The 144,179-nt window shown below is 34.7% G+C and overlaps 2 protein-coding genes and 1 pseudogene across 5 annotated transcripts; all 3 read left to right on the top strand.

Moving 5' to 3' along the window:
• Window positions 1-8,171: 8,171 nt before the first annotated feature.
• Window positions 8,172-41,838, top strand: LOC124093434 (lupus La protein-like; annotated as a pseudogene).
• Window positions 41,839-48,583: 6,745 nt separating this feature from the next.
• Ranbp6 (RAN binding protein 6) lies at window positions 48,584-53,206 on the top strand. 2 transcript variants are annotated; one of them, XM_046445825.2, is made up of 2 exons: window positions 48,584-48,740; window positions 49,856-50,060. In XM_046445825.2, the coding sequence occupies exons 1-2, from the start codon at window positions 48,605-48,607 to the stop codon at window positions 49,924-49,926; spliced, it is 207 nt and encodes a 68-aa protein (XP_046301781.1). In that variant the 5' UTR covers window positions 48,584-48,604; the 3' UTR covers window positions 49,927-50,060. The 2 variants fall into 2 exon arrangements, with proteins under 2 accessions (XP_046301781.1, XP_046301780.1); XM_046445824.2 differs by having other exon boundaries at window positions 48,584-53,206.
• Window positions 53,207-56,982: 3,776 nt separating this feature from the next.
• On the top strand, window positions 56,983-141,318 carry Kiaa2026 (KIAA2026 ortholog). 3 transcript variants are annotated; one of them, XM_046445813.2, is made up of 8 exons: window positions 56,984-57,827; window positions 76,452-76,652; window positions 95,930-97,347; window positions 107,597-107,676; window positions 116,360-116,449; window positions 132,023-132,138; window positions 135,596-135,783; window positions 137,043-141,318. In XM_046445813.2, the coding sequence occupies exons 1-8, from the start codon at window positions 57,241-57,243 to the stop codon at window positions 140,669-140,671; spliced, it is 6,309 nt and encodes a 2,102-aa protein (XP_046301769.1). In that variant the 5' UTR covers window positions 56,984-57,240; the 3' UTR covers window positions 140,672-141,318. The 3 variants fall into 3 exon arrangements, with proteins under 3 accessions (XP_058435679.1, XP_046301770.1, XP_046301769.1); XM_058579696.1 differs by lacking the exon at window positions 76,452-76,652 and having other exon boundaries at window positions 56,983-57,827; XM_046445814.2 differs by lacking the exon at window positions 116,360-116,449 and having other exon boundaries at window positions 56,983-57,827.
• The last annotated feature ends 2,861 nt before the right edge of the window (window positions 141,319-144,179 follow it).

Here is a 144,179-nt window from a genome sequence, read left to right as displayed (position 1 = left end):
CTCACCTACCATGCATGAGGCACTGGGTTCGATCCTCAGCACCACATAAATGTAAAATAAAGATACTGTGTCCACCTAAAACTTAAAAATAAATAAACATTTTTTAAAAAGAGGATATGTATTCAAGATGGTTTGAAGGCCATACAGGTAAACTGGAAAATCATGGTTGCTAAGAACTAATGAAAGTGGAAAAAAAAAAAAAAAGACACAAGTCAAGATAGCAGTCCAACAAATAGCTAGAAGGGTCAGAAATTAGCAATAAAGGCAAGAGAAGTGAAGAATAGGTGGAATAGAGTACTTTAGGACTAAGTCTTTTTTGAGTGAGATGAGTGTTCCCCCTTTATGCAGTATTCACTATGGTAGTTGGTGACTTAATGGAATTGTCTAGGCTGACCAAGAGTAAGCATAGAAAGGTGAAAGATGCATGGGAATGTGTGAGGATATTGTGCCTGATAAGGCTGTCAACTGAAAGGGCAGTGAGAAGAAACTAGAGGAGGGAAGTAGAGATGAATGAAAAATATAACCAAGAATTCAATTCAATTAGACCATCCTGGTAGAATGAAAAGCATGAAATTATTTCAGTCTGCCCGATTCTGAAATTTCTTTTTTTTTAATATTTAGTTTTTAGTTATAGGAGGACACAATATCTTTATTTTTATGTGGTGCTGAGGATTGAACCCAGTGTCTCACGCGTGCTAAGCAAGTACTCTACCTCTGAGCCACAACCCCAGCCCCTAAAATTTCTTTTAGGAACATTTGTAACTCTGAAAGCAGGAATAGAACAAAGGAAGGGAATAACACTATACACTCCAGGGTTAAAAGTCAGAAAGGTGAGTGAATCCCTGCATGGACACAATTCCATTTCAGCTTTAATTACGGTTATTTGAAGGCTGCACCATTTTGTACTGAAATGAAAATAGTTTGCCAAAGTCTCAAGGATAATGGCATAGCTGCTCCTTGACTGAGGGCAAACAGAAGCCCCAAGTTTTGGAGAATGCTACTAGATAAAAGATCCCGTGTGTGCCTCAGTAGGGAGTTCACATATCTTGTATGACTGTCCAAAGCCTGACTTCTGGAGTAACATGTTTCTCTATAGCCCCAGGGTCCTGGCACCCAGTTGGAGTAGGGATGAGGATTCCAGATTCAAACTGAGACTTGTGTTTTACCATCATTTCTTCTAACCCCCATCACACCTCCTGGATTTATTTTTCCACTAGTGTCCTTGAATGACTATCAAAGGATAATTTTTAAAGGCAGAATCATGACTGCCATATAAACACAAAAGGAACATGTATCAAAGTTGTTTTTCTTTTGTTAACTTTTAACCAAAGAACAAGTAAGTTGTTATATCCAGTTCCAACAAGAATTTAAAGACCCATACACAGGCATATATGTAGGTAAAGAGGAATTCTGAAGTGAGTTGACTAATGAAACAAACCAACTGGGGATGGAAATAGAGAAATAAATTGTCCCTTCACTAGACAGAATTCATTTGCACATCATGAACAAGAATCATTTGCAAGCTGGGCATGGCAATACACACCTGCAATCCCAACGATTTAAGAGGCTGAGAAAGGAGGATTGCAAGTTCAAAGCCAGCCTCAGCAATTTAGCAAGGCCCTAAGCAACTTAATGAGATCTCATCTCAAAATAAAAAATAAAAAGTGCTGGGGAAAGTGCTGGGGATGTGATTCAGTGGTTAAGAATCCCTGGGTTCAATCCCTGGTACAAAAAAGAAGAAAGAGAAGAATCATTTGCATTACTACTGATTGTTTAAATTTATGGTTACAAAATGGCTCAAAGGCAATTAAAGGCACGAACCTCATAGAATCAGAAAACCAATAGAGGAATGTGCTAAACAAGGCCCAATTTTCCACTTAAGATAGCCAGATATTACAAAGGAGCTGAACGGACACTTCACAGAAGAAGAAATTTTACAATCAATCAACAAATATATGAAAAAATGTTCAGCATCTCTAGTAATTCAAGAAATGTAAATCAACACTACACTGAGATTCCATCTCACTCCAGTCAGAATGGCAATCATCAAGAATACAAGCAACAATAATGTTGGCAAGGATGTGGGGTGGAAGGTACACTGTCATACATTGCTGATGGGACTGCAAATTGGTGCAACCACTATGGAAAGCAGAATGGAGATTCCTCAGAAAACTTGGAATGGAGCCACCCTTTGACCTGGTTATACTAGTCCTAGATACACACCCAAGGACTTTTAATCAGCATACTACAGCTGTGCATCCACATCAAAGTTTATAGCAGCTCAATTCACAATAACTAAACTATGGAACCAACCTGGGTGCCCTTCAACAGATAAATAGATAAATAAACTGATATATATATAAACAACAGAATATTGCTCAACCTTAAAGAAGAATGAAATTATGGAATTTGCAAAAAATGGATGGAACTGGAGAATGTTACACTAAGCAAAATAAGCCAACCCCAAAGAACCAAAGGCCAAATGTTTTCTCTAATATGTGGACGCTAATTCACAATAAGGGAGTTGGAGAACACAGGTATTTTGGACTAGACAGAGAGGAGTGAAAGAGAGGGGAGGGGGAATGGGGTAGGAGTAGGTTGAATCGGACATTATTACGTTATACGCATATATGACTATAAGACCTGTGTAGTTCTACATCATATTACAACACGAAGAATGAGAAGTTAAACTCCATTTTTGTATGATGTGTCAAAATGCATTCTATTGTCATTCAAACAAATTAAACAAATTAGAACAAATTAAAAAAATTTAAAAACTCAATTGTGAATATATACCACACACAAACAAAAAGATAGTTTTTCACAATTTCCCCCTGCATGACCTGGCTTTATATGATATCCTACTTTTTCCATCTTTTTACTTAAAAGCCCTGCTTTGTTTTCATTGTCCCGGATTAGAGCCTTTTAAAATTCAATATTTTCTGGAAGCAAGCTGTTCTTTGTTTATTATATTCTCCACAAGACTGTAATTCTGGTGTTGTTTTTTGCTGCTATGATGGTGGTGTTAATTGTGGATGTTGTCCTTTTTACTAATTTTTCTCCCCTTATCTTGTTCTTGACCCCATTTATTTTCTGGGCATAGATGACACGTGTTGATATTACATGTCCTTCTACTATGTCTTTAGGAAGCTAGCACTGTCAAGGAGTAAACCATAAGAGAATAGAAAGTCATGTTAATAGAACAAATATACTAGAAATAACCATGAAGTCTAGGGAGAGAGGAATTAGCAAAGCCTCTGTAGAGTACATGGGGATAGATACAGACTATTAAAATCAGGGTTAGCTACTTAAGAGTAAATAAAGAAGTCTGCAAAGGCTGAGGACTACTGACTGCTGTGGAAAAGACACAGACATTCTTAGTTACAAAATTCTGTGATAGCTCCTTTGTCCACAGTCCAAACTAAGTACAGAAGGTATGTGCTTTGGCATCCTAAGCTTCTTTAAAACAAGTTTTTAGTAATACATTTCATGTTTCTGAAGCTTTAGGAATTCAGAAGTAGTAAGGCTGAATTATCAAATCCCAATACTATCTCCTGTCATCCATTCAATTTTCAGTTAAAATATCTACTCTGGAATAGATTTCCTTCTTTTTCTTGCTTTGTTACCTCAGATTTTGAATGTTTGAGCTGGAAGTGAACATATTAATCACCCCTCATCATGCCACAGGCGAAACAGAAGCCCAAGATCCACATTAATCTTAACTCCAGACTCTGGGGGACCAACTTAGAGGTTCTTAAAATTTGCAGAGCATCTGTAATTGAGTCAAAGCACCTAGCAAGCTAACAGAAATCCTTTAAAGAAAAAAACCCTTTTCTTCCAATTATGATATCAATACAAGTTTATTGCCAAAAAAAAAAAAAAAAGACCCTGGAAAATATAGAAAAATAGGAAGAAGGAAAAACATCATCTGAAGTTCTACCCATAATAATATATTAATTAGTCTGTGATTATTTCCAATCTTATTTCTATGCCTTTAAAAATTGCTCTGATCTTACAGAACATATTTTATGTATGACTTTTTTTCAATAACATGAAATACTTTATTAAAATTTATGAAACCTTCTTCTTTATGACTGATTAATATTCCATTGTGTATATATACCACAACTTCTTTATCCATCATCTTTTGAAGGGCATCTAGGTTGGTTCTATAGCTCAGCTGGATCTAGAGACTATCAAGCTAAGTGAAATAAGCCAATCCCTAAAAACCAAAGAAAATTTGTTTTTGCTGATATGTGGAAGCTAAACCACAATAAGGGCTGGGGAGGGGAAGAAGAGAAGGTCAGTAGATTAAACAATGGGGAATGAAGGGAAGGGAGGGGGGCAGGATTAAGAAAGACAGTGGAATGAATCTAACACTATTTTCCTATGTATATATATGAAAATTCTTAAGAATCGCACCATCATGTATACATGAATGGGGTTTGAATTAGAATAAGATATATTCCATGCTTGTATAATTATATCATAATGGATTCTACTGTCATATATAACTAAAAAGAACCAATAAATTTAAAAAAAGAAAAAAATTAAGAAAACAAGAAAGGTTTTAAAAATTTATGAAGCCTGGGTATTTTCATGGATGAAAATTAATCCTGACACAACTCACACCATTCACAAAAAAAGAATTCTTCATAGACCATAGCTCTAATATAAAAGCTAAAACTATTAAGCTAAACTATAAAAGCTGAACACTAAATCTAAAACTATAGAAAAAACAGAATATATTTGCAATCTAAGCAAAGATTTCTTAAATCAAAAAAGGCACTATTAAAAAATGATAGAATGGGGGGCTGGGATTGTGGCTCAGTGGTAGAGCATTCGCTAGCACAGGTGAACTGCCGCGTCCGGCTAACGGAGCCGAGTCCGGCGAGGGACGTCGGGGTTAAAAAATACACAGGACACCAAGGTTCTTCATCCAGGAGGGAGCGTGTGCGCTTTATTGCCAGATTTGTTCCCTTTATATATCTTTTTAACAGCTGCAGGAAATTACTCAAAAGTGAGGAGGGGAGAGTAATAACTGCGTCCTTGGGTTACCGTCACGTCACCGTCCCCTATCAGGAGGCTCGAACAGGTCAAGATGTTCCCGAGACACATATGTGCGAGGCGGATAAACAGGGAACTGCAAGCCTGCGTCATGGCCTTGTGAGCTGGCCACATTGACATGCATAATAAAGAACTGGGGGTTGAGTCCCCAGGGGCCAGGGCGGGCCTGCTATCAGCAAGTCCCCCTTTTTTGTTTTTTGCATGTCAATGGGAATCAAGTAGCCCCTGTCTTAGGTCGTCCACCGCCCCTGCACTGCTTACCCGTCTCTGGGGAGGCCCCATTCCCCTGGCTTAGGTTGCAGTGCAAGCGTGGAAGTTGCCCGTCACTGGGTACTACAAGATCAGCTCTTGTCCTACGTAAACGGACACTTTTCAGTAAGGATGTCATGGCCAGCAGGACACAACTGCGGATCCCAGTCATCATCTTTGCCAGTGGGATAGCTATGACCAGGGAGCTTTCTGAACTTAAGGGTCTGGGATGACGGCACCAAGTCGGCAGGGTAATTAGGGACCTGGGCAAAAGCAGGCGTACATAGGAGGGCTCAGGTATTGGCTCCTGTCCAGTTACATCTCATCTCCGGATGGGTAAGTACACCTCGTGGGCGGAGTCGTCCATCTCCAGGCGTTGGTAGTGAACCTGTATTGGCTTGGAGGTTAAAATGTTAATCTGGTCCTTAATGAATTGAGTTATCCTATTTGCAACACAAGGTCCCAAGGTTGCAATCAAAAGAAGACCCAGTAAGGGCCCCAGGAGGGGAATAAGGTAGGGCAGGAACCCATTCATCCCAGTCCAAAGAGGGTTCTCGAATAATTCTTTTCTCCTTTTCTCTAGGTCTTCTTGAAGCTCCTTGATTTTAGTGCGAACTATGCCTGATTTATTGGCATAGAAGCAGCACCTTTCTCCTAAGGCTAAACAGATTCCCCCCTGATTGGCAGTCAGTAAGTCTAGGCCTCGCCTATTTTGGAGGACCACTTCTGCCAAAGAGTCAATTTGGTCTTGTAGGTCCCTAATAGTGCCAGATAGGGTCTGCACATCATCTATAAGCTGCTGAGATAGACGGCGATAAGAATGTATAGCCGTACCTAGTCCAGCTGTGCCTGTGCCCACAGCAGCGGTTATTCCAAGGCCAACAAGGAGTGGTAAGGCCTGAACAGCTCTCTTGTGTCTTCTAACTAGGGTGTCTAGGCTAGGAATGGGTAGGGGTTCATCTCCTGAAATAATCATGATATCAGGAAGCAGTAATGCCAGAACGCAACCGCCAGTCCAATTTGCTGGGAGCCTGGGAAAAGCTAAATTTCCACCACACATAAAAACTGTACCATTAGGGGGACAAATGGGCGGAGTAGGTGAAGAATAATTCTTTACTAATGAGCAGTTCCCAAAGGAAGAGACTCCAACATCAACATCATAGGTATTATTTTGCATCATGCCCAGAAGGCAAGACATAAAACCACCTAGAGGCTGCACCTTAAAGGGTAGCCCAGATTGACATGTGTTGTCATCATCAATGGTATAATTAATGGGGACTGCCAATGGCATGACTGCACCTGCCGTCATGCAGAGCCAGCAATCACCAGCAAGGGTAGGATTGGAACTGTTAAGTAAAGAAAAGGTAGTTTCTAGGATATCTAATGTATTGGCATCTAAATCAGGAAGCTGGGATTTGGGCAATATCAAGGGGTGGTATGTAGGCTTAGGGATCTCCGGCTTTAAAAGCTTAATCACCTGAAGGTGTTTGATAGCATCAGTGGGTCCCCCTCCATCAGAGACTCCGATGGGGGCCTGCATGGGCCAGCAGGAGGGTTTACTGACTTGACGCCCTCACATCCTGCCTCCGTTAACCGAGTCGTGATGCCTTTTCCTCCCCAGTCACCAAGAAAAGGAATAAAATTATAAGTAGTCCCCCCTTCTCCATGGGTGTTAGTTAGGATGGCCTCAAAATACTGTTTTCCTTGATTATTAACACAAATTGAGGCTGATGTATAACAGGAGATGTGCATTGCCGGGGTGTAATGACAAGTGGCGGAACAGCTTCCAAGAGTCTCAGTCGAACTGGGGACATTAAGTCGGGGCTTATTGACACATACCCATTTTGGTTGCTCAAATCCTCCGATGTTTTGATTGAGTTCAGCCGCCATGTAGGCTACTTTAGTCCCACAATCAACGCTCTGGGTATAACCAGAGGGGGCCGAGTGTCGGGGCCCTCCCTTACACTCACAAGGGGCACCAAAAAGATATTCATGAATATTCCCAGGTGGGGGGTCAAGCCCTCCTTCAACAAACCTGTCCAGAAAGAATGCCACAAGCGGTGTCCAGCTCATGAGGTGTGTCTCGGCACTCACTTGAAGGGGTGAGAACAACAGCGGCAGGATCAGCCATCTTGGGAACTTGATTTTGTCTTGAATTTTCATTCACCGGTCTGGTGCAGCGCTCCGGGATCCAAATGGGTTTTTCCATCCCTGGAGGGAAGACACATACAGCTCCTCTCACTCTAGCCAAGAGTGGAGCAGGGGGTTGCCACTTCCCTGTAGCCAGATCCTTCCATCTTATCTGTGCTTTTTGTATGGTGGGAGGGGAAAAGTGACGCTGCGCCACTGTAAGGCCTTTGGCGTCAGTGAGCAAAAAATTTAAAGTGAATAGAGTTATGCTTAGGAGTGCTTGTGGTCCCTGACAATTCTGGTATATCTCCCCCTCTTTTGTTTTTTTTGCAAATAGGTTTTAAGATGTTGATGGGCCCGTTCAACAATGGCCTGTCCTTGGGGGTTATATGGGATTCCTGTTTTGTGTATAATATCCCACTGTGAGCAAAATTTTTGGGAGGTTTGACTAATATAAGCTGGGCCATTATCTGTTTTTATACATCGAGGGGTTCCCATAAAGGAAAAGGTTTTAACATAGTGCTGTATCACGTCCTTAGCCTTTTCTCCTGAATGTAAAGTAGCGGAGATAAAACCAGAGAACGTGTCTATACTGACATGCACAAAAGACAGCTTTCCAAAACTAGGAATATGAGTTACATCAGTTTGCCAGATGTCGTTTGGCTGAAGGCCCCTTGGGTTGACTCCCAGAGAAGGGGAATGGATAAAAGGTGCACAAGTACGACATGGGGAGACAATTTTTAAAGCTTGATCCTGGGATCATCCTGAGCGGAAGCGCAAAGTTTGTGCATTTAGGTGAAATTTATTATGAAGTTGTAGGGCCTTATCATACTCAGTTATTGTATATATAAAATTAGTGGCATGTGTGGCAGCGTCTGCCATGGCGTTGCCCGCTGCCAGAGGACCTGGAAGTCCGGAATGACTTCTAATGTGACCTATGAAGAGGGGGTCTGCCCTAGCCCATATAAGAAGCTGCACTGTTTGTAGTTGATCCATGATAGTGGATTGTTTTCCAATATAAGGTGCCGTCTCAATCACGGAGGCAAGCCTGGCGATATAGAGACTGTCTGTGAAAACATTAAGGGGCTCCGAGCTATAGGTCTGTAAGGCCAATATTAAGGCTGCAACCTCCGCTTTTTGGGCCGAACAATCGGCCACTCTTTTGCGGATGACTTGGGTCCCATCTGAAACGACAGCAAACCCATTTTTGGCCCCGTCAGTGAAGACGGTTTGTGCCCCCGGGAGAGGATCCTTTTTTAGGATCTTTGGGAAAATTATTGGACATGTTTTTAGACTTTCAAGGAGCCTGCTTTTAGGGTAGTGATTGTCAACCTGTCCCATGAAACTACAGAAGAAAAGACACCAGAGATCATGTTCCTGTCTTAATTTAGAAAGAATGTCTTGATTATATGGTAATATGAGAACATCAAAGGTTTTCCCAAACAAAGCATCTCCTAGATATTTTGCTTTCCAAACTAATTGTATTACCAGATCATGGAAAGGTATCAAGACCCGGGAGGGGGATGCAGGTAAGTGAATCCAATAAATAGGACCAGTCTGCCAAAAGACTCCAGTCGGGGTGAGTTTTGATGGCAGAACAATGAATAACAAGGACTGGGAGTAGTCCACCTGCATCACCTGCATCTCTTGTAAGGCTGTCTCTATCAATCTAAGCGCCTTCAAGGCTTCTGGAGTAGGTTTTCGCTGGGAGGTGGGTGAGGGGTCTCCTCTCAAAAGGTCATACAGGGGTTTAAGTTCACCAGTAGGGACATGGAGGGAAGGCCGCAGCCATTGGATTTCCCCCAGAAATGTCTGCCATTGGTGCAGGGTTTTGAGCTGGTTCACCTGAAATTGAGGCCTCTGGGGAGTGATCCCTACCTTGTTAATAGTATATCCTAGGTAGTTATAAGGATACTGAATCTGCACCTTCTCTGGGGCTATAATCAGTCCGGCCCCCTTTAACAGGGACTGGAGGACTTCATAAGACTGGAAAAGTGCTTTCCTATCAGGGCCTGCCAACAATATATCATCCATGTAATGGACGAGGTAAAAGTTTGGGAATTGTTGCCTAAAGGGTTGCAGAATTTTTGCTATAAAGTACTGACACATAGTAGGGCTATTGGCCATTCCTTGAGGTAAGACAGTCCATTCAAACCGCTGATAGGGTTCCCTAAAATTTATTGAAGGTAAAGAGAAAGCAAAACGTTTACAATCCTGGGGGGCCAGGGGAATAGAAAAGAAGCAATCTTTTAGGTCCAAAATAATAAGATGCCAATCTTTAAGGATAGCCGTGGGGAAGGGTAGTCCTGGCTGTAAAGTTCCCATGGGCTGCATGGTATTATTAATAGCCCGCAGGTCTTGGAGAAGCCTCCATTTTCCAGACCCCTTTCTTATGACAAAAATAGGAGTGTTCCAGGGGGAAGTGGAAGGCACTATATGCCCCACCCTAAGCTGTTCCTGAACCAGAAGGGTCGTGGCCTGCAATTTGTCCTTAGTTAGGGGCCACTGTTCTATCCACACAGGGTCATATGATAACCAAGTAATAGATAGAGGACGTGGCCGCATTTCAGTGGCCCCTAGGATAAATTTCCTAGCCCCCTCCGATCTCCTCCACTTCTGGTAATTTCTTCTGTAGGGTCCACAGGCGTTGCCCTTCCCTCATGTCTTTTCCCCAGTCCTTTTCCGGGAAGCCATCCCATATCTAACATCATGTCATTAACAAATTTATTACTCCCTTTTAGGGTCTGAGTGGTGAGGATAGCTCCCATTTGTTGAAGTAGGTCCCTTCCCCAAAGGTTTGTGGGGAGTCCAGCCACTACGTAAGGCTGAAAATAACCACTGTGTCCTTCCTCATCTCTCCATTTTAGAAAGGAGGCACTTTTTTTCTGGTCTCGTCTGCCCAATCCCCTGTAATACAGCTGAGGGATCTTGGAGAGGCCAAGCAGATGGCCATTGTTTCTTAGAGATAACAGAGACATCAGCTCCTGAATCTAATATCCCCTTGAAGATTTTATCCTGTATTTTAATGGTTAACTGTGGTCGGGAGTCCAAGTGTGCTACCCAAAAGGTTTGAGGGGAGCCGGTGGAACCAAAACTGCCATTACCCCGGGCTGCCTGTAGGGCGCGGCTGGGTAGAGACGCCGCCGACAGCAGCAATAATTGTGCTATGCGTTCTCCGGGAGGAATAATAACGATCCCTTGGGTAGCCTCGGCAACAATTTTTAACTCCCCGTGGTAATCAGCATCAACCACACCTGTAAGAATTCTGAGCCCTTTATGCAGAGTGCTGCCTCTTCCCAGTATCAGTCCCACAATTCCCTCCGGCAAAGGGCCAAAGACTCCAGTTGGCAGGGTCTGGGGACCCATCTGCGGAGTCAGTACTGCTCGGGAGGTGGAACTGAGGTTCAATCCTGCACTTCCCGGTGTTCCCCTGGGGAGTTCCCGGATAGAAAGGGGTTGGTCAGGGGGAGGCGGCGGAGACGCCCACTCCCCGGGGCACTGTTTCGTCCCTGCACTGCCCGTACACTTTGGCTTCCGGGGCCCGGGGCGGGCCCCTGCTCCCGTTTCCCGACGGTATTGGGTTACCCTGGATGTCAAATTTTGACCTGCACTCACTACTCCAATGATTTCCTTTATGACATCGAGGACAAATTCCAAGCATCCCTCTGCTAGCACCCTCGCTCCTTTCCGGGCAGTTTCTCCTTATATGTCCCTCTTTCTCACACTTAAAACACCCCTTACAGTGGGTTCCCCTGTTATCAGATTTTTGCATTCCAGTCTTAAGGGCAGCAGCCAAAACCTGACCAGTAATATGAGGCCCATCTATATCTTTGCATGCTCGAATCATGTCATCTATACTTTTGGCCCGGGAGGACTTAATAGCATTTTGGCAGTAAGTGTTAGCGTTTTCATATGCCAGTTGTCTAATAAGTGGCATAGCCTGTTCCAGATTAGGGAATATTTTTCCAGCCGCCTGCATTAGGTGGGCTATAAAGTCCGAATAAGGTTCAGAGGGCCCTTGAGAGATCTTGGAAATTTTTGCTTCAGTCTTAGAAACGGGCAGGGCTTTCCAGGCATGGACCGCAGCTGAGGCTATCTGAGCATAGACCCCCAGGATCATAATTAATTTGCTGATTTATGACAGCATATTGTCCTGAGCCTGTTAACATTTCAAGGTTACGCCGTGGGAAGCCGGCGTCCTGATTGACTCGGGCTAGCTCGTGATACCTCTCTTGATTTTCACTTTTCCACAACAAAAAATCCCCTCCAGACAACACAGCCCTGCGAAGCTGTTGCCAAACTAAATCCCAATCATTGTTATTGAGAAAATCTTCTGTCAGAAACCAAGGACAAGCCTGGGCGATAACTTCAAAGAATTCGGTTGCAGTCTTAGTTTTTATTCCTGTTCCTTGTGTATTTAACAGCTCTTTTAGTTCGTTGGCCAGACGAATCTTAACTGTTGAGTTACCCATGGTACGTACCCTGTCTCTTTAAATTACCTTTAAACCAATCCTCCCCCTTCTACCTTTAGAAAGTGAGCCCCGTCCGCTTACCCCTACTTTCCGGATCTCGGTGGGACCTCCAGATGCCGCGTCCGGCTAACGGAGCCGAGTCCGGCGAGGGACGTCGGGGTTAAAAAATACACAGGACACCAAGGTTCTTCATCCAGGAGGGAGCGTGTGCGCTTTATTGCCAGATTTGTTCCCTTTATATATCTTTTTAACAGCTGCAGGAAATTACTCAAAAGTGAGGAGGGGAGAGTAATAACTGCGTCCTTGGGTTACCGTCACGTCACCATCCCCTATCAGGAGGCTCGAACAGGTCAAGATGTTCCCGAGACACATATGTGCGAGGCGGATAAACAGGGAACTGCAAGCCTGCGTCATGGCCTTGTGAGCTGGCCACATTGACATGCATAATAAAGAACTGGGGGTTGAGTCCCCAGGGGCCAGGGCGGGCCTGCTATCAGCAGTGAACAAAGCAAGCTTTACTATACATGCATATTTACTATACATGCATATTTCAAGCTCCTTCTTGACCAAAGAAAGTCACATTGATTGAGGCAAAGTCATGAAAACTATCCAAGTTTAGAGCAGTAGTTTTCAAATATAGGTGATTCTGTCTCTCACAGGAGGACATTGGCAATATTTGGAGACATTTTTGGTTGTTACACTGTGAGTGGTGAGAAATGATATTAACATCCACTAGGTGGAAATCAGGGATGCTGCTAAACATCCTACAATGCCCAGGACAGCCCTCCCACAGGAAAAAAAAATCCCCCAAAATGTCAGTTATAGTGAGATTGATAAACCCTGCTTGAAAGAATTGCAAAGTTAGAGCATGAATACAGGGAAAGATGAAGAACTGGGGCCATTAATTTAATCTACTATAGATTATAAATGTGGATACTTCTGTTAGAATTCTTCATTGAAAATCTTACAAAGAATTATCATTTAAAATGATGAAAATGTGGAATTTCTAAGAAAGCTTATAATAAGTGAAACTAAAAATATATTAACCTGGTCCTTTCAAATCCATTCAAAATTTTGAGTTTATGATAACTTTTCTTCATTCCTGGATCACATTCCCATGTATTACTCACAAGGAGTTATAATGTAGGCACCTCTAAGTGCTATCATTCTTTATACTTGAATGATCACTGCAACAAAAGCACATCTTTGGAGAATGTTCACAATATTACTTCTAGAGTAGTTCTGAAGAAGGAAAACTTCAGAACATATTCTCAATAGGTCAATTTTCTCAACATTACCCAATGTCAAAAGCAGTTTCAATTGAATCCTAAAAGAGTAAAGTCAAGAATTCCCTCTGGGCTGGGTGTCAGGCTGGAAGTGGTTGTTGCTATTGTGAAAGTTAGAAGCATTTCAGGGAAATACTTGTGGAAAGCGAAGTTAGGTCAAGTTCTTGATATCTGCTTTTGACCTTGAATGACATTTCTAGTGGTCAAGATTTTACATGATAGAACTATGGCTGAAATTTTGGTCTTGTAATGTACCTTCTCTTTGAAGGTTTTCTTAACAACTATCTGCCTTAAAAACAAAATAGATGAGGGGTTAGGGCTGTAGTTCAGTGGTAGAGCATTTGCCTTACACATGTGAGGTACTGGGTTTGATTCTCAGTACCACATAAAAGTAAATAAATAAAGATATTTATTTAAAGTAAATAAATAAAAATATTTTTTAAAAAACAGATGCAAAAGGTAGAGCAAAGTTGTATCACTCTTTTTAAAAATTTTTTATTGATTTTATTTTTTTAAATACACAACAGCAGAATGTATTACAATTCTTATTACACATATAGAGCACAATTTTTCATATCTTTGTATAAAGTATATTCATGCCAATTCATGTCTTTATACATGTACTTGTTTTTTTTGCATTACAATTCTTATTACACATATTATGAAACTTTGTTGTAAAGCTGAGGCATATTCTGTGGGTACCCTAAAATACAACCTACAACCTCTTCTGCATTGATTTTTCCATTAATTCCATGGTTTGGTGTATATTCTCACACACCTGACTCTGATCACCAAAAATTCAACCCTTTAGTAACACCCTACTTCTTCTAGATTCCAGCTAGAAACCACTACAATGTGGGCCATTAAATTATGTCATAAGTCTTTGTTTCCCTATGGAAAGGGAAAGTTAATGTAATATCTAAGATGAATTTTTTTTTTTTTTTTGGTACCAGGGATTGAACTCAGGGGCACTCAACCATTGAGCCACATACCCAGCCCTATTTTGTATTTTATTTAGAGGAAAGGGTCTCACTAGTTGCTAAGCACCTTGCTGTTGCTGAGGCTGGCTTTGAACTCACAATCCTCCTGCCTCAGCCTCCCAAGCCGCTGGGATTAAAGGCATGTGCCACTGCACCTGGCTCTAAGATGCAAATTTGAGGCTACAGAGTTAAAGCAGAAGTCAGGTAAAGTGAAGATACCAGAAAATTATTAATATATGTAAGATGGGATTTGATTTATATGAGCCTTTGCTGACTGCATTTGCCTATTAGGGATATTTTATTTGGGGATATTAACTGGCTATAATAGAATCCTCTCTAGCTAGGTTAACCAAAAGACACTAAAAATAAAGAAGTAAAGAGATTTGTTAAAGGAAAATTGTTAGCTCAGAGAGTCTCTTGGAGGATCAGAGAGGTCAGACTCCGAGACTCCAAAGCCAAAGATGGTTAGGACACACTTTGGTTGGAGGCAGGGGTGTTGGAGGCATATCACTACCACTCCCCTTTATTTTTATTTTTTTTTAATTTTTTATTGTTGGTTGTTCAAAACATTACATAGTTCTTGATATATCATATTTCACACTTTGATTCAAGTGGGTTATGAGCTCCCATTTTTACCCCATATACAGATTGCAGAATCACATCAGTTACACATCCATTGAATTACATATTGCCATACTAGTGTCTGTTGTGTTCTGCTGCCTTTCCTATCCTCTACTATCCCCCCTCCCCTCCCCTCCCCTCCCCTCTTCTCTCTCTGCCCCCTCTACTGACATTCATTTGTCCCCCTTGTATTATTTTTCCCTTTCCCCTCACTTCCTCTCCCCTTTAGCACTGATGATGTTTAGGATAGCATGCCAGAAGTCCCTTTTCTGCATATGAAGAACAGTCCTGCTACCTGTGGCCATTTCCTTACACTGCAGTTAGAAGAATCTGAGTCTTACCTGACTGTGGAATATATGACACAAGTTTATATTTTCTTTAAAAGAATCTATGTAAGTTTTCTCATTTTCTATATTGAGAAGGTGGTGCACATAATGTAGAAATTACTAAAATGAGAGATTCTGTTTGATTTTTTAAATTTCTTTATTTGTTCTTTTTAGATACACAAGACAGTAAAGTGTATTTTGACATATTATACGTACATGGATATGACTTATTCTAATTAGGATCCCATTCTTGTGATTATACATGATGTGGAGTTCCACTGGTGGTGTATTCATATATAAACATAGGAAAGTTATGTCTGACTCATTCTACTATCTTCCCTATTCTTACACCTCCTCCCTTCTCTTCATTTCCCTTTATCTAATCTACTGAATTTCTATTCTTCCTCTCCTGCCAACCCCTCCCCGCCCCTTGTGTGTTAGCATCCACATAAAAAGAGAACATTTGACCTTTGGCTTTTGGTGGGTTGGCTTATTTCACTTAGCATGATAGTCTCCAGAACCACCCATTTACCAGGAAAAAGCATAAAGTCATTCTTTTTTATATATTTCATTGTGTATATATACCACATTTTCTTTATCCATTTGTCTGTTGAAGGGCACCTAGATTGGTTCCATAGCTTAGCTATTATGAGTTGAGCTGCTATAAACATTGATATGGCTGCATCACTATAGTACGCTGATTTTAACTCCCTTGAGTATATAGCTAGGAGTGGTATAACTGGGTCAAAGGGTGGTTCCATTTCTAGTTTTTTGAGGAATCTCCATACTGCTTTACATAGTGGTTGCACCAATTTGCAGCCTCACAAGCAATGTATGAGTGTACCCTTTCCCCCATATCCTCACCAATATTTATTGTTGTTTATATTCTTGATCATTGCCATACTGATTGAGATGAAATCTCAGTATAGTTTTAATTTGCATTTCTATTGTGTGACCACTACTGGAGAATATACATTACAAGATGAAATAATATCAAGGTGAAGAAAAAATTGTAAAAAATGTTCTGTATCAGGAACTGGTAGACATGGGAAACCAGTGGCTTAACAGGACTGCACCACACAGTGCTACATATCTGGAAGATGAGAGGGTTGGTCTCATTAAACCGTCTGACTCTTGTTTCCTTGTCAAGACAGCTGAGCCCTCCACAGGACTCCAGGATTTTGTAAGGATTCACAATTGTCAGTCTTTGAAGGAAGTTAGAGTTGCTGTGAAATCATTTATTCTGATCCTGTGAAATGGTTGGCAGACCTAGCTGTCCTCCCTCTTTGGCTTTGACTATAGATATGCACATCAACCACAATCACACTTCCTTCCCTGGAGGCTGCCCATATTGAATGTGGATAATCTGGGCAACTATCAATGGCCATGCCAGCATCAGTTTTCTTCTTGGGGTCATCTGAGAGGCCTTATTGTGACTACATCACAGCTCATCTTCTCCCTCTGCCCAATCCTGTATCCTTCCTTCCACAACTTTGGATTCCAAAAGTATCTCCAATATACTTCTGCATGCCACTCTCCATTTCAGTCTGCTTCTTGGGAAACTCCACCTATTATAAGTGTTATTAATTTGTTAGGATTAGGCTCAACTGCAGTCATCAACAACAAAACAATAATTATTAAGCATAGAAAATCATTCTTTCCAAAGTAAAGCTCATATCAGAGATCCAAAGGTAGTATGGTACACAATGACATAATACAGAAACCAGATTCTATCTTTTTGCTCCACTCTGTAGATTTGACCTCTTTGTTATCAGCATACTAAGTAGCAAGATGAGGGAAGGGACAGAAGAAACAAACACACATTTGTGCTACTTCTTAATGATTGTCTCATGAGTTGAGGAAGCCCATGAGGAGGAAAAATCCCTCATGTTTCTGTTGAAACTTCAGGAATTTACTGATTTCAGCTGTTTTAGTTGATTTGGCCCTATGATAGGCAGTAATTAGTCCTGCTTTGACCTTCTTTTGAACTCATGCTTACTAGGATAGCTCCCCTCAGTGTCCACTCACTCTACTGAGCTAAATTCCCGTTTCCTGTACCTGCTTTTGATTCCAGCTTCATGCATAGTATGTAAACTCACTACCTCCTCAAGCCATTTTTAAGGAAATGCAGGAACCTTCCATCTTATCCATCTAGAAACCAAGGACAACTCAGGAAAGTTGAACTCAGACCCCTACTCTTTGCAATGAGCCTGTACCACAGATTTCCTTGCTGAAGCTGCTACCAGGTCAGTGGATAACCTCCTTTTGTAGCCTCAAACATGGAATGAGGAAGAGTCCTCAGATATGGGTGTTCCCATTTTGGCCAAAGCTGAGGGAGGGGATTCATGGCCTTCATTGCTCCTCAATCTGCCTTCTCTCTTCTCTGCCACAATCCTCTTGGTACAGAAGGATAAATTCAGGCTTTCCATTTCCTCTGAGTCATATCCTCCTTCTTCTAGATTTAATCTCTTAGCCAAACCTTAATCGTAGACAGGATGTGGGAGAAAAAATATTCAGTTTATCAATGAGATAACTTGAACAACTGCATTATTAATTGGGTTATAGGTCTTTTTTAGTTTGAAGAAAAATGCGTTGCATTACCATTAATAATTTTTTATTTTATTCAGGAGAATAGAGTACTACATTTGTCTTGACAGAGAATATTGTGATTCCTACTTGGCTTTGTAAAACTAAAAATAGAAATGCTTTCCTTTATGTTATCCTAAAAAAATAGAGGTTTTCTAAATGCTAAAAAAGATCAATTTCAAGTTTTTTTCCTCTTGTGATTAGAGCATAAATGGAGGCATTAATGGATTTTTTTTTAAAAAAAAGCATTTTCATTAAGCTTTTCAAAAATATTAAATCCCACAGGTATGCACTTATAACAATGTGGGAAAATATTCTTTTGTCAATGGACATGAAACAGATTTATTTAAACATATATCTTAAGTGAACCATAGTTAATAAAAATAAGTTAACTTTTCTCCTTTAAAGTCATTAAGAATTTACAAAGAGAGAAAATAGCAGCTTTTGTTCAGTTCCTTATGCCTAAAAATGCTAGAGTCTCTTGTCTTTCCAAATACCTGATTCTTTGACAATACTCCCATCCATCCCCCAAATAAGAGGTCAGGAAATTTTCTTTAAAAAACTATTTTTTAGATCTTACAGAACAATGTTGCAAAATCTTTTCCTTATGGGGCGGGGGAGGGGGGAAGACAACACAAATCTAATTGGGGGATTGACTCAGTATTATACCTTCCTCTGGTTGGTGTGTATTCTCACACACCTGACTGATCACCAAAAATTCAACCCTTTAGCACTGTTATTTTATGTATATGCTAATTTTATTTTTTAATGAAGAGTTTCAAATATATACAAAAATACAGAGATTATTTAAGGATTTCCCATTTGCTCATTCTCTGCTTTAACAATTATCATATGGTCATCTGATTTGATCTCTACCACTACCCACTACCACTTTCTCCCCCTTCTTATAAGTAAATCATTTCATCTGTAAGTAAATGTTATTTTAGCCAGTATAACCAGCTCTATATTATGTTGGTTCCTTGGTTCTTTGTGCAATTTCCATCATTGATAATCAGTTCCTATTCAGGAGTTGTTCTTTCACTTTTGAACTTGCCATGTTAATCATCATGTTTATACCAGGCTGGAATTTGGTGCATGTGAAGTATGCACTTAAGTGCATGAGCCATCTGTGTATTAAAGAAAATCCATAATCTCGTGTACAATAAATGTTTAAGGAATTGATTGGCTAATAAGTCCTCAAACACTTACTGTTTTGGGGTTACATATTGTTTTGGTAAAATCCATATTTATTTATATTTTATGTATTTGACCAAACTATCTTAGTTAATGAACTTGTATTTTATATGCTAAGAATTCATAAAATTTCTAAAGATTTAAAACCACTGTAACTTTCTGTGACCACATCACCACTAGGGTTCCTCAAGCTTCTCTGAAGAAATTTATATTCTTATTCAACTAGTTTGCCTTACTCTTCCTTACTCTTAAAGCAATAGCACCACCATGTGTTAGATTTTTAAATGTTTCCTCATACTGGTAGAACTTGCTTTATATATAGATTTTAACATGCCAGTAACTCCTTTGCAGACTGTTGAAGTTTTGGACCCCTCTTCCGGTTAATGATTTCAAATGTATAAAACAAAATACATACCATTATAAAGGAAACTAGTTATATGAAAATACTGTTGTAGCCAAGGGTTCATAGATTCCAGTTAGAAAGCAATAATAAGAGACCAGAAACGTGAAATTATGCTTCCCTCAGAAACAAATCCTCTCATTCTAGTAATTTAAAAAAAAATCATTATTCCAGTTGAGTTTGCAGATAGACTTCAGGAATTACATAACGTTTTGGCTTCATCATGATATTTATATACTTTAAAAGAAGAGAAAGTTTATTGAAGACAGAGTTTCTGTGCAATAAAAACCATTTATACAGTGAAAAAATGTTGGATTTTGTATCTTAAATACTTGAAATTTGGATAGTCTTGTCAGGAAGAAAAGATATACCACAGTGTACCTGAGAAAGTGGTATTGAAGAATTAGGGTTTAGCCAGCATACCTTTATTAGGCTTACAAAGTTGGGCTAACTGGACTATCCGATGCTGTTAATTCATTCCAGCGGGGTTAAGCTCAGTTCCAGCAGTTTCAGAATTCAGTTCTCTAGAGAACTAATGCGGTAGCTCTAAGTACCACTAGAGGGCACTGTAAAGATTCTGTTGCCAGTCAGGAGAGGGGAATTATGGAATAATAAACTAACTGGACAGTTAACATTGCAGATTGTGAGGAAATGGCAATAGAAAGGACTTACCAAGTATTTTAGTCTCTGCCATACACTGGGCACACGGAAGGATTGAGCTTCCCTGGCCCTCTTATAAGTGGGTGGGGCCAAATGATTGGGTCAGCAAGAGTGACATGAATCTCTTATAGCCTAAGCATTTAATTGTTGGTGTCACATCTTCCAGAGTTCTCTTTCCCTTTGACTGACAATATTCAATATTGTAATTATTTTGTCGGTCTGGGATCCTGAGTAACCAGAGTGGGCATAGACCTGCTGCTGACCCACAGTGGACATGTAGCATGATTAAGAAATAAATGTCCTCTTAAATTATAGGTATTTGGGAATTATTCATTACTATATCATGAACTAATCATTCAACAAACCTGTTTAAATTCACTGAAAGCCAGAAGAGGTCAAATTCAAGAATATCTAATCTGGCCATGTTTTCAGAATCCAAGAGTACCCAGTGCTATTTTATTTTGATATTCCACAGGCACTCTTCAGAATGCTTGATGTGTTTTAAAATGCAATTCATTGAGGAATTATTTTCACTATTCACTTACTCTTTGAGTTTTAATATGAGCTAGGCATACAAATAAACAAGAATCCATGCCTTCATGATGCTTACATTATAGTGGGTGAGACAAACAATAAACATGAACAAGTTATATATGTAGTATGTTAGAAGATAAGTGGTAAAGGGAAACTCAAAGAAGCAGAGAAGTAAGATAATTATCATTTGAGTGATTTATATACACATTAAAGTTTGAGAAGCTGTGCTTTGAATGGAATAATATTCCTTATAATGATTTTCTGCAGAATAATGAATGAGGTAATGGTCAAACTCTAAACCAGCAATTTTGGTTGGAGGGAAAGATCCTTGGTCAGTTTCTTGGAGATTTGGAGCCAAATGCTAACATTACGCAAGTACAAACTCACAATGGAATCACATTACTAAGAACTTTTCCTCTTATTCTTTAGGGGTATGTATAAATATGTGTGCCTGCATGTACATGTATATTGATGCGTGAAGAGGAAGGCAACTAACTTTGTTTAACAACAGACAAATAACCTAGTTTTAATATGCCTGTTAGGCATCATGTTGCAGCAGTGAAAATAAATCTTAGACTTCAAGTAAAGATACATCCAGAAAATTCCATTTGCAATTAATCAAATAAAATTAGTTTTTTTCCAGAAATGGTTGTATGACTTTTTTAATTAGGAGGAAAATAATTTTTTAAAGTTTTTATGCCTCTTAATGGTTAGTCATTATTGAGCCTCTCTTGCTGTTATCATACCTGGAACCCAACTGCACATCCTCTAAGCCTCAAATCTGATTCCAGTCATGCAAAATGTCCTTTCAGAGTTCTACCCTCTTTGCACTGACAGCACCTCACTTCAAACTCTGCCTTCTTTCTCTCACTTCCTACCTCAGCATTCTCCGATGATTTGCTGTGATTATCCATAGGTGCCTACTCAGCATTTAACATATATGCAAACTACAGGTGTTAATAACCCAACTCTTAGCAGGTAGAAGTAGGTAAATAAATAATTTTCTCCTATTTCCTTTGATGGACAGTTTTGATTTGAGTCCATGACAGTAACCAACTCAATAATACACCTTCTATTAACTTCTCCTAATTTCCTTTCCCAAACTCTTGATCTCTGGGATTATTTCCCAAATAAATTACCTGCATCCAAGTTCTTCTCTTAACCTGTGATTTCAAGGAAAAATAGACAAAGATACTTTCCCATCCAATGAGTTATATAAAAGGTCCCATAGGTCCATCAAGAGAAACATAATTGGAGAACTCTCTCTGGGTTTTGGTTCACATGGGCCACCACAGAGATATTAATTACCCAAACTCTTTAGTCCCTCGGAAATACTCATTTGCCATACCACCTCCTTTTGGGCAGTTACATTTACCAGGGCTGATAGCAGTATTAGCATTCAATTTCCCCTATGTACCTCTCACCTGTGGAAACCCAACCACCAGAAGAACAGTAGTTTCCATCATGGAACTGCCTTTATCTCTTTTATAAACTTGATGTACATCCACTTAACTCTCTATTCATGTTTCTTTCCCTGAAAGGATTCCCACTTACCTTCCTATCCTCTCCACTCCCCCAAGACAATCTCCTGGATAAGTTGAAGCTTTGGAAAACACAGAAAACCTTTTTGTCTTTTTAAAAATATTTTATTTATTTTTTTATCTGTAGTTGAACACAACATCTTTATTTTATTTATTTATGTTTATGTGATGCCGAGGATCGAACCCAGAGCCTCGCACTTTCGAGGCCAGCGCTTTACCACTGAGCCACAACCCAGCCCCCACCTTTTTGTCTTTCAACAATTGCTTTTCTCCTTATAAATAATCCCCAAGGAAAGGGTACACAAACGACCTTGGGAAGTTCAGAAAGAGAAAAATCTCACATTAATTAATATTGCAAAAAATTGTACATTAATTTTTATCTCAATTACATGTCACAAAGACTACCTGAAATAGATCTTATTATTCCCCATTAAAAATGAGCCAACTGTAGTTTAAAAAATTTAGTAATAAAGCTCAAATTTGAATCTAGCCCTTTTCATAATTAATACTATGTAATCAGTATGGACAGTTTCATTTTGATTCTTGACCTTCCATCTTGAATTTGTTTCCTTTATCAAGAGAAGAATCTTGATTATTCAGTGTTCTTCCATTTGTTAGTGGCATCTTTCTATCTACTTTGCTCTTAAGAATTTGCCAGGAATAGCGGTGCAGGCCTGTAATCCCAGTGATTTGGGAGGCTGAGGCAGGAGGATAGCAAGTTCAAAGCCAGCCTCACCAACTTAGTGAGGCTCTGAGCAACTTAGTAAGACCCTGTCTTGAAGTAAAAAAAGAGCTGAGGATATGGTTCAATATTTTAAGCATCCCTGGGTTTAATCCTCAGTACCAAAATAATAATAATAATAGTAATATTTCAAGAAATATACAATGTTGCTTTAGATCTATCTTAAAATAGCAATATAATGAGGAACTCTGGCCAGCCATGGAATTTTCTGCTGTTGCCACTTATTGCAGTTGTCAAAATAGAACCTGGATCCCTTTCGACAGCTGGAAGAAGATTCCCTATTGGCAGACTTTTTAGCAGCAAGACAAATATAATTTTACGAGCCTTCCAGATCTTCTCTGGGTTGGGATGGATTTAATGGCCAGAAGTAAGCACTACTGGCTAGTTGAACCCCCACCCCCACCCCAGCAGCAGTGGAATCAGATACTCCTAACCTTTCAGGCTGGCTCTGTTTTGCTGTGCTGAGAGGATCCCAGTGGGACTTTTGCTGGCTCTGAAGCTTCAAGTTATGTAGATAGGTTCTGGATGATCTCTATGGAGATAAGGACATGTATCCAGCTCAGGAACTTAGTGCCTTTTTTAGACCATTGCTTTACATTCCCCATGTTTTACACTGGTAGTGCAAACGTACACTGCTGTCATAAAAATTCATACGGAAGTACGTAGAGTAAAAGGGAAAGTGCTCCAAACCTCAAACACATTCCCCTCCTAACAAATAGGTATATATACTAGACACTTTCCTGTATATATTCTTTTTTAAAAAGTTTATTTTTTGGTGTAGATGGACATAACACAATGCATTTTATTTTTATGTGGTGCTGAGGATTGAACCTGGGTCCCGCCCATGCTAGGCAAGAACTCTACCGCTGAGCCACAATCCCAGGTCCATATATATTCTTTTTTTATTTTTTATTTTGGTACTAGGGACTGAACCCAGGGGTGCTCTACCGCTGAACTATATTCCAAGCTCTTTTTATTTTTTATTTTGGGATAGAGACTCACTAAATTGCCAAGTGCTGGCCTTGAATTTGTGATCCTTCTGCCTCTGGAGTTGCTGGTCATATTCTTATACACGTATACAGGTGTTTTTATTTTTTTAATACAAAATGGAATAAAATCCACATTAAGCACTTTTCATTTTAGAGTGTGAATTGGCTGGGGGATTGTTAATGTAGATTCTGGATTCTTAATCTCAACTGGAGATAGGTTGGCAATTCTTTTTTTTTTTTCTTTTCATATTTATGTTTCTTCATCTCTTTTACCTAATGTTTTCATGCCTTCTCCAAAACTTTGATTCTTTCCTCAAACTCTTACTGCTTCACTTGTAACCAGTGGCTTCACCAAGTAGTAGATATTTTCAGTTTTGAAAACTTCTTCATTTACTGCCTACTTCCCACTTTTAACTGTAAGCTCATCTCACATGCATTTTCTCCCAGACTTTCCCTCCTTTTCCTTGTCTTCCACTTGTACTCTTGTTGGATTAAGTACATTTTCTCCATAAAAAAAAATAGCATAGGCAAAGATTGAGTAAATGCCACAAACTTTAGAATGTTGCACTAAGTTGCTATGTAAATCAAGTCAACATCTTTACAACAAATCAAAACTCTAAGAAACTTTAGGAAAACAAAAGAACCTAATGAATATAAATATTTTAAATATTTAAAATTAGTCCTTAATTATTTTTTATTACTAATCATAAAATATTGCATATCTCTAATTGCTAAACCACACACCTCTGGTGACACATGTCCCAGATTACACAGGAAACCTGTCACCTGATAGAATCCAGTTGACAGATGACATATCTCAGATTTCCACCTCATCTAAATCCTTCATGTTGAGCCCTGTTGTTATGTTGCTTTTGACTTGCACACACCAAATTCTTATAATAGTTGGAATTTATTTTTAAGCTATTCCATTCTCTGTGGGTTTAATTTAATGCCAATTTTTTAATTTATATTTTGTAAAACAATATCTGATATTGATACTCTAGTACAAAGATTAAACATATTAACCTTTTTTGGTATCTGACTTTTTATTTTTCAAAACAATTTCTCTATTACTGTGTCATCAGATTCTATAAAATCCTGAAGGGCATTTCATTGATATTGTTTTAACTTCTATGGTAATATGGAAATTATTTCAGGTGGTTAGGGGACCACATTCTAATGTGCTCTAATGTTCCTCTATGATTTATAATGGTTTTTTTTAAATTTTTTTTTTTAATATTTATTTTCTAGTTTTCGGCTGACACAACATCTTTGTTTGTATGTGGTGCTGAGGATCGAACCCGGGCCACATGCATGCCAGGCAAGCGCGCTACTGCTTGAGCCACATCCCCAGCCCTTATAATGGTTTTAAATGTAAGGTTTTTAAAATTTATTTTTAGAGAAACTTTTTTTTTTATTAAACTACCTTTCTAACTCTTGGTTTTAATTAATTTCTAGGGTTTATTCCCTCATCAAAATTTATTAAATCTATCTATTCATGTCAGGATTCTGGCAGGAAACAAAAAGCATATTTAGAGAGTGCTACCAAAAAGAGTGTACTGAAGGAATAATTTACAGAGATGTAGGCAAAGTTAAAAGAAAATAATGAGGTATAGGGTCTGGTAGCAATTATATGCTTTTACCACCTTTAGGTCTAAAAGGGATATGGGGAAAAACTAGCATATGAGAGTTTACAGTATGGAAGTGAGGCTCCCTTATAAGAAATATGACCATAGAATTCTGCCAGTAACCAAATTGCATCAAGGTGAAGAGATGGGGAATAAATACACTAGCTCTCTGATATCTCTCTTAGGTTAAGCCAACAGAAACCAGAGCAAAGTAAATATTGTATGCATCTTGGTATAATGCAATATATAGCATTCCTTATTAAAGATTCTTGAATGTAAATTTTACCTTTATAATAAATATCTTTTTAAAATTTTTTATTTTTAGACTGAAAATCCATATGTATTTTCACATATATATTCCTACATATGTTTACATACATTCATATATATATGAATATACCCTAACAGCAACCAAATTCCTACTCATACATTTTAATTTACATAATTATAAACTATTATTAAAACAAACTGTAAACATCTATCTCAACATGTATGTTTTTACATATATATTCATATTTTTATTTCTATATATACATAAAAATGTTCAATCCCTAAACTAACCCTATTTTTTTCTATAAAAATCCTATACCTACCAATAAACCTCTGAGAAACCTCTATTCATATAAACCATAACATCTTACATGAATGTACCTATGTATTTGGGGATATAAGTTCATAAATTCACATAAAAACTCAAAGATATTTTATATATAAGCTCATTTTCATAGGTTTAACCCAGATTTCACACATAACAATATTGCTTACCTTAAAAAATCCATAGATAAAAGTATATATATAAATTTTGGTATATGATATTACCTCTATATTCATATTTATATTCATATATATTGATATATATGTTCCAAAGGCAACCCATCTCCTAAACCAAAGCTGTAACTCAGAACTAAACCTAATCCTATCAATAATCATGAGCCTTTTAAACAAAAATTATATTACTGAATATCCATATATATTTTCACATATATATTCTGTATATGTTTATATACATACACACACACACACACACACACACACACACCCTAATGGCAACCCAAATCCTACCCATAAATTTTCATATATATTCAGTTACATAATCATATCCTATATCTTACCAAAAGTGTAAATATCCATATCCATTTAAATATTTTCATGTGTATTTATATATATATATATTCACATTTGTATTCATATATATGAATAAAAGTGTTCTAACCCAATATTATTGTGTTGTGGTCTATGTGATTCTTGAAATTGAGAAGGGTTTGTTTGATGTACGTGGATGCTATGTAGATGTTTAGGGCATAAATATTTAAGATTGTTCCGTCTTGTTGATGTATATTATTCCCTTAAGCAGTATAAAATGTTCTTCTTTATCCCTAGTGGTTAACTTTGGCTTGAAGTCCACTTCATCAGATATGAGGATAGAAACCCCTACTTGTTTATGCAATCCATGTGAGTGATGGTTTTTCCCAAACTTTCACCTTCAGTCTGTGAATGTCTTTGCCTATGAGGTGAGTCACTTGGAGACAGCATATTGTTGGATCTTTTTTAAAAAAAATCCAATCTGCCAATCTATGTCTTTTGATTCATTAGTTTAGGCCATTAACATTAGGGTTATTATTGAGATGTGATCTGTGTTCCCAGTCATTTTGGTTTATTTCTAGTTTTTTTTTTTGAATTAGTTTCTCTTTGATTGACTATTATTCACTTAGTTGTAGTTCCTCTCTGTGGGTTTTCACTTTTTTTCACATTCCATCTTCACAGAACATTTTGTTGAGAATTTCTGAAGTATAGGCTTTCTGTTGCAAATTCTTTTAATATTTGTTTATCATGGAAGGTTTTTATTTCATCTTCAAATCTGAAGTTTAATTCTGCTGGATATAAAATTCTTGGTTGGCATCCATTTTCTTTCAGAGCTTGGTATATGTCATTTGCAGACCTCCTTGGTTTGAGGATCTGGGTTGAGAAATCAGCTGAGATCCATATTGGTTTCCCCCTATATGTGATCTGATGTTTTTCCCTCACGGCCTTTAAAATTCTATCCTTATTCTGTATGCTAGGCATTTTCATTATAATGTGCCTTGATGTGGGTCTGTTGCAATTTTGCACTTTTAGGGTCCTATAAGCCCCTTGTATTTGATTTTCCATTTCATTCTTTAGATTTGGGAAATTTTCTGTATTATTTCATTGAAAAAATTATGTATTCCTTTGGTTTGTATCTCCATGCCTTTATCTATCCTGATAAATCTTAAATTTGGTCTTTTCATGTTATCCCATATTTCTTGGAAGTTCTATTCTTAACACCTTCTCTCCATGTTCAACTCTATTTTCAAGATTGTATATTTTGTTTTCATTGCCTGAGGTTCTGTCTTTCAAGTGGTCCAGGCTGTTGGTGATGCTTTATTGAATTTTTAATTTGGTTTACTGTGCCCTTCATTTTGAGGATTTCTGCTTGTTTTTTTCCCCCCAGAATCTCTATCTCTTTATTGAAGTGATCTTTTGCTCCTGTATTTGCTTACAGGTATCTCTTAAATCACCCTTTACTTCGCAGATCAATTTAACTATGTATATCTTAAACTCCTTCTCCGACATTTCTTCTACTGTGGTGTTGATGGATTCTGTTATTGGAGTATCTTGGCTTGCTTGGGGCAATCTTCTCTCTTATTTTTTATATTGTTTATGTTTCTACCCATCTACCAGTATGGATGTGAGACAGTAGAGTTTCTACCTGTGGATTTATAGTATCCCTGAAGGTTTCCAGTTCCTCACTGTTTAGGGGTAGACAAATTTAAAAAATGACCAATGCAAACAATTTACAGCATTAAACCAAATGGTTCCTACTATGATTTCTACAATGTTAATTATCATAATAAACAGAAATGATAGGATCGGTTATTGCCTGTAATAAAACAGCAAGTTTGCAAAAGGATTTGTGTTTTCTTTCTTTTTTAAAAGATTCTTTTTTAGTTTAAATGGACACAGTACATTTTATTTATTTATTGTTATGTAGTACTGAGGATCATACCCAGTGCCTCACAAGTTCTATGGGAGTGCTCTGCCACTGAGCTACAAACCTAACCCTGGATTTGCATTTTCAAACAGTGGACAGGGAGAAAGTGATATAGGATGTGAAGATTATGAAGAAAGAGGAGAGAAGACAGAAGTAAAAGATTAAAGGAAGAGTGAAAGAGAATAATAGAGATTGGCTGTTAGCAGAAGAGAGAATCAAGGGAAACAGGTAGGAGAAAAAAATATATAAAGTAAAAGTTTTTTAATTAAAAATAAAAATAAAATGATACATCCCATTTATTGATTCTTGATTTTACTTTTTGCACTTTAGGAGTCTTGTTAAGGAATTCAGATCCTAGGCTGACATACCTAGGCTGACATGGTGAAGATTTGGGCCTGTTTTTTTTTTTTCTATTAGGCACAGGGTCTCAGTTCTAGTGCCTAAGTCTTTGATCTACTTTGAGTTGATTTTTGTGCAGGGTGAGAGATAGAGGTTTAATTTCATTTTGGTACATATAGATTTCCAGTTTTGCCATCACCATTTGTTGAAGAAACTATCTCCAGTGAATGTTTCTCCAGTGAATGTTTATGGCACCTTTGTCTAGTATGACATAACCATATTTATGTGGGTTTGTCTCTGTGTCCTCTATTCTGTACCATTGGTCTATAAGTTTGTTTCTGTTACTATAGCTCTATAGTGTAGCTTCTTCTCAGCAAAGGAAACAATCAATAATGTGAGGAGAGAGCCTATAGATTGGGAGAAAATCTTTACCACATGCACCTCTGATAAAGCATTAATCTCTAGGATATACAAAGAACTCAAAAAACTTAACACCAAAAAAAATAAATAACCCAATTAATAAATGGGCTAAAGAACTGAACAGACACTTCACAGAAGAAGAAATACAATCAATCAACAAATATATGAAAAAGCGTTCAACATCAAGATTTCATCTCACTCCTGTCAGAATGGCAATCATCAAGAATATAGGCAAGGGGCTGGGGTTGTGGTTCAGCAATAGAGCACTCACTTAGCATGTGTGAGGCCCTGGGTTTGATCCTCAGCACTACATAAAAATAAATAAATAAAATAAAGATATTGTGTCCAATTACAACTAAAAAATAAATATTAAAAAAAAAGAATACAGGCAACAATAAATGTTAGCAAGGATGTGGGAGAAAAGGTACATTCATGCATTGCTAGTGGGACTGCAAATTGGTGCAACCAGTATGAAAAGCCTCAGAAAAGTTAGAATGGAACTACCATTTGACCCAGCTATCCCACTCCTCGGTTTATACCCAAAGGACTTAAAATCAATATATTACAGTAATACAGCCACATCAATGTTTAGAACAGCTCAATTCACAATAGCTAAACTATGGAACCAACCAAGGTGTCCTTCAATAGATGAATGGGTAAAGAAAATGTAGTATATATACTCAATGGAATATTACTCAGCTTTAAAGATAGAAATTATGGCATTTGCCAGTAAATTGATGGAGTTGGAGAATAACATGCTAAGCAAAATAAGCCAATCCCAAAAAAACAAAGGTCGAATATTTTCTCTAATATGCAGATGCTAATTAACAATAAGGCAGAGGCCACTAGAGAATAGCATTACCTTAGATTAGGTAGAGGGAAGTAAAGAGAGAGGAGGGAAGGGGATAGAAAAGATGAATGAAACAGACATTATTACTGTGTGTGTGTGTGTGTGTGTGTGTGTGTGTGTGTGTATGTATGTGTGTATGACTGCATGACCAATATGATTCTATAACATGTATACTCAGAAAAATGAGAAATTATATCCCATCTATGTATGATATATCAAAGTGCATAAATGCATTCTACTGTCATGTAAAACTAAGTAAAACAAATTAAAAAATTAATAAAAATATATTCCATCAGAAAAAAATAAATAAAAGAATACAAAACAAAACTAAAATATACTAATCAAACATCCTACTTCACACACACACAAAAAAACTAATCCATGTAAAATAAGTGCCTTCAAAAATCCTAGAGATAAGAAGGAAAAAAATAAGAAAATGTATAAACGTCCACGTACCATTAAGGTCACAATTAAACAGTGAAAAATAATTTTTTTTTAATATTTATTTTTTAGTTTTCGGCAGACACAACATCTTTGTTTGTAGTGGTGCTGAGGATCGAACCCGGGCCGCACGCATGCCAGGCAAGCGCGCTACCGCTTGAGCCACATCCCCAGCCCAGTGAAAAAGAATTTTAAAAAAGAAAAGAAAAAAAAAATCTTGATTAAAAGTTGAAGCATTCTTTCTAGTGGAGTTCAAAATATTCTCAGCTTCTCTTCTTAGCAGTTTCAGGTGGGGTCTTCTGGAGGGTGATACTCCATTTTATGGATTACTGGAGTGAGAGAGGTCATCCTGTAGTTGGAGTTTCCTGGAGGCAGAGTTTAGGTTTAGGCAGGCTCCAGGCTCTTGGCTGAATGCTAATTGGTCTGGAGATTTGAAATGAGCACAGTTTCAGCAGCCAGTACTTGCTGGTCCACACTGTAAGATTCTATGCCAGGTATCTCCCTTCCCACTCCAGTCTACTTGCAGAACCTATTGGGAGAGATGTTTCTGACTGGCCTCTGGTTCAGTCTCCAGACAATTTCTCCCACCTCCACCTTTTCAGAAACATCTCTCCCAGCAGGGGATGGGAAGAGCCGAGTGGTTTCCAGGACCAGTTGTCCCCTGTATAAATCTCTTCCCACATGTGATTTTCTTCTGGTCACTTAAGTACATACTGTGTCGTGCAGCATCTGTTTACTGGGTCAGTATTTCAGGCCAAACTCGGTTTTGCCAGGAATCTGCTTTCTCCATTACCGTGCCCCCAACCCACCCACCCAAAGCTGCAAAATGATTCCTTCCTTTGTCCTCCAATGCTGCCTGGGGAGATGGTGGCTTCTTTCCCCACACACATGGAAATCTTGCAGTAAGTCCTTCAGGTTTTTGGGCAATATCCTTAGTATCTAAACACTCAGTACCAAGACACGCCTCAGGCCTCCCCAGAATGTGGGTTCCTTTAATTCCCTATCCCTCTACTATGCTCATGGAGGGACCCCTCTGGCTAGGATTTCTGGCCTGGCTCTGGCAGCAGCTGTGCTATTGGGGATTTTTTCCTTATTTTATTATATCCAACCTCCTATGTATGTACCTGGTCTGCATTGGGTGTCCAGTTTTAAGTTCCAGTAAAGTCCCCCTCCCTTTTTGTTTTGTTCACCCACTTTGCAGAGAAGCTACCTGTATGCTCTATTGGTTTCACACCATGGAGCTGCCAGGAACGCGACCTCCTCTATTTCACCATCTTGGATCTCTCTATAATTAATATCTTTTTACAAACCATATTTTTTTTAAAAAAAACTAATTGAAATTTGCAGGAATCAACTGTTCCTCTTTACCTGGGACTGTCCCAGGACTGACAGTCTTCCATTTCAAGAAACCTTGGTTCTGGGCAAAACAGGACAGCTGATTACTATGTTCTAAGTTTTACCAGTTATGCTCTCCATAATTCTAATACATCAGATTTTCGACTTTTTTGGGCGGGGGGGAGGGGGCAGTACTGGGGTTTGAACCCAGAGGTGCTCTACTGCTGAGCTACATTTCGAGTCTTTTTTTATTTTTTTGAGACAGCATCTCACTATGTCACCCAGACTGACCTTGAACTTTCAATCCTCATGCATCAGCCTCCCAAGAAACTGAGATTACAGGGTTGCACTACCACACACCTGGTCTCTTTACCAATATTTTAAAAGTAAAATCATAATAATAAATCAACATATGATACAATGACTGCAAAACAGATCAATACACGAATGCCAGTTTTTACACTAATAGGAATTCTAATTCAGTGGATATTTGTTATTATCTCATCATTTTTATTACTTCTTGCTGGAGATAGAACTTCTTGAACTTACCTAGAAAGTCAGAATTATTTCCTAAAGCAGATGAAGATGCAGATAAAATGTCTTGGCATCTTAGAAGATATTTTCACCAAGTATACTACTCAATTGGACAGATTCTTTTTGTAATTTATATTTTGTCTGTCACACGAGAAATTGTTCAAAACAGTAGTTCTACTCAATCAGATATATTTTAATTTTGAAACCTAACATTATTATCATTACAAAAAGATGCTTTATATTTATAATGTAGTTTAATATATCTTCTTTGTTATAATTTTTCTGAGTGTCTTTTTAAAATTTGTGGCTATATAATTTTTCTTTGGTTAGAGTGGTTTTCTCATTTTGCACCACCCCTACCCCTGAGCATTGCTTGTATTAAGCACTTTCTATCCCTGGTAAGTAGGCACCAAAACATTCTCATTTTAGGGGAACAAAGTGAACATCAAACATCTGGGTGGTTGATATCCTCCATCACTACTATAACTTTCTTCTGAGACAGGTATTTAATCTAAGGTTTTTAAAAAATGTTTAAAATTTATCCCTATCTTCATTTAGTATGAGAATTAAGTCAATAAATAGCTTCACATAGTATATAAATATCTCAACCATCTGGAGAAGATTTCAGCTGAGTACTCACATAGGGAGTTTTTTGTTCCTTCCAATTTATTATATTCTTATTCAACTTTGGAAATTCAGAATGATTGCCATGCCATTCTCCTTTTAATATATTTTTAAATGACACATAGTAATTTTATATATTTATGGATGCAGTGTGGCAATTTTTTATATTTTACTGGTACATTATAATTAGACATGATGGAGGAATTCATTGTTATTTATTCATACATGCACATGATATAACAATATAATTTGGCCAAATTCATTCCCTGGTATTTGCCCTTTCCCCCCCTGTTCTCTCCCTCTTGTCCATTTCCTCTTCCCTACTGATCGCCCTTCAATTTTCATGAACCTCTCCCCAATCCTTTCTGTACTGTGGCAGTCAGTTCAATACAAGCATACAATGTGTAGTGATCAGATAGGAGTAATTGACATATCTATCATCTCAGACATATAGCCATGCAATTCCTAAAGACAATAACAGTGTTTTACTACTGTTCTTCCCATACACATGGGGATAAGAGATAATATACTGGGAAATACACAATACCACTAGTTAAATATGATTGGTCTTCCTGACATGAGCTAAGGAGTTCCAGACTAGATTGTAAACTTTATGAGACTAGGCCTTCTTGTCTGTTTTACTCAGCCTGCTATCCCCAATGTCCTAGGAAAGTGCCTAGCACATAGTGGGTACTCAGTACTTGCTGAACAAATGAATGAAGTGGAAGACTTAGAAAATAATTCCATATGAAAAAACTTGAAAATTCAGCAATTAGAACATTGTATTCACAAAGCAGTTTTAAGTAAAACACATGCTGCTTCTAGTTGTAGCCTCAAATGTTAGGAATATCTTTCTCTTCACCTAGTTTTTGAGAAAGATCTAGATATGGTGGAAAAGTTGATATATTATTCTGAATCAATATGTTTACATTGAAGAGAGGAAATTTGTTTTTAGTTTTACCTAACTTAGTATTTAATTTTCCAACACACAGTATAGATTGTAAAAAGTTACTATAGACAAATTTCACAAACTTTATGGACTTTTGACTAGTTCAAACTATATTAAATTTCTTTCAATCTAGAAAGCACTTTCTAAGAATTATAGTATTCATGATTTTGGGGTATTTTATTTAATAATTATTCTTCATAATAAAGCTAGAAAATAAACAGTTGAGTTAATATATTAGGTTACAGATGTTTCCCATTTTTAAAATCAAAGTTAGAAACTTTTTTGAGATGAGATCATAACAAAAAGAGGCATTATTAGAATGAATAAAAAATGAACAATGAATATCTTTAGTAGACTTTTTCCAAGTTTACATTTCAATGGGAATGACATGAGGGATGCGAATTTTATGTCTCTCATGTCTTTAATTCTATAACAAATGTCCTTCCCTTTTTGGATGAGAAACTGGGCAATTTTATTTTTTCCCACATTTTTTTTATTGGTGCATTATAGTGGTACACAATGGTGGGATTCATTGTTACATATTTGTATATGCATGTAATATAACTACAATTTGACAAATATAATTCCCCAGTATTTCTCCTTTCCCTTTCCTCTTCCCTCCCACTGGTCCCTTTCCTTTATTCTGCTGATTTCCATTTGATTTTCATGGGTCGCCCCAGTTTTCTTTTCCTTTTCCCTTGCTAGCTCCCATATATGAGAGTCATATATATTTTGCTTAACGTACTGTCCTCAAGTTCCATCAATTTTCCTGCAAATGACATAATTTCACTTTACTTTATGCTGAGGAAAACTCCATTATGTGTGTCTGTCTACATATATATATTTACCACATTCTTTTTATCCATTCATATGTTAGACACCTAGACTGCTTCCATAGTGTGGCTATTGTTAATTGTGCTACTGTAAACATGGGTATGCATATATTGCTATAGTATGATGACTTTAATTCTTTAGGATAAATTCCAAGGAGTGGTATAGCTGGGTCATATGGCAGTTCCATGCCTATTTTTTTTTTAACCAGGGATTAAACCCATAGGTGCTTAACCACGAGCCACATTCTCCAGGACTGCCCAGGAAACTGGCTGGAACGTAGACTCCGGCCCCAGACCACACCCACCCACCCACCAGCAGACCCACACAGAACCCTGCCCACCCCACCTCCATCTTTGGACCGTGTAGCCATTACCATAGCCATCCCCATACAGTAGCCTACATCTTGGGACACAGATAGGGCCTGAAGGCAGCTGCATCTCAGAATAGTCAGTCCAAAGCCATTGAAAGGCCCACCCTTTCAGTCCCATCTCTGAAAGCAGTTGCATCTATGTTGGGACACCCCCATTGCTATCTTGAGTTAATTCCGCTATTGCCACCACCACCTTTAGTTGCAGGAGCATTTATCATGGGACACCAGCTGGGGTCCAGAAGCCCAACAACAAGGTGAGGTACAGGTAATCTGCAGGGACACTATAATATTATAGAGTAGAAACTGTAATACCTCAGATCTGCACTGCAAGAAAGGAAGACACATAGACAACAGGAAAATCAAGGGAGGAAAGTGTCCCAAACAAACTGAGATAATACAGTAATAGAATTCATGGACAGTGCAGTTGATAAAATTTCAGAGAAGGAGTTCAGAATGTACATAATTAAAATGATCTATGAATTAAAGAACAATATAAATGAGCAAATACAGGCAAAAATTGATCATTCCAACAAAGAAATAAGTGAGCAAATACAGGCAACCACTGATCACAACAAGAAAGAAATAAGGGAGCAAATACAGGTAGCAAAAGACTACTTCAAGAAGGTAATAGAGATTCTGGGAAAAAAATCAGAAATCCAGAAATGAAGGAAACAGTAAACAAAATTAAAAAAAAAAAATAGAAAGCATCACCAACAGACTAGATCACTTGGAAGATAGAACGTCAGATAATGAAGACAAAATATACAATCTTTAAAATAAAGTTGACCACACAGTGAAAATGGTAAGAAATCATGAACAGAATATCCAAGAATTATGGGATAACATCAAAAGACCAAATCTAAGATTTATTGGGATAGAGGAAGGCCTAGAGATTCAAACCAAAGGAATGCACAATCTCTTCAATGAAAAATATCTGAAAATTTCCCAACCATGAAGAATGAATTGGAAAATCAAATACAAGAGGCTTACAGGACACCAAATATACAAATTTACAACAGATCTACACCAAGACACATTATAATGAAAATGCCTAGCATACAGAATAAGAATTTTAAAAGCCATAAGAGAAAGGAATCAGATCACATATAGGGGGAAAACAATTAAGATCTCAGTAGATTTTTCAACCTAGACCCTCAAAGCCAGGCGATAATGGAACAACATATACCAAACTCTGAAAGAAAATGGATGCCAACCAAGATTCTTATGTCCAGAAAAATTAAGCTTTATATTTGATAATGAAATAAAGACCTTCCATAATAAACAAAAGTTAAAAGAATTTACAACCAGAAAGCCTGCACTACAGAACATCCTCAGCAAAATATTCCATGAGGAGAAAATGAAAAACAACAATGAAAATCAGCAAAAGGAGGTATTACACTAAAGGAAAAAGGAATCAAAAAAGAAAACAAGTCAAGTTAAATACCAAAAATAAACAAAAATGACAGGAAATACAAATCATGTCTCAATAATATTCCTGAATATGAATGGCCTAAACTCACCAGGCAAAAGACATAGACTGGAAAACTGGATTTAAAAACCAAAAGATCCAACAATATGCTGCCTTCAAGAGATTCATCTCATAGGAAAAGACATCCACAAACTGAAGGTGAAAGGTTGGGGAAAAAACATACCACTCACATGGACTGTGGAAACATGCAGGAGTTTCCATCCTCATATCAAATAAAGTAGACTTCAATCCAAAGTTAATTAAAAGGAATAAAGAAGGACATTTCATACTGCTTAAGGGAAACATACATCAACAAGACATAACAAGTGTAAATATATATGGCCCAAACAATGGAGCATCTACATTCATCAAACAAACTCAAGTTCAAGAGCCAAACAGACCAACACAATAATTCTGGGTGACTTTAACACACCTCTTTCACCACTGGATAGATCTTCCAAACAAAAGCTAAACAAAGAAACTATAGAACTCAATAATACAATCAATAACTTAGACTTTACTGACATACATAGAATATTTCATCTATCAACGAGTGAATACACTTTCTTCTCAGCAGCACATGGATCCTTCTCTAAAATAGACCATATATTATGCCACAAAGCAACTCTTTCTTAGCAAATACAAAAAAGTAGAGATACTACCCTGAATTCTATCAGATCAAAATGGAATAAAATTATAAATCAATGATAAAATAAAAATAGAAGCTACTCTAACACCTGTAGACTAAATAATATGCTACTGAAAAAGAAGAAAGTTCATTGCATTGAATTCATTCCTTAAAAAAAGAAAAAAGTCAACAAATAAATGACATAACATTACATCTCCAAGCCCTAGAAAAAAAGAACGAATCAACACCAAAAGCAGCAGAAGAAATAATTAAAATCAGAGTAAAATTAATGAAATTGGAAAAAAAGAAACAACTGAAAAAATTGAGAAAACAAAAAGTTGGTTCTTTGAAAAAAATAAATAAAATTGATAAACCCTTAGCCATACTAATTAAGAGAAGGAGAGAGATATTGATATGTTTTTGTATTTGATTTCCTCAAATTACTAACATCCATGATGGAAAAGGAAATATCAGGATGGACACTACAGAAATACAGAAGATAATTAGAAACCATTTTGAAAATTTATAGTCCAATAAAATAGAAAATATTGAAGGCATTGAAAAATTTCTTGAGTCATATGATTTGTCCAAACTGAATCAGGATGATATACACAAGTTAAACAGATCAGTTTCAAGTAATGAAATAGAAGATGTCATCAGAAGCCTACCAATCAAGAAAAGCCCAGGACCAGACAGATACACAGTTCTACAAGATATTCAAAGAAGAACTAATATCAATACTCCTCAAATTAATTCATGAAATAGAAAAAGAGGGAACACTTCCAAACTCATTCTATGAGGCCAATATCACCCTGATCCCAAAACCAGGCAAAGACCACATCAAAGAAAGAAAACTTCAGACCAATATCTCTAATGAACATAGATGCAAAAATTCTCAATGAAATCCTGGCAAATTGAATATGAATACAAAAACATATTAAAAAGATAGTACACCACAATCAAGTAGGGTTCATCCTGGGGTTGGCTCAATATACAGAAACAATATATGTAATTCATCACATCTATAGACTTAAAGATAAGAATCATATGATCATCACAATAGATGCAGAAAAACAGTTCAACAAACTACAGCACCCCTTAATGTTCAAAACACTAGAAAAATTAGGGATAACTGGAACATATCTCAACATTGTAAAAGTTATCTATATTAAGGCTCAGGCCAACATCATTCTAAATGGAGAAAAATTGAAAGCATTCTCTCTAAAAACTGGAACAAGACAGGGATGCCCAATTCACCAGTTCTATTTAACATAGTTCTTGAAACTCTAGCCAGAGCAATTAGATGAAAGAAATTAAAGGGATATGGATAGGAAAAGAAGAACTAAACTATCACTATTTGCCAACAATATGATTCTAAACCTAGAGGATCCAAAAAATTCTACCAAAAAACCTCTAGAACTAATAAGTGAATTCAGCAAAGTAGCAGTATATAAAAGCAACACACCAAAATCAAAGGCATTTCTGTACATCAGTGAAAAATTCTCTGAAAGAGAAATTAGGAAAACCACCCTGTTTACAATAGCCTCAAAAAAAAAATTGGGGAATCAACTTAATGAAAGAGGTGAAAGACCTCTACAACAAAAACTACAGAACACTAAAGAAAGAAATTAAAGAAGACCTTAGAAGATGGAAAGATCTTTCTTATTCTTGGATAGGCAGAATTAATATTGTCAAAATGACTATACTACCAAAAGCACTATACAGATTTAATGCAATCCCAATCAAAATCCCAATGACATTCCTCATAGAAATAGAAAAAGCAATCATAAAATTCATCTAGAAAAATAAGAGATCCAGAATAGCTAAAGCAATCTTTAGCAAAAAGAGTAAAGCAGGTGGCATCACTATACCAGACCTTAAACTATACTACAGAGCAATAGTAACAAAAATGGCATGGTAGTGGCACCAAAACAGGCTTGTAGACCAATGGTTCAGAACAGAAGACACAGAGTCAAACCCACATAAATACAGTTATCTCCTAATAGACAAAGATGTCAAAAACATATATTGGAGAAAAGATGGCCTCTTTAATAAATGGTGCTGGGAAAACTGGAAATCCTTATGCAGCAAAATGAAAGAAGCCCCTATCTCTCACCAAGCACCTGAGCCTAACAGAAGAAAAAGTAGGCCAAAATCTTCATCTTGACAGATTAAGCCCCGACTTCCTTAATAAGAAATAGAATAATAATTTTATTTCTCCTATAGCACAAGAAATAAAATCAAGAATCAATAAAGGGATTGATTCAAACTGAAAAGCTTATTCTCAGCAAAAGAAACAATCAGTGAGGCAAATAGAGAGCCTACAGAATGGAAGAAAATTTTTTACCACATGCACGTCAGATAGAGCACTAATCTCTAGGATATATAAAGAACTCAAAAAACTTAAGACCAAAAAACAAAAAACAAAAAAAAAAAAAAAAATGACCCAACCATAAATGGGCCAAGGAACTGAACAGACACTTCTCAGAATATGATATACAATCAACAAATATCTAAAAAAAACATTCAACATCTCTCTCACTAGATTAGAGAAATGCAAATCAAAACTACTCTAAGATTTCATCTCATTCCAGTCAGAATGGCAGCTATTAAGAATACAAATAATAAGTGTTGGCGAGGATGTGGGGGAAAAGGCATAGTCAGTCATACATTGCTGGTGGGACTGCAAAATTGGTGCAGCTAATACGAAAAGCAGTATGGACATTCCTTGGAAAACTTGGAATGGAACTACCATTTGACCCAGCTATCCCACTCCCTGGTTTATACCCAAAGGACTTTAAAAATAGTATACTGCAGTGATACAGCCACATCAATATTTACAGCAGCACAATTTACAAGAGCTAAATTGTGGAACCAACCTAGACAGTCTTCAGTAGATGAATGTTTAAAGAAACTGTGGTATATATACACAATGGAATATTACTCAGCATTAAATGAGAATAAAATCACGGAATTTGCAGGTAAATGGATGGAGTTGGAGAACATTATACTAAGTGAAGTAAGCCAATCCCCCAAAAACCAAAGGCCAAATGTTTTGCCTGATAAGTGGATGCTGACCCATAATGGGGATGGCGGGGGCGGGGAGCATGGGGATAGGAAAGATGGTGGAATGAGATAAACATCATTACCCTAAATACATGTATGAATATACAAATGCTGTGACTCTACTTTGTGAACAACCAGAGACATGAAAATTTGTGCTTTATATGTACTAAGAAATGAAATGCATTCTGCTGTCATGTATAACAAATTAGAGTAAATAAATAAATTTAAAAATAAGTTTTTGGAGTTCTTTATAAATTCTAGATATTAATCTTTTGTCAGAAGAGTAGCTAGAAAAGATTTTCTTCCATTCTGCGGGTTCTCTTTTCATTTCTTGTTTCCTTTGCTGTACAAAAACTTTTTAATTTGATGTCATTGCATTTATTAACTTTTGCCATTATTTCCTAGGTTTTAGTTGTCCTATTGAAAAAGTCATTTCGTGTGCTTATATGCTGCAGTGTTGACACTATGTTTTCTTCTAGGAGTTGCACAGAGAAACTGGGCCATTTTCAAAAAGAAGTAAAATAGTGAAAGTTGAAATCATTTGGGTTCAAGATTTAGTATAAAGCTGAGGAAATCAAGGCAGTATAGTATTGGAGTAAGGACAAACAGATTACTGGAACAGGACAGAGGTTTAGAGATAGAAATACACACACACACACACACACACACACACAGAATTAGCTGATATTCAAGGAAGGATCCATGGTAATTCAGTGAGTAAAAAGTGGAACAATAGCAAATGTATAAGCAAAAAGAAATCAATCTTGGAGTGAGTAGCCCAACTCGTGGTGCTGCAAAGTGGAGACATTTTGTCTTGTTAGTGAGCCTGTGGAGTCTTGGTAATGGACCTTAAAGATAGCTACAGTGGCTGAAAATTGCTGCTCTGGAGACCAAAATCTGTCATCAAATTGAGATTAAACCATCAAACAGCAGACTTTAATGTAAAAGTAGAAGCATTAAGCAAATTTAAGGCAGAACTCATGGAAATCAGTGAAGACAAAACTAAATCAGAAGATCTCTAAGCAAATCCCTCCCAGTTGTGACAGATGAGAATAAATATTATGCAAAAATTGTTTATATTAAAGGCTTCCCAAACGACACAACCCTTGGTGACATTAAAAGAATGGCTAAAAGATAAAGGTTAAGTACTAAATATTCTGATAAGAAGAACATTGAACAAAGCAGTTAAGGGCTCAATATTTGCTGGTTGATAGCACTGATCTGCTAAGAAGTTTATAGAGATCCCTAGCCAAAAGTACAAAAATATAGATCTGCTAATAGTTTTTAAGGAAGATTACTTTTCAAAAAAAATGAAGAAAGTAAGCAAAACAAAGTGGAAGCTAAGTTAAGAGCTAAACAAGAGCAAGGAAAAAAAAACAATACTTAGCAGAAGATGCTGAAATGAAATCTCTAGAAGAAAAGATTGGATGCTTGCTGAAATTTTTGATTGATTTAGATGATCAGACCTGCAGAGAAAATTGAACATCCTTTTCTCACATCATGGTGAAATAAAATGGATAGACTTTGTCAGAGAAGCAAAAAAGGGAATTTTTCTCTTTAAAGAAAAAACTAAGGTCTTGAGCAACTAATTAAAAAAAGAAAGAAAGGAAGGAAGGAAGGAAGGAAGGAAGGAAGGAAGGAAGGACTAAGGAAGCACAGGATAAAGCCAAAGATGCAAACAATGGTAATCTACAATTAAGGAACAAAGAAGTGACTTGGAAAGTACTAGAGAGGTGAGAAAAGCAGCTTTGAAAAAATATCATAGAAGACCAACAGAACCCCTAAACAAATGGAAATCAAGAGGTTACAGATTTAAAGGGAAAAAAAAAAAAAGGAAATAAAGCTGCCCAGCCTGGGTCTGCTAAAGGTAAAGCAGAGTTTCAGGGCAAGAAAAACGAAATTTGATAGTGATAATTAACATGATGAAAATGATACAGCTGGACCAGTGAGAAGAGCAAGAAAAGAAAAAGACAAAGAAAAGCCTGCAACAGTAAACAGAAAATGGTGCTAAACTACTGGTACTCAACCAGTAGTTTAGGGAAAAAAACGTTTAAATTCATCTTAGCTAGGTTTTAAACTGTGTTTTGTCTTTGGAATCTTTTAAAAAGAAAACCAAATTAGGGCCAATTCAGTTGAACAAGGCAGTTAAGGGCTTTGTTCAATTCAGTGTCTCCACCAATAGTAAAGGAAAAAATTTTTGTTGTTTAACTTTACTGTTTTCCTGTTTTCCAAGTAAGGGGTTTTTTTTGTTTTTGTTTTTGTTTTTTGTTTGTTTGTTTGTTTTTTAATGTATAGTTCTGTTTGTGTTCAGAGGATTCAAATATCAAAAAAAAAGATTCTTCCACTAAATTGCCTTTGTAATAACAGAATGTATAGTACAAAGTAACAAAACAAAAGGAGCAAAAAAATGAAATGAATCTTAATCCACACTTCACACCACATATAGATATCAACTTGAAATTGATTATAGATCTAAATGCAAAACCCAAACCATAAAACTTAAAGAAAATATTGGACAAAATCTTTGTGACCTTGAGTTGGGTAAGGATATTTAAATAGGACATAAAAAGCACAAACCCTGTAATAAAAAACTGACAAACTGAATGTTATAATTAAAATCTTTTTAATCTTCAAAAGATTGATCTAGAAAAGGAAAAAACTATTTGAAAATATACATCCACTAAAGGACTTGTATCCAGAATATATTTGGCACTCTTAAAATTCAATAGTAAAAGGACAAAAAAGCTAAATTTTTGTGGGAAAAAATATTTAAATATGTACATCCCTAAAGGTATACAAATGGCAAACAAAGCACATCAAAATGTGTTCAATGCTATTATTCCTTAAGAAAATACAAATGAAAAACATAATCAGATACCACAATTTACTCCCTAGACCAATTAAAATCAAGGATATCAAGTATTGTCAAGGATGTAGAGCAATTGGCACTCCTCTACATTGCTGTGTAGGAGTGAAAAATGAAAAATAGTACAACCACTTTGGGAAGCATTTGGCAGCTTCTTACAAACCTACCTAACATATGACCAAGCCATTCTACTCCTAGGTTTTTATCAAGAGAAATGAAAATATACTTTCACACAAAAAGTTCTGCTCATATGTTCATAGGAGATTTATTTATAACAGCTTAAAACTGGGGACAACCCAAATGTCTATTAATTGCTGAGTACATAAATAAATTGTGGTATATTCACATGACATACAAATATGAAGGGACAATCATACACCAACATGGATGAATGTCTGAGCTTGTGCTAAGTAAAAAAAAGCCAGATACAAAAAGCCACATATTGAATGCTTCTATTTACATGAAATTCTAGAAAAGATAAAGCTGTACCAATAGAAATTAGTGGTTGCCTGGAGCCAGGGGAGGGAAGGAAGACTATCTACTGAAGAACCCAAGGGAACTTTTTTTAGAATTGAAAATGACCTATATATGCTTATACTCATGAATCATCTAATTATATACTTGCAATTGGTGAATTTTATTACATATAAATTGTACCTCAATAAAATAAAAATACTTCATAGGTTGTGCTAGTCCTATTTCATCACTTAATTCTTTTTTTTTTTTTTTTTTTTTTTTTTAGAGAGAGAGAGAGAGAGAGAATTTTAATATTTATTTTTTAGTTTTCGGTGGACACAACATCTTTGTTTGTATGTGGTGCTGAGGATCGAACCCGGGCCGCACGCATGCCAGGAGAGCGCGCTACCGCTTGAGCCACATCCCCAGCCCCATCACTTAATTCTTGATACATGAGTCATGGTCCAGTGGGAAAACAGAAACCACATGACTTATTTCAAGGGGAGACTCGATTTATATGAGCGTGAGAAAGCAAAAAAGAGTAAATAACACTAATGCAAATGTAAGCAAAAGATGGTAACTGCAGGATCTGCTATCACCCCTAAAGCTGAGGGAATAAAATGAAACTGTCCCTTTTGAGCTCAGAGGAGGGGCTTCCCAGGGTTGTGGGTGAAATCTCTGAGGAAAAGGTATACCAAGACCACTGCAGGTACCTCTAGAGACAGGGGCTGTAGTTGGGGTTTTCACAGTGCTGCATGAGGCAGGAAGCTGCTGTCCCCAGAAAGAAGGGCCACTGTTGAGACAACTTAGAGAAGAACAGAAAGAACAAGGATCAATCCCTTTTCTTTCCCTTTTTTCATTTCCAATCTTTATTGCTTCCTATTGGTGGAACTTAACACAGACCTAGTTGTGAAAAGAGAATTTTGTTTCCAGAGGCTAATCTTAGCATCAGAGAACAGATCATAGAAAGTATGGGTGTAGAGCTAAAAGAGAACATGAAACTTCTGGTTTAATCCCATTTTTACTAATATGAAAATCAATCAGTAATTTTAGAGTAATCCCTCTAAACATTCCCAATCAATGTTTCACTTACTGGTTTTAACGTCCATTGTTTACAGTTACCTAGCTTCATTATTTCATTCAGGGTTATAGCACAGCAGTTTTCTGATTTTAGCTTTCTTTATGCATTTTTTAGTTGGAATTCTATAAAAAAGAACATTCCCTTATAAAATTTTGGCCATTTTCAAAGTTGATGTCTTAGCAACCTCCAAAGGTGATCAATGAATTAGCGGCTTTTTTAATATTAGAAAATCATCACTTTTGCTTATATATTTAATGTTTTAATCTATTACAGGTGTTATTCTTTTTGATATTCAAATTTTATCATATTATGACAGCTGAAGCTTTTGTGTTTTGTGTCATTTTGTTTTGTTTTGTTTTCTGTTTTTTTTTTTTTTTTTTTTTTTTGATAGTTGTTCTGGATTATCCTTGTAAAAATGTCAGGTATGTTCAAATTAATTCAATCCTTCTCATTTGACTCCAAATCTCTCAGCTCTTGGAAAAAATTTGCAACTTACCTTGAACTTTCCCTGCTTGATGAACTGTTAATAAATTAACACCTTGATTGTCTATTATTGAGCCACCTTGTGGAAACATTCTTGAGATGATCTCTCCACCAGTGCAAACAAAGCCAGTATTAATAACAAAATTTAATAAAGTTTTTCAACTCTAACCAAATCTGCAAGTCCAGTCTTGAAATCTTGGGTATTATTACAGTCTAAGAAAGGGGGTGGAAAGGGGGAATGACAATTCAGAAAAGTAAATAGAAATGTTCAATCTAAAAAGGAAACAAGATTTTAAACCAAAAAGGTATACAAATGGAAAACAAAGCACATCAAAATGTGTTCAATGCTATTATTCCTTAGGAAAATACAATACAAAATTTGTGTTCTAAAGTAAAGGATCATAAATAGTTTTCCTAAAGTGGATTCAGTTTAGCTCCTACTGTTGAAATTATAAGTACCACTGTAGCATGTGGGAGCAACAAAAGAACAAAATATATGGGTCCTGGGATTCACCTTCTTGGGGAAACCTCTTTTTCCTCCAGAAGGGTTCGTAGTCTTTTGATCTCCATTAACACTCCTTTTTTATTCTTTTAGAGGTATGTAAAGAGGTGAATAGAAACACCTCCAACCAGATACCCAGGCCAAAACTTGGGAGATTTCTTGGGTTCCCCATGCCATACTATTGATAACACTTAAAAAATCTCCAGTTCTCCCCTTCTTTTCCTCCATTACTGCTACAGTTTAGACTTTCAATAGTAACTGAACTAGGTTATTGGCCTTCTAAATGTCACCAGTCTTCACACTTTAGTTTTTATATTCCTATCAAAGTAATCTTTCTAAAAGTTTTTTTTTTTTTCATTTCATAGTCCCTGGTTAAAATCCTTAAATGGCTCCTTGTTACCTTTAGAAAAACTCCAAATTTCTTTGTATGGAGTAGAATACTTTTCATGATGATCTGGTCTCCATTTAATTTCATATCTTCCCCATTGCTGCCTCCTGTGTCATACCCAGGATCTCTCAAGTCCCATACACAATGCTCCAGAAATACTGAAACATGACAGATCCCTGACCACTCTATGCTCTAAGTCCTTTTCATTTCAATATGTTGTTTTCTCTACTTAAACCAACCTTCTTTCTTGACAAATGAAGATTCATTCTATTCAAAAATCACCTCTGATCACCTCTTCTGGAAAGCTTTACCTGACCTCCTCCACATCCAGAGTACATTAGCTGCCTCCACTATTCCATGGGTTCCTTGGTAGACTTATTACCACAGTGATCCCTACACTATGGGACACTATCTCTCATGAGCTTTCTCATGTGTGCAATCTCTACCCCTGGCATCCAGCAGCATGCTTGAGTATACCCTCAATGAAGGTTTGCACACAACAATTTTCAAACATTTTCCCAAAGTTCTTGTACTAACATCTAAACTCCTAACAAAAATATAACTTGAGTTCCCTATTGTCCCACATCTATATTGGTATTATCATATATTTTCATTAAAAATATTGTGGTGCACCTATGGTGACATCTCATTGTGATTTTTAATAAATCCATAATATGTTGATGGATGTAGTGTTAAGAGAATCCTTTTTTCTCACAAAAATTCATTAATATTTTCTAAAACAGCAAATTCAAAGGATTTAAGGTAAGCTTTTTTTAAGGAGCAATAAAATTAAAAAGTGAGAAATATCTCATCTAAATTAGTATTATACATAGTTTACCAACATTATAAATCTGTGTAAGGTTTACTATGAATGTGGCAACATGCTAATACAGTACTGTTGTCAAGATCTTGGAATCAGAACCAGAATAGATCTCATCAATGGTTCTCAAATTTGGGTATTCTAGAAAACCAATGTGCTTGCATTGAAGTCCCAAAAATTTTGATTTGGTAGTCTAGATGTTGGGCTCTAATGTCTATATTTTAATAAGTATCCCAAGTGATTTTGATGCAGTCTACAGAATGAGAACTACATCACAAAGTAGTTTATGAGACTACCTACTTCATCTAACATCTGATTAATGTGAGAACAATAATTTTTCTATTTTTGTGTGTACATGTAGCAGCAATTTACAAAATTAAAATTAAGCCTATTTGGAGAAGTTTAGGACAGACTTTGCATTAATTCAGGGCCTTTAATGACGTTGTAAAACTTGGAGCAGTATGGGAAGCACTATAGAGCATTGGTGTCACTTTCCAAAGATGTGAAGTTGAAACTCAGATGTATCATCATAGGCAAATCCCCTAACCTCCCTGAGTTTCCACTTCTTATCTAAAATTAGTATTATACCTATCCTTCCAAACTTCTAAATTTGTATAAGGTTCAAAATGAGTGTGGCTACCTTCTAATACACAGTACAACCTGATTTTTGTTAAGCCGATCGTTGTGCTTTCAATTGACACATCTGCCTGCATTAAAGAAACAGTCTCAGGGACATTTGTTTCTTGAAGTAACCTCTGCAGCTTCCTACTGAAGTGTAGTTGGGATTCTAATCACTGAACCCCTTAATGTTACAGTTTAGACACCATGTAAGGAAAATCTTGAGTAGCATGATAAGAAAACAAAATTAATTTAGAGAAAAGACCAGGGTTCAAGTGTTCTGATTATCAGTCCAGATCACTTTCCACCATACTTTACTCATTTGTCTCTCCCATTATTTATTACAGTTCACAAGCCAAGTAATTCTGGTACACAATCAACATTCAGCAATACTTTCGACTGCATTAGATGTGGTAGTGGAACAGAAATCATTATTGTCATTCTTCTACCCATCATTATTTTGTAAACGACTTCGTTAGTATTCATATACCATAAAATTCACCAATTTAATTGCACGACTCTTATATAATTTTAGTATAATTACAGAATTGTGCAACCATTATCACAATGATCGAACACTTTCATCACTCACAAAGAAACTCCCCATCTGACAGCAGTCATGCTCCGTTCTTCCCTCCTCCCAGCTTTATAGTAACCACTAATGTCTGTCTGTACAGATTTGCTTACTCAAGACCTTTCATTTACATGGACTCATACTGTATGTGGTCTTTCGTGATTAGCTTCTTAGCATGTTCTAAAGATGTACTTATTTTAGAATTTTCAGGGTAACACCAATATAGTTTATAAATTTAAAAATCACTCTTAATCCCATTCCAATATAATCAATAGTGTCATTTTCTTCTTTCTCTTCCTTTTCCCCCATCCCCGAAGGTGCACTTTTACCAGATCAGAAAACAAATGAAGGATGCCCTTTACCTGAACCCTGCTTTCACCTCTGTGAAACCAAGTCTTGCCTTCCTCCAAAAGCTCCAAGAGCGCCCAGGCCGGTGAGGGAGAAGCGCCCCCGCCCATCCCTGCTGGCGCTTCTTTTACGTCACTGCTTGGAGCCACAGACCCCATCCCTCCTTCCCGGTAGCCGTAGCTTTGACAGGGCGCGATGGCGGCGGCCGGGTCTGCAGGGGTGCCGGCGATCGTGTCGGAAAAGCAAGAGTTCTACCAGCTTCTGAAGAACCTGATCAATCCAAGCTGCATGGTGCGGAGGCAAGCAGAGGAAATCTATGAAAATATCCCAGGTCTGTGTAAGACTACATTCCTCTTAGATGCCGTCAGAAATAGAAGAGCAGGTTATGAGGTGAGACAAATGGCTGCCGCACTGCTACGCCGGCTTTTGTCCTCTGGGTTTGAGGAGGTCTACCCAAATCTGCCTTCTGATGTTCAGAGAGATGTCAAGATTGAACTGATACTGGCTGTTAAGTTAGAAACACATGCTAGCATGAGGAAAAAGCTCTGTGATATTTTTGCGGTGCTGGCCAGGAATTTGATAGATGAGGATGGCACTAACCATTGGCCAGAAGGTCTGAAGTTCCTTATTGATTCGATCTACTCTAAAAATGTGGTTCTGTGGGAAGTTGCACTTCACGTCTTCTGGCACTTTCCTGGAATTTTTGGGAACCAAGATCGGCACGATTTGGATATCATCAAAAGGTTGTTGGACCAGTGTATTCAAGATCAAGAACATCCAGCAATCAGGACATTATCTGCTAGAGCTGCAGCTGCATTTGTACTTGCTAATGAGAATAATATTGCTCTTTTCAAAGACTTTGCAGACTTGCTTCCTGGAATCTTACAAGCTGTCAATGATTCATGCTACCAGGATGATGATTCAGTGCTAGAATCCCTTGTTGAGATTGCTGATACAGTACCTAAGTATTTGGGTCCTTATTTAGAAGATACTCTACAGTTGAGCCTGAAGTTATGTGGAGATTCTAGACTTAGTAACCTGCAACGCCAGCTGGCCCTTGAAGTGATAGTGACCTTGTCTGAAACTGCAACTCCAATGTTGAAAAAACATACAAATATTATTGCACAGGCAGTTCCTCATATATTAGCAATGATGGTTGATCTACAGGATGATGAGGACTGGGTAAATGCTGATGAAATGGAAGAAGATGATTTTGACAGCAATGCAGTTGCTGCTGAGAGTGCTCTAGACAGACTGGCTTGTGGGCTTGGTGGAAAAGTTGTTTTACCAATGACCAAGGAGCATATTATGCAAATGCTTCAGAGCCCTGACTGGAAATATCGACATGCTGGATTAATGGCCTTATCTGCCATTGGAGAAGGTTGCCATCAGCAAATGGAACCAATTCTAGATGAAACTGTTAACTCTGTTTTACTTTTTCTTCAGGATCCTCATCCAAGGGTGAGGGCTGCAGCCTGTACTACACTTGGACAAATGGCTACAGATTTTGCACCTAGTTTCCAAAAGAAATTCCATGAAACAGTGATTGCAGCTTTGTTGCGTACGATGGAAAATCAAGGTAATCAGCGTGTACAATCTCATGCAGCTTCTGCTCTTATTATTTTTATTGAAGATTGCCCCAAGTCATTGCTAGTTCTCTATTTGGATAGTATGGTGAAAAATCTACATTCTATCTTGGTGATTAAACTTCAAGAGTTGATTCGGAATGGAACTAAGTTGGCCTTGGAACAGCTTGTGACAACCATTGCCTCAGTTGCAGATACAATAGAAGAAAAATTTATTCCATATTATGACATATTTATGCCCTCACTAAAGCATATTGTTGAGCTTGCTGTTCAGAAGGAACTCAAGCTTCTGAGAGGAAAAACTATTGAGTGCATTAGCCATGTTGGTCTTGCTGTTGGGAAGGAAAAATTTATGCAAGATGCATCAAATGTGATGCAGCTATTGTTGAAGACACAATCAGACTTGAGTAATATGGAAGATGATGACCCTCAGACCTCTTACATGGTTTCAGCTTGGGCTAGAATGTGTAAAATTCTTGGAAAAGATTTCCAACAGTACCTTCCACTGGTTATTGAGCCTCTTATTAAGACTGCTTCAGCTAAACCTGATGTCGCTCTCTTAGACACACAAGATGTAGAGAATATGAGTGATGATGATGGATGGCAATTTGTAAATCTTGGAGACCAGCAAAGTTTTGGAATTAAAACTTCAGGACTTGAAGCAAAAGCAACTGCTTGCCAGATGTTGGTTTACTATGCTAAGGAGTTAAGAGAAGGATTTGTGGAGTATACAGAACAAGTTGTGAAATTAATGGTTCCCTTACTGAAATTTTATTTCCATGACAATGTTCGAGTGGCAGCTGCAGAGTCCATGCCTTTTCTCCTGGAATGTTCAAGAATTCGTGGTCCAGAGTATCTTTCACAGATGTGGCAGTTCATATGTGACCCCTTAATCAAGGCTATAGGAACTGAACCTGATACTGATGTACTCTCAGAAATAATGAATTCTTTTGCAAAGTCCATTGAGGTAATGGGAGATGGTTGCCTCAATGATGAACACTTGGAAGAACTGGGAGGAATACTGAAAGCAAAACTTGAAGGACATTTTAAAAACCAAGAATTACGACAGGTTAAAAGACAAGAAGAAAACTATGACCAACAGGTTGAGATGTCTCTGCAAGATGAGGATGAATGTGATGTTTATATTCTGACCAAAGTATCAGATATTTTGCACTCATTATTTAGTACTTATAAAGAAAAGATTTTACCATGGTTTGAACAGCTACTTCCATTAATTGTAAATCTAATATGTTCAAGTAGACCATGGCCAGACAGACAGTGGGGATTATGCATATTTGATGATATCATAGAGCACTGCAGCCCAACCTCATTTAAATATGTAGAATATTTTCGGTGGCCAATGCTACTAAATATGCGAGATAACAACCCTGAAGTCAGGCAAGCTGCTGCTTATGGCCTGGGTGTTATGGCACAGTTTGGTGGAGATGATTATCGTTCTCTATGTTCAGAAGCTGTTCCACTACTGGTAAAAGTTATTAAGTGTGCAAATTCCAAAAATAAAAAAAATGTCATTGCGACAGAGAACTGTATCTCAGCAATAGGGAAGATTTTGAAGTTTAAGCCTAACTGTGTAAATGTAGATGAAGTTCTTCCACACTGGTTATCATGGCTTCCACTGCATGAAGATAAAGAGGAAGCGATTCAGACTTTGAGTTTTCTCTGTGACTTAATTGAAAGTAACCACCCAGTTGTAGTTGGTCCAAATAATTCTAATCTCCCCAAAATAATTAGTATAATTGCAGAAGGAAAAATTAATGAGACTATTAGCTATGAAGATCCTTGTGCCAAACGCCTTGCTAATGTTGTTCGTCAGGTACAAACATCTGAAGAATTATGGTTGGAATGTATATCGCAACTTGATAATGAACAGCAGGAAGCCTTACAGGAATTGCTAAATTTTGCTTGAAGCACTTTAATATTACTTACATATCATCTATCTATCTATCATAAAAGTAACTATAAATAAATGTGAGTGAATTCCGTTATAAGATGAGAAAACTTCTCTCTCTGCTAAGCAGTTTATATTTCTTCCCCATGTATCTCCAAGATTATAGTTAATGTTCAAGCCTTCTGTTCACCTTGCATGTTTTATCTCTTAAACATAGACCTTGGTAATAACCTATGCTTCCAGTTGTCTTAGAATGTTTGTCACCTTTTCCCTATTTGTGTGAAGTATAGAGATTGTTACTATTTGTCTGAACTAATGATGCTGGGCAATTGCTATACTTGGTGCCAAGATGTCATGGTGATTGTCACAAGATGGTAAGAGCTTACAAAGATAAGCTAGGAGAATTTCCAGGACAAACATCTTTGGAATCGAGGATGATAGATATAGTGACAGGCTTATTCCTCCTTGATAATACTCCTGGTTTTTATGTAATGGTAGTTTGCTGGAACTAAGCAAGAGTTTTAAGATATTGCAATGGATGTGGAAGTTTTCTCTATAATGTATGTGAACTTTTTAAATAATGTTGAGAATTGGGCAGGACATACCAATATTCTAGTTCCCAAAGTGTTCTGCTGAAAGTTATGAGAACTTTTAAATCTCCTAACTAACATGGTTTGCATTTTTTAAAGTTATCCAGAACTCCAAGAATCATGGTTACAGAAAAGGGAGTCCTGGTACATCTAACATTGGTAATATGTAATATTCTAATAGTATTTGACAAATAGTAATCAATATTTATGGGAGTCTGTCAGTGTTATGTGTTTCAATAGAGTATTGCTTTGTGTATGTATTACATTTTCCCCCCTGCAAAGCAGCCCAATAAGAAGAGAAGCCTGGATTCAAAATGGGGCTTAAATAGATTTCTATTTCAAATATCCCTAACAGATTCTTTTAGTAGCACTGAAGGATGTTCTGTTATGAAAGCAAAACAACTTAGTTTTATCTTTAAACATTAAAAAGAAAACAGCTTTGAGACTGATCATTTATCAGTATGTGTGTATTATAAGAAAACAGTTGTATAAATCTAGAGTTAATTATATTAATTGGAATGTCAGTCTTTAATGTTGAGCTTTTGTAGGGTAGAAAAAAAAAGCTTTCTATTCAACAAATTTTCAATCCAAAACTTAAAAACAAATACATTTATTGTGATTTCCTGGGGCTATTGTGAGTACTGTGTGTGTAAAGTGTTTAGCAAATATTTAGGACCTAGTAAGCGCTCAATAAATCATCACTGTTACTGCCCTTGTTTGTACTTATACTGTGTTTTTTGTTTTCTTTTTTTTAATACCTTGGAATTCCTTTTATATTGGAATTTTCCCAGTTCATTCCCTACCAATTCAGATGGACAAGCAATCTAAGCCACTCTAGACAGATATATAAAGTTGTCTTACACATGCAGTTCCTCTCTATTCCATACAATTACTTATTAATGAGGGGAGGGGAAAAAGTTAAAGACATTACATTTAGTATGGTCATAATTTAATTTAAATAAAGCCAGTGTTGTGGTGCACACCTGTAATCCCGGCAACTCAGGAAGCTGAAGCAGGAGGATCGTGAGTTCAAAGCCAACCTCAGTAACTTATTAAGGACCTAAGCAACTTAGAAAGACCTTGTCTCTAAATAAAATATAAAAAGGGCTGGGGATAGGGCTCAGTGGTTAAGTACCCCTGGGTTTAATCCCAGTACCAAAAAATTAATTAATTAAATAAAAGTATAGATGAATAAATTTAAAATTCTACTGAAGTTTTAATAGAGGTTTTCTCCGGAGAGTGGGACTAAGTGGCAAATCTTCTCACTTATGTATATTTTCTAACTTACCTATAATCAATATATTTATTGTGTAATAAAGTATTATTGTCATTTAAGTTCAAGGGCCTGATCCTACTTTCATAATAGCTAGGATTACTATCAAGTTGGCTTCTGCATGAACTAGAGTAAGCTTGGTTCTACTCGCCCACATGTCTTTCTCTTTTATATACTTTAAGAAAGCCTTGGTCAACATTTCTGGCAATTCCCTATACTCTTGTGCATGAGGAATTAGAAATTCTGCCAAATGACTTGTATTTTGGCATTTGAAGTTTTTGAAGTATGATTTGAATACTACACCTAGATTTGAATTTAGGCAAATATTTTCTTAACCTAAGTGTTAGTTTTCTCATTTATAAAATGAGGATAATGCCTAGCTTATAAGATCATTTTAAGAATTAAAGGAGATAATGACTAAAGTGCTTAGTGGCACAGGATTCAAAAAATAGAAGCCATTATCTGAGTTATGAAATATGATTGGTTGCTAAAAAGGAGGAAAGGATATTTGCTTTGGTAGGGCAGGCTCCAAATTTGGGGGCTTTGTGGAAGGAAATGAGGAATGTCCAGTTGGACATATGTTAGTTTGCTAGTTGCTTAAGTAGGTCTGGTCCCTGCCCTTTTCCTCCTGCAAGCTGAAGTATGTCTCCAGCCTCTGAGGAATGTCTAGTAAATTAATGTCTGATTCAATAAGAGGAGACCCTGAATACCAGATGAGTTTGTGTGCAGAGGAGGAGCATGTAAGTGCCCTAAAAACTTACATTTCACCATGTTACCTAAAACTCATTTAACTTGCTGGACAAAAAAAAATAGTTTTTAAATTTTATCAGTCCTTTAAACCTCACACAAGACTTAAAACAATCTCAAAGGTCAGACTGTCTCAACCACTTATATAATTTTACTTTAAAATACGTGATTTCTATAATTTTGTTTTTTGTGCTTAAATCCAAGTTTTAAGCAAGAGTTCTGTGTAATTAGAAAAGGTATTAGGTGTATCTTTCAAACAATGTCAGAAAATAGTAGTATCTGCTTTGGGGAATCATTAATTCCCCACACAGACTGATTTTAAGCAACATTTAATCTAATGTAAATTAATGTAAATGATGCGTCCGCTTTCTAGTCATTTAAATAGAAATTTTAAACCGTGTAATGAGATTGTAAAGTCACACCAATGACTATTTAATGCTGTACAGCTTAGATTTGAAATATTTCGAGATGGATTTTTAGCCTGAAGGATTATTTTTATTAGAGCATTATAGTTATACATAGTAGTGGGGCTCATTTTAATAAAATCATATACAATGGAATTTTATTTCAATCAAATTTACCTTAGGCAATTTAGCGAGACCCTGTCTCAAATTAGAAAATAAAAACGGATGGGGATGTGGCTGAGTGGTTAAGCCGCCCTGGGTTTAATCAATTAAAGAGGGACTTTTTCTCACCCTTATTCTTCTCACCTTATTCTACTGATTTTCCCTTGCTCCCGTATTTATTTGCTTGTTTGTTTGTTTGTTTTGGTACTGGGGATTGAACTCGGACACTCAACCACTGAGCCACATCCTGAGCCCGATTTTGTATTTTATTTGGAGACAGGGTCTCACTGAGTTGCTAAGTACCTCGCCCTTGCTGAGGCTGGCTTTGAACTCCTGATCCTCCTAAACCGCTGGGATTACAGGTGTGCGCCACCCCCCCCCCCCCTGCTCCTTTATTTATTTTTGTTGGGTACCTTCTACATATATGTAGTAAAGGTGAAATCCCTGCGACATATTCATGTATATATATGATTTGGTTAAAGTCAGTCCATATTTCCTCTCCTTTCCCAAACCTTTCTCCCTCTCCATCTCCCTCCTCCACTTCACTGATCTGTATTTTTTTTCCTTTCTTTGGCTTGGGGGATTGAACCCAGGGCGGCTTAACCACTGAGCCACATCCCTATCCGTTTTTATTTTCTATTTTGAGACTGGGTCTCGCTAAATTGCCTAAGGTAAATTGCTGAGGCTGACTTTAAACTCATGGTCCTCCTGCCTCAGCTTCCGATGCCCAGCTTCCTAGATCTTTTTCTTCTTCTTAAGGTTCCATTGCCTGCCTTCATTCTTAACAGAACTCAGATGGGCTCGGCGGCAAACGCCTGCAATCCCAGCTACTCGGGAGCCTAAAGCAGGAGCCCCCCCCCCCCCCCCCCCGCCCAAAACACAAGAATATAGAAAGGGCGGAGATTTTTTTAATTTTAATGTAAAATTAGGATGCTTTCAAATATGAATTGGTGTTACGAACTAGTAACAGTAGTTTCAAGAGCTAGAATTGTATGAATTACCTCCTTTTCTCTTGCACGTGAACGTATAGTCAAGTCCTTTAATTTCCTTTGGAAACTTTCCAACATTCTATTTTTTTAAAAAAGTGAGGGTAAAAAGGGGATGGAGGTTTTACAATGAAGAGGATTTCCACTTGGTGTTTTCTGTTTATTTTGTATTAACAAAGTTATAGAGCAACTTTCTTTAGGATAAAATTTTAGCTTTTAGGTCTAACAAATATCTTGCAAAAGGAGCAATCTATTGGAATATTTGCTTGGTCCCTGGGCAGAATGCTGCTGCGCAGGCGCTCTGATTCCCCTCCATCGCGCCCCTTATGATCGTCGCAAGTGAATGACATAATTGCTCTGCGCCACAGCCCAGCTTCGGGGCCTGTAGCTGGGCTGAAGTCCTTACTTTCCAGAGCGGGGCGGGGCGGGACGCGAGGGGGCGGGGGGGATTTTGTTCTACTACGCATGCGCACCGGGGATGGCGACGGTGCCTCTTTCTTTGCCTCTTTCCACAGCTCTCCCCGACCGGGGGGGCTGAGTGCCCTCCCCCTTCTCTCCCCGCCCCTCCCCTTTCGCCCTCCCACCCCCCCCCCGCCCAGCGGGGCTTCTAACTGACAGTTGTCGCCAGGCCCCGTCCGTGCGCCGCCTCCTCCTGCCCGGGTCCCCCACAGGTAGCGAGGGGCGGGAGGGGGTGTGAGGGAGAGGAGGAGCTGGAGCCGCCGCGGCCCAGTGCTGCGGCCCACTCCAGGGAGGCGAGGGGAGAACCCCCTTTACTCCTCGCCCCCTCCCAGTCCCTCGCCGGTCCGGGAGGGGGTGGGGCGCCGAGGCCGCCGCCGCCCGGCTGGGCCCGGCCGGTGGAGAGAGGGAGGGCGAGGCGCGGAGGGGTGAAGCCGGCGAGGGCCGCGCGCGCCACCGCCGGGGGGAGGGGAGAGGAGGGCACCTAGGCTCTCCTCTTCTCTCCCCCCTCCCCCGCGCGCCATGTAACCCCGCCCCGCCGGTGGCGAGCTTGAGACCCCCGCGCGCACGGATTCGAGCCGGCGGCTAGGGAGACGGAGGCTCGATGCGGCAGGGGCTACGCGGCGCGGCCGAGCCGTGAGGAAGCTGTCCGAGATCACGCCTCCCCCGGCGCCTCGAGTGGCCCTGTCGCACAATCTAGTTTGGGCCTGCCGGGGGCATGAGCGTGCCCGAGACGCCGGGTGAGATGGAGCCAGCCGGGGAGGAGGAGCGGCCGCCACCAGAGGCCGAGGAAGAGGAGGAGGAGGTGGCAGCGGCCGCCCCGGCCTCAGGGCCGGCGCGCCGGAGGAGTGCCTCCTTGCTGGAGGACGCGGACGAACAGGAGGCTGCAGCGGAGGCGATGGTGGTCTCGAGTGGTGGCTGCAAGGAGCAGGAGCTGACCTACGAGCTGCAGCAAGGCTACCGAATCCTGGGCGAGTTCTTGCAGGAGAAGCACCGGGGCCTCACCGCCCCTTTCCTGAAGCCCTTGGGGGGCGTTGCCACCGGGGAGGAGGAGGTGGCAGAGGGGCAGCGAAGCGGGGGCCGGGGCAGTCGCACCCTCCTGCAGCACCCGGGACAGGGCTTGTGTCTGCTGAAGATGGAGGAGAAGTTCGTCAGCGGCCAGTACGCGGGCATCACCGAGTTTGTGGCGGACTTCAGGTTGATGCTGGAGACCTGTTACCGCCTGCACGGAGTGGACCACTGGATCTCCAAACAGGGCCAGAAGCTGGAGATGCTGCTGGAGCAAAAGTTGGCGCTTCTCTCTCGGTAAGCGAGCCCGGTCCCCGGTGGGATTGACAGACTGACACAAACACACCCTCACACGTGTCCGAGGATGGGCTGGGCCTGGGGCCGGGGGGCAGCTCTGATAGGTGCTGAGTCGGTGCCGGAGAACCCCAGGAGGAGGAGCAGCACTAGGCCGGGGCACGGAGGGTTGTGGTGGGTGTGGGCTGAAAGCAGCTTACACTCAAATGAAGGGAGGCTGAGAAGGGAGCCAAATTTCCCATGCCTAAAATTTTTATCCGAGCACATGGAGTTTGTAGACGCAAAGTGGAATGGTTCCTGTAAGAAGAACACGTGTAGGCGGAGGAAAAGCTTTTGTGGGATCAAAGTTGAACCCACAACTTTTGACAGTTTTTTTTAATAGTTTTTAGGACGAAATCTCTTCAGAAAAACAGTTTTGCTTCATGTAGAAGGTGATTGTTTCGAACCACTAAAAGATAATTTTATCTTTTACTACCTATTTCAGCCACCGGAGATTTATAGTGTTACTAAATGGGTAATGATTACTCTGCCATGCTCCTAATACTTTCCTCCTTTCATCTGAGCAAATAATTTTTGCAATAAGGGAATACATCAGTACAAGGTTTTAATTAAGTTTAGACATTTGTGTGTGTCTTTTCCGTGCACCCAGGTCCTAGCTAATGCTAGCCAAACGCTATACTTCTGAGATACATCCCCAGCCCTTAGACTTTGGTTTTGGTTTGTTTTCCTGCCAGAACTCATGGGCAATTCAGATAGTTATGTGTTTTTGGTGTACATCACCCATAATTCCAATTAATTTACTCTAGCAAGAGGAAAATAAACACAGGTGCATACTAAAGTAAATATATTGTTTTAAAAATTGTTATATAGTTGATATAAGCCAATTTAAGTTCTTAAGCAATAGAAAAATAATTAAATGTTGTTAGAAATAATAGTTGAAGTGGATAGGTGTTTTGCGACCTGAGAGAACACAATGAAATCATTTAATCTTTTCATTTTTCTGATCTGTAAAACGGTTATAATAATGGTTCCTGTGTCATACAGTTGCTGTGAGGATTCAATGAGTTTAAAAATGGTCAGCCATAGAGCACTTGCCTGGCATATGAGAAGCACTGGGTTCGTTTCTCAGCACTGTGTATAAATAAAATAAAGGTCTATCAACAAATAAATTTTAAAAAATGTAAAGCCAAGAGTGTTGGTCACACAGCCCAGTGTAAGTGTTAGCCATAATAATAGTAGTGGTGATGGTAGTTGAATGAAATGAGAATATACCTCATATCTGAACCTGGGCATTTTACTTGTACTTTTGTGGACTAGTTCCTCAAAAATTGTGGTAATATTTTGGTCCTTGATTTATAATTTTAATTTAAAATAATTGAGTCTTTGTTACTGGCCTCACATATTGCTATTTTCAAGACTGCTAGTGACTTATTACATTAAAATGTTAACAGTAATTTACACATTAGAGGAACTCTTTAAGGAGCCTCTTAAGATCTTTCATGAAGTAGAATTGTTTGGTAATAGAATAATTATTCACAAATTAGATTTGTAAATTACTTTTAATATTTTATTTAGTGATTTGATACTTATGTAGTATGTTTGTTACTGTCTCCAAAGTGCATTTTGACTGTGATTCATAAGAAACAATCCACTTACATGTCATTATTTTTAAGCAGTAAAATACATTCAAATTAATGTCAAAAGATTTTAGATTTGGATGGAACCTTAAAGTTCTTCTTGTCTGTCTAGGTTTACAGTTTTGAAGCAAGGATTTAGAATAAGGCAAGAGAATAACTGAAGGGTCTAAGAAGTAGTATATAGATTTGACTGAATTATAGATGTTTTCAAAGCACTGCATGTTTAGCAAATCTTAGTCTTAAAAAAAGGGGAGGGTGACTGTTTCTCTTTTACATAAAGGTAAATTTTTAAATGTTTGAAATCATTCCCAGTGGCTAATGCTCAAACATATTTCCACGTGATTTTACTAGTCTTCATAATTAGGAATTGAACTTATAACATTGCATAGTTGACATTCCTCAGGGAAGAATGATAAAAAAATTCTTGTATTTATAGCAGAAAGTAATATGATGGTATGAAGTAGACAAAGTTCTAAATTCCTATATTTGTCTTGCAGCTGTATTTGATGTGTGCAAACACTTTGTGAATAATAGGTTTGCTATATCACACTTGGCATACTAAGAAATCATTTCTTTTTCATATTGGCCTAACATCTGAGTAATAACTATATAAGTGTTTTAAGTGGGTACAACTTTGAGAAAGTGTAGGTTACAATTATTTGGAATACAATTTAAATATGTAGATGTTCCAGAACAATATTGTATAGATTGTTCATGTGAATATGGTTTTTAGCAAACAGATGACTCATAAACCCTATATGTAAATATCTTTAAGTGGTAGATGGTATTTTAATAATAAAAACAGTGAATCACTCAGATGTTATTATTTAAGTTTTCTTTTGTCTTCTGCTATATATTTGTAAGACGCTAAATTGACTCCTAATTTCAAGTTTTGGAGATAACGTTATAGCTTCTTAGTGAGCAATAAATGAGGTATATTAGGTAAAGAGCATGCCACACTATCATTAAGAGAGTAGCCCAATGGTATTAGTACTGTGGACACGTTGTATATCTTGAGTCTCAATTACATCTATAAGAGGCTACATTAGTGAATTGTACAAATATTTAAATATCTGCTTAAATATTTGCTCAAAAGAATTCCATATTGAGCTAGATGTGTGCATTGCTTTTTTCTAAAGTGACACTATATTTTGAAGGGCCCAACACATCTTTTTAAAATTTTAATATTAAAAATACAGTTGTTGACCACCCATTGCTAAAGATACTACTTTCTCTATTATATGACATAATTATTCTTGGAAAGTTACATTTTGAAGAGATTTCATTCATTTGTTTGAGGCAACTAAGAAACTGCAGTTAGATATGGAGAAAATCACCCAAGTGGAAAGGAATGGAAAATAATAGAAAGTCATGCACAGAGATTTAAAAAATGTCATATGTTAATAAGAATCTTTACCTCTTCCAAAATTGCTTTTAAGATGCGAATGTTTTTGAAAGCTTTAAGAATATTGCTGTAGCTGGGCCCTGTGGCACATGCCTGTAATCCCAGCAGCATAGGATGATCGCAGTTTCAAAGCCAGCCTCAGCAATTTAGCTGTTTCAAAATAAGAAATAAAAAGGGTCAGGGATGTGGCTCAGTAGTTAAGTGCTCCTGGGTGTGATTCCTGGTACAAAAAAAAGAAAAAGAATATTGCCAAATAGCCAAAAGATTTTTTTTCCTGGTTTTAAAAGGTTATAAAAGACACTAAAAGAACTGAATTAAAATTTTAATTTTGGTCATTTAAGATAATGTTTTGGTGAAAATAATCTTGAGTATTCTTGTTAAAATTTTTTTTTGATTTTTCAGTTGTTGTTAAAAATGGTACTTGTAGGGGCTAAAAGTTTGTTCTTAACATATAGCTGTATATTAGTTCATAATTGATTCTTAGTGGACAGAATATTTTTCCTGGGGATGAGAATACAAAGCATTCTTATCAAGTCTTAAATTTTTTAAAAATAGAGGTATCCATTTACCTGGATACATTAACTGGATAAAAAGAATTCTGTACAGATTTGAATCCTCTAGTTAAATTTGCATTTTTATTGGCTTGCTTACACTCAATTAAGGTAAAAATTAATTGGGAATTTTAGCAAGAGGTTTATTTTTCCCAAGTAGTCTAATTCCTCCCAGCTCTCATTAAGTACTGTAATTCTGTCTCCTTTACATAAATCCTTAAAAATTGGGAACCTTTATAAGTAGAAAATCTGGATTTGCCTCTTATTCAGAAGTAGAGAACTACATGATAATAAATTCCACTTAATAGCCATTCTTAAACACCAACAACAAAACAGTGTTTTTTAAAGAAGGTCCTGAAAATATTTAAGGGCAATGATGAAAGTAGAAGGGTTCAATTAATAAGCTATTTATTGAACACTTGCTTTTTAGGACTTAGGGGACAGTCCCTATTCCCAAAGGGCTTAGAGGCTATTAGGAAGACACATATACAGGTGTGTAAAGGTTAGTAAAATACATTGAGGCTGTGATTCTTGAACTTGATTCATTTTCAGACTACTTGATGTCATGGTACTATCTACACAGCACCCTGAAACATTGATATATCTAGATGTATCACAGAATTTTTTGCTAAAGGGTCCAAATGATTTAAAACAAATTATGGAAGGAATCCCTTAATCAAAGAGATCCCATCTAGTACCCCACACACACTATAAATTAGGGAAACACGATTTAAAGATCACTTATGGATATTTTATAATAAATCTTGGTTTAGCTTATGAAATGATTATGTTCCAGGGGAGCATAATCTTAGGTCTACTGTGATGAGCTATGTTATACAGTATTAGGAGAGTGTAGACAGGTGATAATTACTATGTGGATGGGAGGAGCTGAGATTAAAATTTTTTATTAGATTTTATTCAACAGGTTATAGTTTGGAGCTAGCTTTTGAAAGAATGGATAGAATATTGATAGGAAAAATTGAGAAGTTTATTGAACAATTATTTTAACTATTCTATGCTGGATAATATGCAAAGCCCTAGATATAAAATGGTAAGCATGACCTTGTTCCTTACTTAAAGATAATAGGTGAATAGACACATACTCTTGAAGAAATAGGAGAGTATAGAGCATTCTGGAGGAATGGTTTATACCCAGTGTTTAGAGTATAGAATAAAGAGGACAAAGAGTGGCAAATTAAGTCTAGAAAAATAAGTTGGAGCTAATTATGGAGAACTTTGAATGCTTGTGTGGGAATTTACGATCTAGGCAGTATAAATTAATCACAGTTTTTGATTTAAGGGAGTGACAGGATGATCTTACTAGTATTTTGAGGTTCCAAGGCAGAAATGAAAGAAAGAAATCAGTTAAAAAGCTTTGAATTAATTCCATTAAGAGATAATAAGCAGTAGGAATAGAAAAGTGAATGAGGATACAAAATAGACTTTTTGTCAGCAGGTACTGTGGTAAATGGCAAACTGTTGGATATAGGGTGTGAGGGGAAGATGATGTCCAGAGAAATTGGATCATCTATGCCCAGGTAATTGTAATGCTTAGGGAACATGATAAGGAGGCATTCACTTGAAGACATCTAAGCTGAGAGTGTTTCGAAAGGTACATATGGAGCTCAGCATAGTGATGAGGGCTAGAGATGTTTAATGAAGGATTAACCTGCAAAATGATGGTGGTTGAAGAAATTAGATTGCCCAGGACACCATCTAATAAAGGGAACCAAAAGCAAAACATTTTATGAGGTGTGTTTTCAAACTTGAAAGAAAAAGATGATTAGAATAATTATGATTAAACTATTTATAACTTACATTAAAAGCTAAACAGCTCAATTAGAAAAAGCAACTAATGAAGCTAAAAAGAGTTTATTCTGGTATAAGTAAAAGGTATTTGAAAGACTATAAACTTACAAACTTTATTAAAGGGTTTTATTCCATTTGAAAATACTAAAATATTTGAAAATATTAAATAACAATTTAGATTGCATATAAAATTAAAATATCTTAATAAAGTCTAATACATTTTGACTTGTCTGTTTCTCATTGTATTTGTACCCTTGGATTTATTTTTACATTGCAGCAAAAAAATTATGGGGGGTGTTCATGTTGTACTTCAGCTTTCAAACCATCTTTAGGCTATCTCCATAAAATTAGCTTTGCCTAGAACAAATAATAGTCATTTTCATTTCCCAAGAACTTGCATAATATTATGAATCTTTAAAATTCATATTACCTGAGGGCTTGTTTTTTTGTTTTTTGTTTTAATGAGGAAAGACTAATAAGCCCCAATGAAAATATTATGTATCACCCAAACCTTTCATTATGTTGGGTTCCACCTGGGACCTATGAATGTAACTATTAATCATGCTTAAAAATCTGGATAGTAAGTATGTACACTTTGATAAAAAATACTAAGGAAAACCAACAGACTAGTAATAGTGGTTAGTGGTTGTTGCTAAGTAGAAAGATAAGGGGCAGTTTTCATTTTCTTGTAACTTTTCTATACGTGTATCCTAGATTTTCTACAATAAGCATATCACTTTTATAGTAAAATCAAATTTTTCATTGAATATTTTTTCCCTTTGGCATTTTCATATTTTTTGTTTTTAAAACTGCTTTTCAGTGTCAGTGGTAATTTGTCTAGCAGTAAGGGATTCCAAAACAGTAAAGGATTCCAAAATTTGCCTAAGTGATTCCTAGTGAGTTCAGGGGTTTCCCTCATCTTTGTTCTAAAAATAAAAAAAGACTCCATTTTACGTGGAAGGAAATAGACCATCTGAAAAGCTTTACATAGAAACATTTTCCGTAAAAGCAATTATAAAATATAGATTGTTTCCATGTTGGTCCACAAACAAAATTTTTGATATATCTGATTTTTAAAATTTGAAGATATTAAAAATAACCAATAAACAAAATAGTATCCCTCTCATTGGTAATTACCTATCCCCTCTTTTGTTTGTCTTCATGACTTTTATTGTAACTAAGTATGTACTATACTATTATGTAATTAATATTAAACTACCTAGATAATTTTTATGCATAATAAAGTTTGAAGACTGATGCTTCAGGGTATAGTACCTGTTTCATGTATGATTTCACTTTACAATTTAGTTTTTTTATTGAAGTATATCTATAGCACTACTTTTATGATTGTTAGTTTGTGTTTTGGGTTATAGTTGGAATGGTGGGAGAGAAATGAGAAGCAGATATCTTCATGTGGAAGAGAGCTTTAAGTAACTGGTAAATAGTGAGGGTTGGTGTTTTGAAGGGTATTAAGTTAGGAGATGTGATATGAGGTGTCTTTTATCATTCAGAAAAAGCATGAAGCCCCTAAAATCATGAGTTTGGCATAGGCTATTACACAAAATTCTTTGGTTTTACATTGTTCAAAACATTTTATTTATTAGAGATTTTTGAACATATATAAAAGCAAAACAGAATATTTGAACTTCCCTGCATCCTTTACCTAGTCTCCAACAATATTTATGACCAGTTTTGCCCTGTCTACTCTTTCTGTATATTTCCCCTGTTCGGTATAATTTTGAAGCAAATCACTGATAGCAAATGATTCTGTAAATACTTTGGATTACAACTGTCAGAGATAAGTACATTTTCATTTTAAATATAACTAGAACAACATGTTATTTTTATTAATAACATATATACAGTCAGTGAACATTTCTGATTATTTCAAAAATTGTATATATATATATATTTTTTTTTTTTGGTGATGCTGGGGATTGAACCCGGGGCCTTGTGCATGCTCTACCAACCAAGCTATATCCCCAGCCCCTCAGAAATTGTATTTTTAATATATATACACACACAATTTCTAAGGCCACATATCATGATTGGTTATGTCTTTTAATCTTTCTCTGTCTCTTTTTCCCTGTCCCTCCTCTCACTACTATCCACCCTCTTCTTGCAGCAAAATCATGTTGAAGAAACCAGGTTGTTATCTGAAGTTTCTTATAGTCTTAGATTCTGCTGATAGAATTCTGTTTGGTTGTCCTCTGTTTTTCCTATCAGTTGATTTGGTTCTAGGAAATTCACCAAATTCAGGATCAGTTTTTGGAGGCAGAGTGGTGGGCAGGACTATTTCTTTAGGTAATGTTGTATTCATCCATCAGGCTTTGGTTTTACATTTTAAATCAATTATTAGATTTAACATGATGAATGTGGAACAGAGCTTAAAGTAACTGGTAAATAGAGGGATGGTGTTTTTAGGGATATAATTTTTCTAAATGCGGTAAAATGAAAGGTAACGAATGGTGACTTATATATATAATGGTGACTTATATATACTTTATTTTTATGTGGTGCTGAGGATCGAACCCAGTGCCTCACGCATGCTAGGTGAGCGCTCTGCCACTGAGCCACAACTCCAGCTCTTCATTTATTTTATACAGTTAAAATTCAACTGTTGGACTATATGGCAAATAATCTTTTCATAGTTTCATCCTCTGGTGGAGTTTAGAACATGAAAGTAATTTTCATGGCAGGCTATTTTATTTATAATTTGAGAAACTGATTTTAATTTAGAATTATATCAAAACATTCTAAGAGTAAATCCTGTTACACAGAGGTGATAGGTTAAAAACCATTAAAAAAATAATAATAAAAGGGAGCCTTAGCTTAAACTCAAAGACACTGGGCCCTGCCGCAGCCCGGCTGGGCAAAATAACGGGGGTGGGGGTAGGGTGACAAGCAACTTGAAGGTTGAAACGGGAACTGCTTTATTGCAGGGCAACAGCGGTATATATAATCAACTGATTACACACAGCTTGATTCAATTAGTATCATCTAGATACAGCAATCAGCCAATAAGGAATCTCCATCATCTTAATGGCTCTGTGGCGTTGGTTCACAAACCACTCCTTCTGGCAAACTGCCAGGCGCCATCTTAACTTGGTTGTGGCCCTCAACAAGGCCCTATGTTTTTAATCCATTTAAACTTATTTGTATGATCTTACATATTTGCTGTGAGTAATAATACTACTTTCTGTTTTCCTCTTTTGATTTTGGGGAATAATTAAAGAGGTCCAGGTTTAACTGTCACAGTAATGCTTTTGCACATTATCAGGCAAAGTATTTCTTTTTTTCTTATTTCTGTACTGGGAATTGAACCCAGGTGTGATTTACCACTGAGCTACATACTCAGTCTTTATTTTTATTTATTTATTTATCTTTTGAGACAGGGTCTCACTAAGTTGCTGAGGTTGGCCTCAAACTTGAGATTTACCCTGCCTCAGCCTCCTGAGTTTCTGAGATAACTTATCGGGCAAAGTATTATATTTATTGACCTCAGAGCTGTTTGGATGATTTTTAAATTTTGTGTTTCTCTTTTATAGTTCAGTATGAGTTCCAAGCCTATATAGGTCTTTAAGGTGTTCATCTATGACCATTTCTCCGCTCAAATACAGTACACAGTAGTGTGTGTGTGTGCATGTATGCATATTTTAATTTTTTAAGAGAGAAGATACAAAGAGTTAATAGGTTATCAGAAAGCCACAGACTCAGAAAAAATAAGAACCAAAGGTTTAGACCACAGATTTAACAGATGTCTAGTAAGTCATGATGATGTGTGGTTACAGTGGAGAAAATTCAATTTAACTAACTGAAGGAAAAAATAGGCCTTTAAGAGAAATAACAGAGAATGTGAATAGTATCTGAAGATAAATATTCTTATATTGTGTCCAAGATTGTACTATGAACTGTTTAGAAAGAGAGTTTAATTCTGACCTTTAAATGATAGTTTTGTCCTGCATTAAGTTGAAGGAAAAAAAATTTAGAAACAGCCCTCTTCTTATTCTAGGACTCTGAAAGAGTGACTATGATGTTTTATATTGTAGACATCATACCTTTGTGAGTAAAGTGAGTTTATTTCTTGTTTTGCCAGTGACACTTATATATTGAATAAGATATTGGTTTTCCCTAGAATTTCATTCATTGGTCATTAACTTCATAATATACAGAACAATTTCACAACATTTGAAATGTCCTCTTTTCTACTTAGGAAGCCCCTTTACTTTTTCTTCCTACATGTAGGTAAATTCTAATCATTGTTTGAGGTCCAGCTCAAATATCATCTCTTCAGTACAGTCTGATATAGAATGAATTGCTCCCTGTCCCCCACTCTGTATTCTATGATTCTTTGTTTTGCATCTGTTTATAGCACTTAAAAACAAAACACAAAATATTATATTGAGGATCAGTCTGTCTATCTGGATTAGAATTTCTATAAAGGCAAATGATATGTCTTATTCATTGCATTTTTTAGGGTTTGTGGCATATACAACATGAAATAGTATTGCCATATTAAGCCCACATTCCTGCTTGTTGTTCATGACAAAACAGAGTTGTTATCTCCTCAGGAAAAATTCTTTGCCCATCTCTGCTTTTCAGCATATATTAGGTATATTCCTCTGTTTTTATGGAACCCATCATTTGAGTGCATATTTGTTTTGAAGTTTTAAAAAACGACAATGAAGTTGTCTGTTTACCTCTTTGCCTTGCTACATTTTAAGATTTTCTCAGACATTTTTGTATATGTAGAAACTGTAGTGCAAAGGAGTTCAATAGGTATTTCTTGAGTTGAATAGAGATATCATATTCTCCCTTAAAGGAGAATGTGTTCAAAAGCATAGTAGGTAATAGATGGTTAATGTGGTATGATAGATACAGCTCTTACATTTAACATATTTATAATGCTTATTATCTGATAAACACTAGAGGGGAATTCAAAGATGAATATAGAAAGGCAGGAGTTGATATGAAGTTGATGTTTAGGTCATTCTGGGCAACAAGAATAGCATATTTAAAAGTGCAAAGAGAAAATAGCCTGTATATAATTATACTACTGGATAGTTAGGGAATAGCCAACAGTTAGTTTGGCTAGAGTGTAGTTTAATATAGAAAAGTATTAGGAGAGCCTAATATGCTGTGCTAATAGTCTGATATTCCATATCAGAAGTTATTGTATTAAAAGCTTTTAAATTAGGGAATTATAAGGAGCACATGTGAAATGGAGGAGAAAACTAGTATCAGTTTGGTATTTTCTCATCCCTTAATTTTCAGCATATCTTATTCTTTGACTTCCAAATTAAAAGATTTGCATTGACTTTCTTAGATTTGGTGTATGTGTGTACAAATGTGTCTGGAAATTTTTGTTTTAAATGTTAAAGAAATCCTGGTGTTGTGCTAGGAAATAAAAGAAAGACTACTTTCTTTTGCCAGAATAGGTAATATGCTAGATTGACATCACTATATTATTTAGATTGGGTTTAGTGGTTTTGTTTCTATACTTGAATAATTTTAGTCTTCTCCAGTTCTCAGAAAAAAAAAAAATTGTTAAATCCAGAATTTTACCAATCTGAAGTTTTTCTGTTTAACTGGTTATTCTGTTCTACCAAGTTATTTTTCAAAACGTTTGTCTGCCAATAACAAAATGAACTGTATTTTTTAGAACACACACGCTGTACCACAGGAGCTCTTCAGGAATTCCCTCAGAGCCCAGCTGCCACCTCCGGCTTCCCACAAGCCTCTCAACCCCCCCACCCCTCCTGCTCTTGAGGCCAATGGGCTGGGTCGTGTGGGCGGAGTCAAAAAAAGTCCCCCAATGAGCAGCTCCGTGGTCTGAAAGGGCAGGGAAACAGCCCAATGAGCATCACCACAGAGGACCCAATCAGCTGGCAGCTAGAAGTTTGCTGGGGCGCTGTGAGCCAATCATCAGCTGGTAGCTGGAAGTTTGCTGGCAGCTGGAAGTTTGCTGGGGCCCCTTTGGCTGTGGCTCTCAAAATCTATTGGTTATTTTTAAGACTTAAATTTTAGAGGGGGTTGAAGCTCAGTGATAGAGTGCTTGCCTAGCACATGTGAGGCACTAGGTTCAATCCTCAGCACCACTTACAAATAAATAACTAAATGTATTGTGTCCATCTATAACTAAAATTTTTTTTTAAAAAACTTGTATTTTAGGGCTGGGATTGTGGCTCAGTGATAGAGCACTTGCCTTGCATGTGTGAGGCACTGGGTTTGATTCTCAGAAGCGCATATAAATAAATGAATAAAATAAGAGGTCTGTCAGAAACTAAAAATTTTTTTTAAAAAGACATTTTAAAAGTTTTATGGCAAGAATATTTAAATTATAGGGTAGCTGAAATTTTAATTTTTTTATCAACAGTCTAAATTCTTTTGCTATTGATAGTTAACATTTATGTATTTCTTTCAATATCCTATATACTCTGTTAAAAACTATGGTTGAAAGCTCTTTGAAGATTTGGAAAACATAAAGTTATCAAAAAATTAAGATTGAAAAAAAATCACCCATCTCATCATATAGAGGTAATTGTTATAACAGCCTCTTTAGCCTATCTATATACATATATATTATTTATTCACACAAAATTCAATATAATTTTTTTGTTTTTGTACTGGGGAATTGAACCTGGGGGCACTTAATCACTAAACCACATCCCCAACCCTTTTTTATTTTTTATTTAGAGACAGGGTCTCACTGAGTGGTTTAGTGCCTTGCTAAGTTGCTAAGGCTGGCTTTGAACTCGCACTCTTCCTGCCTCAGCTCAGGAGGGATTATACACATGTGCCACCATTGCCTGGATCAATATAATTTTTGATTTCACATATATGCTTTTTTATATCCCATTTATCACCTATAAAGATTTTATTTTATTTGTGTAAATGTTGTTATGCAGAAAATTATTTTATTTCAGCATTTTCTGTTCTACATTAACAGCCGTAGGACCCTATGGTGGTTTTTTTGTTTGTTTGAATGGTAGGGTCTTTTTCCTAAATATTTTTAGTTTTTGTCATTGTGGATTAGGTATATTTTGTTTTGTTTTGTTACCATTCCAACTCTATTTAAGAAGTAGGTTGAGATCATCAGTTATGCCATGATGAGTTTGTGAGACTTACAGTAAGACTTTACCTTAAAAATATTTTTGTTTTTTCACATCACACAACTAGTTTTCTAATGTTTTCATTACTTCACTGTGTTTTTTAACTGTACTTTTCAACAGTTAATTGGTTTATCAGTCTAGAGCAAGGATTAGAACTAGAACCCAGCAGAAAATTTGAAATTGTTTTATTATAATTTTAATAATTGTTAACATTTATTGTCACTGTGTAACTGTTTGCAGTGCTTTAGGCATATGAAATTAATCCTCAGAACACTAGATGATTGTTGATTTATATAACCTGTTTACAAATGAAGACACTGGGGTACAGAAAAATTAATTTGCCCAGACAAATTAATGGCAGATTTGAATCCATCCAGTTTGACTCCAGAGCCCAGGCATCTAAATCAGTGCTGTGCTGTTATGAGCAATAGCTGTTAAGGATTGAGAGAAAGAGGTCTTTTCTACTGAGAGAGAGACTGGAGAAAAGGATCATAAGAAATTTCAGGGAATAAGGAACATTCAGATACCTTTAGTAATAAGATTGACAGTATTTGTAATATAGATAATTAAAAATCATTATGTATATAAAATGTAACTATAAATCTAAAGGAAATGGTTGAAATGTAACTATTATATATATGGATTTTGTTAGCAATCCAGTGATTAGTGTTTGTACTATTAATAGTTTATTAATTTTAAAAATAATGTGTATATCTGGTGGCAAAAAATAAACAGTTCAAGAAATAACTCAATGAAAAATAAAGGTCCTTCTCTCACCAATTCCAGGGGCTCCTGCTGTTAAGAGGCTACTATTTTTAATAGTTTCTGATATTCAGTTGGGTGTCTTATTAGTTATTTCACTTTAACATGTTTAAAATGGAACTTTTGGTTTGGTTTATGTGTTGTTTTTTTTTTCTTAATCTTTAGAAAGCCTTATCTTAGTAGATTTTACCTACTACCAGGTGTTTCTAGCCATAAAGCTAGTGTTTTTCACTGATTCTTCTTTTCACTTATTCCCCATATGAATATGTCAATTGTGAGCTTTCTGTCTCTAAAATATATTTTAAATTTTGTGTATTTCAATGGTGAGAGCATGCACTTAGCATGCCTAGGGTCCTAGGTTCAATCCTCAGCACCAAAAGTAAATAATAATCATTCAATCAATCTTGTATATTTTTCTCTACTGTTACCACTCGAGTATAAGCCATTATCATCTGCTGAAATACTGCTATAGTTTCCTAACTTATCCTGCTTCTCATTTTTTCTCCTACTCTATTTTCTGCTGATAAGCCAGAATGGAATGTTTAAAGTAGACATTAAAAGAAGTCAGTACTCATCTTAAAACTAAATGCTTCATTGACACTTAGGTTACAGTAAAAGGACTTTGACTTTCTTTTCTTCCTACATACCTGCTAAAATGTTTCTCATCTCAGGGCCTTTATTTTTATTTTTTTAACATATTTTTAGTTGTTGATGGACCTTTATTTTTTTCACTTATTTATATGGGTGCTGAGAATCGAACCCAGTGCCTCACACTTGCTGGGCAAGTGCTCTACCACTGAGCCACAACTCCACCCTCTCAGGGCCTTTATACTTGATATTTTATCTAGAATATTCTGTTCCTATTTTTTTTTTTTTTTGTTTTATGACCTGCTCCTCCTCCTGTTACTTCCTCAGAGTAACTTCCTAATTCTTGACTATCTTTCACAGAACTTACAGTATATAATTTAGAACTTGTATATTATGTCCATATTTGTTTACTTGCATTTTATATATCTTCTTTACTGTCATTAAGCTCAGTAAGAAGTCTTGCCAGTAAATGTTGATGCCAACACCTAGCCCACTACCATGCACTTAATATTTAATGAAGGAATAAATGAGATGAATGAATGGATCTGTCTAGCATTTGGGTCAAGAGAGAGGTTGAAGTCCAACTTTATTTTTTTTTTAAATGTCCAGCCAAATGTAACATTACTTTTTTCCATTGTTTTGAAATACCATCTTTAGGATATGTTTTTGGTATATATGGATCTAGTTTCAAGTTTTCTCCATTGTGCTCTTGACTCATTTTCTGATGAGTTATTATTTTTAAGTATTTTTTTAGTTGTCAACGGGCCTTTCTTTTTATTTATTTATTTGCTTGTTTATTTATATGCAGTGCTAAGAATCGAACCCAGTGCCTCACACATGCTAGGCAAGTGCTCTATCACTGAGCCACAACCCAGCCCTATTGTCATTACTTTAAAATTTATTTTAACATCTGATATAGTGAGTCTTCTATTAAAATGTCTCCCCCAGGTTTTTTTTAATGTTTATTTTCTATGAAATATGTAGCTTTTTAATAATGTAGTGGAATCAACATTGTTTCACCCATGTTTGATCACTTGGCATAAAAAATACATGAGAAAACATTAGAAATTATAAGTTTGTGGAATATAAGGATGATATTCTTCCTATTCATTAAATGAAAAGAGAAGTTGGTAACATTGCTTTCTTTCTATGGACACTATAACATCCACTTGTCACATCCTCCTAATTTCAGCTCTTGTCAGATTTCAGTATCACTGTTAGATCTATTATTTCAGGTAGACAGGGGCAAGACTCACCCTGTATTTCATGTTTGTGCCATTGTCTGAATCTGAAAGTGTCCTCAATTTACGATTTACTACTTTAGAGCCTCATCATTTTTTTGTCAGATATATAGGGGAGTTGGTCAGAAATAGGCAGCCAGGGTATCTGCCTGTCTTCTTTGCAGACTCATCACAACTTTATCGTCTTGTGGGAAACATGAATATCTGGACAGTGAGAATGACTTAGGGAACTTCTGTTCTGCCTGCTCTGAATTTTTCTGTTGGCAAGAGATAGCTGTAGCAGTAATAATAATGTGGAAAAAAATAGCCCTAACTCAACTCAAAATGCTTACCAAACTTGTTAAAGTTAGTAAGGCACTTTTCAAATACCACTTCTATTTAAATAAAAACTTTACATTTACCTTTGTACTGTCCTTAAATTCAAAACAAAATCAGGAAATAAATATATTCTAAGCAATGTATTTGGTTTTGAAAAATAGCTCTAGTTGTCTTCATTTTTTTCTTTTGGACATTATTTATTTGGTGCCATTTCAGAAATGAACAAAGGCTTTGAAATGTTTTTTAACTCCTAAGATTCTTTTCACTTAATCCCTTACTAAAGTTGCCATCTTGAATTTTACTAATGAACGCCTTCTTGCTCAATCCTTGGCTTTTACTTCATCCTTTCTCATTCTACCTGGAAAATTAAACAGTTTAGAGCACTTAGTATTTAAGCACTTAAGCTCTTCTCTTTTGGCCTCTGTTATTCCATTTATTAATTTCTGTTATTCTGTAACTCATCTTTTTTAACATTTTTTATGACTTTATTTTATTTATTTACTTTTTATGTGGTGCTAAGGATCGAACCCAGTGTCTCACCTGTGCTAGGCCAGTGAGCTCCAGCTCCAGCTCCCCTTTAATCTTTTTTAATCTCCTTCTTTTACTGTGTTCTTACTTGTAACCCTCAATAATTCCTAAATTTATACCTTTTATATCTTACATCCCTATACTTATTCCTGTTGAGATATTGTTTATTTTTTATGGCCTTCTTTATCACTAACACTCCCAAGTCAATATTTTAAGTCCTTCCTTTTTTAACATTTGATGTAATAGTTACACAACTGTGACTACAAAATTCTATGGACAGAAATATGTAATAGTCACAGTTGTGTAACTATTACATCAGATGTTAAAAATGAAGTATTTCTAACCTAAATCTCTTCCCTAATTTTTCTAAATTTTTTTCTACTTTAAGGTTTTCATTAGAGGTGTCATCATTGTTTCAAGTTGAATGTTAGTCATCTTGGATGTTCATAGTTTTCATTCCATTTGTACAAACTGTCATATTCATTGCTGAGTTCCTGTTGCTCAGTAAATATATTAAATGAATTAATTAAGTTGTATGAATGGGTATTTTTGTCTTTATTTAGTAGCTTCTCTCTTTCTGCTTACCTAAAACTGTTTTTTCTGCCAAATCTAGCACAAGTTCTTGACAAGAGAATACAAGATAGTACAGAGAGGTTGAGTAAAATAAGAGTTTTAAAATATTCTTTGAAATTCATAACTGGAAGATTATTTGGGGAGAATAATTTCATTAGAGTAGGTATAGATAAATACCATGTTATAGTAGATTGAGATGTGAATGAAAGTTGAAGTAGATCATCAGTTGAGATGTGACTCTTCAAGGGGAATACAACTTAGACATGCTTATATGCTAAAGGCACCTAGCAGTTAGAGAAAGAGAGGTTGAAGATGCAGAAGATATTTAATAAAATATAAATTCTGAAGACCTTTGAAGTGATTAGTTTTTGATCAAAATATTGGAGGCGCATTTTTCACTAAACAAAGTAAGGATGAGCCTGTATTTAGATAATTTTGGTTTTTGAGAAGCAGGAAGTTAATTGAGCTTATTTCAGAATGGAGCTCTTACTGTTATTTTTTCTGTGAAATAAATATTGGACAGAGTCAACTTCCAAGTGATGGTGGGTAATGTGGTGAAGTTTTTTTGAATAAGGATGACATTAGAAATTGCTGTTCTGGAGAACAAAAGAGGAAACTGCCCACCTTCAAAGAAGTCTTCTTAGTCGCAGTTGAGCCCAGTTGTGTGTATAGTTAGAAAACAGACTGCAAGGTATTTTCACTGTAGTGCTTAATAATGGAGTTAAAGGAGTAAAGAGGCTTTGGGCTGAGATGTAAGAGAAAGTCTAAGTACCTGAGATAGAAAAGATAATTGGCATGGGAGATGATTTAAGTTACTCATGTATTGAGTTTAAACTATTTAAATACATGAATAACTAAAAGAGGCTAAATTGTATTACAGCAAATGAGTCAAAGAACGAATCAGAGATCTAGATGAGGATAAAGAAGAATTTCAGAGGGAATAACAATTGGAAGAATAGAAGATCAAGATCTTGTAGAAGTTTAATAATTTGTGACAAATTCTTTTTTGTGGATATGAAAACATTTTGTTTATCAGGTAGTTATAAACTACCTGATGAGAATAGTGGTTTTCAAACTAACTTCATGAGCAGAAAAACAAATTTAATATGTATCCCCAGAGTACGCACATTCATTTATAAATCATGTAAATGTTATTTTATACCATAAAGATTTATGTTTTAGTGGACCTTTAGACAGTTTATAGGAAAGCAGAGAAATATAAGGTCAACATTTAATTCATGTAAATTCCTATCCAATATGTTGATTGGTTACTTTTGAGTATTGACTTGATTTTGTTGTTGTGGAAACAATGTGTACAAAACCTTCAGAGGCTCTGGCGTATCTTAGAAAAGTGGAAGAGCTTATGTTTTCCTGGAAGCTTTTTATAATTAACCCTCATATAATAGATACTAATTCAGAAATCAGTAGTTAGCCTAGCTTTTAAAACTTCCCAAGATTAATGTACTGTTTCTCTTTTCATTGTAAATGTTTTTAATCAGTTATTTTAAATTCATTAAGGGACTCATGAATAACTAAGCAAACTTCTAAGAAACTTTTTTATCATTATTCTTAAGCATTAGATTAGTATCCCAGTGTATTAATAAAAACATAGAAGGAGACATGATGAGATTGAAGAGGAAATGTAGGTTCCTAGATTCTTAAACAATTTAGTTGAAAGTTTTCCAAATTTCAACCTACAATCATATATTGTAAAGCTGTATTTTTTTTATAATTTCCTCAAAGTGTTCATGTATCATTGTAAATTTTCTTTCCCAAAATGTTGTTATACTTTTTCTCATACCAATGTAGTATGAAATATATCTCAAACAATAAATTTTTCCATTAAAGAATTAATATAGTGCTTTAAGTATTAACTTTAATATTTCAGTTTTAATATTTTTTAAATATAGAGAAGGGACTGACAGACTAATTATATGATGTGATTAAAGAAAGTTAGAAATTATGTGGGGAGGATAAAAAATAGGTTTATCTAAATACTTTTAATGTAGGTAGAAAACAAGATTCTTCTTAAGATGCTGTTAAAGTGAGTTTATTGCTTATCCCAAAGATTTGACCTTATAAATTGACTTATTCTTCTCCAAGGCACTTGAGAGAAAAGACAACGATAGCAGTTACATCTAGAGGCTATTATGGATTGGAGGATGAAAAGGGAACTGCATGCACTTCAACAAGGCGTCGGTCAACACCTCGAAGTTTGGCAGGCTTGACAAGTGGAGTTTTTGAATCTATAATGGTTCAAGTTTTGAGACAGGAAGAACAGCTGAGAGCAAAAGAAGAAAAAAGGTAAATGTTAAAAAAAAAAAAATGAGTTACATGATGTTCAGATTTCCAGGCATTACTTTTCAAAGAGTAGGTTGCATAACTTTTCTGTACCCATATCCAATTCCTGGGTCCTTTTATATAGTATTCCAAAATGCAATATCACCAGAGTATAAATTCATAATGAAATAGCACAGTGAAATTTTTTTAAAAATATATAAAACAAATTACCTTGAAGCTTATAAAAAATAATTTCTATAAAAGATTTCATAATACTTTCTAGATTTCTCTTACTACCTCAAAGGAATTTTAGATTAGATGAATTTTATGTATATTTATAGTTTTAGAATGGAATCACAGACCTTTAAAATTAGGAGAAACTTCAGAAATTATGTAGTTCAAGAATAACATATAAATTGACCTCTACCAGTTCTTCCATTGATATACATTTCCTGATTAACTGAGCTTATTTTGGATTTATCAGGAAAATGTGTTATGCTCAATTAGTGGTACCTTCTAAGTACTGGGAGCATAGAGTGATGGCACTTATATTACATTTTATTTACAACAAAAGGAAATTAGGGCCTAGAGAGGTAAGTGAAACTCAAGTTAACTGTATTAGGAGTGATTGCTGATGGAATAGGGACTTGCTAATGCTAGTCAAAAGGCAATTTATAATATATTGCTACTTTTTTTTTTTCTTTTGGTGGAGCTTGGGATTGAAACCAGGGCCTCATGCATGCCAGGCAACTCTTATCACTGAGCCACATCCCCAGCCCCATTAGAAATGTTGCTTTTCTTAATAAATGTAATTTGCTTTGATATTTGTAGGATTAAAACTCATCCTTGAAACTTTCTGTTCATGCTTTTATAGCAGTTATTAATTTTGGAACCCTCTGTGAAATAACCTTTTTTCCTATGTAGAGCCCCATAGAACTTTCCTGTTGTAGGACAGGAGAGAGCAACTGGAAAGGGATAAAAATCTAACAGTAGTATATGATAGATTGACTGGGTAGAATTAGGGAAAAAAAGAAGGCTTATAAGAAGTCTGTAGTAATCTTGACCTTCACTACTAGTTATTGGAAACAGGGAGAAGTCAGGTTGTTCTGGGAACAGTTAACAGGATTTGGGTACCTTCCTTGATATAGGGAGAACAAAGGAAGAGACAAAAAATGACTCTAAAAGTATTAATAATAATAATAGTAACAAGAAGATAAAATAATGGTTAGCATTTATTAAGCATGACTACTGGGCCAAATTAGCTCTAAACACTTACATGTATTCAACATTTATCCTGAGTCACACAGAGATAAGTAACTTGCCCAAGGTCAGGCAGTTTTTGAATGGTGAATTTAAGATTGGAACCCTCTATTCTATCTCTAGATCTTGCACTCCTAAGCAGCTTTCCTTAAGATTTGTTAAAAAAAAAAAAAAAAAGGATGGGGTAAAGGGGTGGAAGACAGCAAAGAAAATGAAAAATCTTGAAAATGTGAGTCCAGTGTAGAAAAAGAACAGTGAACATATTTTGAATAAGTGTTTCGAAGTGATTATGGAAATATTTAAGCATCCTAGTAGGAATGGCTAGTAGGAAACAAGAAATTTAACTAAGTCTTCTTCCTTTCTCCAGTCTTTAATATATTTATATGTGCTTGACACCAAATAAGCATGGGAGAATAAACCATGGGAGAAAAGTCGTTCATTAATGTCTTAACAACTATGATAATTTAGTGGATTAATATGAATTGAGCTATCTTTTCAGGTATAGGGTTAATGTCTTTATTTTTAATTGTAGAATATTTTAAACATAAAGCAAAGAGTAAATAAGATTACAGTGAAACTCTATGGACCCACAACCCAGCAGTTTTAAAAGAAATTAAGCACAGGTATAAGCAAAGCTCCCTATACTTTTCTTATGCTCTAGAAGAAACCACTATCCTGAATTTTTATTATTCCTGTGCATTTTATTATTGAATTGTAAAAATTCTTTATATATTCTGGATACAAGTCTTTTGCCAGATGTATATGTCTTATAAATATTTTCTCCTGTCCATGACCTGCCTACCTTCTTATTTTCAGTGTTTTTCTAGAGCAAAAAGTTTTTAGTTTTGAATTTAATTTATCTCTTTGAAAATGCAACAACCAACCATTGAACTTTATAGGATTTTTGTTGTTTAAATATGTTGGCAAAGACTAGGGTTGTAGCTCAGTGGTAGAGCGTGTGCCTAGCATGTGTGAGACACTGTGTTCAATTCTCAGCACTTCACGTAAATAAATAAATAAAGTAAAGGTTCTTTGACAACTAAAAAATAAATAATTATGCTGCTGAAAGTATATTTAGGATATTAAAATTTGGTGAAAGACAGATTTATAAATTTTTTCACAGACATATGCTTAATGCCTTATTAGTTGGTGTAATTTTCTTCTTATAAATCACATTTGGGGGAATATAAAATATATACTGAAAACAGAGTGCTGAAAAATATGGGAAAAAGCTGAGACCCAGAATGATAATCTGATTGTCCTTGTTTGTTATTGTTGTGAACTTAAGTCTTGGGAATGATATTTTCTAATATCAATGTTTTTTCTATATTTGTACTGTCTTTAACCTAGCGGAAAAAACAGATATTTACCATTTGTGAGGTTTTTCTGTGTGTATATGTGATTTTTATAAGAAATTTTAGCTTACCCAGGCAGACATGTAATCCCAGTGATACAGTAGGCTGAGGCAGGAGGATACCAAGTTCAAAGCCAATAGCAAGGCCCTAAGCAACCTAGTGAGACCCTGTCTCAAAATAAAAACACAAAAGGGCTGGGGATGTGGCTCAGTGGTTAAGCATCACTGTGTTCTGGTACTCCCACCCCCCAAAAATTAAATTTTAGCTTACCTAAAATTATAAAAACCCTTTTTTTGTGGGGAGTGTTACCAGGGTTCATTTAACCACTGAACCAGACCCCCAACCCTTTTTAATATTTTGTTTAGAGACAGTGTCTCCTTGAGTTGCTTAGGACCTTACTAATTTTCTGAGGCTGGTTTTGAACTTGTGATTTTCCTGTATCAGCCTGCAGAGCCGGTGGGATTACAGGCATGTGCCACCATACCCAGCTATAAAAATCATTTTTAACCAGACATTTCTAAGTTTTGTTTTTTATGGTTATGTCTTTATCTGTTTGAAGTTAATTTTTGTGTGCAAAATTCAGTTCATCAGTTTTTAAAATATTTTGTGCTTTTTGTGACCTACATAGGATTTTTTGGTTAACCAAGGTTATGAAAATTTTTCCCCCACCATAAATTTCTAAATTTCAGTTTTTATGGTTCTATCTATTATCTATTTGAAATTAATTTGTGTATGATGTGTAAGGTTAGGATAAAGTTTATTTTTCCCCCCAGAGATATCCAGTATCATTTATTTGGGGCGGGGGGGAGGGGAGACTCACTACTGATTTACCTTTGCATTTTTGTTGAAAATCAATTAGACATATATATATGAATCTTTCTATAGGTCTTTCTTTATGTTAATAATATTTTTATATGATTACTGTAGCCTTATAGTAAGCTTTGAAATTAATGATATGAGTCTTCATTTTTTTGCCCCAAATTTGGTCATATTAAGATCTTCACATTTCCATGTACTTTTAGAATCATATTGTGAATTTACACAGGAAAAAGAAATAAGCCTGAGGGACTTTCAATTAGAATATATGGATACTTGTTAATTTCTAGGTAATTGTTTACTTTCCCTCAGCAGTATTTTATAGTTTTCAGTGAAATGGTTTTTGCATATTTTGTTAACTTTTCCCTTATATTTTTCATGTTTTTGATGCAATTGTAAATCACTTTAAAATTTAATTTGCAATTATTTATTGGTAATATATACAGAAATACAATTTTTAGTGTCGTGACCATTTGTTTTTTCTCTTAATTCTGTCAGATTTTGCTTCATGTAATTTGAAATTCTATTAGATACAGACATACTTGTGATTTTGTATTTTTGTTTAATGGATTAAGTGTTTTGGACCTTTTTACTTAAATATTTCATTTTATATCCATTATTGGCTTATTAATGATAGGTCAGTTTTGAATTTCTTAAGAAATTTGAGGTATTACAGGATATGCTTTAATGTATTACAAACATCTGCTTCAAATAACGATTGAACACTTTACAGTATGCTTTTATTTACCATTTCCCATCCACCATGCTGCTGTTGTCATACATTTTCTTTGTATATGTGTTACAAACCTCCAGTACAGTTACTGTGTATGCTCTTTAACAGTTGGTTATTTTTTTTAAGAAATTTAAGAATGAAGAGAAAAAGCATTTTATATGTATTCATACATTTACCTTTTCCAATAGTCTGCCTTCTTTTGTATTGATCCCTGATACCATTTTGTGTCATTTTTCTGCTGCCTAAAGAATTTCTGTAATCCCAGGTAATTCCAGTGGTTTGGGAGGCTGAAGCAGGAAGATCAAAAGTGCAAAGCCAATCTTAGCAACTTAGTAAGGCCCTAAGCAACTCAGTGAGACCTTGTCTCTAAATAAAATATTAAAAGGGCTGGGGATATGGCTCAGTAGTTAAGTGCCCCTGGGTTCCAAAAAGAAAAAAAGAATTTTCTTTTAATATTTCCTGTGATATGGTTCTACCAAAATTGAATTCTAGATTTAGAGAATTTTTTTCCTTGTCTAAAAGTTTTTATTTTGCCTTATATTTTGAAGGATTGAAAACACACATACAGGTACACTCACATATATTTATGACTCTATATTGACAAATTGTTTTCTGCATTTGAAACATGACATATTTTAACATGCAGTGTTTTAGAAAAGTCTGCTGATGCTTCTTATCTTTGTTCCTCTATATTTAATGTAGATCTTGTTTCTCTAAGTGCTTTTAAGACTTTCTCTTTATTACTATTTTTTAGCTATTTATGCTGTGCACTTGGTATGGGATTATGTGTGTACATGTATCTTGCTTGAAATTCAGTTTATTTCTCTGACCCATAGGTTTTTTAGTTTTCCTCTTTGAGTTAAATTTCAATATTAATGATCTTTTGCAGTGTTCATTCCAGTGATTTTTAAATTTCATATACATTTTTCATCTCCAGAAGTTATATTTAATTTTATATATGTATATGTATGTGTGTGTATCTTCATTTCTTTCATCATATGTTCATTTTATTTAATGTTCTTTTCTATTAACTCCATCATCTTTGTCGTTTCTAGGTCTTTCAACTGACTGACATTTCTTCTGGTCTTAATTATATTTTTATGCTTCATGGCATGTCCAATAATTTTTATTGGAAATTAGACATTGTGAATGTTTCTTTGTTCGGTATCTGGGTTTTTTTTTTTTTTTTTAACTCCGTTTATAGAGGGTGGGCTTTTTTCTTTCAGGCAGTTAAGTTTCTTGCAGATTGGTTTGATAATCCTTTGAAGTCCAGGTTTTAAGCTGTTCCAGAGTGAGTCTAGAATATAGCTGTTACTCTAGTTCATCCTTACTATGGCATGATTCTTCTGAGATCTCCAGTAAGTTTCCTAAGTGATGATTGGTCATTTTTGCCAAACTTTGTAGGGTTTTATTCTATTCGTAGGCTACTACTCAGCAGAGTCTCAAGAGGACCCTTATATAGATTTATGAAGCTCTTTTTCTGTATGTCTTTCTTCTTTTTGGAATTATCTTACAACTTCTAGGTGCTTCATCCTTCCTGAATGCTAATCTCCATCCCTGGAACTCAACTCCACTGGACTCTATTCTTTTCCATGAACTCATAGTCTGAAAAATACCTTTAGTCAGAAAACTGGACTATTATAGTGGCTGCCTCATTTATTTTACTTATCTTAATGATCATAGTTCTGCTCTATTTGTTTCAATGTCTGAAAACATTTGGTTTATATATTTTGTTCAGTTTGTGGTTGTTTACAGTTGAAGGGTAAGTATGATCCAGTTATTTCATCATGGTCATTTCCATGCATGAAAATGATCATTTCCATGCATTTCTTATGTTTTGACTACATATGTATATTCACAGATAACATAAACATTGCTTGCATGTCTTTAATTTTTGTATAAATGGCAACTGTGTTTTCATTCAACATTTATGTATGTGAGCTTTATCCATATTAAACTATTTCATTTATTGCCAGTGCTGTTATAATAGTATTACATTATGTGACTGTATCACTGTGTATGCATTTACCAGATGAGATGGACACTTTGGATTATTTCTTGTATTTTGTTATTATAGAATGCTACAATGTGTATCACTTAAGAATGGATATAGAGATAGCTACACAATATGTCTGTTCGTGTATATGTGTGTCATACTGGTAATCATATGGTTATCATACTGGTAATCATATGGTTATGACAACTTCTTTAATGTTTTATGGTATGTTGCCAAAATAATGTGATCTTAGAGTTGTGAGGAAGTTGTATTGATAATGTAGTTATCATCATATGTGTTTTGTATAAAATGTTCAATAAATTATAGCATTAAAATGTCTTATAATGCATCCTTGACTTGAAGAGTAAATATAGCTACTCTTTTTCTTGAAAAATATGAATCGTTGAACTTTTTAACTCCAGTTACTCATAGGCACCATTGTTGTCTAGTTCCATCTGATTCTTAACTGCCTAAATGTTGCCACATTTCATTTTTTTGTCCTAGGGTCTCCTTTCCCCATGGAGACATGTCTTTTGCCCAAATTTCTCCTTTAGGTAAGTTTCTGACCTAGTTGCCTATCTTCTCTGGATGGGCTATCAGTGTCACATCAGTATCTCACATCTGTCAGAAAACATGTATTCAATTTAGAATAATTCAAGGTTTATTTTTAAAGGAGTTGAAATATAGTAGAACATTAAGTGGTAAGGCTAACCAAGATAAACAGAGGGAATAGTTACTGCTACCCAGGAGAGAGAAACAAAAAGACTTGTTTTGAGAGGATACCTTCTATTGAAGGACACAGCCCAAGGCAGCCTCACAGAGAGGAAACCCAGGGAATAAATATTTCACCTTACTTTTCTGCCTGACTCTGATTATCTGCCAGGGCTTTCCATTGACTGAACTCAAGGAAAACCAGAGGATGAGGTTGCCTATTGAGACAGAAAAATTTATACAGTGAAGGGGATGGAGAGAGATCTGGAGGCAAACAAAAGATATGTAGTACAGATATGTTCTTCAAATTTATCATATCTAAAATTAACTGTGAATATACCAGGTTTTCCTCTAAGACTTACTGCAGTGCTTCCTGTCTTGGTCAGTAGCACCACCATCTGTTGAATTGTGCAAGTTAGAAAACTGGTATTCATTCTTGACATATTCCTCTCCCTCATATGCTTATCAAATCTACCCTCAACTCTGGACAGTTTTATTTCTTTCATCTCTTGAATATGCATGCTTCTCTTTGTCTTCTCTGTTTTCATCTATTTCCTTCCTCTCTCACTTAGATGTCTGTGATCTTCACTTAATTGGTTTAACAGTGTTCATGCTTGCCTCATTCCAGTCTTATTTTCCACATTAAAACTAGAGTAAACTTTTTGAAATGCAAATGTGATCTTCCACTCATCTATTAATGTAGCATCTCCTTAAAACAAAGTAAACCATACAGAAACTTTAATGCCTTAATTTAGTTTATAAGATCTTACTTTCATATTTTGATCTCTCCCTATCTCTCTAATCTTGCCTTATGTTATTCTGTCCTTCATTCTTGCCATAGTAGTCTTCTTTCCCTCTCTTCAGTGCCAAGAAAGTATTCTAGATTTTATATGCATCCAAATTTGGAGTTCACATAAAAGTGCATATAAAATATAAAAGTGCATATAAAATAGAAAACTGTCGTTTTCTTTTAACCAGTATGTTCTAATTTTTCTAACATGAGCATGGTTTTCTTCTGTAATTGAAAATGTAATCTTAAAAATCTTAAAACTTGTATATTAAAATTTGTATATGCAATTTAGTAAATGTCTTTTGAGCTTATCCCAAGATTTCTCTTTGACCTCAGAAGAATCTGACATCTAGGCAGTAACTTGTGGTCTGATATATGGGAATGCTAGACAAAGCCTCCCTGCATCTATATAATTACCCTGTATTTTGTTGTGGCACCTAAAATTCTATTAACCTATCAATTCTAGCAATCTCCAGTCAGAGACTAGCTGAGAATGTAGATGTACATTTGGATCTGAAAAGAAATTTTGAAATCATATTGGAAAACTGGGAGAGTGCCAAAGATCTTAAAATTACTACAGTTGTGCTTTAGACTTAGCTTTTTTTAATTATTATTAAAATCTTTGGCATAAGAAGTGAGAGGATAAGTTTTCCTTTTGTTAAATAGGTTAAAACCCCTTAAAAATTTAAGATCAAGATAGCAAGCTGATTGATTCATTCTGTTGTCATATATAACATTAAAATTTTTAAAAAACAAGCATGTAGAATAAATTAGAGCTAGAAATTTTTTAAAATGAAAAAAAGCAAGCTGAGTAATTTTCTTATAGATTTTAAGATTTTGATATAGCACTTTAATTTCCTTATGGTCTATTGACAATTCTATTTATTTATTTATCTTTATTTTTATCTCAGATAATTCTTTAATTCCCCCACTGATATTTTACAAGTGGAAGGAACTCCATAAATATCAGGGCATCTATTAATTTTTAGCTGATTATCTGAGCATGCACTAACCCAAAAGTAAATTATTTTAAAAAATCTTTGAAGTTCCACAGTTTAGTCTAATGGATAAATTTATAGAAACGTGTGATCATCAAAATTGAGCCAAGAGAATATAGAAAACTTAAACACCAATAGCAAGCAGTGAGACCAAAGAAGTAATAAAAAAGCCTTCCAACAACAACAACAAAATCCCAGGACCAAATGGATTCCCAGCTGAATTCTACCAGACCTTTAAAGAAGAACTAATGCCAATGCGTCTCAAATTATTCCATGAAGTCGAAAGGTGTAGAACACTTCCAGATTAATTCTGTGAAGCCTGATACCAAAATCAGATATAGACACTGCAAGAAAAGAAAATAGACCAATGAACACAGATTTTAAAATCCTTACTAAAATATTAGCAAACCATATTCAATAACACATTAAGATTATACCTCATGATAGAGTTGATTTCATTCCAAGGATGCACAGGTGGTTCAACATATGCAAATCAATATATGTAGTTCACCACACAAACAGAATCACTGGAAAAATCACACAGTCATCTCAACAAGTACATAAAAAGCTTTTAACAATATTCAGCACCCATTCATGATAGAAACACTGAAGAAACTAATGATAGAAGGAGCTTACCTCAATGTCATAACAGCTATATGCAACAAACTGAAAACAAACTCAATGGGGAAAAATTGACTACATTTCCTCTCACATTAAGAATAAAACAAGGATATCCACTTTTACCACATTTACTGAATATAATGCTTGAAATTTACCAGAGCAAGAAAAGGAAATAACAGTGATACAAATAGGAAAAGAAATTAAATTATTGTTGGCAGATAATGATTCTATACTTAGAAGATACAAAACTCTCCACTAAAAGACTTCTAGAACTAATAAACAAATTCAGCAAAGTAGCAGGATACAAAATCAACATTCAAAAATCAGTGGCTTTCCTATACAACAGTAATTGATCCACTGAAAAAGACATTTAGGAGAAAAAAACATTCATATACCTCAAGCAAAAATAGGAATAAAATTAACCAAGGAGGTGAAAGCCCTCTACAATGAAAATTATAGAACACTGAAGAAAGAAAACAAAGACAGAAAATGGAAAAACTTCCCATGCTCTTGGGTAGGCAGTATTAGTATTGTCAAAACGGTCATATGACCAAATGCGTTATGAAGATTCAGAACAATCTCCATCAAAATAACCAATATCATTCTTCACAAAACTAGAAAAAACAGTCCATAAATTTATATGGAAGAATAAAAGACCCAAAACAGTCAATGTAGTTCTAAGAGTAAGTCACCAATGCAGGAATCATCACAATACTTGATTTTAAATTATCCTATAGAGCTTCAGTAACAAAAACATAGTACTAGCCTAAAAACAGACACATAGACCGATGGAATAGAAAAGAAGATAGACTCACAAAGATACAGTCATTTGATCCTTGATAAAAGCTCCAAAGCCCTACGCTGGAGAAAAGACAGTCTTTTTAACAGAGAAGTGCCAGAAATATTGGTTATACATTTGTAGAAGAATGAAACTAAATCATTCTCTTACCCCCTGCACAGAAGACAGCTTAAAATGGATCAAAGACCTAGGAATTAGTCCAGAAACTTGCAACTCTTAGAAGAAAACATAAGGTCAACACTCCAACATATATAGGTTCAGGCAATGACTTCCTTAGTAGGATTTCTAAAACTGAGAAAATAATACCAAGAATTAACAAATGGTATGGCATCAAGTTAAAAAGCTTATGCACAGAAAGGAAACAAAAGCATGAAGAGAGAATCTAGAGAATAAGAGAAAGTCCTTGCCAGCTACTTTTCCAACAGATGATTCATATCAAGAATATATAAAGAATTCAAAAACCTCCATCAAAAGCAACAAAAACAAATAACAATAAATGAGCTAAACAGACACCTCTCAAATATGTGAAAAAGTCTTCAACATCTTTAGCAACCAAGGAAATGCAAATCAAAACTACACAGATTTCATGTCATTCAGAATGGGAGTCATCAAAAATACAAATAATAAATGTTGGCAAGAATATGGGGGCCAAAACACATACAAACTGTGGTGGGACTGTAAATTAGTACAACCTGTATGGAAATATGTATATCTACAATGGAGTTTTACCCAGCCTTAAAGAAGAACAAAATTATGTCCCCTGCAGGAAAATAGATGGAACTTTAGAGTATTGTGTTAAGCAAAATAAGCCAGAATGAGAAAGTCAGGGGTTGTATGTTTTCTCCCATATGTGGAAGCTAGGGAGAAAAAAGGAGGGGAGTTTTCTCATGAAAATAGTTGGGTGATCAGTAGAGTAGAGGAAAGGGACCATAGGGAAGGAGGAGGGGAAGGAAAGAAGAGGTAATAAGGAATTTTTAACTAGAAACTTCTTGACCAAATTTTAGGTGTGTATGACTGTGTCACAGCAAAGCCCACTATTGCACAAATTGTAATGAACCAATAAAAAAATCTTAAAATTGGATAATCAGAAATTTTGTGTATTTTTAATACTCTATTTTACATGTTTGTATGAACTTACTGATACTTTATTCATTTGGAAATCACTGGTGTTAAGACAATAAGTGACATATATTTTTGGAAAATAAAAGCTAGCTATAATTAAGTGATTTATTTCCAGAACCTGTATAACACAATAATAACAGTGACTTAATGAAATAGACATTTGTGTTTTGTGCCCGCTCAGCACTTTGGATAGCTTTCACACCTTTTGGTAATTTCCCTTATTACAAATCCTGACACCACAAAAGAAATGCCAAACCTTTATATTTTCATACCCACTCACAGCTAAAGTAGAAGCACATAACCAGACAAATACTTCTTACTTGGAAGTACATAGAAGCAATCAGGTGGCAGTGATGGGCAAGAGAGTTTGTCTTTTGATGAAGATGAAGGTAGAAGAAGCTTGTGGTTGTCCTAGGTTCTTAGTATCAGAGGTACTAAATAGTATTGGCCGTCTAATTTTTTCTGGAGAAGTTCCTGAGTATGATTGAGACTTTTTTGTCTTCACGTCTTGTAAATTTGTTTCTCTAACCCTTAACAGAGCTTCTATAAGTTCCTTAATAATCTTTAAATTCCTTTTCTGTTTTAACTAGAAACCTCTTCTTGACAAATTTGATATGAATGGTTGATTTGCCTAAAATATAACAGTACGTATAATGCATTTTAGAAAACATAAATGTCTTTCATTTTTTATGCCACCAATTTGCTTGCATTGTATTGTTTCCTCAATTAATGGATTATTGTGGATTATATTTTTCTAGATTATACTCTCTTATGTGGTCCATATTTTTTCACTTCTTTGTATCCTCACACATGGTAAATGGTCAATAAAAGTTTATAAAACTGATAGAAGACTTTAAAACAATTTTTCCCCCAAAGCTGTTCACCCATTAGCAGTGTGCCTGCCAAGTTATGTGTGACCAAAATAACCTTAATCACACTTTCTCTTATTATTTTATATAGTAATGGGTAAATGCTCTCCAAGCAGGAGCACCAGGATGGTGCTTCTCATTTTTTGAGAGCTTATTTCCTCTATATATTGTGTGCTAGACAAATGAATCTTAATTTTATAATAATCTAGTCTCTAGATACTAAAGAGGCTGCAATGTATAACAAAAGTAGGCTAGTAAACTAACACTTCTTTTTTACACTTTGTGTTAAAATTCATTGGAAGTCTGTCTTCTAAAAAGGACTTTTGGAAGTGAAATTATTACATCACTATGCTGTTGAGGATCAGAAGAGATTCCATATTCCTATTTCCAAAGGGCTGTTCTGCCTTGCTGGTCTATACCAGTCATATACTTTCTTTTTCCTTCTCACACCTCTTTACTACGTGTAATCTAAGGCTAGATTCCATCTTTCTTCCTTGAAAGGTACAGTTTATGAGACACAGCAGTGTGAGTAGCAGACCTTACATAACTTTAGACAGTGCACATAGATGCCAGCATCACAATTCAACTGTGTCATGGTCCTTCCAGGCACCTAACAGAATGTGTATTTATATCATTGACTAATAGTCTTCATTTTCCAAGAATAAGCCAGTTGGTACTAAACCTTGGCCTACAGGCAAACTCTGTGTATTTCTAGCTCTTACACTGATCTTCTATGAAAGTCTGTGAGTTTATTTTCTCACTCTTTTTTATGTTCTTACTGTATCTATCACATGATTAGTTTCTGAAATTACCAGGTCACTAATCTGTAATGCTTAAAGGTTGCTTATCACTGCTTTAGGCAAAAACAAGTCCATTAAAGATTTCTTTTGCTCCAACTTGCCCTGACTTTTTCTTCCCCTATAATTACTTTTTCACTTTTGCAGAAAGATATAATACTCTTCTCTATCAGAACATCAGAGTACTTCATTGATATCAATCATTGTGCATTGCCTTTAGGAGCTTAAGATGATTTTTTTATTGTCCTTTTCCTTATTTACTGTTGACTCTTTGTATCTTTTCTAGTATTTGGTATTCCTTAATAAGTTGAGCATCCCTGATTCAAAAATCAAAATGCTCTGACATGATACCACTAAAGGAAAATTCCACATCTGGTGGAATTTGCTGAGGCAGGAGGATGGGAAAGCTCAAGGTCAGCCTGGTCAACTTAGTGAGACCCTGTCTCAAAATAAAAATGAAAAGGGATGGTGATGTATGTCAGTAGTAGAGTTTGTCTGGCACGTATGAGGCCCTGGGTTTAAAGAAAAAAAATTATATTTAATCTATGTGTATAAGGTATACATGAAACATAAATGAATTTCATGTTTAGAGTTGGATTGCATCCCTAAGATCTCTCTCAGGTATGCAAATGTTCCAGAATCAAAAATACTTCGTGTCTCAAGCATTTCTGATGTGGACACTTGACTTGTACCAATGAAATTTCTACGATTCTCTATAAAGAGCAGAGAGAAACTCAGTTTCATGGGAAGATGTACATTATCTGTAGTTCTAACATAAACTAAGAACTTTAAATCACTTGACTAGTATTCTTTCATTTTTTAAAAAAACATTTATTTTTTAGGTGTAGATGGACACAACACAATGCCTTTATTTTTATGTGGTGTTGAGGATCGAACCTGGATCCCGCCCATGCTAGGGGAGCGCTCTACTGCTGAGCCACAATCCAAACCCCAATTCTTCAATTTTTGAAAAAATTGATTTAAGGATTTTTAATTTTACAGGCTGTTAAAACTCATACAATGCTGTTAAGGCTTCTGATAAAAGAGAGCAGTCTCATTCCAACTCAACTTCAAGCCCCTGATTCAGAATCATCTACCTTAACTCTTATCTGTTTCTTCTAGTAATTATTTCCACACTTCTAAATCACTGCTTATGTTGCTATTTCTTGATTTATTCCTTTTTTTTTTTTTAGTCCGGCATTGTCTGTTGATATCCATCCATGGAAAATGAAGATTTAGTTCTTTTTTTTTTTTTTTTTAAATATTTATTTATTTATTTTTTTGTTTTCGGCGGACACAACATCTTTGTTTGTATGTGGTGCTGAGGATCGAACCCGGGCCGCACACATGCCAGGCGAGCGCGCTACCTCTTGAGCCACATCCCCAGCCCAAGATTTAGTTCTTTTAACAGCTATTTCCACTGATACAAAAGTTGTGTGCTCTCTGTTATTAACATTGATATCTTTTGCCTCATTCATCTTATATGTTTTTGTTGATTAATCAATAATTCAGATCTCATTTTTACTCCCAAAGTAGACATTACTACTATTTTTGTTAATGTAATGTTAGGTTCCCAGTCCTTCTTGTATCTTTCTGTGATCATTTTTCTTCCTCAAGTATATCCTGTAGAAGTATTTTCTCTTGTTTTAGTTTGAATAGTTTTTGCTGTTATCTTCAAGTTCACTAATCTTTTATCTTCCGTATCTAATCTACCATTAATCTCATTCCACTTTTTTATGTATTTTTATGTGTAAATATGTGGTGCTGAGGATCTTACCCAGTGTTTCACATGTGCTAGGAAAGTGTTCTACCACTGAGCTACAACCCCAGCCCATTATTCCTTTTTTTTTTAATCTCAGACACTACAGTTTTTACCTCTAAAAGTTCAATTTGGGTGTTTTTCTAAATATCTTCTAAGTGAACTTTTTGGCCATACAAAATACTACTTTAATCAAACAAATTAATGAGCAAACAAATTAATATTACTTTAATTTATTTGCTAATTCTGACATCTGGGTCAGTTCTGACTGTTTTTTCTCATTGAGAGTCATGTATTGCTGCTTTCTTATATGCCTAATAGACTTGATTTAGATAATCAAATATTATAAATTTTAACCTTTCTGAGTGCTGGATATTTTGGAAGTCCTGTAAGTCTTCATGGATTTTTCTCTGGAATGCAGTTGTTACTTGGAAACAGTTTAATAATTTTGGGTCTTTTATAATTTGTTACTTGTGTTCAGAGCAATTCTTTTTATTTTTTAATATTTATTTTTTAGTTGTAGTTGGACACAATACCTTTATTTTATTTATTTATATGTGGTGCCCTTGAACCCAGGGCCTCGCATGTGCTAGGCAAGCGCTCTACCACTGAGCCACAATCCCAGCCCCACAGCAATTCTTAGTCTAAATCTAATTATTCTCTACTAACTAGGCATGGCCCTCCTGAATATTCTACCCAACCTCTTTGACTTGTGAGTCTAGTTTTCTGGTATGGCTTGTGGAAACAGGCACTATGTTCACCTTGCTTTGGATATATATTCATTCATTCATATTCATTCATTTTCTCTCTCTCTCTCTCTCTCTCTCTCTCTCTCTCTCTCTCTCTCTCTCTCTCTCTCTCCATGCATGCACTGATCAGTACTCTGGATACTCCAGAGGTACAGACCCCTTTTGCCCTTTTGTGTCTCTATTTTCTCTTTGGTACTAGACTGTTTTGGTTTCTCTGGACTCTTGGCTTCTCAATTCAGAGAGTCTATGGGGCTTTGCCTGGTTGCCCTCTCTTTCTCCTTCATGTCCTGGAAACTCTATTAGGGCAATGTTAGACTGGGGCAGTTGATAGACTCACCTTGTCTATTTCTCATCTCTCAGAAATCACTATCCTTTATTTAATGCTTTTGTTCTTGTTTAGTTGTTATTGTTTTCTTGGGTCATTTTTATCAATTTTATTGATTGGTGTTTTAGCCAGCTTTGTGTCTCTGATGTTTAGGTTCTTGAAAAACAGTTTTTGTATATTTTGCCTGGCTTTTTGTTTTCACTTTTTTTGTGTTGTTGTTGTTTTGGGGTTTTGTTGTTTTGTTTTAAGAGAGAACAAATTTGATTTGATCTTGGGTAGAAGCAGAAGACACTGTAGAAGTTATTTTGTTGTATTTGGGAATTTTTTGTATTTTTTTTAGATATACATGACAGCAGGATATATTTTGACATTAGACAGTGTGATGTATTTTGACATTATACATGGAGTATAGATTATTCTAATTAGAATCTCATTCTTGAAGTAGAACATGATGTGGAGCCACTGGTCGTGGCTCAATATATGAATATAGGAAAGTTATATCCAGTGCATTCTGCTGTCTTTCCTATTTCCATCCCCACTTCCCTTCGTTCTCCTTTGTCTAATCCAATGAACTTCCATTTAAATTGTCTCTTGGGGGGCCGGGGTTGTGGCTCAGTGGTAGAGTGCTTGCCTAGCATGCATGAGGCACTGGGTTTGATCCAGCACCACATTAAAAAATAATAATAATAAAAATAAAATAAAATAAAGATACTGTGTCCATCTACAAATAAAAAATATTTTAAAAAATTGTCTCTTGGCATAAGGTTTTCATAAATATCTTAATAAAATATCTTAATAAAATCTGTATGACCTATTTAAAAAAAACTTTTATTTATTTTTGGGGGGCTGGTACTGGGGATTGAACCCAGGGGCACTTAACCACTGAACCACATTCCTACCCCTGCTTCCTATTATTGTATCCTCGTCATTATTTTAAAAGATTACTGCTTTATCTTTTTCTTTTCATTTGTCCTATATTTTTTCTCTTCCCACTACCTTTTGTTATTTTTACCTTCCATGTCCCCATCTCTACTAATTTGAGTATGTCCTTAAGTCTTTTGTTTTAATAGCTACCCTAGAAATATTCACATTCATTATTAACTTATGAAAGTCTGAAATCAATATTTTTAGGTCTTCCTGATTAATAAAAGGACCTTGAAATGCTTTCATCTTTAATCATTTCTCACACATTGGTTTGCTGCTGTTGTAATGTTTTTTAAACTGAACATTTTTATCATTATTTAATGCTGTGTCTGTGTAGTTTAACATACATTACAGCTTTTTTTCTCTTTCCCCTCTTTGCTCTTTAGTCAGAGATCGTGTCCTTCACAGGAAATAGATCCTTTAGAATTTCTTACATAAGGGGTCTTTTAGTTACAAATATTAATTTTTTGTCTGAAAATATTTTTATCTTTATTTTTTAAAGATGTTTTTGCTCTGGGGCTGGGGCTGTAGCTCACCGGCAGAGTGCTTGCTTAGCATGCATGAGGCACTGGGTTTGATCCTCAGCACCATGAAAAATAAACAAATAAAATAAAGGCATTCTATCCATTTACAACTACAAAAAAAAAATTTAGAAGATTTTTTTGCTCTGAATGGAAATTTATCTTGACAGTATTTTCTAATTATATTAAAGGTATTCCATTGTGTGGTAGCTTCCACTATTTGTTATTTAGGAGTTAACTGTAAATCTGTTCTCTTTTTTCTTATAATTTTTAAATTTTTTCTAGAAGTTCTTTTTAGTTTCTCACTCAACACTTATATTGTAGACACAATTTTCCTTATAGTTCCCTAGTTGAGGACAGGAGAAAGGAACATTGTTTCTAATAAAACCATCTACTGAGTGTATGGGCTTTTAGAATCCCAGCTGTGTATGAGAGAAGCCAAATTCTACCAGTCTCTTACTGCTCCCATTAGTAAAAAGTAAAATTTTTCAAAGTTGAAAGCAGATTTTTTAAAAGTAAAATTTTATTAGGAATGTTTAGCATTGTTTATATATCAAAGTCACTGCTAAAAGTTTCCTTATTAATCTTAGGTAATGAAATATGGCTGCCCCTTGTATCTAATAGCAAAGAAGCTATAATATGACCTCCTGACCAAAACCACAAAAGTTGGTTTGTTCTATAAGAGAGAAATTCTCAATATTTGCTAAAGTAGTGTTCTTACTATGTATTTGTCTTAATAGTATAAGAAATGTCAGATATTGATTTGTTTCCACTTTTTTGGCTATTAAGAATTATACTACTGTGAGGGGCTGGTTTTGTAGCTCAGTGGTAGAGTGCTTGCCTAGCATGTGTGAGGCACTGGGTTTGATTCTCAGCATTATATATAAATAAATAAAACAAATGTCCATTGACAACTAAAAAAAAAATATTAAAAGAAAAAGAATACTACTACTGTGAATATCCATATACAATTTTTTATTAATTTATTTTAATTAGGTATATATGACAGCAGAATGCATTTTGATTCATTGTACACAATTGCCACACAACTTTTCATTTCTCTGGTTGTACAGGATGGAGCACCATGTACTAGTTTCTTTGTGGACAGATGTTTCCATTTCTCTTGGTTGTATACCTGTACCAGTAGAGTTGGTAGATCACATGATAAATATATGTTTAAGGTTCTGGAGAACTACACAGTTTTTCAAAACACCTATTCCATATATAGTGTATGAGGTCTTCAGTTTTTCAATTTCTTCACCAATACTTGTTATATTTTTTCTAACAGCCATCCTAGTGGATATAGAGTGATGTTTCATTGTGGTTTTGATTTGCATTTCTCTAATGAATAGCAATGTTGAAAGCATCATTTTGTGAGCTTGATCCTTTTTTTGTCTTTGTAGAAATGTCTACATAGTTTCTTTTACACATTTTAAAATTGGGCTATTTCTCCTTCTACAAATAAGTCTGTTATTAGATATATGATCTACAAAATTTTCTTCAGTCTGTCGGTTGTCTTTTTTACTTTCTTAATGTTATCTTTTAAAAGTAGAAGTTTCTAGTTTTGATGATGTCCGATTTAGGTACTTTTTTTTTCTCTTGCTTATGTTTGGGTGTTATATTTAAGAAATATTGCCTAATCTAAGATCATAAAAATGTATACTTATATTTTCATCTAGCTTATTTTTTTTAATTAAGAAGGTTTTATAGAAGTGCCAGTAAAGAAACTTCTAAAGGAAAAACATCATTCATAATCTCATTATCTAAAAAGTTATTTGTTTTTGCAATACCGCTGTCTCCTTGATCAATGTTTGCTTATTTTCATTATTACTATTATTTGTTAAGTAGATGCTTTGTTGTGTTCTGACATATTTTGTTTATATAATTATATTATATTTATAATATAATTATATAAACAGAATATAATTATATAAACAGTTTATATAATTATATTAAATTATATTCATTTCAGTTTTTAAGACTATGTAGCCTTTTTTCCCAAATTTTATTGTAGTTTCTTAATAATTAATTTTATTTTTTCCTATATATAATATTGGTAGATATATTTACAGATAAATTATAACCTAATTTAAATTTAATGTTTCATATTACTTTCTACTTTAAGTAACAGTATAATTTGTTGAATTTTCCTTTAGGCTTCGGGAGCAGGAAAAAAAAGAAGCAGAAGAAGCTTGTCAAAAGGAAATAGAAGAATGGGAAAGAAAACTTCTAGCTCAAGCAGCACCAACTTCTATGGAGAACATGTGGGAAATTCCAGCCATTGGGCATTTCCTTTGTTTAGCCCAGCAAATTCTAAATTTGCCAGAAATAGTCTTTTATGAATTGGAACGTTGTCTTCTGATGCCTCAGTGTAATGCTTTTCTATCAAAAATAATGACTTCTCTATTAAGTCCTCCCCATCGTAGACCTACTTTACATCGAAGACCTACTTTGCCTTATAGGGCCTGGGAAGCAGCACTAAGACAGAAAGTGCAGCAGTGGTACACTGCTGTAGGACAGACTGAAAATCCTGATAACTGTGCTGAAAAACTTGGGTTGTGTCCTCAGTTTTTTAAAGTTCTTGGAGAAGTTAATCCATTGGAAGAAAAACCTTTTCACGAACTACCTTTCTACCAAAAAGTGTGGTTACTTAAGGGTCTTTGTGACTTTGTTTATGAAACACAAAAAGAAGTTCAAGATGCTGTGCTTGGACAGCCTATACATGAATGCAGAGAAGTTATCCTTGGTTATGATTATTTGGAGAACGCTTATGTACATTTTCCACAGTTCTGTGGTGCAGATGTACGGATTTATAAACAGAGACCTTTTCAGGCCCCAGAATTTCCAGTTCCACCCATTAAAATACAAAGAGTACCTCGGATTAAACTGGAGAAATTCAAGTGTGACTATGTTAGTACAAGTAATGGAGAACATAAGTGTGGTAGAGAAGGCCTGCCTTCTACCTTCAAGAAAGAGCAGGAAATTAATTTTGATCTAGCTTGCTGCCCTGCTAAAATGAACTTTGATAATCATGACATCTCTGTTGAAATGGAAGTAAAGTCCAACTGTGAAATGAGAATTCACAGGCCCTGTGAAATTAAAAAAACTGATTGTTGTAAAGAAAATTTGGAAAAACCAGGGAGTCCAGGGGAAGTTACTGGCTTTGGAGAGCCACTTAGTCCAGGTGAAATAAGGTTTATAGAAAATCAGGAAAAATATGGTGAAACTTCCAAAATAAAGACTGAACCCACTCCATTGAAAGAAAATGCTCTAAAATCTTGCCAAATACACATAAATGGAAGTCACATTGATCATCCAGAAATTAACTGCCATAAGGTTATAAGGGATATTTTATTAGAGCAGTCACTGCAGAGCCACAAGAAACTCAAACTAACTAAAATGAGGGCAAAAAAGAAGAAAAAGAAAAAAAAGAAATTGAAAGACGTTTTGAATGAAAATTTACAGAGAAAGCGTGAAGGTCTTCATTCTCTTGCATTCAAGTCTTATAAACCTGAGATCCAGAATAAGCTATTCATCATCAAAAAGAAAGCAAAACATAAGAAGCACAAATCTGGTAAGCTAACACAGATGGGTAAGAATTACATTTAAGTGTAATTCCAGTTCTTTCAGTTACACATCATGAAAGCTCTGCTTTGCAGAATGAAATGCACATTTGTATTTGTGTAAGGGTCAAGTTTAGTTGTTGCTGCTGCTGTTGTTTTATTTTCCATGATTAGAAAACCCAGAGTCTTAGAAAAGATTTTTATACGCTAACAAAAAAAATTAATATAGTACATTTTAATTTCACTTTGAATTTGAACACATTTGGACTTCATATTTTTACTTTTAAATTTTCATCAGTTTCTCTGCAGTGCGTCCCATTGCTTATGGTAAATGTTTGGGGGTTTTTCCTAGGTTAAGGGCAATACAAATGTAGTAGGAAAAACACTGCTATCAGAAAATATCATTCCCAGGACTCAGATTCATAACAACTAACAAACAAGGGTAGCCAGATGATCTTTCTGAGTCTGTTTTTTCCCATATACAGTTTTCAGCATCTGTTTTTTGGTATATAAAAAATACACCAAAAAATATGAAGTATAAGAAGGAAGTTATATCAATAAGGCATTAAATATATGTGAAAGAATTCATAAATCTTTCATCAAACTTAAATATCCTATATACTTGTCACCAGCATATTTAAACAACAAAAATCATCTTCAGTGGTTGGTTTCTGTACTCAGTGCTTTTGTTTCTCCTGTTGTCTGTCTTTGAATCAGTTTGTGTCTCATCATGAGGACAGACAAAAGCATCTGATCAACTTTATTAACCTTTGTAAAAAGTTGGCTTTGTTGGGGAAAATATGAGAATTGTTTGCCAAAATGACTTGTGGTTCATCAGTATTTGTGGATTTCAGGGGCTTTTTTTTTTTCCTTCTCTTAAGTAGCAGACTTAATTAAAATTTGACAACAGTTTGATACAGAGTTGGCAAATGAGTGAGTGAGCTTTTGTTAGGCTACTATAGTTAGTGCTGTACTGTAGTTACCTAAATCATTAAATATACTTCAGTATATCTTAAAACATGCATATAGTAAAATCATTGGGAAAGAAGTACTATAAAATTTATTACCAAAAATAGGCTTGATTTGTTGGAGTGAAAAAGTGTTCCAGGTCAACACAGGTGATAAAATGTTAGTGTTTTTTAAAGTAGCTTTCAAAAATAAGCCTTTTAAATTATACAAGTAATCCACTAGATTTTTATAAATTTAGTTTGGCCTGATTTGCCAGTTCACTTTGAAATATTAGTCTCTAACACATTAAATAATATTTTAAATTTTGAAATTTTTTAAAAATACAAAAGTTTATAGTATTGTTTTATTAATATCATTGTCACCTAAAACCTTTTGCTAAATGTTTATTATACTGCCATTCATGTATTCAAAGGCAGTTATAACTTATGTCAGTAAGATAGGCTAGATATCTCCTACATATTATAATTGGCCATAAAAATGCTTATTAAACAATGGGTTAAAATAAATTTATATTGTAAGCAAATAAAATGTTACATTCTTTAAAATCAAAGTTCAGGGTGTTGGGAGAGAAAATTTGTGGGCTTTTCATGCTCAGTTATAGACAAGTGAATGAAAATACTCAAAAGGCAAATGTAGCAAATGCTTATATATTCCCCTCTGAGCCTGTGTGGTTGGATAGAGAAGGCTTATGTGCATAAAATAGAAGAATCTTATGCACTTGTTTGTATACTTTCATTTTATCCTCAGAGCAAATTTTAGAAAGTCAAGCCCTCAGTGACTAAAATATTTGGATTTGACAAATACAGTTTCCCTTGCTCATTAGTATGGGGTGAGCATAGTCCTATTCCCTTTATCCTATCCTATCCATAGTCCTATTCCCTATATCCTTTTCAGATATTAAGTAACTCTTAACTAATATAACAGTATTAAATAAAGTGTTCAAAGAGTAATGACAGTACGTTTGTTTTACATAATTTTCAGACCACTTGTCTTTCTGAGGGTTTGCCCAATACTCCTTGATTAGGCATTGAGACATGGTGACCTGTTTTGCAGTCAGTTTAGGACATATATTCTAATACAGTGTTTCCTTTCTCACAGCTTTTTTAAAAAGTGAGCTCCCACCATCATAGGTATGAAAAATGTACCTCTTACATATTCACATTGTGTATTAGTACAGGTTCACAGTGCATTTTGAGAATTGCAAAATTTCATTTTGAAATTCAAAAATCTTCAGATTTCACAAGGGTATTGTGATGTATATGGTATATTAAATAACATCCCCAGTAGGGCTCTGGGTAACCCCCCATAAAATCAAACACAAAATTTCTACAGAAAAATATATGGATAGCCAGGTTTGGCGGCATAGACCTGTAATCCCAGCAACTCAGGAGGCTGAAGTGGAAGTATTGCAAATTAGAGGCCTGCCTCTGCAATTTAATGAGACCCTATCTCAAAATAAAAATAAAAAGAATGGAGGATGTAGCTCAGTAGTAGAGCACCCCTGGATTCAATCCCCAGTACCATACACACACACAAAGTATAAATAGACTACATGAAATGAATATTATTAAGAAACCTCATAACAAGTCAGGGAAGATTTTGTTACCATATAAATTACTCTTAGGATTTTACATTTCAGAACTTTATGGACTTGAGAATTGTGGTTAAGTGATTTTGAACCATTAGGATTCTGAACAAAATCTTAAAACTGTTCAGTTTTATTTAACCTTGTATTTTTTTCAAGTTTATTTTAACACAGAGCTTTTTTCAGGTAATAATTACCAAAAGCCCATGTATTCTGTAGAATATACTTTGGGATGAACTGTGTTATCCATGATAGATTTATGAATTTGCACTTAGAGTGGACTAACCTTTACATGTGATTAATCTGGTCCATAATATGTTGATTACTACAGGCTTTGATTTTTGGAGGTTATCTCTAAATTTAGTAAGATGCCCTAGAGTGTTGGGAGATGCTTTTTAATAAAAGGTACAGAAACAGATTAGTTGAAAATGTAGTCTCAAGCAGTTTTGCAACTTTTAAGCATTTTAATCTATTTTTCAGAATTAGAGTTTTCTTCTGCTTTTTAAATTTTGAATTGATCTTTAGTCATTTAGGCCTTTTTCTGTTGGAAGCATTATAAAATAAATAGAAATCATTGGGAATAATATAATGTGCATCATCTCCTGCTCTCTCTTATATGATTTATTCAGTGCATTAGGACAAGAAAAATACAGGGGCTGGGGCTGGGGCCCAGTGGTAGAGCGCTTGCCTAACAAGTGTGAGGATCTGGGTTCAGTTCTCAACACTGCATATAAACAAACAAATAAATAAAGGTCCATCAATAACTAATAAAAATATTTTTAAAAAAGAACAAGAAAAGTGCAATCTGGCAATTAGAAATTTTTTCTTGGTAACTTATTTACAAATTAAAAATTCCTGAAAATTTTGTTCTTTAAACAAAAGAACAAAAAAGGGAAAAGAAAAGAAAAAAGCCCAAAGTTAAAAGAAAAAAGTTCAGATTCTTTGGTTTTATATTTTCTTATTATAAAAGCATTACATTTTCTTTATAGATCACAGAGACAAGCAAGAATAGCCCTTTCCTTAAATACTCATTTTTTTAACACTTCCTTAAGGAAATCTCCCATTATCTTTCTATTTAAATTTTCCCTTTTGTGTGTACTTATAGCACCAGGCATTTCTCCTTCGTTGAATTTACTGTTGTTGCATTTATTTCTAGGTACTTTGATGATTTGGGGTCCTCTATAACATTCTTGAGGACAGAAGGATTATATCTGGTTTTGCATCCCTAGCACTTAGCACAATTGTGTAGGAATCTATTATATAAATGAACACATATAATATGGTTTGTACAGATAAGGTTAGCCCTTTTTTATGTGTCTTTATATCTTTTTCAAATAGCATTTTGAGTAAAATGCTATTTTTCAGCCTGCTTTGTTCCCACATAACAATATATCATAAGCAATTTTGTGCAACAAATAGATCTTTGCAGCATCATTTTAAATGGCTGCATAGGATTCTGTTTATATTTTGTAGTTCATTGAACCAATGTCATTAGTGGATATTTTGGTCATTTCAATGATATATTTTCATAGACTGCATAGAGCAGGTAAAGTTGGCTAAAATTAATTTGAAATTTTTAAATTTGGAGACTTTGTATAAAACCTGAAAAAATGGACAAATATGATTAAAAATGGATTCACAATGATAAAAGGTTTATGATATTTTAAGTTATTCATCTTCAATAAGTTTGTTTTGGAACATTTTTCCCCTCTCAAATAGTCATTATTTTCAACCAAATGATTTTATAATAGTGCCTCTAAATTGGTTAAAGTAGGTAAGACAATGGTCTTATTCTCTTAGAGTTTAAGAAACTTAAACTAAGATTCAAAATGGTAAATAGCCTTCTCAATTTAATAATTGTTAAATATAGGTAAAGACAACATAGTAAAAGATCAAGTAGAAGAAAAATTAATGTATACTGTGATAGTCTGGGGAGATTTTACAGAGAATAAAGTACTTTGAAGAGTAATAGGAATTCAATAGGTAAAAAGATTAACAGCAAGCAAAAGCATTGGTATAATTAAGCAAGGTGTAACTGAAACAATTAACACAATAAAAATTTTTCATGGAAAAGTTGAGGTTTTAGAAGTTGTTTGAGTAATGAGAGTGTGCCGTTTGGGGGATATACGTCTATGATGTGGTGCTATTTTAAATAATTTAATCAAGAGCCTACAGGAGCTTGAACTAATAATATATAGCAGGGGGCGGGGTTATAGCTCAGTGGTAGAGCACTTGCCTAGCATGTTTTTAAAAAAGAACAAGAAGGCACTGGGATCAATATTCAGCACCACATAAAAATAAGGAAAGAGAGAAAATAAAGGTATTGTGTCCATCTACAACTAAAAATATATATATTGAAAAAAAAGAGCTGGGCACGGTGGCACACACCAGTAATCCCAGCAGCTTGGAAGGCTGAGACAGGAGGGTGACTAGTTCAAATCTTGCCCCAGCAATAGAGAGATGCTAAGCAACTCAGTGGGACCCTGTCTAAATAAAATACAAAAGAGGGCTGGGGATGTGGCTCAGTGGTCAAATGCCTGAGTTCATTTCCCGGTACCCCCCCCCAAAAAAAAAAAAAGAAATAAGATACATCAGATGTATAAAAAGCAGTGAGCTACTTAATAGAAAATGAATGAGAAAACAATGCTATTTATATTTGATTACTTCCAGGTCCATATGTGTGAAAAGTTTGTAGTATTCTATATTGATAGCACTTTAAAACCTAACTATGGTTATCTTCATGGAGGAAAACTTTTTGAGTACCAACTGGAGATTCCAAGATATGAGTGAAAGAGTTGGCTATATTCCGTGGCCTTTTATTATTCAAATCCTTCTGTTCCCCCCAAAAAACTAATATAATGCTCACTGTGTACCAAGCACCATAAGCCTTATATAATAGTGCCTTCAAAAAACTCCAAAAAGTAGATGCTATTATATTCCCATTTTATAGATTTAAAAAGTTGAGGTACAGAGATTTATTTATTTATTTGTCCAAGCTTACACAGCTAATAAGTGGCAGAATTAGGAAAAAAGATCTCACAAGATAATGAAGATGCCATGAAAAAGTGTGAAAAGAGGCTGACAGGGCTTGAATGAAGAGATAGAAGATAATGAAGAAGAAGAAATTTAAATCCAGATAAAGAATGATGACTTTTAAATCCATATGAGTAATATGGCTATTTTATCACATTGACAGAAGAAAATTCCATTTTAAGAGATATTAAAACAAGTAGCAGAATTTGGCATCTGATTCAATATTTAAGTTCACTGGGAAAATGGGGTGTTAAGGAGTTACTGTATTATGTGATAAGGTTGAAGAATTACCAGTATGATGATGCTCATAGGCAAGAATAACAGAGGGGAAAATCAGCTGTTTTATTGAGATCAAATAGATTAGAAACAGTACATTTCAGAAACTTCTGCAGAATATAAATATTAGCTAAAGGCATGCATGTTAGTAAATAGGGTCAATTATAGACTCCAGTTCTATGGCTTCACATCTCTGGAACTTCTCAGATTCACTATTTAATAATGCAAAATGCCCTTGGGGTTTTTACTTTTAACAGAAACTAATGTCTTTTTAAACTACTTGCTTATTAATATTTCTAAAATAAAGACACTGAGCAAGTAGTGACTGTGTTGGGATAATTTTAAAACACTGAAATCTAAATCTAGGAAGGCATTGAAATGGTAGAAGTCTTTGAGTAGCCCCAGAGGCTAAAGAGTGAAGACAGACAACGGAAACCAGGTAGAGTCTAGGAATAAAAATGAAAAATAAGAAAGCGAGGAAAGAGAAGTTGAAATGAAGATGATAAGTACCTTCATATCTATAATATGAGACATACTTCTAGATTTTAGAGGACTAAGGTTTTGTGCCTCAGTTATAGTATAAAATATATTTTTATCCATAATTTGTCTCAAGTTAAGCATCATTTTTTTCTGTTCTAAGAGTAGTGTTTAGAAAGCTTTCTTAGATATACTTTTGTAATATTAATTACTAAGTTTTATTATTAAGGCTTATTAATAAGTTTTATGCATTTTCCAAGTACAAGTTGACAATTTTTGCACATTTATGTTTTAAGCTTAAGAATGGTGTGAGACTAAAACTTCATACCTCATATCATTCTTGAAGTTCTTGTATGTTTTAAACTGATCTCTGATTCCAGCACAATCCTAGGTCTAAGAATTATATTAGATTTTAAAAGACTAGGTGACTTAGGGCCGTGGGAATAAAAGACCCAGGGTATGATCAAGAAAATTGTAGAGGAGTGAAAGCCCACTGGGGGGCAATATGTAACTTGCCTAGTGTATGTCTTAACCTGAAACAAAAACATACTACCAAATAAAGATTGTGTGATTTTATAATATCACATGCTTCATTTCAAAAATAATATTTAATAAAAAGTAAACACTGTTTTTCATTTTAAAATGCAGGAAAATTTGAATTCAGATTATTGGGGTTTTATTAAGGATATAGACTTAAGGTATTAAGTACAATGAATATTCAGCTTTTCTATCCCTAGTCAAAAGGAAAACTCTGAAGTCAGTTAGAAGCAGTTTGAATATAGTATTTTACCATCAAAAAGCACAGCTTTGAAGTGAAGACAGATCTAGATTCAAGTATATGTTTCACTGCATATTAACTACAAGTCCTTCATTAATTTCTTTGTTTGTTTATAGTTGGTTTCTTTATCCATGAAAAAAGAGACAATACAGTACCTGTTTTGCTATATTGTTATAAAGATTAATTAGATTAGCAAATGTATAGAATCTTGCATGTATGGAGCCTAGTATGTGGTAGGAATTGAATTGGTCAGGAAATGGTAACTAGGATTTTTGTGAAGTAGAATTATATAATGAAGGAGCCTGGACTTTGGAGTTAGAATTTCTGGCTGTGGTACATACTTACTGTGTGACACTTGAAAACATTAATTAATCTTTGGTTGTCCCATACTACAATAGGGTGCCTCACCTACCTTGGGTTGCTTTGAGAATTAAATGAGATAATTTATATAAATCACTTTAGTAAGTATCTGACACATAGTTGACTCTCAAAAAATATTAGTCTTCCTACAACCAGTGCTAGGTCATGTTGTAAAATACTGGTAAATAGTGTAAATTATTTAAAGTCATTGATAAATGTTGTCCTCACTATTAAATGGGCAGATAGATGAAAAGAATTGTGAATAATTATCTTTTTTTTTCCTATCCCCAGACAGGCAAAATTTCTGATAAAAAGTGGTATTCTTGTATTTAAGAATCACTTCTCAGAATTTATTGTATATTGTATATTTGTATATTGCCATATACAAATTGAATAATATGATTCTATTTGTATATTGAAGAGTGAATAATATAATTATTTGTATATTGCCATATACAAATTGAATAATATGATTCTATCACCAGTAACTCACAACATAGTAAGGAAGACAAACATTTAAATAGTTTTAATATTCTATGATTAAATGTTACAGTCATTAATTTGTGTAAAAAGTAGAGTAATAGCACAGAGGATATATGACCAAGAACTACAATAAAGGAGTAAGAAAAAGAATTGAAAAGTTAAAGATTTTCTGCTTAGATTCTTCTCACTAAAGCTAAAACAGAAACAGTAACTTATTGATCATAGTAGCAATATTCTAAGCTCTTTGCATGTTGTAACTCGTTTAATTGTCACAGATTAGGTAAAATTATTCCTGTTCTGCAGATAATAACACTGCACAAAGAAATAAAGCAGCTTGCTCAAGGTCATGCAGCCAGTAGGTGGTTATAGCAAATATTCAAACCCATGTAATTTAGTTCCACAACTCAATCTTAAAACCACTGCATAATTATAGAATACTGCCTCCAGTAACTTAATAGTTTTGAAGCATCCTAATGCTTTAGTGGTGAACTGAAATAACTAGCAACCACTTCAGCTTCTGATCCTATTAAAATAGAGTGGCTGATAGAGTCAACTGAGAATTTAGTACCTATGTGACAACAATAAGAAATTCATGGGACTGTCAAGCGTGACTTTTACTTACAAACAAATACAGAATCAAATAATTTTTTAAAGGTAATTAGAGCTGTACTGCAGGTCAGAGAGGCTACACTGAAGAATTCCTTTCCTTGGAAATTGCTATTTTGATTAAGTTTTACTAGGCTTAGGTCAGCAAGTTCATTGAATCTTTTCCCATAATTTTTTTAAAAATGCTAAATAAAGATGATGTATATAGAAAAGGCATCCTGACATTCAGATTCACAAGTTCCCTTGAGATAGCTGTATCATGGAGATACCAAGAATTTAATTACTTCTCCCCAAGTATTGCTCTTTTAAGCAACCCACCCACTCACCTATTTTCATACAAGTTTAGTTTTATTATAGGTACAGTGTAAGCACAGAGCAAATAACAGTGATGAGAAAAGAAATATATGTTAGATTACTTTATTTTAAATAAAAGCAAATGTCAAATGACAGCAAGTTAATACTTATTAAAACAAGACAGTAAAATTTAAATTTGTGAATCTCAGCAGATACATACATTTTGAATCAAAAGTTGGAAATTATTTAAATTATGGTTCTGTGATATGATTAAAAAGGAATACAGAAAATAGTGCAATTATATTGTTTACTGGAATTTTATCAATTATCTTGAATAAAATGTTGCAATAAAAACAATCTTTCATCTGAGATTATATCTATTTAGGAAAATAAGAAACTTTAAAATTATGTACAGCAAATTTACTCTGTTTACTCCTTTTCCTTTTTGAAAAAATAACTTTTAAGTTGATTTTTGCCTACAAATGATTATGAGCCAAAATTAACATAGAAGCATCACTTAATTTTTTTGCCCTTGTTAGATTATAAACTCTTGGAGGACAAGGCCTTCATTTTATAATTTCTAATTGTATTAATAAATTATAGTATACTATATCTAGCATTTGTTGAATAATTAACAGCAATTTATTAATTGATTTTTGCTAATTGCAAATGTGGAAAAACATACAAAAAAGTTTTCTGTGTGTATCCTTTTTTGTTAAGTTAAATGCAAAGAAACAGACTTTAAATGTGTGCTACAAATTGGGTTTCTTTAAGAATATGACATTTATTTTTCCCAATGATTTCTGATTGCACAAATTACTAGGTACACTTTAAAGGGAGATATTTACCTTCTTTTTAAACTGTGGATTGAATACTGCCAAGGGAAGCCCATTAGGTGAATGCAAAGCTTAAAGGAATAGAAAAACCTTTGTTTCTTAAGCTACTGAGGAGATTTTCACATTAGGTTGTCTAGAGACCATAATCTTCAGATATAGTTCTTATTGCAAGTTCCTGAGTGCAGAAGTCATTATTAAAGGTAAGGTTTTTTCCCCAAATGTCATCTCATTTTAAGTTGTGAATGTAGTTAGTAACTGAATAGTAATACTGTGGCTTTTTTTTCTAATCTTATTGCAATAAATTCTGATACTTATATAACACATTGGGAATAGTAATAGTTGGTTCTTATATAAACAAGACAGCATTTGTTAATGTGTCTGTTACAGGTAGTTACAGTTTAATGTTTGCTTTTGCTGGGCTTGTTTGATTCATCATTTTTATTTGACTCACTAGCAGCCATCTGTTAGTTATAATTTAACTTTCAAGGCTCTATGTAATTTGGTTTTTGTTAATGAAGTGCTGTAAACAGCATTATGAAGCTTTTCTCTTTTAATCTTGAAAGGAAAAAAATCCGTATCTAAAAAAGCAATCACAAAGAAGAGGAAAACTGTCACAAAGTCACCTACTGTACCAGAATTTCAGGTAAATTTTTTAACTTTGTCTCAAATTTTTTGGTTTAATTTTTTTGTGTCAGTGTTTATATTTTCCTTGAGAGACTGGCTGAATTTCAAGAAATTGTAACATACTTTTAATGAGTATTTCTGACAAAGTTTTTTTCTTTGCAAGTACAGATACGTAACCAAGATTTAATCTGCTAGTGTATCACAACTCTTTACCTCTTTTTGTTTCTTGATAGTCAAAAAAAAAAAAAAAACCCTGTTTTTTCATATGTTAACTGCGTTTCATAGAAGTAGTTTAATGGAAATATATGTATATATTTGTATATGTGCATACGAGTATTTTTTGTCTATGTATGTATTAAGCAAATATGAAAATGAAAGTCAAGAACAAATCATAATTTGTACATGATAATATTGCCTAGATAATCCATTCTCATTTCTTTGGGCAGTATGGAATAGTCGATTTATAAACTTGAAACAGATGTTTTAATTCTTAGCTGTATATGAGCTTCAGAAAGAATATTGAGTAAAGGTTAAATGAAATGGTCTTTTCTACAAAATAATGATCATATGTACTGCCATATGAATATGTGAAGAGTTTTTGTTTGTAGCTGATACTAGGGATAAGCAGAGAATCTTACTTTAGTTACATATGCTTATATTTTCTGTTTTATAGAAAACGTGTTTTTTTCAACAAATGACACTTTCTTTGTTGTAGTCTGCCTAATCCATTTCCTAAAGTTTTTTAAGTTCATACCTTATTACCAAAAGATAATGAATGTTGAGATGAATTTGTGGGTCTCAAACCAATAAGAAATAAAAATTTAAAAAGCAGTAACTATGAAAATATTGATAATATTATATGAGTTTATCAGTTATATATATTCAGAAAATGTGGACACATCTATTCTTGGATTTTAAGAAAACCCTATTTGGAGGAAGTTGTTAACTAGTAAAGATCAAATATTTTTAAATAAACAGTTAAAATAACTTTTTTTCCAATTTTTCATTTTTTTTGTGGTACTGAGAATTGAACTCACTCATGCTAGGCAAGTTCTCTACCACTGAACTACATCTCCAGCCCTAGGCATGTTTTTAATCTCAGTATTTTAGAATAAACTATTTTAATGACTTTAATGAATATAGTATTTTTAATGTTTGAATGAATTACAAATATTCCTACAGAATCTTATATATAACCTTGGTTCCCAGCCTATTCAATTAAAAATATGATTTTATTGTTTACTTAGAATCCTTTCTATGATCAATTGCCTATAACACTTAATGCTCTCATACTGTATCATTATGCTTGCACTTATGTCATGCTAGCCTTTGCTGTTTCTCCCATTCATGTTTTTCTCAATTCCCCAAAGTATTAATCCTAGAAATATAGGTCTTAGTACACTGCTGGCCCATTTTTATTTTCTCCATTTGTATGTTGGTGTGTAGATGTTTTTACATTTAGTAAGTGACATAGATTGCATAGGCAATATTTTTTTTTTATTTCAAATGGCATTTTTTAGTGATGCATGAAATCAATTCAGTGGATTGCATGACCACACTTTATCTTTTAAGCTAACAAAATTAAAATAGAAAAGATATTATCAGTGTATCATGCTTAGTAAGTGTGTCACATGTAGTAATGTACGTACATATAGTTATATTGTTTTATGAAACTTTGGTTTTAGTTATGTATGTGTGCACAGTGACATGCATTATAAAATGTATTTTATTTGATTATAGGTCATAGACAAAAAATGTTTGAAAACCATTCTTTTAAGTGATACTTTTAGTTATTGTTCTTCTACTTATCATTCTCAGAAACTTAAGGTCAAAAGTACAAGTTTTTTCTAGATTGAGCTGTTCAAAATAAAGTCCTCTTCCTGATTCTTAAGGCTTGGCAGGTAGCTGGGGAAGGTATGTGTATTTGACTGGCAGACTGGCTGGCTGGCTGGCAAGCTGAGGTGGGGAATAGTCTCATGAGAACAAGATATCTTATGCCAAATTTACAGTATGAATGCCATGGTATTACTCATTAAGAAAATTTGGTAACTGTCTCCTATAGGAACAGGTCAGTTGCTTCAAATAAACACATTAATAGGAGATGGCATTAGTCATAGTAAACTTTGCAGATTACAAAACTTTTGTCCTTCTACGCTGGGTATGGTGTTACACGCCTGTAATCCCAGCAGCTCAGGAGGCTGAGACAGGAGGATATGAGTTCAAAGCCAGCCTCAGCAAAAGCAAGGCACTAAGTGACTTAGTGAGACCCTGTCTCTAAATAAAATACAAAATAGGGGTGAGGATGTGACTCAGTGGTGGAGTGCCCCTGAGTTCAATCCCTGGTACCAAAAACAATAACAAAAAAAAAAAAAAAAAAACAACTTTTGTCTTCATGTTAGATCAGTTATTATCAATAAAGAAGTGAATTTATTGCCTTCTCAAAAGCTCTAGTAATATGATATTCAAAACCTCAGATTATACAAATGACTTATTTAGCTGAGTTATTTTAAATATCTTGTTTCTAGTATTAAACATAAAAATACATAAATATTTAACATTTTCTTCATATTTTCCATCCTAATTTTTTTTTTCCATTCTGGTGTTGGGGATGAAACCCATGGCTTTGCATATACTAAGTGAGCTTTCTACCACTATATAGCCCCTGTTATCTAAAATATATTCAGCTTATTGCTGAAAATAATGAAACTGTTGGTGAATTAAATATTAAATCCCTTTTGAAAATTCGACCTATTTGCCAAAGACTGGTCTTCTTTGAATTGACAGAAAATATAATTAGACACAGGGGATGAAATTGTGAAGTTTATTTTTAAATACTATTACAAAAGTGAAACGTGGCTGAGGTCAGTCCATCTGTAATCTTGGCTACTGGGAGGGCTGAGGGAGAAGGATCATAAGTAAAAGGTTAGCCTGGGCTACTTAACAAGACCCTGTCTCAAAAAAAAAAAAAAAAAAAAAAAGCTGGGGATGAAGCTTAGTAGTATTGTTGCTTGCCTAGCATGTGCAAGACCCTGGGTTAAATCCCAGTACAACCACCACCACCACCACTCCTCAAAATAAGTGAAACCTGTTTTGACCTTATTTTGAAAGTGTTTTTGTTGGCTTTTTAAAAGCTAAAAATCAAACTTGCCTCCTTATTTGCTTTAGGAAGAATTCATGTTTGAAATTCCTGTTTTTCTATCCTCCAGAAACTGTGATGGGTACCAGTAATCTGCATGTGGTTAAACACATTGATTCTTGAACTAGGCTATTCAAGTTTGAATGCCAGCTTTATGTTGTACCTACTGACTCAAACCTTGAATAAGTTAGTTAACCTCTGTGATTCCAATTCCTCATCTGTACAGAGGGGCATAATACCTTCATAGTATTGTTGTGAAGATTAAATTATATAGCTTACTATTTTAGCTATTCTTATTATTTATTTTTTCAAATAAGCATGCTAGATGCTTCTAATGAAAAATGTTGTATTACAAGTTGGAAAATCAATTAAGAATTGGCTTAAGAACATCTGTTATTGACCCTAGCACTTTTTCCAGCTAACGACCTTGAATTAAATCTAAGTTTTGGTCTTTAAAAGTGGTCTTTAAAAGATTAATTTAAACAATTTTTAAAAACCAAATAATGTATTTGACCACATAGTAAAAACTTATGCTTATCCTTACTTCAGTATTATGATAAATTAGGTTTTTATAGCAAATTAACAGATAATGATTTTGTTACATTGACTATATTATGTATTCGTTATCAGTTTCTAACATAAGACCATTACACTGAAATTTAAATGTCAGTTTTCCTAATAAATTTGTTTTTACCCCAAAATTCTTTTCTTGTAATTAGTCTGTTTAGTATTTGAAAAATCTGGTATGAATTCTTTTGTATGTAATTATTACAAAATGTCATAGAAAGTATGTAATCTTGTCATAGCCCCATTTAAGCTTTCAATTTTTAAAATACAGTGCATTGAAAAAGACATCAGCTTTTGTTTGTGTACTGGGTACTGAACCCAGACCTTATGCACACTAAGCTAATACTCCATACTGAGCTACATCTTCAGCCCAAAACATCAATTTTTAATTATGTGGTAGTAAAAAGTATTTTGTTAACTTGTTTGTTAACAAGTTTCATGCCACAATGATATCCTTATTTACAGGTTTTGATGTACTCGTTATTGCTGGTATGGTGATCTTAAGAAATATTTTTCCTGTTTGCATAGTTTTTGTTTTGTTTTGTTTTGTTCGTTGGTTTGGTTTTTGTTTGTTGTTGTTTTGGTTTTTTATTTGTTTTTTTTCGGTTTGGTACTGGGAATTGAACCCAGAGGTGCTTTTACCATAGCTTTGGTCCCCTTGCCCACTCCCCTCCCCCCTTTTTGAGACAGTCTTTTTAAGTTCCCCAGGCTGGCCACAAACTTGCCATCCTCATACCTCAGCCTCCCAAGTCACTGGGATTACAGGTGTGCACCACCATGCCCCAGCTTGTCTGGATAGTTTTTATTTATTTATTTATTTATTTTATTGGTTGCTCAAAACATTACAATGCTCTTGACATATCATATTGCATACATTTGAATCAAGTGGGTTATGAACTCCCATTTTTACCACGTGTACAGATTGTAGGATCACATTGGTTACACATCCACATTTATACATACTGCCATACTAGTGTCTGTTGTATTCTGCTGCCTTTCCTATCCCCTCTGCCCTCCCCTCCCCTCCTGTCTTCTCTCTCTACCCCATCTACTGTAATTCATTTCCCTCTCATTTTTTTTCCCTTTCCCCTCACATCCTTTTATATGTAATTTTGTATAACAATGAGGGTCTCCTTCCATATAAAACAGATATTAACATAATTTTAATTTGAATACAATATAAATTTTGAATTTGCATTATACATTTCGAGCTTACCATTTTATAATAAATAATACGATCTTTTTTTGAGAATGGAAACAAATGTGATCCATTTGTTTGGATATAATTTTACTTTACATAATTTTCCCTTGGCTTTGCTTTTAAATAAAATCTACCATGTTGTTTGTATTTTGTATGCTACCTTATATTTTTTTGTAACAAATAAATACCTTTTAAACATATTGAATTTCTACCTGAAGGGCAGAATTTAAGTAACTTAAGCAATAAATTAAGGAATTATTTATTACATATTTTTTCTGAGATGTAATCTTGGTGTTCATTTGATTGCCATTATAGTGATAGGGGAGGAGAGGCATAAAACTGTAATACATATTCAATTTTTGTTAGGAATTTGTGTTTATTTTGTTTCATTTAGGGAAAAAACCTGAAAGAGCCAGGTACAGTGACAATGCCTATAAATCCCTGTGGCTCTGGAGGCTGAGGCAGGAGGATCAAAGTTGGCCTCAGCAATTTAGTGAGGCCCTAAGCAACTCAGTGAAACCTTGTCTCTAAATAAAATATAAAAAAGGGCTAGTGATGTGGCTCAGTGGTTAAGTGCCCCTGGATTCAATCCCCACTCTCCCCCACTACTACCAAAAAAACAAAGAAAAAAAAACCCTGAAAGAATATAATGGAAGGATTAGTCTTTTGAGTTCTATAGTTTCCTCTACTAGTGTGTCATTGTGATGTGAATTGGAGATATAACTTTTTAACCTAGATTCGTCTGGGGTATCAGGGTATCTGTAACTCTGCAGTATGATTGAAAACCCTCCTCTCATCATTGTTGGCAATGTGGCTTGACTGTAATCTGAGCTGGAGCCTTTCTTTTTCGTCCCTGGAGGTCCTGTACTTCAAATATGTTTTTCAAATTCTAGCTAATGAGGAGGTATTAATAAAGTGTTTTGCTTTGTTCCAAAAATGCATCTGTTCTCCTTATTAAGGTGAACTTATTGAATTGATTCTGTTTTTAAAATACCATTCCAAATTGTGTTGAGTTTAAAGTCCACATACATTCTTTACTTTGTAAAAAGGAAATAGAGTTGCATATGACATAGAATTGGCATAAGTCAAATTAATTATGTTCTTATAGAAGAATTTTCTACCTGATTCTATATATTGCATATTAGATATATCTTAAATGTATTTATAGAAAGAATGTACATATTAGCATATAAACATAAATTGCTATATAAACAACAAATATAACAATACAAATATATAAATTGTTATGTAAATATTAATATAGCTTCAAAGAAATATTGATAAAAATATTTTGACCCTCAAAAAGAGTCATGTCACTTATTTTAATATTTGTCCTACTATCATGCACTTAATATGCCATCCCATATTTGGAAATTAATCTTTCAACTTTTTATGTTCATTAGCTTCATAGTACCAAAATGTTTCAGTAGCCATACTGATTTATAACTCATAATCATTTAGTACCTTACTACATAAAAGTGTGATCTACAGACTATACCTAGGAACTTGTTACATTTGCAGAACAGAAGGTCTCACTTGAGACCTACTAAGTCAAAATGGTGTTTTAATGAGATCCCAGTGTAGTTCTATACATGTTGAAGTTTGAGAAGCACTGATTTAGTACAACTTACTAACTCCGTAAGCTTCTTGAAAGTGTTATATAGCTGTTGAGATCTGGAAGTCATTCACGGTTTGGCCTTAGAACAGTGCTGTCTATTCCTTTGATGGAATATAAATATTTGTTGGTTTCATGATTAATCGATAAGTAAAAGGTCTTAACATTTTTTTTAGGATGTGTTTACTTATATGAGTGTATGTCTGTTGTTCCTGTAAGTTTCTACAAGCTACATGTAAAGTAAACCTTTACTCCTTGTATAGTGATGCAGTGAAGATCTAAGCAAAAAATTCTCTGAGCATTCTATGTGCAAGTGAGAAATTTGTGCTATGATATTAACCAATACAGCAAGTTCAGGGGAAAGAGAGCCATCTGCAGGTCTGGGACAAATTTGACATAGTTGTCATAATGGAAGATTATACTACAAGAAGTTTAGTCCTCACTGAGTAATTAATTACTAAAAGCCTGCTGTAGGGCCAACATTTTTCTATAGTTTTATGGATATAATAGAAGCTGAAGACATTATCTAGTTCTAGAGGCACTTACTTAATTGGCCAGTCCACTGCTTGACCATCAACATTTCTTCCACAACCAGATTTGGCAAATTGGAATGTTCTAATAAATATCAGCTTTATTTTCCTATTACATTACTGTGTTTAATTTTCTTTGGGGAGGGCTGTTTGTTTTCCTGTTTTGAGTTTTGTTTTTTGTTTTTGTTTGTGTGTTGGGGGGGGGGGGGATTAAACCCAGAGCTTCATGTGTACTAGGCTAGTGCTCTACCACTGAGCTTCAACCCCAATCCTGAAATTTTTTTATTTGTATTACTTAAGTACATATTTTCCCTACTTTGTCAAGTTTGTGAGTTTGAAGTTGTATAGATATTTCTAATAAGTAATTATTAATACTAGTTATAATGATATCTGTGACAGTTTTTCTTAATCTATTAGGTTGAACTATGTAGCCATTTTTAAGATCAAAAGTATATCAGCAATTTTGTATGCTTTAACCTAATAAATAATAAAGGAAATTTAAGGAGCTTCCCAAGTCCTATTTCTGTCATTCAGTAGCCAATAAGAATTAACTTGTAATCTGTTTTTGCATTTGTTGTTTTGTTTGTTTGTTTGTTTGTTTCTCTAATAAAAGTATGCCTTTTAGGAAAACAGTGCCATTCCATAGAAATTAATGGATGTAACAAGTTAATGGTGAAATTAACAATTTATTAGTACAGGATTTTAAATTATTACACAATATCAACGTTTCAACAAGGCTTTCTTTAATCTGAAATTTTTCCTCTCTGTGGTTGCAGTTTTGTTTCAGAGGTATTCTATTTGTTTTTCACATCAGATGCTTTCAAATGGCTTAAATCGCTGTAGGAAAATTTAAATATATTGAACTGAGTGGACAAACTCATTCTAATTTTAAAGAACTAAAATGTAGTTAACTAATATTTTTATTACTGTTGCTGACACTTCTCTATATAAAACTTCAGTAATTAAACCCAGCTAGTTCAGTTGTTAGTAACTAAGAACCAATTATTTTGGCCATTTGCCAAAGTTATCAAGGTAAAATAAAATGAGCCACACAATTATGAAACGAAATAGATGCTGTGAGGGGGGTTTTATTAAAAACTACTAAGCTCATATTAAGAATATGTACTTAATTTTGTTCACGTCTTAGAATATATTACATGTAGTTGTAACCCTTCTTTGGTACTCCCAACAGCAATAACTAAAGTTTGTCAAATTATATAGTTAGCAAACCAAAGTAAATGTATAATGACAGTTCTCCAGGGGTTCATTTAGTCACCTACCCGGAGACTGCCTGATGAAGTACTTCTGAAAGGAGGTTCAGTAACCTGTGAAATGTAGGGTGAGTTTCCAGATCTTTGTCATTCTGGGCTGAAAGTTAATAATGTTTAGAAAGTACCTGGATTATAAAGCAACCTAAGAGGTGGGGATGTGGGGTGAGATCACCATTGTTGAGATTTCAGCTTATTTTATATTAAACTGAAGTTCCTACATCATAATAAGTTAATATCTATTAAAATATAAACTGCAGAGCTTTCACTATTGCAGAGAAAAATAATTTTGTGAATTCAGTGTGTGTTAAAACAACTTCTGTTACCACATTTTGGGTGTTTTATATTATGTGTTATCAAGCTGTGTTTTTGTGTTTTATTTTAGCTTATTTGCACTAATCTTGATGAACTCAGGGAATTAATCACAAAAATCGAGAATGAACTCAAAGATCTGGAAAACAGTAGAAAAAAATCGGTAGGTGTTAATCAAAAAGTTCTGTCTATTATTGTCAGCATTAAAATTTATTCCTGCCTTTTTTCTAAAGCCTTTTAAAAATTTTGTTCTCCTGGATTACATTGAAAATTTGCAATGAAAGATAGAAACATTATTTCTTTTATTTCTCCTGTGGTCTAGTTTTTATTTTTAATACACAAAAATGGTGCCGGGGCAAGTAAATTAATTTGTTTGCCTGGTTTATACCAGGTGTAGATTTAGATAATTCCCAATATACTGATTGTTTTCTGACTGGTAGTGGTTTTAGATGATGCTTATCTTGCAAATTAACAATTATATGCTTTAATGGAAGTTTATTGCATTAGTAACAAACTTTTAATTAAGTGTAACATGAAAATAGATGTAAATTGTTTAATTGGGCCCCAGATAGTTTTGATTCTTAACAGTATGACTTTTTAAAGAGCCTTTATCAGATGAAAGATTTTTAAAATTAACTTTCACTACATATTCTAAATAATTAATCTTTACTTTCCCTTTCTGATATTTTATTGATATTCAGAGACTGTAGTATAAGGGCATTATGTTTATTTTCCCAACTTGGTAAAACACTCAATTTTGTTATTTTTTAAATGAGTAACACCTATTTAACTGGCATTTACATTTAGATTATGTCATAAATTTGAAACACATCCGATAAATAAATGGGAAGCTTTTAAACATTGAAGAAAATTAGTCGTCATTAAAAAAAAAAGCCTCTCTTAGGAATGTCATGAAACCACTCTGTGTCTTTGTTTAGAATCTGTTAATGTAAATATGTATAAAATATGGTTAATGATTCAACAAGTATGATATTAGCAGATTTGTAGTAATCACTTTACATGTTAGTAGGAAAGCCATATTGTTAGTCTGAGGCAGGAGGCTGAAACGCCACAAAAGTACAACCTTTTGAAGTTATTCAGTACTAGAGTGAAAGAACCTTAAGCATTACAGAAGTCTCTCATGGGATACTTCTGAGAATATTACTTTAAGAGGTAAAATAATATTCATAATAATAATCATAAATTAGCAAGAAGACTGTGTTCAGTATACTGAGAATGAGAAAAACTATATACTACATAAAATTTCCATTAAAGATGGTTTAGATCCCTGTATTTTCATACATTAGGTATCTGGAAAGTCTCTTGATATGAAAGACTATTTCATTAAAATTTACTGCTGTGATATATTTCTCAAAAAAAATATGAGAATATTTTCTCTGTAGCCAGATTAATTTTTAATGTATTTAATGTTTTATATTCATAAAAGACTCATTATTTTCTGAGGTAGAAAAAGTAGTCTCTTTTTAAAATCCATATAATTCATTGTTTTTGTAGAAGTTACTTGTTTTTAGTTTTCCATAATTCATGACTTAACAGAATTCTATTAAATAAATTTGCTGAATTTCTTATGCTACAGTTAAACATAACTTTAATTTGTCCCCACATTATAGTTTAAGAGTTTATTTTTTTTTAATGCATAGTTTTAAGCATACTTGACTTACTTACAGCATGTTTAGAAGAGAAAAACTTGAAAACATCCTAGGGTTTTTCCGTAAAACCATCCACCTCATTTTATTGGTGAAGTACAAGCATGTTGCCTTCCTTCACAGAATCAAGTACAAGAAAAATAAGAGGAAACAAACTCCAAACATTTGACACTGTAGTCCTTGAAGGCATGTTTTTCAGAAAACTTTAGATTACATATCAAGTAATTGATTGGATTTTGGGTCTCTAAACAATTTATTCATGGTCCCTCATATTTTCAATAAAGGACAAGAAGTAGAAATTCTTGGAACTATTCTTAGCAGGGATAATTTTATTGAGATTACCAACATGTGAGCTGTTTCCCTATGATATAAACTTCCTAAAAGATTATTTACATGAACATATTATTTCAAACAATGAAATGGCCACATACCATAAAGCAAATAAGACTATAAAAGTTTGCATCTCAGTAGTGTTTCCTGTTTTACAGAATCTAATTGAGTCAGTTGCACGAATTGACTTTATTAATGTTTATGTTAATATTTAATACCAGTTTGTTTGGCATCATTTGGAAATAAGGTATTCCACTTAACTGAATTTTCTAGATAAAACTTAAACTTTTAATACTAAAATCTTTATTTTAATCACTTAACTTCTTTGCTTACTTGTACTATATTGAAGACAATATAAGCCTTTTTGATGACTAAAAGGTCATCTTCATGAATATCAATAAGTGTGTTGTTATTCTAAAAACTTTATTGATATCAGCAGGGCTCTGTGGCACCTGCCTATAATCCCAGCTATTGGGGAGGCTGAGGCAGGAGGATCACAAATTCAAGGGCAGCCTGGGCAGCTTAGCAAGACCCCATCTCAGAATTTAAAAATTACAAGGTTTAGGGATATAGCTTAATGGTAAAGCACACCTAGGTTCAATCTCCAGTACAAAAAGAAGAAGAAGAAAGAAAAGGAAAAGAAATCTATTGATTTCAGTAGCTTTAATTAAACATTCACCAAAAGACTTTTATCCTGTGGATTTTAAAGGATTTTGTATGTCTTCTCCATTTTTGGCTTTTGTTCTGTCTTTCTTCATTGCCAGATTGTCTGTCAGTTGTCATCTCTTGTGTGCGTATATATATTTGCTCTAGCTGATGCATTGTGGATTAAAAAAGCAGGTAACCATACTTGTTAGAATTGGACTCACAGAAAATCCCCTGAGGGATTTTCTTAATAATGAAATACATGAACTCAGTGATAGCGATAGTTGTTATGACTGATTGCTTGTCTTGTGGACTTCGTATACTATTGCCAGACAAATAAACTATTAATATTGCTCTTCATTAGAGGATATCAATGTCAAAACTAAAATAGTATTTAAAGCACAAGCAATTCTGTTATTCATTATCACTGTTCAAATCTATAATAATAGCACCAATAACAAAAAATATATATTCCATATAAATTTTGGTTTTATATATCGTTACTAAAGATAGAAATTACACATGATAGAGAATTTAATACAGATTCATATAAACAACTAGCTGCTTCAGAGGGCTTCTTTTCTGCAGAGCCTTTCAAGATAGTTTTTCTTTCCAAAACAACTAGGAAGAATGATGCTGTTTTCTCTACTGGGTCAACATTCCATTTAAAAAGTTATCATTTTTTTTTTTCAGTAACAGACTTCATATTTTAAAACAGTTTTATTATGTTAATATTAAAAACCTTTTAAACTTCCTTTTTTAACCTCTAAGAGGCTTTGTAATGGAAGATGTACACTTTTTTAAAATCTAGATTGTTTACTCATTCTTGCAAGACAGGTAATTCCCTTTATGGTTAATCATGTAAAGAGAAAAATGCTTTAATTTTGCTTGAGCTTACTCAGTTCATTTGATCACATCACTTAATTCAGAAGTGACTCAACATTCTTTGGATCCTGAAGTGCTAACTTAATTATCTACCTTAGATTGGTTTAAAGTGAAGCCTCTGGTTGAGGTAAATTAAAATATTTTGACAGAGTCCTTTAATTTTTCTCATCATTATTTAGATCATAAGAGTCTTTAGAAAATCTAAAGGAGAAATCACATTTTTTGCTTTTTCTTTAATATTTTTTTTAGTTTTTGATGGACACAGTATCTTTATTTTTATTTGTTTATTTTTATTTGGTGCTGAGGATCGAACCCAGGGCCTCATGCATGTGAGGTAAGTGCTCTACCACTGAGCTATAAAACCAGCTCCTCATTTTTTGTTTTAATTGAAGTCAAATTTGTATTTTGCTTAATCACTTGGAAAAATATCCTTTCCAATCTAGGAAATTTTTTGTTTTCTAAAAAATAGAAAATTAAGGTATTGATAAATTTACCTGATGCTATTGTGTTTGAAATTTGTTACACATTATTTCTCTATAGATAGTGAAAATTGGAAGATTTCTCAAGCATTCATGTGAGCTAGTTTTTCATCTTATCTGCTTTACATCATAGTTTAGATTTTCAAAAGGTTTCAATCTTACAGTAAGGAAGGATTCATGTAGAGATTGGTTATAAGGAAAGGTTAAAATTTGGCAACAAAAAGATGTTATTTATAAAAGAAGAAGCCATGCCTAGATCATATAATGATAATCAAAGTCTTATCAATATGGAAAAATTAAGATTTTAAATATAAGACCATATCTTTTCCTAACACATCTTTTAACTTTCAAGTACCTCAACTTTGAACAGTATTAAAGGCAAATTACAATTATTACTAGATTTTATTATCAGTATGTTAGAAAAGCCATAAAACTGCCTTTGCTTTTTGATACGGGGATAATACTTGGGATCTAATTCTATTCTTTGAATTTCTCTTCTCCTGCCCCCAGAAGTGATATACACAATGGTGTGTTTAACAAACTACCTTTAATAGTGGAAATTTGGAAATAGCTCATATGTCCAGTAGTAGGCAAATGATTAACCAAACTATAATATTGATACAGTGGTATATCATATACTAGTAAAATGAAATATTGGTGGGACATTGTTACTACAAGAAAATATTTGTGAAATGTTGTATTTTAAGAACATACAAAATAATATGTACATGATGATTATAGTATGTAAAAAGGTGTGTTAAAATTATTAAGGAATTTTGAATGAATAAAGTTAATATTTCTAAAATAATTTAAATTCATAATATAGTAAATATTAGAGAAGTCAGAAGATTAGATGAGAAATGATGGCACCTGTTTTGGGGTCACAGAGTTCTGTATAAGCCAGTAGTTATCCCCTTCCCCTCACTAGGAGACTTTTGGCAATGTCTAAAGACAGTTCTTGGTCACAGTTGAAGAGATTGTATTGGCCTTTAATGGATAAAGGGTAGTGATACTGTTGAATATCTTACATTTTAATGATCCTACAATGTATGTGACATTCTACCACAACAGAGTATCATCTGGCCCCAAATGTCAGTTGTACTAAGGTTATAATACTGTAGTATAATCCTGTATTTGCTGAGTACCCTGTTCTTTTATTCTCTATGCTGCTGTCAACTTATTATGGGGAGATAACAAGCTGATGTGTTTAAAGTTAGTGACAATCAGTGAAATAATACCACATCCTCTAATGGGATTACATCATGTACTTCTGACTTAGATTTGTATTTGATGAAACTTTTCAAATGTCAGTATCATTATTTACTCTTCATGATTCCATGAGATAGTATATATTTTTTAATATTTATTTTTTAGTTATAGATTGACACAATATCTTTATTTTATTTTTATGTGGTGCTGAGGATCGAACCCAGTGCCTCACACATGGTAGGTGAGCACTCCATCTCTGAGCCACAACCCCAACCCTTAAGAAGGATTCTTATCCTTAGCTTCCACTCAGTCTTAGCTGTCTTCAACTCATTATGATTTATGACAAATATGTTCACTCTTTACCTTTTAGCTTCCTTAGTAGAGGATTCATAGTTATAAATAATATGGTTGTATATGTATTTTCTTTATTCATTTTTAAAAATACAGTATAGTTAAAAACTTAAAATATAGTGAGGAATGATACACAGATAAATAGAAAACTATTGTCAAATCATGTTAAAGTTTACTTAATTGCATGAATTTATATGGACTCAACATGTAGAATACTGTTGCATATACAAAAAGCCTGATAGAAGTCAAAGAAATTATCAAACATTAATTTTATTTTCTATCACATAAAAAAAGAAAATTTTAGCTCTATTATGATGAAGGATTATGAGATTTTTTCCCTTTCCATTATATATTCCTTTTTTTTTTTTAAATATCAGGGATTGAACCTAGGGTACTTAACCACTGAGCCACATCATCAGTGCTTTTTTTTGTTGTTGTTGTTATTTGTTTATTTTTGAGACAAGGTCTCACTAAGTTGCTTAGGGCCTTGCTAAATTGCTGAGGTTGACTTTGAATTTGTGATCCTCCTGCCTCAGCCTCTGAGCCACTAGGATTACAGGCACCACATCCGGCTTATATATTCCATTTTTATGTAGTTAGGTATCAAATCAACATTTTTTAAACAGTACAAAATCTATTTTACTGCAGTGTAAGAAACTTTTAAGTACAATCAGAGTCCTCAATAAACCCTCATTGACTTTATTTAATGGCTTTGGTTGTAAATATGGTTGTAGTAATTGCTAACCATTTTAAAATTGTTTTATTTAATATTTTTTAAAAAATTTTTAGTTGTAGATGGACACAATATTTATTTATTTATTTTTATATGGTACTAAGGTTCAAACCCAGTATCTTACACATGCTAGGCAAGCGCTCTACCACTGAGCTACAACTGCAACCCTATTTAAGGTTTTGATAATTACTTCATTGTATATAATGTTTTCCTTTTTTTATTTTTTTAGTTGTTGATTGACCTTTATTTTATTTATTTGTATGCGGTGCTGAGAATCGAGCCCAGTTCAATTCATGCGTGCTAGACAAGTGCTCTACCACTGAGCCCCAGCCCCAGCCCTATAAAGTTTTCTTATTGTAGCTCTTTCTGGTAAACTAGTTAATGGTTAATAAGACCAAAAACCATCTCAGCTATAGAAGGGAGTCACTTTGTCTTTAGTCATTTAGAAGTTCAAAAAATTAAAATGACCTTTTTGAAACATTACACAGCAGCCGATAAACTAAGTTTTCTCTTACCTTAGTTACAGATACTAGTCTTATTCACTAGGCAGATATTTCCTGAGTGTCTTCTGTTTTGTATACTACCAGAGATTTGATAAGGAGTCTTTATCTTCAAGGAATTCACTTACAGAGTTTAGAATTTTATCCTAAACCCTAGGGATAAGTTTTAATTTTAATCTGGGTTACTTGGGCTAGTAACTGTACTATTATTTTTTTCCCAGTATATAGGGTTCCACTGTGTTGACCAGGCATGGCTTGGAGTCCTGGGTTCAAGCAACCCCTCTGCCTAAACCTCCTGAATACCTGAGACTACAGGTGTGAACTACTGCACCTGGTTCCCTGTACTTTTATAAGCTTATATTTTTGTTTTCAAATTGTGTTTATTCAGAAGTCACCCAACACCCTAGTCTCTTGTTCACTGCCCTTAATTATCTGTTTATGTGTTTTGTAAGATGGAATGACCAGTAAGCAGATGAATTTTATGAACACTCAGAAATAAACTTACATGTTCAAAATTATAGAAAGGAAAGCTAGATGACAGGAATTGTCAAGCAAAATAATATATGACTGGCAAGGCAAACAAAGCTTCAAATAATTAGTCACTGAGTGATTTGAGAGTATATTTTCTTATTTATCTACAGTAAGTCTTGCTTTGGGGTATTTTTTGACATTTAATAATTACCCTGTTCAATTAAATGCCAGATTTTAACCCGTTTTAATAGAGCCCACTGTTACTACTTACTACAGTTAGCCATAGTTTAAAGTAAATGGATGGAACTGGAGACTATCATGATAAGTGAAATAAACCACTCCCCAAAAGTCAAAAGGCGAATGTTTTCCGTCATATGTGGAAGCTATACCAAAATAAGGGAATGGAGGTTAAAAAAAAAAAAAAAAGGAGAAAGATTAGTGAAATAGAATGAAGGGAAGGGAGGAAAAATGGGATAGGGAAAAATAGTGGAATGAATCTGACCTAACTTTCCTATGTACATATATGAATATACCACAGTGAATCTCATCATCATGTATATATCCACAAGACATTAATTAAAAACAAACTATAATAGCAGAAAAATCAATAGATTAAAAGGAAGGGAACAGGGAGAAGGAAAGGGGAAGTAGAACAAATTGTATTCCATGCTTTTATAATTATGTCAAAGTGAATCCTAATGTTATGTATAACTAAAAAGAACCAATAAGAAAAGACAGAAAAAAGGTTGGCAGGGAAATTATCATGAAAACAATATTCAAAAACCTCTCTTTTTTCTCCAAAGAAAGCTCCAGTTAAAAGGAAAGATTGTGTGATATTCTTACATCAGGCAGAGACTAAATACTGTATATTCCCAGCTTAGAATAAAGTTTGAGAAGAGTTGAACCAGTAAGAGCTTCCATAATGTGGGTTTTATAATTTGCCTTAACCCCATTTGAATTATTTGTCTCACACTTATTCAAATATAAGTAACATTTTAAATGTTATATATTTTTCAAAGTTCTAATTAATGTGAATTCTACAGTTGCTTTATTACCTTGCTGTTCTGAAAGTTTTAACTTAAATCAATGGGAGTTCAAGGCCAGAAAATAAACTTAAATCATTCTGACATTTTTATTACAAAAGATAAGAAAATCCTTGGAAAACCCTTAGTTCAAAGCCTTTTGTGAATTGGGGAATAATAATATAAAAAAACTGAAAGGAATTAATACTAACAAAATTTTCCTACCATTTAATCAGATTTTATAGAAAAAGAAGAACTGCTGATACATTGTAATATTGGAGCAAAATTAACAGAATCCAGCAAAGAAGCAAAAGAATTCTAAATTGAGTGTAGTGTCCACATGTAAATGTTCTAATACCTTAAAATAGAAAAAGGCCTTCCATGGAACCATTCTTTTAATGTAAATATGATTCTAACAAGTAGTAGTAGCAGCTGCTTTTAATTAGGACAAGAGACACTTAAAACAGATTTATAGATAGCATGAAATACTGATAGTTTTTTAAGGACTTTAAAAAATTACAAAAACAGATCTTAGAAGACCAATTTAATATAGGAACATCAGTAATAGCATCAGAAACCTTAACAGTGCCTGAGAGTCACTATGTTAAAGCATAACACTATAACTGTTAATAATGATGACCCAAATTTTTTCCAAGTTAAATTATATTCATTGTGTGGCCAGGAAATCTGAAAGACATGATGTATTTAGGAATATTTCTATCATTCTTAAAAAATCTTTTGTATGTAAGGAGGAAACATCAGTTATCTAAGAAATTTACTTAACATAGTTGAATACTTATTGTGGTAGACATTGTGATAGAGTATGAGAAAGTAAAAATAAGTAAGACACTGACCCTGCTTCTAACATCATCCAGGCCAGTTGGACCTTGTGGTGTACATCTGCAATCCCAGCTCCTGAGGCTGGAGGGTTGTAAGTTTGAGGCTAGCCTTGGCAACTTTGGGGCAGACCCTGTCTCAACATAAAATGAAAATGATTGGGGGTATAGCTTAGTGGTAGAGTGCTTGCCTAGAATGCAGAAGGACCTTGGGCTTAATTCCCAGTACAGCAAAAATCCAAATTTCACTTTCGTGGAATTTTCTGTCCTGATGATGCCAAATAAGCATAGCTTTACTTAGCAATTTAGTGAGTTGCTTGAGATTGCTTGAGAACCCACCTTGTTGATAGCATGTGTAGATTTGATAAAATTCCTCAACTTTTTTCTACGTCACCCACTTTACTGAAAAAGATCAAACAGGAATTTGTGGTTAATTTCTAGCCCAGGCTTCTTTCTTCTTTATAAATGAAAATGATAACTATATTATGTGTTAAAGGTATATTGTTAGATTTTCTTCTCCAGAAATAGTAAATTACCTCAGTGGGAATGTGATCTGTCACCCAGATTTTTCTATCTGTACAAAGCCAGAAGACACAGAAACTTGCATTGTTATCATTATAATGCTAATTATGTGCCTCATACTTTTTGTTTCAATGCTAATTAAGAAATATAATGGAAATATTAAACATACTATTCAGTTTAAGAAATATAATGAGAACATACGTGCTATTCAATGTATTCATTGAGATGCCTTTGGAATAAAATGCAAATGATTTCCTGTTAATCTTATGTAAAAATTGATGAGGGTATCTCAAGATAATAGCATATTGTAGTATATGTAGTATATAATATATAATACCTCTGGAAGTATTAAAATGCTTTTTAACTTTTTCTGTGTTAAATGCAAACATTTCACTATACTGTCAAAACTAGTATTTTTTCAACAGACCATATACCAACAAGATTAATGTGGTGTTTTATCTCCTAAACTGTGGATATGAAGGAGTATGTGAATATGGTAGTAGTTTCTCTAGGTAAGCAATTAAAGAAAAGGGAATGCATATTAAAAATAATATTACTTTTCATTGAATTATTTAAACAAAGAATGTCAGATAGTTTATTAAAATACATACTTTTATTTGTATTATTTTTGTACACAAATCTAGATTATTTTCAAGTTGCCTTTGGATGTTATTAATGATTTTAAATTGAGATATTGTGTAGAGATCCTCTTAGCTTTTCTAAAAGTTACTTGTATTTTATTTTAAAAGCATAACATGTTGATACTTAATCCCTTTCCACCACAGGATTTATGTCTGTGACAAGAAGCAAGCCTATAATAAAAACTATTTTGTTTCGTGATCAACATTTTTGTGCCCTAACAACGTCTATGAACAAAAACATATAGCAAACTACAATTCATATTTTAGCATATATGTCATCTTTGTATAAATTGTTTAAGTGACATATAAAATTATATTTATTCATTATGTACAGCATTAATATCTTCTCAATTTAAAAAAGCATTTTTTGTATATTTATATATGATTTTAATAAATATACGATTTATATATATATATATATATTTATATAAATCATATATATATATGATTTTAATCATATAACTGTTGAGACCTGTTTCGTTTAACTGTAACATCAAGAAAATTTGTGTAAGTAGATGGGTTTTTTTAAGCAGATGACACCTAAGTTTAACAAAGCATCTAAATTTATTAATGTACAAAATATATCTGTGCTGATAAGACACTTAATAAATCTAGAATTTATTTATTTTCCTCTTTTTCTTCCTTTTAGGTGTCCAATGTCCCCAGCATCAGTAGATTGCCAGCTCTCTCTCTTTGCAACACCCTCACCAGCATTTTGCTGGTGCTGTCATACCCATCCCAGATTACTGCAACAGAATGGAGTTGTTCTTTAGTTACAAGGTAAGTTCCCCCACACTCATTTCACACTTATCAAGGTGCAGTTTTTCATTTTACAATATTGTGTAGTTTTGTAAGTTTTTTCCTTATAACTCCTTATTAGTTTCTCCTACCTGAGAACTTATAAAACTGCATAATATAGTAAAGGACTTACTTGTGATCATAGATCAGCTCCTTTTTGTAGTAATCCCCATGGGATTATAAAACCTGCATGGCTTAGTAGTTGGGGCATCTAATGGAAAGGGAGCTGGCAATCTGCAGCTGCTATGGACATTGGATGAGAAAGCAATGAAAGGTAAGCTTCAAATTTAGAATATATTGGATGCTTTTTGTTCCATGATATATATTTGAAATTCATACTTTATGTTGAACTTTTTAGTAGGTTGATAAAAGTACTACTTCTCTTTAAAGTGACCTTTGATAAATGTTTAATAATTATCAAGTTTACATAATACATTGGTATTATATTAGGAAGATATTTTTATTCATGAAAAATCTAAAAACAGTGAATTTGTCCCCATATTCATATACCTGTTTGTAAAGTCAGGACTAAAATTATATGTATAAAAATTATTAAATTATTTTTATTAGAAAATGTTATAGCACTGCTTCACAAATGAACTTTTACCAATAAATGTATCTACCATCTTTATCTTTAATTCTGAATGATTAGTGCAGATAAAAGTTTGTAAGAGTCTTTCTGTATTTGAAGGTGGAGCTTGCTGTTTCCTTTTGTTTTAATTCACTTTTAATCTTTAGGTCACTATAATTTCAATTACTCTTGTAATTTTTAAATTAATAAAATTAATTTTAGAGATTTTGATTCTTGCATTACAAAGTAAATATAGATATTTATACAATAATCTATTTCTTCTTTAGGAACTATCTTTGTGGGGTTCAAGAGCAACAATATTGTGTGGTGGAGGGAGAGTGAATTTTGGCATTTAAGAGATAGAATTCTGGTCTAAAGTCTATTTTGTCCATGAGTACTTCCCTTTGTGACTTTAGACAGTTTTCTTTAAAAAAAAAAATTATATATATATATATATATATATATATATATATATATATATATACATACATACACACACACACACACACACATATACATATATACATGTATATATATATATATATATATATATGCCCTCTGAGTTCCCCTTTAACTTTTAATGAATTCATCTAAGAAGAAATATGATTATTCTTGGTTTTCCCCTTATCTGTGTATATAAATAAAGTTGGTCAGTCAAAAAAAACATTGGTCACTTGGAGTTAATGACCTCCTTTAAAGTTCAATAAATATTTGTTTAAGTAGATATTTGTATTAATCCCAGGATAAGGCAGATAGTTACCAACTCTTAATTTGTTTTTAAAATTCACAACTTTTCTTCTCTTTACTTTAGTTCCATTGTATACTATGAAACTCTGAGATCACAACTTAGTAGAAAGGGACAGTGTCATCATTTTAATTCCATTTGGGTTATAAGCATCATGTTTTGACCAAAGAAGATGATACATGAAACAAGCAGTGTGAGTTTCCCTTTTATTATCAGTAGTTAAAGCACCTTACCTCAAGTATCAGTCTCAGAGCAGTGATTCTCAACATTTTTAAGTCTGTGCACCCTTTATAAATCAAAATAAAAATATGGACTCACGTACCCCATGGAAGGCCCAGGGGTGCCCTTTGTTGAGGTCATTATATTCTTTTTATGTATCTTCAAGGCAAAACATTTTATAGATCTTTACTTTCAATAATTTGTGTTATGGAGAAAAATTTGGTTCATTTTCCAAATACAGAATGATAAATATGCATTTTCGGATTATAAATGAATGCCATACCATCACTGCCCTGAGTGGAGGATAACATAAAATAAAGAAAGGGAAGAAAACCTTCAAAACACATGTGAAGTTAGGCCATAGACATTTCAAAACAGGTCAGTGGGTCAGACAGAGTTGTGTGAAAGTCAGAACTATATTCTCAGGTTAGGATTTAAGCCTCGTTGCATATAATATAGTCTGCTGGTCCAGTAGCATATTTTCTAGATGTTGGATTAATTGAAAATTAATCAAAACATAAAATCTTATTTTTAAACTTTTATGCAAAAATTAATTTTGTAATTTAGCAGAGGCACAACAACATCTGACATATGTCCTGAGATAACATTGTCCAGCTACAAAGAGTCTAACCTTCCTGTTCCTCATCTACCAAGACCTAACTAAAGTCTTCTGCATCCCCTATTCCACTGCCACCATGCTAATCCAGACAGCAACCATACAACTCAGGTTAATTCTTCAACTCTTTTCTTCCTTGTAACCCCCAGTGAGGAATTCAGCATGTTTGATGCTCCCTGTCTATTTTCTTTCCCCCTCTCCCCTAGTCTCTCTCTCTCTTTTTTTCCCCCAATTAATTTTACCACAAAGAGGATAGTCTCCTTACCTTTGTACCTTTCTTTTTCTTCTCTTTTTAGCTTAATAAAAGTTGGCTTTCACTCTTACCAGCTCATTTTTTGAGCCAAATAATAGTTGAGGAGTGGAAAAATTTATATGCCTTATTAAAGGGAAAAATCTACCTATTATTTATTGAAACAAAATTCTACTTCATTCCATGAAGAATTTAGGATGGCCGTCAGCTGTCTGCCTTTTTGTCTTCCTCAATTGCAGTATGCTTTCCCTTAATGAAGGTTATTTTTTGCTCAGTTTTATTGTATATCAGTTTAATAATTTTGTTTTTATGGATTAGAAATTTATAAAATTTCTTTGAGAAAAACAAACTTTCAAGGTAAAACCCATTGTTAACTTGGGTTCTGTATGTACATTTAGAACACATTTAACAAGAAAGAGATCTATTTTGTATATTTATATGAAATAAAAATTACTTTCCTTGAAAAAATTTTTAATATTATAAGTTATCATGCTAATAAGAAGACAAGAAATAATAAGAGTAGGTTTCATATTTATTATGCACACATACACATATATACCATACCTTACTATTCTTTTAATAAGTATTTCCCCTTCTAAGATGTAAAAACCTCAGAGGTAGAAATATAGCTGCTTAAACTAGGTGTGGTGGTGTACCTCTGTAATCTCAGTGGAGGCTGAAACAGGAGGATTGCAAATTCAAGGTCAGCCTCAGCAATTTAGCAAGGCCCTAAGCTACATAGTGAGACCCTGTCTCAAAATAAAAAGGACTGAGGATATAGCTCAGTGGTAAAGTGCCCCTGGGTTCAGTCCCCAGTACCAAAAACAGAGAAATAATGGCTGTTTATGTGTATAAATTTTGGGGGAGAAACCGTGCTATTAAACATTTGGGCTTATATATGATGAAATTTTCTGTGACTGGAGTATTGAAGGTTTTATATATGTAAAACTGAAATCCATGCACACATTTAGAATATACATTTTGCTCTAGATACTGGTAATTTTTCTTACTGTTCTACATATGTACCAAATGACTTGCTGTAATAGTTCCTTATAGGATGAAGTCTAATTTTATACATCTTATCCATATGTGATCCATAGGTTATATAATTGTCTTTTGCTAGAAATAAAACGTGAAGTGTATGGTATGTGAATTATCTTTAAAGCTATTACAGAAAAAATACTACATGGTTATATAATGGTAGATGATGATGATGATGATGATGATGATGATGATGATGATAGCTCTGCACTAACATTATAGAGAAGCAGAGGTTGACTAAATTGCTGTAAATTTTTTTATATGGCATTCAATTCGTTTTTCATATACTGGTGAGGTATATCTTCACCAGATATTTTTATAACCTACATCAGATTGAATTTATTTAGGTAGGAATATAGTTCTGAGAGCTTGGACTTAAGAATCAGGCAGATACAGGTTCAAGTCATAGGACCCTAAACAAGTCATTTGATCTCTCTGAGCCTTACTTTCATCACTTGTAAAGTGAATATAACAATACATATACCACTTCAAAAGGGTTTTCATAAATGCTAGAATCTTTCTCCCCCCACCCTTTATGCGCCCCACCCCACGCTCTCTTTGTAGATGGATTCGTAAAATACCTAGGATAATGTTTTGCAAATGGTGGGATATCAATAATTATTAATTCTTAGTGTAGCATTGTGATATTGAAAACAGTTAACTGTTGTATTTGCTTTTTGTACTAGTCTCTTAAAGTAATTGTAAATTTTCCTAAGAAGTTTATGAAGAAGACTACTTTTAAATATAATAACCAACCTAGTTTTTCTCATTTTTTCCTTATTCTTTCGGAAAATTACGAAAACTTTATAGATGAATTATATCTTTTACTTATATAATTAATTTATATATATTTTACATCTTTACAATTTTTGTTTTGTTTTGTAGCACTGGGATTAAACCCAGGGCTCTTTACCTGGGTTTAGTAAATGATTTATTAAAACATTTATAGCTGACAGAACTAATTTTTTTTTTAATTTTTATATCCTGGTTAGATGACACAGGTTTCAGAGTTCACATAGAAATTAAAATCATTAAATATATTAAATAATATTCATTACAGGATATTTCCCCTTTTCTGCAGTTTGAGAAAAAAAATAATTTTTGATAGGTTTTTGGCATTTTGGTTTTTTTATTCAAAAGATAGAGCTTGACATTGACTTTTAGATTAAATCTAAGGAATTTACTTTAAATTTTTGTGTTTTTAGGGCAAATGGTATCAACGGAGACAAGCTGTAAAAGAATTACATAGCACATTGATACGTCTTTTAAATGAATTGCTGCCATGGGAACCAAAGTTAATGAAGGCTTTTCAAAGAAACAGGTAATTAAAGCTTTATAATCTATTTTACTTATTTTAGAGCTCTTAATTTATGATTTCTGGGAAGATGTCCTAGAATCATTTAGTAGTTTTCCATTCATATGTAATTCAGCAGATAATTTTGAGTGCCTACTGCGTACAAGGCACTTCCTATCCAGGAGAAAAATGATAGTGGCTTAAACCAGGATAGTAGCAGTGCAGATACCAAGGAGTGGTTGGATTCTACATATTTCAAAAGTAGGATTGGTAGAATTTGCTGAAAGATTGGATATGGGGTATAAAAGAAGGTGAAAAATAAAATCAGTGTGCCCAACATTTTTGCTCTAAACAACTGGCATTATAGATTTGCCATTAACTAAGATAGAGAAGAATGACAAAATAGCAGATTTGGGAGTAATGGGGGTTGAGTAGTTTGGATATCAACGTATTAAGTTTGATATACTTTCTAAACATCTGATGTATGAGCCTGAGTTCAAGAGAGTCAGCCAGACTGGTGATGTGAATTTGGAGTTATCCACATACTGATTATATTTAAAGCTTAGAAACTGATAGAAGTCACCTAAACACTGGACATTCCAACATTTAGAGGTTAGGTATATGAGTAGGAATCTCTCGGAAGAGACTTTGAAGTAGTACTTAGCAAGATGGGAGGATAACCAAGGAGGAAAGGTGTCCTAGAAACCAAGTAAAGAAAATGTTTCAAAAAGGACTGCTCTTGGGTCTGGGGATGTAGCTCAGTGGCAGAACACTTGCTTCTCATGTGTGAAGCAGTAGGTTTGATCCTCAGCACCACATATAAATAAATTAATTAATTAAAAGGTCCATCGACAACTAAAAAAATATTTTAAAAAAAGGACTACTCATGATGTGTTGTGGAAGATAAAGAATAAGAATTCATTATTAAAGGACTGAGGATATGGCTCAGTGGTAGAGTACTTTCCTAGCATGCAAAGCCCTGAGCAGTTCAATCTCTTAACACCACAAAAATAAAAAAGAATTAATTATTGAGAAGTGGACAGAAATCTTAAATCTATTCAAGAGAATAAGTGGAGAGGAATTAAAGAGTCTTTTTATTCATGGTATTTTGCTGTGAAGTGGAATAGAGAAATAGGGAAGTACCTGGAAGGACAAGTTTGGATTAAGAGAGCACTGTTTTAATTTTTTTGTTAAGTCTTTATTAATGGAGAAAGAATATGTTTTGTTATTGGTAGAAATGATCTAAGACAAAAATGGACTCAAGGAAGGTACATTTAATAGAGTGATCCTTGAATAGATAAGAAAGGATATGTTAGCATATAATTGGACGTGTTCGCTTAGATAGGGAGACAGAATATATGAGTATAAATTAAGGTAAATTGCAGATAAGGTATGAGCAAGTGAAATTTCTTTTTCAGTTGCTTTCATTTTCCATGAAATAAGGAATTGTCATTAGCTGAGACTGGAAAAAAGAAGGGAAAGGAGCTTCATACTACCCCCACATAGATACTTCACCATTCCAATCATTTGTATTGAAAGGGAAATTGATTTTATCGTTATATTTTGGTAACCCATACTGGTATCTCACAGCCCCATCCTTAAGCAATAAATCAAAACCAAAATCAATTTAACTAACACTTGCTGAATATTTATGTGCCACATATACTATGAGGGTAAGTACTATTTTTAAATAAAGTGATGCCTTAGATTAAGGAATTTTCCCATTATTAGAATTAGTAAGTGATAAAGGTAGTACTTAAATTCTAACATGCACAAATAAAAATTTGTCACAAAAATAAGTTGGAGAATGTATGTTCGGATCCCCACCCCCTCACCCCCGCCACCCCATAGTACAGGTAGTGAAACCCAGTAGTCTCCCAGTGAGCTCCATCTTCCAACTGTTTTCATTTTTATTTTGTGACAGAGTCTTGCTAAGTTGCCTAAACTGGCCTTTGTGATCTTCCTGCCTTAGAATCCCAAGTAGCTGGGATTACAGGCATATGCTACTGCACTTGGCTCAGATTTATTATTATTTTTTTAAACATAGAAATTGAGGGTACAGCAGAAAATTGGCTGAAAGCAAAAGAAGGATCTCTAAAATACCATGTAATCATTTGGAAATGTTTCCATCTCTCCATAGTTTCTCAGAAACAAAGCTAAGATTTCATTGAAAGTTAGATTGTTTTTCAGTTTTACTGCCCTAAGCTTAATGAAGGACTAATTCTAGTAAGACACAAAACACCTATTATTTTCAGGATTAAATGATAGATTTACTTATTACAATCTGTATGATAGTCACAATAATCAATATTGTTGCTTGGAATTTTTTAACTTCTTTAAAAGAATCTTAAACTATAGTATAATTAGTAATTTTAAGACTGTCTCAAAACCATTTTTCAATTCATCTAGGAAAAAAAATAGCTTTCTCTTATTTAATAAGCCTGAAAACAGCCTTTAGAAAGACAAATAAGGTGGTATATTCAAACTTTATTCAGAAATTTGCACGTTACCTTTTAAATTTCTTATTCTTATACCCCAGGTTTCATCTTCTTCAGCAGTTAATTGTTAGCAAGACTGAACTAAACATCTTAGATACACTTAACATAAAGCATAATTTTTAGTGACAATTGAAAATATTTCAATATATAATTTAAAATGTTAAAAGTTAGTTTAGCAGGTTCCCTTCAACACCACATATACTAAAATTGGAATAATACAGAGCAGATTCTGTTTCTGAAGTTTTCTTTAAATGGAATTTGGCAAGTTCCTAGTATTATGAAGATTTTATTTTTTAAATGAATGACCAAGGTTGATGGCCTAATGAGACCAGAGTAAACACATTATTCTAATAAGGATAGGTGGCTGGGTCAGATTAGATGTGTTTCACTTCAACTCTAAATCTAGTTTAGTGACTTTCTTTAATTCTATAAGAGATTAATATGAAAGTTTGTAAAGAATCTCCTAAAGTAGATTAGCATAGCCCCTGCAGTTTGGCAGGCAAATTTATGAAGCATTCTATTTTTTTTAATGTTATCTCTCATATGTCTAAGCTAGAGAAAAAGAAAAAGAATTAAAAAAGGGTATCTCACGAAAATAGAAGAGAGAGCAGTAGAACAGAAGTAGGAAACCAAGGGTAAGGGAGGAGTGGAGGCAAATGGGAAGCAGTAGGGAATAAATGTGACTAAATTATGTTACGTGCATGTATGAACATATCACAATGCTTTCCATTTTATATATATAACTATAATGTACCAATAAATCAATAGAATGAAGACCAGTAGTAGAGGAGGAATCTGGGAGGTAAGAGGGAAGGGATTTTACTGAGGGTTGAAATGGATAAAACTATGCTATATGTATTTATAAATATGTTAAAATGAGCCCCACTTTTATGTATAACTACATTGCATTAAAAATTAAAAAGTTAGTTTAGCTCCTAAGAGTTAAATATATATATATATTTATTATTTTGGGTATTTTATTTAAGGAGCCGCCTAAAGAAAGACTATGATGATTTCAGAAGACAACCTGATCATGATAAATTTACTAGAGAACTGTGGACTACTGAAGAATGTGAAGGAGATCCTGGTAAAGAATCTCCTAAAGTAGAAATCAGTAAGCCTATAGACTCAACAGAGCCTCTAGATATCCTGGAAAAAGATAACTTTATTTCAGGTACGCATTAAAACTTTTTAAAACCAATATTAAGTGCACATGAGAAGTTTCTATTTGTTTTGAAAGGAAAAGATAATCTGGCTATTGTATATTGTTTGGGGGAAATCTGGAATGTTTTGAAGAAGTACTGTCCAGGTCCTTACAAGAAACTTTTTGGGAGTAATTATTATATTTTTAGGAGTTTCTGAAGCCATTCCCTGATTCCATATGTAGGCATGTCATTGCTCATTACAGACTATACATTCTTAACCTGCAATCCCTTTGAAATTGTTTCATTCTCTTCTTTATTATTACTATTTTTGAAACTCTGTTTCTGAAGTTTTCTTTAAATGGAATTTAGCAAGTCCCTAGTATTATGAAGATTTTTTTTTTTTAATGAATGACCAAGGTTGATGGCCTAATAAGACCAGAGTAAACACATTATTCTAATAATAATAGGTGGCTGGGTCAGATTAGATGTGTTTCACTTCAACTCTAAATCTAATTTAGTGACTTTCTTTAATTCTATAAGAGATTAATATGAAAGTTTGTGGCTAGAAATGTATTAACCTATTATTTTCCATGTCTTGGTGAATTGTAAGAATAAATTCCGGGGCTGGGGATGTGGCTCAAGCGGTAGCACGCTCGCCTGGTGTGCCTGCGGCCCGGGTTCGATCCTCAGCACCACATACAAACAAAGATGTTGTGTCCGCCAAAAACTAAAATAAATAAATAAATATTTAAAAAAAAAAAAAAAAAAAAGAATAAATTCCTATCAACCCAATTTGGCCATATAAATGTTTTACTATAAGAATATACATTAAGAAAATGATAGATATTTTTATTCTTTAGACTCTCTAAAAAAGAATAGAATAAAAAACTATCTTTGGTATCAAGGTTTCTATGTCTAGAGAAAGAGAACTAGTAGACTAGATTCCTTTTCAAATTAAACTCTGAGCTCTAATTGTTGGCTCTAATATCTCTTTAAAAAGTGAAATTTTTCCTTTTGTACTTATATTTGCAGCAGAATTAAAGAATTATATCAAAAATAATTTTCTTGGTAACAGGTTGCTCTTGAGCATAGTTATGATATCAGTATTACCATTACAGAGGTCCCCTTGCCTTTTATCTCCAGTGTTGCTGAAGCTTTAGAACTACCCTATACTAGATTTCTTAATACATTTCCAACTCAAAGATTGACTTTCATTTTTATTATTGGTGTTATTGCTATTTAGTTGCTACTTTCTATAAACAAAGCGCATGTTTTTATAATTTTTCAGATGATATGAAATTGTCAGAAGTAGATTTTCCTATGGCTAGAAGCAAGGTGTTGAAAAAGGAATTGCCTTCTAAAGAAGTACTGAAGACACTGCCTAAAACACTTAAACGACAGTCCAAACAAACTAGTTATCTGGATGATAGCACAAAAGAGCTTTCCCCAAGGAAGAAAGCAAAGTTAAGCACAAATGAAACAATTGCTGAGAATTTAGAAGGTGATATGCAAATTGACTGTTTGAGTGAATCAAAACATACAGAGTCATTTGCCTCGGTGGATTCAGTACCATTGTCTACTCTCCAGAAAGGGACCAAACCTATTCAGGCCTTGCTTGCAAAGAATATTGGGAACAAAGTGACCTTAACAAATCAACTGCCCCCTTCCACAGTTAAAAGTGCTCCTGCTGTGGAAAAGCCAGTTATATCTCCTCCAGAAGCAAGCCCCGTAAAGCCAGCATTGACCTGCCTCAACAGTACAAAAAGTCCTTTACAGATGGTATACAAAGTGCCCTGTACTCAGTGGTTGCCAATAGATGTTCACAATAGCTCTGTGAAGATTCAGGTGCAACCTATGGTAGATCCTAAAACAGGAGAAAAACTTATGCAGCAAGTTCTTATTTTGCCTAAGAATTTTGTGATTCAGCACAAAGAAGGAAAAGCAGTTACAAAAGATAAACCATCACTTCAACAAAAAGGTACAGAACAACGTTGTTCATCTTTACCGCAGACAGCAAGTATAAACTCTTCTTTATCATCAGTTCTTGTCAACTCAACAGCAACTGTTTCTGCCCAACTACCTATTTTCAATAAGACGATTACACCTTTACCAAATGTGAGTAGTGCTAGACCACAGCCTTTGTCACCTGTAACCTCTGTGAGCAATTTACTAATACCACCAGTTAATACTAGCCAGAGTGAGGCAGGAAAAGTAAAGAATGCAGTTTTAACAGCCACATTCCCTCAGCCTGTTGCTTCACCCACCATTTCCTCAACAGTAACAGTTCAGCCTCTGTTATCAGCAACAACACTAAGTGGATCTACAGATCCTGGTAATTCCCTCAACTCTTTTGCACAACAAACTGCTGATTCTTCTGAAGCAAAGCAAGAACTGAAAACTGTATGTATAAGAGATTCACAGTCAATTCTTGTTAGGACACGAGGCGGGAACACTGGAGTTGTAAAAGTACAGACCAATCCAGATCAAAATTCACCCAACAGTTTATCTTCAAGTTCAGTTTTCACTTTTGCTCCTCAATTTCAGGCATTTCTGGTACCAAAATCAATAACTTCATCCTCCTCTGCTTTTTCACAAGTAGCTGGAATGACTACTACATCTAGTCTCCCACCTTTCAGCCAAACACCAACTTCTGTTTCCATTCCATGTGGCTTTAATTCATCCATAGGTAAAAATCTCAAACTTACCGTAGGCCAACCCTCCAGCAGTGGTAATATGGGCCACATGAGAGAGAAAACTTCACACATGCCCCCTTCCCCCTTGAAGTCCTCTCTTTGTTCCAGCACTGTACTACCATCAACAACAAATAGTTCAGTAAGTGTAATTAGCATATCAGCAGGAAACTTTGGACAAACCAATACAAATGTTATTCATACTCCAACTAAACAGCAACAAGTAGATTGTATCACAAAAAGTTACCCTGTTACAAGATCAGAAGCAACAACAGCAACAAATGGAGACGTCATCAGTGCAACTCCAGTTCAGAAACTTATGCTAGTATCAGCCCCATCTATTCTTCCTTCTGGCAGTGGAACTGCAATTAATGTAACACCTGAACAGACATCTACAGGTGTTTCTACCCAAAAATTAGTTTTTATTAATGCTCCGGTTCCTAGTGGCACTTCAACCCCAGCTATTGTTGCAGAATCATTAAAACAAACTCTACCTCCCACCTTGAATAAGACATATGTTAAGACTCCAGAGCAACCCCAAATAGTACTAATTCCATCTACAGTGGGAGCACCAATAAAAATAAATTCTTCACCAACTGTATCTCAGATAAAAGATGTGAAAATTGGACTAAACATAGGTCAAGCAATTGTAAATCCTTCAGGCACCATGCCAACTATACCATCAATTAATATATTGCAAAATGTAACCCCAAAAGGAGAAGACAAAAGTAGCAAGGGCTATGTTTTGCCATTGTCATCAAGTGGTAATTCAATTCCAGTAAGCTCAAATTTTGTGAATCAAACTATTACTCCTGTTAATGAATCAGTGGTTTCTGCAGCGAAAACAATAAATATGTTTTCAGTAACAGGAGCAAATGTATCTTTGGGTTCCCTTTCAGTGACTTCATCCTCTGGTTCAGTTGGGACACGGCCTCCTGTTTTAGTTAGTGGAAATGAAACCTCCTCAAGAAGTATGCCTATCTTGTCAAATAGACTTGGCACATCGAATCTCGGAAACACTGTGGCTATATCAACTGTGAAAACAGGACATCTTGCATCTTCTGTTCTGATTTCAACTACACAACCAACAGTGTCTCCTAAATGTTTGACATCAGCTTTGCAAATCCCTGTTACTGTTGCCTTGCCTACTCCTGTGACTGCATCCCCCAAAATAATCAATACAGTTACACATTCAGCAACAGTACCAGGATCCACACGTTCCGTATCTCTTTCTAAAAGACAATCTCGAACTTCTCTTCAGTTTCATTCGCCAGGGACTTCAACTACAGTGCCAACAAATGTAAACACAAATAAACCTCAAGCTGAGTTGTCATCTGTTTTACCAAGTCCAGGTAAAATAATTAGTATTTCCAATTTTGCTTCTCTTCCAAACCAGCAAATGTCCCCTGCTTTAGTAAAATCAACCCCCAGTTACAGTTCTATTCCAGGTGGCTCTGCCATTCACACTGCTACAGCAACATCAAATGTAACTAGTTCAGTAGGGGGTCCAGTTAATGAACCTTGCATTCAGCAAAAAATAGTCATCAACACCAGTACACCTTTGGCACCTGGCACTCAGATCATGATTAACGGAGCCCGATTTATTGTCCCACCACAAGGTCTTGGAGCTGGCAGCCATGTTCTCCTTATATCTACTAACCCAAAATATGGTCATCCCTTAGTTCTTAATAGTGGCCAAGGCATCCAGCCTACACCCATAGATAATGCTGTTCAGAAGATCACACTAGCATCAAACAGTTCTTTAAGTGGGCAACCTGTAAAACATTCTCTAAGAAGCTCTACAAAGATTGTAAATTCTCTGGGGAATGTAAGTTCTCTACCCACAATACATACAACATCACAATTTGTAAACACAGCTGCTAAAATTTCTGTTCCACTTCCTGCACCAACAGTGTCATTGACTTCAGTAATTAAGCCTCCGCCAGCTTCACATTTGTCTACAACATCTGTGGTTTCTGCCATTTCTTCCAGTAATCCTCCACTGCCAAATAGCACTTCGGTATTTCATTTGGACACATCTGTAAAAAAATTGTTGGTTAGCCCAGAAGGAGCCATTTTGAATACCATAAATACTCCAGCATCTAAGGTTTCTTCACTCTCTCCATCTCTCTCTCAAATTGTTGTATCTGCCAGTCGAAATCCAGCCTCTGTCTTCCCTGCTTTCCAGTCATCTGGTTTAGAGAAGCCTGACACAGCTGCATCTTGAGTTTAGACTAAACGAGCCAGTTTTTAAATAATGGGGCATTGTTTTAACTCCCATAAAAATTTTTAACTGTTTATTATACTGTTGAAAACATACTATACATAGGGGTGTGTGTGTGTGTATGTGTGTGTGTGTGTGTGTGTTTAATGTACCTTTTCATTAGCTTGCAGCGAGACGTTCTTGGGGAGGGAAAAGTGTGTTCCATTTCACTCATTGGTATGAGGATGTTTTCAAAGGTTTGTTTAAAATACATGGTCTGTATCACATAAATTGAACAAAGTCAAGTTTGACTAGTTTAGAGTAAGCTAGCCTTTTGCACAGTTAACACTGATATGTTTCTTGAATTTGGACTATTGCAGCGTGTCTATGCTATAGCATTCTGTGTCATTAGTGAAATCTTATTTTTGTTTCTGTAAAAAGAAATATATATATATATTTATGCATTGTGAAAATGCAGTCAATGGTGTAAAATTGTACATATTCCTAAATCCCTAACAACCTGTACTAAATATATGTACAAAGAACTATGCTGTCTTATTTATGTTTTGTTTACATAATGTATAGTTTTTTAAGTATTTTAGTAATTTTGGACCAGTGAACTGTTCGCAACAATGCAGAAGAATCTGCATGTAATAAACTAAGTTGCTGTATTTCTTTGTTTGAATACTATTTTTAAAGTGTATTCTTGTTCCATTAAATGAATACATGATACAAATGAAAATAGTCCTTAATAAAAAGGAAGGCTGGGAAATTTCTATTACTAATAACTAGTGTTTGCACAAGGCCTTACAGTTTTCAAAGTTTATTTGCATGTATCTATTTTGTTATTTTCAAAATATTCTTGAGGAATTAAGTGATACAACCAAGGTTCCCCAGCTAATCTATAGCAGAACCATTACTTGAACCCCTATGCTATAAATCCTTTTCCCACAGTTCTACATTACCTCTGTTAATTTTTTTTTTTTAATTCTAGACTTCACAGGTTTAGATTTCTTTTAGAAATCCACCACCAAATTTCCACATGGGCCAAAATAAGTGAATTTTTTTTCAGTATACTTGGTCTATTTATATACCCCAAATATATTTCTTAAAACTTTTAAAATTATTTTAGGTTCATGGGAAATTATAAAGATAGTAAAGGGAGGTTTCATGTACCCTTCACCTTGCTTACCCCAGATGTTTAATTTCAAATTGAGGTATTGGTTCATAGTGACTGATTTTCCAAAATGATATATAAGAAAATGAATTTTTTTTAGTTTAGAATAAAAAGTGAATATGGACACCAGTGCTCTTTCCATTTGTTTTTATTCCAACTACAGAGACATTATATTCTATTGTAAAGCAAATTTGGGGGGGCTCAGCTGATTCTCAGGGCTTGGCTTTGTAGCATTTCTAAATCTGCCTCATTTTAAATAAAAGGTAGCTTTTATATTTATTATCTTATTTGAGATACCGATTATATGTACATTTTATTTATATTGTTAAGCCTCATCACGTGGAATTATAATTTGAAGTTGAAAATGTTAGGAAGAGTAGACTTAAAGACTTCTTTTGAAACTACATCAAAATGATGTTATCAAAGTGGAGAAGGCAGTGGGAATATTCCTGAAAATTTGCTCCAAGGTCTCAAAAATGTGTATTTGTGCTCTAAGACCACCCTACATTTGCCAATCAAGTCTATGCTCTACTCTAGTCTCTGATTATTTAAAAGACCCTTGGATTTCAGGGGTGGGTGATGGTTAAAGTGCATTGTGTAGCACATAGGTGGTGCTCAGTTGTAAATGTATACTTGGCCTTTAAAACAAAGTAATCTAGAGCTGTTCACCTTTGGTCTCAAAAGCATTCTCTAAACCACTTTCAGAAATTAATTTGCTGAATTGCTCATGGCCTAACTTTAATCCCAGTGAAGGGCCTAACCTAAGTTATCACTAAATCTGTTGTAACTAAATTCCTAAATTCAAAATCCTAAGGCAGCCTTCAAAGCTCTGTGTGAGCTGGTGAACCATTAAGAGTGAAACCTCTACTTAGGGCTTTAAAAATTCTTCAATCTGTTCCTGCCTGCCTCCCCTTCATTTTAATCTATTCTCCCCACTTGTTTACAACACTCTGGTTTTTAATTTCTAGAAATTTTGAAACACATCAAAGTCTTCCCCACTGTCCTCTTGAACTTAATGTTTCACTACAGGTACTCACTACACGTTGCAACTTTCCTTGCCACACTCATGCTATTGTAGTCTGTTGTGAGGAGGACATAGCACTTCTTTACCAGTGTAATATAATTATTTGCTTGCAATCATTTAATATCTTTGTTTTTACAACCTCATCAATCATCTTTATCACCCCAGCAGCTGGCACATGGTATTCAGTATATATTTTTGTTGAATGAGTGAGAAATCTAGATAGCTTCTTGTATTAATTTAAGGTATAGTTTACTTTTTAAAACTAATAGTCCCTGTTTTTCACTAGAAATTTAAATTAATGGATGTACAGATTGAAAAAGCTAAATTTCTTGCCTTTGCCTTCAGCTTCGTAGCTCATGTAGTTATCTGGAGTCTTAGTTAATGAGTACAAAGCCTAATTCCCCAGTTCTTTGTGCTCAATGTTATCATTAAGTATTCATTAAAAGTCATCTATAAAGAAATATGTATAATGAAATACATATAATAATGTATAATGAAAGAAAAGTTACCACAGTGCTACCTAAAAGGGTCATAGTACTAAAGGCTTTATGTCTCTACACTAATGTGTCTACTACAGTAGAATTATGCCAATGTGGCATAATGTGGCAATGTCTTCCATCAGTATCATTTTAAATACTAAGTTAAAACATGCCAACTTCTAATGTGTTAGCTCTTCCCTTTCCTCTAATTTCCTATATTTCTAAGTGACTTTTTAGATCCCTGTTTTAATTCCAAGCCTCTTGTATGTAGTAAGTGACATCAGTAGTTTTATGATTAAAGTAATGATGGCTATAATATTTACACAAAAGGTCAATGAAAATGTTTACTTGTTCAGTAGAACATTTAACTTAATAAAAGACTGAATTTGGAAAAGTTTAATATTAAAAGCTTGAGAAGGTGGCAAGTTCTGAAAGTAACCTAAGAAATTTTGATGGGGATTTTAACTATCCAAAAAACTTATACTATTATAACTTAAAGATGATAAACAATTTACCTGAAGTCATTCCAGAAGCCATTTTGCCATCATCTGAGTCTGAAACCTCATTGTGGCCATAGAGCTTTTAATTATCCATTTATTCTTCCTCATTTATTCATTAGGCATTTATTATATATGATATGGTGCTTAGAGATGCTCAAGGGCATGGCATAGTTTTAAAAGTTCATATGAAGAAGTGCTAAAAACTCAACAGGGCATATTTTTAATGTATGTAAAACATAATTTAAAAGTAATTAACATGAAAGTATTTTCCAAAATTGTAAAAAGTCACTCTACACATTTACTGAGAACTATATAATGTAGAAGATAATGAGTAAGATCCCATTCCTGTACC

The sequence above is a fragment of the Marmota monax genome, unplaced genomic scaffold (genome assembly GCF_021218885.2).
Source record: "Marmota monax isolate L192 unplaced genomic scaffold, Marmota_monax_Labrador192_F-V1.1 WCK01_AAM20220418_F8-fsc00124, whole genome shotgun sequence".
In the NCBI taxonomy this organism is placed as follows: Eukaryota; Metazoa; Chordata; class Mammalia; order Rodentia; family Sciuridae; genus Marmota; species Marmota monax.
The sequence above is the reverse complement of the archived record's forward strand: the minus strand, read 5'-3'. Positions and strand labels throughout refer to the sequence as shown.

Coding starts and splice junctions, on each gene's coding strand:
- Kiaa2026 (XM_046445813.2), top strand. CDS start 57,241: ATGAGCGTGCCCGAGACGCCGGGTGAGATGGAGCCAGCCGGGGAGGAG. Junction 76,653..95,929: donor AGAGCAAAAGAAGAAAAAAG/GTAAATGTTAAA, acceptor ATTTTCCTTTAG/GCTTCGGGAGCAGGAAAAAA. Junction 116,450..132,022: donor AAAACAGTAGAAAAAAATCG/GTAGGTGTTAAT, acceptor TTGTGTTTTTAG/GGCAAATGGTATCAACGGAG.
- Ranbp6 (XM_046445824.2), top strand. CDS start 48,605: ATGGCGGCGGCCGGGTCTGCAGGGGTGCCGGCGATCGTGTCGGAAAAG.